This window comes from Synchiropus splendidus, chromosome 18 (assembly GCF_027744825.2).
Source record: "Synchiropus splendidus isolate RoL2022-P1 chromosome 18, RoL_Sspl_1.0, whole genome shotgun sequence".
Classification (NCBI taxonomy): Eukaryota; Metazoa; Chordata; class Actinopteri; order Syngnathiformes; family Callionymidae; genus Synchiropus; species Synchiropus splendidus.
Window position 1 is genome coordinate 15,046,135 of NC_071351.1, and position 114,042 is coordinate 15,160,176.

Consider the following 114,042-nt stretch of genomic DNA (forward strand, 5'->3'; position numbering starts at 1 on the left):
ATCACAACTGACAGAATCAGTACACCTGAAAGAGCCGAAACAAGAGAAAAGCAACACCATCCTAACATCAAACATCCAATTAGTGTCTCCTTTACTCCACTCAGCGATTTTGTTAATATGTTTTTGTCCCTATATATACACACATTCAGTGGCACTGAGCAGGATGTACCAAACCTCTGACAAAACCCTCATCCATTAACTCTATTACCATGTAATAGTTCGTGACTTTAAAAGCTTGACCTTTCACAGTTCACTCGCTGCAACAGACACTCTGTTAATGATGAAAAAAGTCTTGTGGCAGGAAGTGGTGTGATTTTTAATGACTGAGGAGGAAGGATGGACTTTTGGCTTTGGACGGAGTTGTCCCGTCCTCGGGGTGGATTTTAACGCACCTGCAGAGGCAATAACGAGGCAGGCTGTGTGAATCTGGAGCACCCTCTTGTGGCGTCTTTTTTTACATGACTTAAACGTGACGAAAATTGAATATTGACTTTGAAGCTAAATTTTAAGTCGAATATTGTTTTTTTTTCTGCTCTCTGTGTTGGGAACAGCACAGTTATTTCTTATTCTTATTTCTTTTTTTTATTTAGAGTTAGGTTCATCGAGATGACGCTCAATTGATTCATTACTCCAATTAATTTTAACAAATAAATCTTTCATTAGTGCGCTGTGTTGAGTGTTCATATTTGTTGCAGATGCAATTAAATCCGGATGAACTGTTTGCTTGCTCAAACACATGGAAAAAATGTCTCAAGTTGATGCATTGACGCGAGCACACAGGTGTGCTGGGGTCAGTTACCTGGAAAGGAGACTGGCTGAGTTTAATGTCTGTCCACACGGAGCCCGATTTAAATGTTTGTGATTAAAAACGGAAGGACGAGAGTTGAGGCTTTTTTTTTTTTTTTTTTTTTGCAATCTTGCACATCCTAATTTGGTACAGAGGGATTTCACACACCTGCCATGTTTCTGCTGACGACTGCGATTTCTCGACTGTTGGTGTTTGTGCCGTCAGTTTTCACGTAGGGCAAAACGGAGGAAAGAAGTCTGAATCAGCCAACACACACACACACACACACACACACTCGCACATAGATTTCCACGGCCGCCGATCGCGGACGGTCCCAACATGCGATAACTTTGACAGTGATGATTGATGCTAGTTATTTGTGGCTTTCACTCTTTAACACTTCACCACCCCCACTTTCTTCAGCCTCCTCCTCATCATCTTCATCTCTATGCTGTTGCTCCTTTCAGACAACGTGAACATGATTAATAAATTATAATATAGCGTAAGAAGCCAGGTGTCCATCATCCCTGACCACCGTGACGTTCATCAAGGTCTAAGGCCTGAAAACTAATCTTAAATCAGAAAATTGACATGGAGTGGTCCAAAATTGCAGCCATTTATTGCTATTTTAATATGAATATTGATCCAAGTGGGAAGGAACCAATACTCTTTGGCCATCATGGGAATTATTTAAAAGGTACTGACCACTGCAAGGAGGAAAACAGGTCATGATGTCATTGGTTTTCTTAAACAAATACAAAAACTTTAAAAGCTGATTCATAAATCCATATTTATCAGATGAACATTGTTTAAATCTTATTTAACCAAGGCTTCAACAAAGATGTGATGCATGAGACATTTGTCAGTGACCCTGTGGTTGTGCCAGCCACTCATCCGTCGCTGGATAACACTCAACATTGGAGTGTGTGCAATTGTGTGTGCATATGGAAGATGAGGAGGAGGGTGATAAGGACAGAGGAAGAGGCCAGGACATCAGAGGCCATGGTGTTACTTCCTCATCCATCATTTCTAAGACCAAACTTCAGAAGCAAGGGGAAGAGAGAGGGCAAAAAACATAAGAGATGTTTTCTCAGAAAGATTCCTCAGTTCCTTCCTACTCTCCTCGTGTAATCGATGAAGCCAACATTCTTTCAATGTCGCAGTTATGAAATCACAGTGCCATGACTTTTTCTCTTAAACCAACAACCATCCACTCATTTGACCGATGCTTCTGCATGCTATCTTTCCGCTTAGACAGGAGACTGACAAGAGGACAGGAAGAGAGAGGATGGGGTGAGACAGGACAGGGCCTTAAGTCTGGAGATCATTACCTTTACATTATTAATGTATGGCCAGACCACAAAGGACATTCACTGACAAAGACTTGGAGCTCAGCTCTTCCTGAGCAGACAAATATCCATAAAGATATTAATCTGTCTTATTGGCAATGTGGCTGAGCTCTTAACAAGTCAAAAAAATACTTGGCTATTTTTCCAATATATTCCAGAGAAACAACAGAAAAACCAATCCATTAAACTTAAGGGGCAGTAAGCAACTTTGTTTTTCAGCTAAGCAAATATCACGCATCCAAGTCTGAGTCGGACGAACTCTGATCTGGTTCCAAAGACAATTTGGTGAAGCGGAGAGCAGAATTAAGGTTGTGCGTTTCATTAAATGCTCAATATATCTTGTGTTTTCTGGATCATTTAAGCCCCATTACAGAACAGAGGCATAGCTTTAATTTCTAAAGTGCCTTTCAAGGCATCACCTCAGGCGCAAACTGTATTCATATCCTCACACACTGACACACACGTCTGCCTGCCTAGTTGTACAGTTTCATGCACACAAAGGCAGTTGTATTAAATGCCACAATGAGTCCCTAATGTGTATGATACACTTTGAAATGTTTTGCAGTCCACTTCTTTGGTTGTTTACAAGACAGATTTTAAAGTAAATCAAAGGTTTATATTGGTACAATACACTGAAAGCACCTCACACACGAATGACAGATTGATCCAATCTTAAATAACATTTTCAGTCCAGAGTTGAGCCTCATTTTTCAACGTTTCAGGAGCAAACATATAATATCACTTTGACTTTCCATGGACAGAAAAATCATGTTCACTCAGTCATTTGAGAATGCCCCACAGTTTCACAATTTTATTTATTTATTTTATGCTGACCCAGCTGAGTTGATAGGTGGAGGCTGTTCAGAGCAATTGATACAGAGCAAATAGAGTGGTCTTCCTGTCCGGGTGTTGTGGTCAAGGTGCTAAACGCTTTGGGAAACCAGATACACTCGCACATCCTCTTAAGAGATTCAAGGATAAGGGGAAAAGGTGGACACACATTAGGTGGGTGAAAGTGATTTTCCTCGCAAAGTCTCCCAGTATCTTTTATAAATCAGATAAAAATATTTGTCAATGTGTAGACCAGAAATAAAATAACAACCAAGAGCAGACAACAAAGAACAACAATGCCTAGAAGGTGGCACATCAGAAGGGAATGCTTCAAGGTATGAAGTATGACAACACTATTCAAATGCTTCCACAATTCCATTTCCACTTTAAGTTCACAGATAAATCCCTGTTGTGTCAAGTGAATAAATGTTCCAGTCAATGAAGGGAAAACCTTAAATATGGCGGCAGATTTACAATGCAGGTCCAAGCTCCCACTACCAGCAAGTAGCTGCAGCATCTTAAGCCATGAAACCAGAGCAGCATGAAGGCCTTTAAAAGACGGAAGCAAGCTCAATCCGAAGAGAATGCCTTTGTTGGCCATTCTAACTCTCATTCAGTCTAATGAGATAGAATGTGGCTAAATTAGCAGCTGAGAGGCAAAGCTTCATTTAAAAGACAATCAAATGATCCTTTGCAAAACACACTCAATATGCATTAGATGCTGGCTTTATGAATATAGGACGGCCTCCTTATGCACTCAAATGAGGAGGGGGGATAGGGATGTGGCGTGGTGGTGACAAATGCCAAACTGAATCATCCATCACAATGCAATAAAAAGGCCTGCAGGGCTCTAAACGGGTGAGAGGAGTGAGATGTTTGCATTGGCCCACTGGGTTTCACTCTGAATGCATAGATGAATGTCTAACCGTTAAAACGTGTTGTTATTATTAGACGAATAGCATCATTAAATCACATTATAAAAACTACAAATGCACCATTAATTTCCTCCCCAAACAGCCAAGTACATGTCTCCATTTCCCTGTGCCCATCTCTGTCTACCCCCATGGGGCAACAATTCCAATGCCATTCAGTTCCATTAAAGATCAATCAGGTTGGTACAAGCGTGAGAGAGTCAGAAGGCACAATGGTAACGGCAGGTCATACTGTGAGCACATGAAGAAGTGACCCCTGGACAGACCAACAAATAAGTTCTAGTTGATGGCAATGTAGTCCCAACCAATCCAGGGTGACCAATACAGTGAGTCAACAAGACACATTCGCCGATCGTCACTGCATAAAAACATCAGGAACAAAACAAAAAATTTTTGTAAGTTGGCTGCAAGGCATCTGTGTTTAAAGACTATGTTGCTAGTAGGTGATACTCTTTGCCTTTCTCCAGGTAGCATCAATAATAAATGAGCTGGGTAATGAGATAAGTCAGAGGTTATCAGTGAGGCAGATAGAAGTGGACAGAGGAGGGCATAGATCTTGGCAGGTCTGCCGTCAAAGATAAAGAGGAGAAAAGTGGACATCATCAGCACTCTATAGTGTGTTGAAATAGTGAGGCAAAGACTGAGACTGCTCAAAGAACTATGTCATCCAAAGGCATCCTTGCATGCATTGACCTCTTGTACCTCTGTGACAACACTGTGACAACAAGGCCTTCCATTCATTCATCAACACTCTGGGTCACAATATTGTGTTTTATTTGGTCTCCACTTGATGGTAAAGATGTGGTGAGTGGTGTGTACAGTGTGAGAAGATTTTGACCCTAAACAGAAAAGTCCTGTTGAGGCTGCGAGAGGCGCTGATTTATTTAGCTACAGCGGTGTCCACATTAATTATCCCCATGCAGGTGCAGGCCCAAATACCTCCCCCTTACAGCTGCATATTTATGATGGGATGCATACGCACATACAAACACACAAATAAATGCCAGCACACAGTCTGGCCCCATTGCATTGCCTGACTGTACTTATAGAGACTGGGTGGCACGATGGCAATGTCACAGCAATGAAGAATTGTACACCCTTATTTAGCATGCACGCAAATAACAAACGCAGATACACACTTGCATATAGGGTTTCTTATGGAGAAATATGACCTCACAGAGGTGACTTACTTTAATATGTCCAGAGTTTATTCTAGTTAATACTAACTAAACATACTGTCCTTACTTTTCCTGTGCATGCTTGCACCACAGTGCTACCAATGTCTTCAGGTTAGGGTTAGGGTCACCCTCTAGCGAGTTACAGAGTTAACAAGCAGTAAGCTTCCTTTCTGAAAGAGCACATGAAGTGTGTGTGGTGCCACAAACCTACTCTCATTACGGCCAGTATTAGCACCCAACCTCGCCTTGATTAGGCCCCTGCCGAGATTAATGTGTGTGTGTAATGTGTGCATGTGCGTAAAAGTGATTCCTGGGGTCGCTTGAACATTGTCTCTTCATCCCAGTGACAGCTTCCTCATTTCTCTAATACAAATAGCTGCTGGGTGTTGAAAAGCATGCATCAGGAGGTGGCGAGTGGGCTCCATCACGGCTCCTGTGTCGATCTCATTTATTACCCAGTTTGTTTGCACTCTTATCCACGGCCTTGCCCTGCCAGCCCATCAATCAAACAAACACAGGCACACTCAGGCCTACACACACACAGACACACAGGTCCCCAATGACTGTCTGCACCTCACAGGACATTGGGATACACATACATTTGCCTAGATCTTTAAATGCTTATCTCCACGCCCACATGCTCCTATAAACACATTTACATGTGTAGTTCAACGTTCAATTTCCCAATGAATGGTTTCCCTCTAGGACCACGCTGTCGACCATCAAATGCTTTTTCCATTTTCTTGTCCTGCAGATGTTCTGCTCACATATCCCCCGGAGAAACAAGAACACACTGTTGATTTTATTAGCGCCCATCAATACAAGCCAATATAATCGAACAAATAGATTGAGCAATTGTGTGACAAACTTGAGGAAATGACAGGAGACAGCCGCAAAAATAGCCATATATGGAGCACGAAAGACTGTACAAATACTAGAAAGAGGGTGAGGATTTTGGGCAGACATACTATTATTGGTCTTCTCAAACTTCAGCGAGGCAAACTAGTACACTCTATCGACTCAATAGAATTATAGTGAAATTGGTCTGAGAAATGCCGTGACTACTATACAACAAATTTTATATCATCATATTTTGCCTGGACAACACAGATCAACTGAGGATGTTTTTGTTGTTTAATTCCACTATAAAAATGTTCTTTGAGTGCAGAACTGTGAGCAGAACACCATGAGTTCACTCAATAGCCATTCATCAACCTTATTCAACCGACAGATAAAAGCAGACGATCACATGACCTATATGGCTGCAATAAAGACTTCCTTAGTGTAACATGATAGCCCTGGAAGTCATGTCTGGAGTTAACATCTTGCACCAGACTGCAGCAAGACTAGAGCATAGATTTTCCACACTTTGTCAAGGTAACTAAAAAGCATCATCTTCCAGTAAAAAGCAGACACTTATTCTGCCATTTCTAAAGTTCCTGGTACAGCCAAAGATAATCAATAGGGCTGACTGAATGATTCAATAATGGTAGTCGGAACGAGTGGGAAATGCATTGGTTACGGTAAATGGTCTGTGCATTTATTATCACCTCTAATCACACCGACACTATCCCTTCAGTACAACTAACAAAGCAATCTTCACTCATTCAACAGAGTGTCAAAGTAAAAGCAGATTCAGAGCTACTGAGCCTCTCTGGGGGCCAGCTGCCACCAAATGAAGGATCTCCCTTCCGATTCACTTGTTATTGTGCTGTCTGGGTGACAAGTATACCTATAGAGTGAGTATTTATTTCCTGAATGTTTTGTTCCGTTTTCCTGCAATGATGAATGTTTCTTTTATAAATCCATCGGCAAACCTTTTAAACCATAAACAATATTTCTCCAGCTCAGATTCCTTGTGCAGCAGTCTTGGGGAACCTTGAGATTTCCAGGCTCTGATTTAATGGCTCGTAATTCTTGAAAGGCAATCCTTCTTCACCCTCGAACGGTTGGATGCACCTTTTCTCTTTTCTGCAGCCCACCATGCTCGGCCTCTGCTCCAACAACGCTCCCCAGGCCGGTCCGGGTGCCAGCTGGACTACTCAGACGGAACCGACAGCATCTCACTGCGGTCACTGTGGACAGTGCCATTTTGCAGCAAGACAGCAGGATAACTTGTTTATATGTTTAAGACAAAAATGAAGCAGTGTTTGTTTTAACTGCAATCCATGATCAGCACTGGTAGTACTCTCTCCTAGGCAAAAGCCAGTTTCCCCTCTTTTATAGGATGTTTATATATTAATAGCTGATGCAAAACAGGCATTAAATAAACCGTGAAACAAATAAAAAATAAAACTTGTTTGACAACCAAATGACAATCATTTGTGTCATTTTTGAGAGGCATTTTTGCAGAAGACTTAAACTTTTACTTGAGTTCTTTCCCTTCAACATATGATACTTACATGTACCGACTTAAAGCAGTTCAATCCATTAAGTCATCAACGCAAAGGGACCAGTGGGGTCAATGGATTAATGATGGCCGACATGCGCACATCATACGATGGTTATGACGCAATAGCATAACACAAAAGAATGTTAAGTAGTGGGATGTATATTTCTGACAAAATAAACTGCCCAATTCTTGAAAAATATAAGTCAATAAAAGTATGATTATAAGTAGCGATTATTTCAACCGAAAGTTGAACTCCAAATGACTCTACACTACACTGTTAATCTAGCTGGTGCTCATTTTAAGGTCCAATAAACGTTTCCCTGTAAGTCAACTAAGTTTAAGACAGGAACACCAGCAAGTTAAAAAAGCAATCATTAGCCTGATATCTCTAATTGTGTTCCTTCCTCTCCTCGTGTCTAATCCCTGGCTCCTCGCTTTACCTTCATTAACAATGAATGAATTAATTAGAAGTCTTCATAGGATTTCTGCACGGTGAACCCAGGAGATAAAAGGCATCCTTTTTCCTCCAGACTTGTTTCTTTCCGACTGTTTTCTTTCGCCCCTGCTCTTAATTGTATTGTTCGCTTGTCGTGTCGATAGCAGGATTAATTTCGCTATAGATCAGGATTATTGACCTTCTCGTCAATGTTATTTCATTTCTGTTAGGTGCTAATTATAGGGAACAGGGGAAAGCAAATTGCGCTGTAACTTGCCTCACTTGCCTTTCAATAAAACAGAAAGAAAACAACATTAATTCCATGTCGGCTGCAGACTAGCGTCAGCTGGGTGAATTGAAACGCTGTCACTGCTTCTGGGCGATGTATCTGCTGCCTGGTGGACTTGATCAGTGAACTGCTTGTAACTGCTGTTGACTGTTATGACCTATTCTACATCGCTGAATACAATTCTTGAGATAGAAGGGCACACTTCATTGGCAATTAACTGGTTGGCTAACTGGTACATTCGAGCGCAAACAAAACTGTAGCGACCAAGGTTGTCAATTCATGTAATTGGATGAAGCAGGTGACTTTAAAGTAGGCTTGCGCACGTGGCAGACCCTGACCTGGCTTTATGACCATCTGAATGTGGACACCAACAGCTTCCGCTAAGATTGTTAAACTGGCATGTGCAAATAAAATCGTTTCGCACCTCCTTGTCTGTGTTTTGATTGCTTGTACTTTCAAAAGGTCGGTAAAAGTACAGTGAGCTCCAAGACCCCGTTATCCGCCCTTCTCTTCCTCTTTCCCACCCCTCCCATCACTAGCAGTCCTCTAATGAACTGAAAGGTCAGAGCACTAATAAAACTATTAGCAGAAATGAATCTCTCAGATGTGTTAATGCACTTTTAATTCCTGTTAGCAAATTTCATCCCCCAGCAGTTTGCTGGCCGCTAATGAGAAATAAAACGCTCCGCTCTGGGGAAGGGGGATGGGGGAACGGGTCGATGCTCTGGCTAGTCCGCAGCAGACTGTTCGCGCGCACACACACACACATCATCGGTATATACGGACGTTGTACCTTACGCACCGTGGATGCGCCGGATGTTATTCACGGACCGAGGCCTGTTTTCAGTCCTGTGATTCTGCAGGGTTAATTAAAGAGCACATCTCCATCTGTTCTCATTGAGCCTCAGCCCGTCATCTCACAGTCAAGTACACACAACGCCACGTGAATCACACTTACACTTAAACCGTGGCACTTTATCACAACCTAGGCGAAGCGAGAGCGACTAAAGTTGGATAGCATCATCGTTCTTTCACCTTTGTCTACTTTGTGATGTAGCCAGGTTGGTAACAGGTTGGTAGGAAGTCTTGACTCTGACAGCAAGAGGCTACAGAGAATATCAAGATGTTTAGCATGTAAAAGTGAAGTATCACAGGTGGTAATGAGGCCAGAAAAAAAGGTCAGCATTATTTGAAATACAAAGAAAATGAATGTATATTTCGTTTTCAAAACTATTTTATGAGCTGATCAATGGTTTCATCCTTCTCCCACCGCAATGGACCAACATTTAAATTATAGCCATGTTGCCTGTCCAAGTCAACAAAAGATAGCAGCAGTCAGCAGAAATGTGCACCGTCCTGACCCAGAGAACAGACTCCATAGACGCCAAATCACATCAAGGTGGGCATAATAAGCAGAAATTGCACCCTGTAAACTGGGGGAGTATTTCTTCACACAAACACTCAATTTTTCAACATGATGTTTCCTTCCTCAGATCCATACAAGAATGTGCATTACCACATACACACTGACCATAAACAATGCGCTATTAGTGTTTTTGTCAAACAAGCAGGCATCCGCTGGCCGTGGCTAAAGACTTTCAACAAGATTAGCCAGGTAACCTGACCCCATCCAGGCCCACTGAACTGATCACACACCAGGCTAGCAACTCCATAGGTGGTGCTCAGCGGGATCGGATTCAAGGAGCTAATGGGTCGCTCAGATTGTTAATTGAAAAAGTGCAGACATTTACATGGACAAGTTTCGTACATGTGAACATATCTAAACATGTAAAAGAAACCTTGAGTGTCAAACCTCACTATTTATAGCACATCAGAGTTTACACATGTATTCTGAGCACAGGGGGGCGAACAGCAGCTCCAGTAATAGTGATTCATGCTTTCCGTCAGGCACCCTGACAGGCTGGGTTCGATCCACCGCACAAGACGCTGGAGCGGCTGTAAGAGCAGCTGAAGCAGACAGAGGAGCTCGGACATCATCATAACTGCTGAGGGAGTGTTGGGCCGCTGACATATTGATCGAGGCTCAGTTAACAGATTTGATAGATTGACCTCGGTCTCGTGACTTTAAACAGGACAAGGAGGAGGGGAAAATCTGGAAATGAGGGGAAAACATTCATTGTATCAGAGACTGACAGATTTCATGCACTTTGATGAGTAATGACTGTGTTATGAGGTGGCGTTACTATGTATTGCAACAGATACTTCCACGATACTTCAGTAAATCTTGGGCAACAATTTTTGCACCATTGGTTTCTCTGATGCCAACAGGTCTAATTTGAATGCATTACGTTACATATTGTAGCTGAGCAATGACTAACAGCATTATTTACAACATTTATGATTTCAATTATGATCGTATGCTCACATAAAACCCAAGAAATTGATTCACGTCATCCCATCATGGCCATATTCTCAATCTACGCATGTAGGTTGTTTCAAAATATTTTGAGGACAACTGTCACATAAGTGAACCCACCAACCCCCAAACCAATATCTCACAACCACAGAATCAGGCCAGCCCTAACCCTGAGCCTCCGTTCAAATCCCAGGGGGCTCAGTGGCCAGGAAGGAGCAGAAAGGTACAAGCACACACTAACGATAGAGGAAACCGTGTCCACTCGGCTGGAGCCGGAGAAGGAGCAGAAGACCGAGCACTATTGTTCTGCCAACGCGATGACAGCTGGTGATTTAGGACCGGGGCTACCTAGGAGTGTTAGAGGAGGCACGGGAGCGAGAGGGGTCAGAGAGAGCCACCACAGGCACCCTTCAACAAGCCTACCAGGATCCTTCCATCCATGAGATGGCAGAATGAATCATGGCTGACCCAGCACAAGGCCTGGGCCTGGCCTCTATTCACCCACAAGCCATCCACCCCTCCTGTCCCTGCACAAAGATGACAAATCTGGTGTTTATTTACTTAAAAAGACATGGAGAGAGAGCAAGAGGGGGCAGATAAAAAGCATAAAATCAATACAGCCTTAGTGGTTTTGTCCCAACGCTGCTCCATCCCGTCGGTGCGGCTTAGAGAAAACTAAGCTAAGGTTTAGTGAGGAGTTGAAAAAGGGAGATAGGTGGCTACTGCATATAAGGCAAAAAGAAAAAAGATAGCTGCAAGCAGCAAAAAAACAAAACAGATAGTGGTCCACAAGTCTGTATGGATAATGAGCAGTAGGTAACTATGGAAGATTAGCATCATGTATTGTTAAAGCATTTCACGAATCACGACTGTATACACAAAATAGTCACTTAAGATTCCAGGATAGGATCGGAGGATGAATGCCTGTAATGCTCCCAGTTTTAATAAGAACTTTACATGCTTCTTCTGGATGTCTCATGTTACAACCATTACTTTGGGTGTTTCAGTTACGTTGCACTGGTGTTTGTTATAAATAGATGTATCACCAAGCACTAGTGACAATCTACAACAACAATAAATCTCTGCGACACTGACACATTCTGGGTGTAAAATTAAGACCGAACCTGAACAACAACAAGGGCCTTGGACGGAGATGATATATGTTCGGAGTGGGAAACTGGTGAGATGAAATTGGTCTCCAAGTTGGAGTCCATACAGACGAGCATGGCTCCCGCAGACGCATGACATGGAATAAACTGCTAAGGCATGCACTCTGAGAACAGGGAGGGTGGCCACCAAGCAAGCCCCAAAAAGGAAGCAGCAAACTGTCAAGGATCCTGGCACGTTCTCCATCACATCAGCCACCCATTCAATCTCATTGCTGGCAACCCATGCACGCTTTTGCGACCAAGGATAAAAGTGCAGGAAAATGGGAGTCATTGTAAACAATTTCTGCCCTCAAGCCCCCACCACCGCGCTTCTCCATCTCCACCGCTCTTGGTCCCGTCTCCTCTTCAAGACAAATGGGTCCAGGGCAATGACTGAGTGCCTGGACCACAAATCACCAACGGCTGGTCTGCTCGTCCACTGCTTCCTCCTCCACTGCCTCTTCCCCATTGCACCCAACCTAGCCCCTCCCCGTCCCAAGCCATTCCATTAGTCATGTGAACACGGGCACCAGCCAGCAGCCATAATTAGACAAGGACAAATCACCAACCGCGGACACGGACGAGTCCGGTCGCTAAATAAGGCCCAGTTTTCATACAGACCAGTGGGCAGCAAGTAGGACCAAGGAGAGGACCTAGTTTTAGGATAGATTAGTCGCAGGATTTCGGTTACTGTCCGGTCTGGCCTGGACTCTACACTAATTTATTACCTTGCAAACCCACTCCCTCAACTCACTTGCTACAATCTGAAACCTCATTGTGATAACACCCTTTTCTTCCAATTCAATCCACCTATCAGCTTCATTTACTGGAGACTTTGTTTATCTTTGAAAGATGCCTTTGCAAAGTGAAAACTGAATCTAAATTTGTGTAACATATCAAGCATTAGCATTACAAAGGATTCATATACACTGAAACAACCTCAACTAAGTTTGAACAACTGATGAAAAACAGGCACAAAAATTCTTTTACTGCTACTTACTGGGGGGCACTTCTCTCGAACACAGATAGCTTTGATTCTCATTGAAGGGAACTAGCCAATGGAAGAAAATCATATCTGAAAGAGCAAGATAGTAGCCAAAAGTGTATTGAATGATCACAGTGTGAGGTCATCTTCGACAATGAAAGCTCTCCATCATCACGCTGTGGCTGCAGCTGAACTACGTCACACGTTTTCACTGTGGTCACATGTATATATTAAGTCAGTAAAGCAACGGTGGAGCAATAAAGAGATTTCAGGGTACATTAAGTGTAACTTTAGAAGGATGGAATTAGCAAAAATGGAACCAATAGAATCAGATTACACACTAACCAAGAAAAGCGGCCGTCAACAAAAATATAAATTACAGTCATGTGAGGGCAGAGCCAATGAAATCCACAGAGGAGTATCAGTAACAATCACTTTGGCCAGGTCAGTGCTGCAACAGCCTCCAGAGGAAGGAGGGGATCGACAAGCAACTGACCGCCAAACACTCAGTCACACAAACACATACACAAACGGCACGCTCCACCAGAGCAAACCATATTGATCGGTCCAATAATTTCCAAATTAGCTTTTATTGGATTTCATAATCATCATCAGGACACATCAAAAGAAACCCAAAACCCCAGCAAGATTTTCTGCTTTTCTCAACATAATTTTTTAAGTGTTAAAACGAAGCCATGTATTCAATTCCAAGTCCCCAGCTGTGCCTGCGACCCCTTCACATCTTTTTTTTTTTTTTTTTTAAACTTCCACACCAGAACTCCTTGGACAGCAAACACTGCACAAAAAAACAGTTCTTCCATGTGCTCCAACTGATGTTTAGCATTGCACATTTTCTGCATGATCTGCTGCTATTTGTCACACTTCTGCTTCCTTCACAGATGCCTCTTACTTGTAGCACATGTAAAACACATTCGCTGGAAGAGGTGTAGAAGCAAGCGAATAATGAGAAGCAGTGACCAAAGAGGAAAGGTTACAACCTTTATTTTTTATTGCAAACATATGTGCTCAAATATTCAGCATCACAAGTGTACTTGAGACTATACTTGCCGCTTCGCAAAAATAAATAAATAAATAAATAAAATCTAAAAAGTGTACCTGCATGTTTAAGGTCAAATAAACAGCAGAATGTTCTACAAAAATTTGCCAGTTAATAGGGATGTATGGATTGCAAACACCAGGCAGGGTCAAGTTCAATGAAAGATTTTGGGTGAATTCGAGCAATGACCAGTGGCCATGTGACCACTTTAAAATATAAAAATATATTAATGTGCTTATAACTGCAGCACTACTTAGTTTACGAATATTTGCTTTTGCCACTGGTAAAAGAGAGATTGCAACAATTTGTTAATGCTCAATATAAAACTAATCATTGCATGACATATAAACAATTAATTTCGACAAAGGTTTGAAAGGTGTCACTATAAATGAAGAAAAACTAAATCCCAAAAAGTCTTAACAAGTTAAAGTATTTGTTACTCAAACTATTGTTTTCATTGTGTGCTGAAAATTGGCACCCTCCATCTTAACCAGATCATTCTGCCTGAAGGGCCTTTTAGTGACCTCACCACTTCCATCGCACCTGGCCTCGTACATGTCGTGTTTTAGCCGTCCAGCAGAGCAACTTAAATCCCAGTGAAGATGTTTTTGGCCTTGATCACGGTGCCAATCGATCCCTGGCTGATTCCCACTCAGATACGTCTTATTTTATTAGTGGCTTCAGCCTTCTGCTGCCCCATTCTCCTGTGATCAATACCGGCGGGGGGATCGGCCATATTTTTCTCACTTTTAGTGCTTAACGCTGTTTAACCGTGTCATCTGATAAATGACAGACCCTCCCAAAATACTGATTTCCTATTGATTTCTCCCTCATTCAGCTTTACTTCTCTTCGTCACCCTTCCATTGTTTTTATCTTCACCTTTCTCCGATTACCTCTCTGTGTGCTGACCACCCAAAGAACCAAAGAGTGGACACCCATTCTATAAAGAGTTGACACAGTTGAATGGACTGTAATTTGTAATTTAGTTTGTCGAACTTCACTGTTAAGTCGGATATGAACATGAACATGACCAACAATGCCAGATCATTTTCACGCACACAATACCAAGTAAGCATTTTCCAACCATGCTACTTGGCTGAAGGCAAAGTCCTTCTCAGTTCATTCGCAGCATAGGGGGGCCCTACGCTGGGATTATGACCCCCTAGGCTGGTATTCCTTCCTCGACACTGGGGTTTTCAGCTATTGTTGTCACCATGTAGTGAGGTCCGACTGCAATGTCAGCACCATCAAGCAGCACTTTTTAAGATAGACTGTTAAGGAGGACCCTAAAAGATCGACAGTAAGCTCTGTCTTTGACGGCTCCAAATTGACATTCACCAAATTTATATTTAAGTCAACACATAAACCACAGTTGCACCTTACCAGTTCTCTCAAGGAGTCGTCATTCTTTTTCTTTATGCTGGTCTTGGACAGTCAAAATCAGGAATCCATGTGGTTTTCCCAGGAGTCACCTAAAGAAAGGACGACAGAATGTACAGCGTGTTTATACAAGGAACTTAACTTTGTGTTTTTCATTCTCTATGTTCTTATGGTTTCATGTGACTAAAACATGATGCTAAACAACATGGTGAAAGACAGTCCCATCCATAATCTGCTGCATTCCTGATGATCCAACCGGTGTTTGGATGAGCAAAGGGAGCTCCAACATAGTCCAACTTGAAATCCACTTTAACAGGCTGTATTGGATCATAGCTCTGCATATGGAATTGACACGTTGAAGTTTGGTAAATAAAAAGACTAAGACCTACAGAATCAAATGAACTGCAAAATAGCATAGAAAAAACACATTCAGGACATCACATTATTTAAACAAAATTTAACCTTTTTAATTCACTTCCAGTTATTGACCCAGCATCTAAGTGTTAATCGGCTCTTGCCACGCTGTTATTAAGGACCAATTTTACCACCTGATACTTATGTTGGATCGCCTATGACCTGAAGAAGCCAAACAGCAGAGCACAATCATCGACTGTTCATCAGTATTTCGGCAAACTGTCATCAATTCTCTATGCAACAGAATTAAAGTTCACACTCCAAAACCGACTTGCAGCTTATATTTCATCACATCCCATGATCTAATCAACAACAAAGTTTTATATTTAGCTTTAAATCTTGCATTTACTTTTGACAGAGCCACTCTTTACATTCAGCAAAACGATGACACAAGACTGGCACTTTGAGATTCCGCTAACACGACCCGACATTTGTGATGAGACCTTTCACCCATTAAAGTGATAAAGTGACATTTACAACACACCCTGGCGAGCAAAACTGTGTCCAGTGCTCCAAACAGAGGGTGAAGCAATAACAAGCAAGGGGGCTTGAGCGGAGATTTCCCATTAACACACTGGACTGTAAGAGGACTGGAGCTCATCTGACCCCCTTTAAGAGACCCCTCATAACCTCCCCAGCCTGCCATAAAGCTAAAACCATGGAGGAGTTTGTGCACCAGCTAGTGGTAGTGGAGTTTCACTACTGAGACGCTCCACACCAAACACATTAATCATGACCAGGGGAGTGTAAAATTCAATCGGCTCCTTCCATCCATTTCATGCGAAGCAGACTGAAGGCCGGCCTTGTAGTGCCTGAGAGTCAGAGGATGAAAAAAGGCGGAAAAAAGAAAGAGGAGCTCCCTACACTTCATCAGAACCCCTACTTCATAACAAATGGAGTGTCTCTCAGGCGGAGGAGTGCCATCAGAAAAGTGCGTTCTCTCTATCCATTTAATTCCGGCGGTGGAGGAAGGGTCAGGGAGGGAGCAGTGGGTGCGTGTTCTGCTCTCAGCTCGACGCTTCCCCAGTCACACAGTAAACTACCTTTTAGGAATTGTTTCTCAATAAGAAATGATCAGTCCATTTATCTGCACCAGGCGGGCCTGTCTCCTCACCCAGACCTCCAATATTTTTCGTTTGACCTGATCAGGGCTATAAACTAGACTGAGACACTTTCAATTTGTCACCGGGGGAGGTCTCTGTGAGTCACAGGCTACAGATTGCATCCTACCTCTCAAATATGATGAAATCTTAGCTCATGCTTAAGAATTTCTTCATGCACCTATGGAATTTAGAACGTTGCCTTATATATTTGTTAACTGAGCTGCAGCATACGTGTGGAAAATAATGGGGGAAATTGTGATTAAAATAGAGAAACAAGAACATAAAATCACACTTACTGCATTATTATTTGAAAAACTAGAGTTTCAATCATTTATCATATACTTATGTCATGTAAAAAGAATGTGTGTTAGCACTGTGCCTCTGAGAAAGAAACCTAAGCAGAGCCAGACTCTGGATTAACAAGTCAAACCAAAAACAAATGAACATTGAACGAAACCCATTGGTTTAAATTTAATGCCACTGCCTTAGGTCTTCTTCATCTTCAACACTACTTTGAATTATATAAACTGTTTTACATTATTATTTTAATGTACTCCAGACGCTCAGATTTCCGCCCTCCTCTTGTCCCCTACAACTTAATGAATGGTGGTTGAAAATTAACGCACACCATGGTCATTGCATACAGTTAACAGTTTCTCGATTGTTTTTGTTGTTCTTACAGGGATACATTTGACAACTTGAGGTGGCTTTGGCACTTTGGGACACCCCCCCAGGTGAGGTACTCGAGGGGGGTCATTTATCAATGCAATGTCTGTTTCCCAGTCTGCCAGCAGTGGGAGATTTCAGATTGAACCTGTGTGTGATACATTAGAATTGTGCACGCATCAAAGTTTCAGGCGCAAAGGTTTTTGGTGTCGCTCGGGATAAGCGCGTTTGGCATGACCTCCTGAAGCGGCTGCCCCCGCGACCCGGCAACGGATAAGCGGGCGACGATGGATGGATGGATGGAAGAACCATTGCATCATTGCCATGTTTCTTTGAATTCAAATTAAACTGAATAAATGTTGACCAAAAACCTCAATGCCATGTAGTGCTGTGTTCCCCGGTGATGTCAGCAGACTGATATCCACAGCTGGAAGCTGTGTTGTGGCTCGTCCACCTCCAGTTACATCTGGTTTGTTTCTGAGGGCTGTGACGTGTTTTGAGACTGAATTTGAGGATTTTTTTTTCCTTGGACCCAACAGAATGGACAGGAGTGGTTGCGACAAAAAAAAGCTGAAGGCGGGTAAAGGAAAGTCTGGGCCTCTTTACCACAGCTGCAGCCCCCACGACCTAGCCTCAGATCAGTGGGAAAAAATCCTTCTTTCACACTTACCATTAAAGAAATATATATAAAGAAATATATCATGACAGCAATCCACTAAAAGAGTATCAGTGCACTTATGTTACACTTGAATATTGAATCAAAGAGATAATGTTCTGCACCAGATCATCATGACTTTAGCAGTCAGCGATCATTCAGGACATTGTAGGACATTAGGAGGACAAATATTAACTTCAGTGTTTTCTTTCAAAACATGTTCAAACTTTGAACAGGGGTAATTACAAGTCACACATGACTCACTTTTCCATCAAACCCTTTAAAACAGTTAAACATTCCTTCAAGTGGATGACCCACGTCAGTGATTTCAACAATACCAACAACAGAAACTCTGCCCTGTCCTAGACACGCGCATGCGATTAATCACTTGTACACAAAATGCTAATGAACAACAGAGCGTAGACACAAAACACACTTAAGAAAAGAACCTTTTGTTTTCTTACTCCCTTTTCACTTGCAGAGAATTCCTGATAAATTCCCCCATTGCACCTCGAAAGCTGCGCCAACTAGATACAGTTAATATCTATTCATTGGATTTAATTGGAAATAAATTAAAAAAGCATTTCCCATTAATCAACACTGCAAGCTAATTCTTGGCCCAATTTCTAATGGTAAAGAAAGACCCACTCAGGTGACAGAGCAGAACTAAAATCATGTCAATAATTAGAATGTTAAGTAGACACACCCCGTAATGAGTTTTTCTCAAGACAGAGATCCATAAATAAGGAGCTCCTTTTTCAAGCAGTGATCTACAGCAAGTGCTTTGACCAGAGGTTTCATAGTAGAAACCTGGATAAACTAGATATCATATATGGAACTTAATGAAGACACTACCCTGCAATGAAATACCATATTTATAACAAATGCAACATTTATGAAAAGTGCTGAGGCCTACCTCCCAAATTATCACTTCAATTTGACTCCTTTTAAACTAAAGAAATAGTGGCTGAAAATATGTGAATAAATAGTGTTACTAATTCCAGAATTTGAATACAGTCAAATGGTATTAGACTTGATGTAAAGCAACGTTACAGTTGATAATATAAGTCCAACCTGTAGAAATGGGCCCAGAATCCCATCCACACTTGTGGCTGCAGTCCCACCAACAGCCTGAAATGAAAGTAATATCTCAAAATATAATTCAAAATACTGAGTTTCAATTTTAGACAGTCAAGGAAGCTAAACGGTATTTCTTTATTGGTTCACTATAAACAACATAATTACATAACGTAAACAGCACAAACTCTGAAACTCAACAGCAATAATACTGTTACAATAACACAAATGTGCAGAAAGATGAAGAGAAAGTTTTGCTACTCGGCGATTATTCGACAAAATTATTGGTAGATTATTGGTTAATCATCAAGAAAGGTCCCGTAAAACATACTCGTATGACGACTGCAGTTTAAGAACTCAATCATTTCTCAACTGTTTGATTTTCACCCAAATATTCTATCAATATACAAATATAGGATAAACGTAAAATGTATTTTTACCAACTGCTGAAAAAAAACACAATCTTACATTTGATTTGCATTCATTCATTGAAATGTTATCACTCTGTTTTTGAAATGAAACAATGAGGTGGCAACCTGTATTGAATGTGCTATTTAATGATTTAATATTAATACAGAAATAGAACGCTTTTCGTGTACTGTATATTGTTATTAACCTTGCTCAGCTGTTCAGTTTCATTATTTTCTGATGCTAAGGCGGCACCTAGTGGTAAAATTCAATACAACAATTGCAAAAACACAAAGGAGCAATAAGACAAACGCATGATTGTAAGGTTTTATTGAAGGGCGGGGTAAACATGGACGATGACAGTAAGCACATCAGACAGTCTACATGATACCACTTTGGCTTAATATGTATCAGCGCAAGAGTAAAGAAACACATTTTACTGGCCCTAAATCTGTGAGGTAAATCTGAGATGGATTTTCCTTTGCGAGTGTACCATAAAGCATGCACTGCTACTTCAATTGTAGATCAGTCTATCCAACAAAAGGAGAAGTATGCTGTGTTCTAATCTGTGGCTCACTGAGTCTAAACTATAATTCTCTATCTGTTACACATGCAAGCACAAGTTTGGTTCCAAGTCCATTTTCTTCTCTAAATGCAACTCCCACAGTAAAACACTGAATTTTCTTTACAGAGAAACCTTCATAGCCAAAACAGAAGATGAAGAGTGATTCTTTGTAGATGAAAAAAGTTTTGTGTCGAAAAGCACAACATATATAGTGCACCCAAATAAAGCAGCTCTTCATTTTACTTTGGGCCAAAAGTTAAATGCACTTTTTCTCAAAAAGAAAAACGTCATTTTGTTAAAGCTTCACAGTCTCTAATGTGGGTTCAGGCCAACTCGTGGAAGCAAAGTGGCACAGTGGTGGTTAAAAGGCCGCTCTCCATGATCTATATTTGGGTGGCAACATAAAGTAAACTGGCTGTTTCACAGTTTTATCAGTAGATGCCGTCTTACAGTGGAAACCGAGGAAAAACAAACATCTCACAGCTTTAGGAATAAAGGGGACACAATTAAGAACACAAAGGCACCAAGGTCATGAGGAGAGTAAATGAGTAATACAAATATAAAGCCTCTCATATGGAATTAGCCTTGCAATCCCCCACGTTCTTTACAACCATTATAAAAAATACTTCAATCCAGCACATGATTACTATGTAGCTTTAGCTTCAGCTAACTATTTACAAATATAAACAAGCTACAGAAGAACAGCGTCAACTCATCCTAATGCACGTGTGACTGCAACAGTTTTAATACGGGCACACCGTGCACAGAACTGCTACAAAGCATGGTTGCTAGGAGTGACTGTGACAATGGTTAATAAATATTGAGAACATTTTTATATACAATGAACGGGGGGCACAGTGGTGATTCAAGAAGGGGGCTTTGTTTGTTCTGCTTAAATGCTTGTTTGCCAGATTTAAAGGATGCGAGACCTCTTGCTGGCCAGAGATCCATGCTGAAAAGTCAAAATAAATATGAGACAAACATAGAATACGTTTGATTTTGGAAGCTTGCATTCGCGTGCATTACTTTGCTACCAAACTCTCAACCTACTTTAGCCTGCTTGTAGAAGTGCGGGGCCAACTCCACCAGCCATGACGACTCGACTGCGGTCACGTCTCGCATGAAGTATTTTGAAGTCTGCACCACTTCATTGAAGACAACCCTGCAGACGAGAGAGAACATCGGGTATGACGTTTATCAAAGAAAACAACACGAACAGGTTGGAAAACCACTCACCATTTTGGAGGTTTCTCACCGTACAGTACAGAGTTAGGGTGGATGTGAAGTTCACGATCATCTCGTAAAGTGCTGCAAGTGAGTAAAACAGTCATGAACTCATTGATAAACATGTTGAATAATAAACTCCAACTCACCGGTAGGATCCAGAATGATGAATGCGAGCAGCATTGGAGAAAAACCCAGACACGATGCACCTTAATATCACATCAGGGTCACCTAATCAGAAACAATTTTTTATGGGACACGAAGATGGCGGCAGTGAAATCAAACAGGCACAAAAAGTGTCAGATAGAGTTGACTCCTAAGTTCAACATACCTTCACTCGACGTCCGCTGAACCTTAAACTTGTTCATGAGGCGCCGCAGCTGCTCTCGTACCGTCACGGCCCGTTGCAGACCCTTGTAATTAAGGAAATGTTCCTGACACCACTGGGAGCTCTTCTGGTGCTGAAGATATGAGAGAACAAAACACTGATAACACACTTGTTTACTTGCTTCCTCTGGCAACAATTATTAGTCCGACGGGTCCGATAAAATTTCACTGCACAAGAAGTGAAACACCAAATGTTGCTTAGCAACTGTGACATTAGCAGGTCTAAATGGAAGACGCAGTAAACTTGTACATGTGAAGTAACATTCCTACCTTAATAAATGCTTCGTAGACATTCAGCATTGTGAGGTGGTCTCCTTCAGCAACGGCAAATTTCCGGTGCTCACGAGCCTGAGAGCGGAAGTATTTTTACCAACCGAATTTAAGGGGAGCAAAATTAGAAACATTTTTCACTTACAGCCAACTTCTTCTGATTAGATGGCACCACAAATATATTCTGAATCTGCATCATTGCTGCAATGGTGACAATCTCAGAGGAGCAGCCAAAGTTTCCAGACTCGAGGAGCATCTTGGCAAACATGGGGCTGAGGGGAAACTCGGCCATTCGGATGCCCATGGGATCAGTCAAGCGACCGTAATGATCCAGACCTGCCAACAAAAGCAGCTGGTAAAGAATCCAGAGGGGTGTTGCGAGGACCTGAAGGCTGAATATTTTCCTTTTACTTCAGCATCTTGCTGACCCCAACGTTTCTTACCTCCCAAAGCGTAAAGCAGTTCCAAAGCCTGAACCATTGTTTGAGCTGGGGGAGGCTGTGAAACAAAATGCCGAATCATTCCTCATGCATCTCATCCATTGAACATCATGAAAGAAAAAGATAGCCTTTCAGGCATTTTTCCACCACAGCTAATAGCCATTGCTGCTGATTAAAATCTAAAGTGTAATTTATTTCCCAGTGTGCGAGAACATAATAGCTCCCGCATGGGTGTTAAGCGAGCCACTCACAGACAGGAAGCTGAAGCGCAGGACATTGTCAATGCCTAATGCTTTCAGTTGCAGGATAACGGGAGCCAAATTAGAGCGCTGCATCTCTGGCACAGTGGCGGCCGGCAGTTTTTCATAATCTTCTTCTAATGAACGGAGGTGAGAGAAAGTAGATGGTAAAGGGGACAGTGTTTCTTTGCACACAGACACACACACACAAAAGCATGTCCAGCTTACCTGTGTACAACCTAAAGCATTTCCCAGCTCGGTTACGTCCGGCTCTTCCAGCCCTCTGGCTGGCTGAAGCCTTTGAGATGGGAGTGATCACCAGCGATTCAATAGCAGTGCAAGGGTTGTAGGCTCGCAGCTTTACAAATGCACAATCGATGACAAATACAATTCCATTGATAGTGATTGAAGTTTCTGCGATGTTCGTGGCCACCACGACCTGTCAGGTAATTAATGTGTCAATTTAAAACTGAGTTTGGATACACACCGTTGAGAAATGAGGAAATACCTTGCGAACTGAAGCTGGCATCCGATCAAAGACTTTCATTTGCTCAGCGTACGGCAACCCAGAATACATCGGGAGAATGCGCAGATGTTTCTTCATACCCTGTCGAGACAGTGTTCTTGCTTGTTCCTGAAGAAGAGACACGACCTTCTCCACCTCTTCCTAACAGCAGAAAGAAACATTTTATTGCAATTTAAACTTGTAAGCCAGCAAACATGCCACTGACCTGTCCAGTGAGGAAAGCCAGAACATCTCCATCTTCCTCCATCTCATGAATCTTCATCACTGTCTCCACTGTGGCTTTCACATAGTCAGGCACAGGACTAACAAACAAGGAAGGACAGAGGAGAAAATGTTTATCTCAGGAAGCGAGTTTTCTCTCTAACCAACCGTAACAAAGCCAAATGTATTATTTCATTTTCTACAGCAGCATGTATGGAAGGCAGATCAGTCATGAAGAAAACAAGTTTTTACCTGATGGTGTAGAATATATCTACAGGAAAGGTTCGTCCCTCAACAGTTAAAATCCCACAGGTGTCCTTGTTAGGATCCCCTGACTCATTTAGGTTGAAGAACTCATGGAATTTCTACAAAAAGTAAATGCAGTTTTTATGTATTTAAAAGGTTGAAAAAGTGTCACATTCATTCTTAAAGGTTACATTCTAACACATTTGCTCTGCCGTGAAATAGATTTGTTGTACAGTATCCATCTATCAACTCTAATCTCTTCTGACATCCACCATCCCTTTATCTCTGTTTCTCATCACAATGACCATATCTGAGCATCTTAATGATGCAGTCACCTTGGCGTCCAGAGTCGCAGAGGCGACAATCAACCGCAGGTCTTGCCGTTTTTTCTGAATCTGGTGATGAAGCAAGGAGAGAATGTTATTGGTGCTGAAAATAACTGCAGCAAAAAGAGATTCACTTGGATATTGAGTTTCCCCCAATAGTGTGCCATATCCATCTACCTGAAACCAGTAATGGCTTACTCGAGCCACACCATTAACTTGCATCTGCACTTATTGAAATATAGTCCATGAGGCAGATTGTGAATGCTCCAAATCCTTACTTCTAGAATACGTAATTTAAACTATTCTTATTAAGTTGATGAAGCCCAAATAGCCTCATGTTTGCAAAAGACTGAAGCATTGTGATGCTCAAGATTTGTTGCAAATATAACTTAAAGCAGGTACCTTTTTCAGTAGACCAATAGCTATATCTGTGTACAACGTTCTCTCGTGTGCTTCATCAAGCATCAGCACGCTGAAAAACAGAAAGAAACAATAAAACACTGATGGGATTACGACATTGTGTGAGCACTGTGTTACCTATATTTTTTCAGAAGCGGATCTGCCATCATCTCTCGCACCAGCATGCCATCTGTAAGAAACTGCAGAGGAAGAGATGCGTTTATTTTTTTAATCAGTCTACTGATATACATGGTCTTGGAAGCTGTGATAACCTTGATCCTTGTGGCCTGGGGGTCGGAACGGTCATCAAATCGGATGGTGTAGCCCACTTCATGTCCAACCAAAGCGCCACGCTCCTCCGCAACACGGTTAGCCACCTATTAGGCATGACAAAAGGTACCACACAATGGGACATCCTGATGTGCAGACACATTTTCTATAAGTGTTGTTGTTGTTTTCTTACAGAGATAGCAGCCACACGCCGGGGTTGAGTCACTCCAATGACCTTCCCATCAGCTGCCCAGCCAGCCTCATGAAGATACTGACAGGGAGTAGATTTAAATAAGAACGATCCAAGAGCAGATACGGCAGAGGAACAGATAATGTTACAATAGACAGATGCTAAGTTCACCCAAATCTTTCCAACCAAAACAGCAAGGTCATAAGGACGTGCTATGGGAAAGACACCTCTGAGAAATCATCCAACCGCTATGATGTTTTATGGCTGCAGAGATTCTTTTGCAAAAAAAAAACTCTACTTTTGGAATGAATAGCAACTGAACATAGAAAACGCATGGCACTGACAAAAAAGTGACTCACTTGGGGTATCTGTGTTGTTTTTCCACATCCAGTTTCTCCAACTATGATGACTGTCTGGTAGGTCTCCACCAAGTACAGTATATTGTTTCTGTGCTGAATAGAAATGGCACTAATTTATGTCTTACGTTTGCCTGCAAGACTTTAATGAATAGATTTAGGAGGGTCTAAGAGTTGTACCTTAAAAACAGGGAGCTTCTGGCGCTGTTTCTCTATGGAGAGGGCAGTGTTCGGGTTGAAGATGACAGGGGAGCCAGTCGTGTCAGAGTGAAGGTCCCGCTCCTCGGAGATTCCCGGAGCATCCGTCCCTGCAGACGTACAGACGCCAGAGGTGATGAGGGAAATATCGATGGAGGATGTATAGGGCGAGCCGAGATGCAAAGACGAGAGAGCCCCGATCGCATATGCATCCAAATGCACAGCAGCAGCCAGCATCTAGTCATCCATGAGGGCTACAATTATAACATCGCACTTGTTTAGGTTCCGCAGAGGAGACGTGAAACTGCTGCAGTTACCGCGCAGCTCACGACCACTGAAAACTATAACTAACAATGACGCAACAACTCAAAAGACTGTTTATCCAGTATTATAAAATGTATTTTAAACCATAGTAAATCTATGAGACCGTTTTTAATTGTACATACCCGGTTTCCAAAATTTCATCGTGGAGCGGTGTGCCGCCATCTTGGCTTAGACGTCACATTTCCGTCTGAGCAGAACGATGACGTCATATTTGAAACCTGGCGCTTTTTGTGGTTTGTCAATTTGGTAAGTTTGAGTTAATTCGCGGTAAAAAAAAAAAAAAAAAAAAACCTCAATGCAGTCCTTTTTGTAATGATTACGATCAACTTATGAATTTACTCTCACTCACCTTAAAAAAGTAACTTTATCAAACACAAACCAGAGAACCAGAGGACAAATTCGACTACTGAATTATTTTTGTGGCCCAAAAGTGTTTAAAATAAGAATTTCTAAAACTATGACCAATTAATGTTGTGACCAAATACGATTTTAACTATCCATATTTTATGGCAAGTGAGTATTATACTAACTTTCAATCTGGTTGTTGCACATGAAAGATATAATATACACGACAATTTTAATGCAGATACATTCCAACCTCGTTTTTGTAAACTTAGGCATACAATCAATTTATAAGTAAGAAAAGGGTGTCAAAAAAATATCAACTCTACTTTTGCTCAAATATGTACTACATCAAACATTAGAAGATACTGAAATCTAAATCTAAATATTTATTATCGTTTTATTGTTGCAACTTGTGTCGCGTATTGCGCATGTGCGTAGAAGATGGGCGGGGTTTTCCAGTTGGTCAGGAAGAGGAGAAAGGCGGACACAGCAACATCAAGGGGTAATCTTTTTCTGTCAGCGACAACTTTAAAGAGCCTTTATGCTGTGGTAATTTTAAAGTGTGTTATTTTTATGAGCACATCGAATGTCGTCGTTGCTATCTTACCTCACATTGTTTTAACGATGGGCACAATAATCACACTCATCACTGTTAGCTTCCTGCTAACGGCTGTTAGCTGGTTTGACAGGCCTTGGCTTCACTGATCAACCAGAAATGGAAAGATCATTCGGCAATACTGTTTTTATGCCGTAAATTCGTTGGTCGCTGTCTCGCCATTGACTGGCCTCTTTTTGTTGACAGACCATATTTTGTTTTGTTATCGCGTGTAAAGATATTGTACCAGGTTAGACTGGCTAGTGAAATAACTCAGAAACTACTCATAAGTATTTTAGATTTTATAGTTATTGGATTGTTACAGAGTCCAGATAAGAAATGTCTTATCCTTAATTGACGTGTTAAAACAACATGTCGAACTAAAGGGAATTGAAACCCTTTCCCCGGACTGCTGCACTGCGGTTCCTTGTGACGTCTAAAAGTTAAGATGTGAATTATGTCACTGAGACGGAAGAGTGAAGGGGAATGTTTACATGTTTCTGTCACACCTATCTACACTGCAGTTGCTCTGTTCCTGGATACAGTTTCTAAAACATGTAATGACGGCTAGATCGCTCATTGAGTAACCCAAGACTTTAAGCAGCAACACATACATGCATTTTGCTTTGAATCACTGTTAGCTATTGCCTCTTGTCCAAAATTTGTCGTGTTTCAAGTGAGTAAGGAAAGTGGGTTCTGTTGCAAATAAATGGCAAAATAGCTATAATTGATATCCAAAGTTCAAACACCTGTTTTGTGTAGTGTGCCCTTCTTTAGGGAGATATCTTCCATAAATAGTGACTTGATGTTTAACCTTTCACCATAGACACATCAAACCTAAGCAGCTGCTGCATATTCCCATTAAACCCTGTTAAATAACTAAGGTTAATACCTGTCTTAAGTTGATTTGAGATCATTTGATGATTAAAGACAGTTTAATCCCAGTTAAAATATTCTAATGAGTTGTTTCCACTAGCAGGAAGCTACTGCCTTTCTTCCTAATCATTCTTCCCTTGTGAATCCATTTGTTGTTGTGGCTGTGCAAACTCCTGTTTGTGTATACCCCTTACTTGTCTAACTGTTGCTTTCTAAATACTTGCTTTATATTTAAAAAAAGGTCCAAAATTGTGTAATTACCAACAAAGTAGCACACTAACATTGGTTGGAATTCCAGTCCAGAAGGAGACGGGTCTGTTCTGGCATAATTGGCTTCAACATACTCCTGTAAAATGACAAACACAATCTTGACAGGTCAACCGAACAGCGGAAATCTTGAGGGAACTTGTCCATTTGAAATGCTTAAAGTAAAACTCTTTTCTCTAATGGTCATCAAATGTCTCGGTAACATTTATGGACGGTGTCCTGAATATGAATATAACAAATTACATGAATGCAACTAAATTACTGTAAGAAGTTCAATGTACAGTACATAGAGGTGGAGAGTGAACGTGTCAATATATGCCTTTGTTTAAATAAATATTTAACTGCTGTACAAAACGAGAACCTTGCAAAGGGTTATTGAATGGATAAATAACTGTTGGCATCATTAGTGCACCACATTTTGAAAGCCTTAGACAAACTTGTACTCTTAGTGAAGATTTTATCTGTGATGACTTCTTCAACTTAAAGAGTACTAAATATGGTAATGTTTCTTCGTATCTCACCCTTCTGTGTAGATGGCGGCTATCAGGAAAAAGTTGGTCATCGTAGGTGATGGTGCATGTGGGAAGACCTGCCTGCTCATTGTTTTCAGTAAGGATCAGTTTCCAGAGGTCTATGTCCCCACCGTGTTTGAGAACTACGTGGCTGACATCGAGGTGGACGGCAAGCAGGTGAGACAAATTCAAATACTTCCTGAGAAAAGCTGTCTCCTCAAATGTAAAATGTGTGGCTGTGATATCCAAATAGTGTTATTTCAAAAGGTGGCTCTGACTTCTTTTATAAAGACCTTCTCTATCTTCTTCATTTAATAATAAAAAGGCCTCTGAAATTAAGTATGTTCTTGAAGATTCAAAATGTTGTCATTCCTTTCTTTTTATTGTAAAATGTTTCATAATTTGAATCATTATGATAGGCTCTTCTCCAGCACATTCTAATACAATTTTATCCATTACTAGGTGGAGCTTGCCCTTTGGGATACAGCTGGTCAAGAGGACTACGATCGACTCAGGCCTCTTTCCTACCCCGATACAGATGTGATCCTTATGTGTTTCTCTGTAGACAGCCCTGACAGTTTAGGTATTCTTTTTTATTGACGTTACTTACCAATCACTTCCAAAGTGCCTGTGTGGCACTGACAAGATTTTCTTCTTGCAGAGAATATTCCTGAGAAGTGGACACCTGAAGTAAAACACTTCTGCCCAAATGTTCCCATCATCCTTGTGGGAAATAAGAAAGATCTCCGCAACGATGAGCACACCAGAAGGGAGCTTGGTAAAATGAAGCAGGTGTGTGATTTTATTTATATTATTTGCTGCGGACTGACACCACTCAATTGTTCCTAGATAAATGTGCCATTGTATTTATGCATTCAACATTTGTTGTATTTTTAGGAGCCGGTTAAATCTGAGGAAGGAAGGGACACGGCCGACCGCATCAGTGCTTACAGCTACCAAGAGTGTTCCGCCAAAACCAAAGATGGTGTGAGGGAAGTCTTTGAAATGGCCACCAGGGCGGCGTTACAGGCCAAGAGAAGGAACAAGAAGTCCGGTTGTAACCTTCTATAAGCTGAAAGAGAAGAGGAAGATGCTCTCAACTGCAACAAGGGCAACTTCTATTGAGAGCATACATTGGGGACAATATTTTGGCACGCCCAGAAAAGTCACTCAGTTTCTGATCATCCATTCCTCGAATTAGAGCTCAAAACTTTATGGCTTCTGTTGGTCATGTGTCTATGCTATACGGTCGTTTGTCATTTTTATTTCATCTATTTAACATTCAGGGCTTTAAATCAGCACAGTTTGTGCGTTGATTTAAGAAATTTAGCGCTCAAAATTGGGGTTTATGTGTGACAATGGACTAGTGGGATGTGATATTAAGGTAGAACTTTTGGGCAGATCGATGTGGATCATCATGGATGGAGTCGTTTTCATTGAGTCTGCCATTACAGCCAAAGTTCAGAACTAGAGATGAGCGTATTGAATACACTTGATGACACAAACAGGGGTATTATGTTGGGAGTTGAGAAAGAAAGTGTCCTAATTAGGTGAAGGCTAAATATAACATTCTTACTCAGTATCGCCTATAAGCAGTGCCTTGAGCGCAGAAGATGATGTAAGTGTTGGTTTTTATGACCTTAAATGCATCGAGAATTGTGAATGCTTTCTGTCAGTCACTGGTTTGTTCTGTCTCAGGCACTATGCAACAGGATGCCTGGCCTAGATTGTATTTAATGTTTGGACCCCTGATCAATTACTCCTACTTCAGACTTCAGTTTTACGGGGCTTTGTTTTCCAAGTGCGGACCAGCATGCAGTGAATGTGTGAACAAGATCTGTGTGAGTGTGTAATAACCAGTCTCTACATAGTGTATGCATGGATTGGTATTTTTGCATCACTGAGGTAACCCGTTCTCCTTCCTGCCAAAGTTACCCCTGGGTCGGATTTGACAACTCAACGGGTAATTCAATGAACAACTTCTCAGAGTGACATAGCAACCTTGACTTTAAAGGAAGAAGATGCACAACAGTTAGAGGCACAATCAGGTTAACATCTTATAAGTCTAAGGACCTTTTTTTGTTTATACTAGACCATCAATTGATTGTGTATATCAGTGTGTCAAATCATGAGTGGTGTAGTTTATTGTGTTGAATATTATTTTAGATAGACGATAGACTTATCTACTTAAGTTGCATTGTGTCTTACAAGGCCTTGTATGGACATGATAATGATTTTTATTTGGAGTTTGCCTTTTACTCACATCTTCTCAGCCTGCTTTTAAGATATTGTATGATTTTTTTTTTATGTTGACTCTGATTTTCTTCAATTTTAATCGTTTTACTTAGTCCTACTGTTATGATCGTTATCAACTGTAACCATAGCATTATGTTTTACTGAAAGGTCAACATTTGGGGTGCAAGGTGTATTCTTGAGTGGGAGGGCTGATAGATTACCTTGTTTTTGTACTGTGACCTCCTAAAACTTCTGGACTCTTGTTTTTCAAATAAAGCTGGTATTAGGGTCATTTGTAAAAGGTCTCCTTCAGTAACTGTCTCCGTTTTGTGTGCTTTTTCTGCTTGCATCTGTGCAAATGATATTCCCACCATTTAATAATCGAATCATTTATGTGAAGCAAGCAACATTGCGAATACACAACGTGGAAGAAATTGCACCACATGAGGCAGGCCGGTTAATTACGCGTGTCTTCATTTATGGCACTTTATTTACGTGTTAAAAGGAAGGCAAGCTGCAGTGGCGTGTGTCTGCTTTTTCATCCAATCCGCATTGATTTCCGCTTTGCGTTAGCCAATCATTAACCGGAGTGGTCATTCATCCCCGCCCACTTTGAGATGTTGCTTTTGACTGTGGCCATTTTACCGACGAGTCTTGAAAAGAAATATTTTATCGACATTTTGCGCTGAATTTTGTATTCACGGAACATTGGAATACAAATGGGAACGGTAGGTTTCATTCCCGTGTCACAATTGCTTGGGTTATCCACGAAAACCCTTCGTATCGTTCGTTGCTCCACTGGAGCTAGGTAGCTAATCGGCTAACACAGATGACCGCTGGACGTCAATGTTAAACGGTATCTGAACATTTGTTGTTGACTTATCTCGTCGGGTGTGTGCCAGTCTAGTATTGTTTTGAGTGTATGTGTCATGATTATGTTGGTGCATGCGAAAGATTACACTCTTATAGTTGTCTCCCCTTGTGCCTTGCTAGAGCAAATGCTAATGAATCGACGATAAAACTACAAGTTACTATATACTATTTTAATACTAAGTGCTCCATGCGTTGTGCTCAGGTTGTGTAATACGTATGTATACGTTTATGAGATGGATAACAACCTATCATTTCGTACTGCAAATTTGCATTCCAGGCTTTCTAAGATTGCAAGTGATAGGAACAATAACATCATTGGTCCTTCTGAGACATGGAGCCAAGGTGAGTTCAGGTTTCAAGGATCTCATTGCCCCATTCATGATGCATGATCATGTTCTTTATTGTTTTATTATTAGGGGTGGAAGAGGTGACCGAATGGGTCGTTATGGCCACTCCAGTGATCCCAACTTTGTGGATAAAGACTACCAGAACTATTGCCATGACGGTGAAGAATATAATGCTGGTGGAGATGAAGACCATGCTGGATTTCATAAAAGAGCAGAGAGTTATGAGGAAAAAGAATCTTTGTGGCCCCATTTCCCTCATCTGCCACAAGTCCATCCCATGCTGCCAATTGCAGAGGAGGCGTCCAGAAGAGATTTTGAACAATTGCGGAATGCGAGTAGAATTCGAGCTAGCAGTGGGAGAGGCTTTCCTGATAACACAGCCTCACTTTTGGGCAGTGGCGAGGCAACCTGGGGATGTTCACGACACGACAAGCTGGATGATGTCACGGGACGTTTGGAAGCTGGGAGGAGACGGGTAAGTCAGAACTGGTCTACCTGCTTCTGCTCATCATTTGTTCATCCTTCGTTTGTCTGTATTGCAGGAGTTTCCGGGAGAGGCAGAGGAGCAAGGTGGCAGTACTGCCGAGGCAGATATCTCTTTGGAGGAGTTTGACAAACGGGACCAGGATTATCGTGTGGATCTGGATCACAATCAGCGGCCAAGTAACATTGTGATGCTTCGCATGCTGCCATCTAATGCCACAGCTAACAAGGTACATTTATGTCCCAACCAAAACTAATTAATATCCTGATGTTCCTTCGTGCCTTTATTATAGGGGTCATAGTGCTACGAATCTCTTTCAGAGCCCTTCACCCGTCAATCCAACTCTAACCAAGCACCCTAATCAATGATCCCCTGCTTTACAGTGATGGACCAAAACTGCTTTTAAATGTAGCTCAGCGTCTTTGCTAAAGTATGCAAATGTATTTTTTAGATCCGGACACAACTTGAGGAGCAGGGAATCGAGCCCAGGGAGGTTCGTCTCATGAGGAACAAGTCATCAGGTGAGAGCTTTCTCTATGCCAAAAGGATCTTGATTTTCTTCTCAGTCATGTGAATTCTTAATGCGTCACCACAACCACCAACTTGTAATTGAATTGTTCTTTTCAGAACCGTTTTTTTTTTTGTACATTTGTCTATTTGTTCTTGTGGCTGGAAAACATCATCCTTCAAAGCATCGAAAAAGCTTCTGTAATTTATATTTATGAATTTGCAGTTGCTGCTTCACTTCCCCAGCATTTAGTCCGTGTGTGTATTGTTGGGGAAGTGTGCAGCCCCCCCCAGCAGGAACATCCCTGTATCGTGTTGAGGCTGAGGCGACCCTGGGTTTTGGCCTTAGCTGGAGTCTTTCTGTATGGAATTAGTATTTTTTCCCCTCGCTCTCGGAGATGCCTTTGGGGCTATCTTGATTCGATCCCAAAGGGGCTAAAAGTCCCCAACTGTGACTGGTTGGTTGTGTCTGTATGTCTTGCAATGGACTGGTAATATTGCAAATTGTTGTCTAAATCAAATGAGATATTAGTCTGTGTTATAGTCTGACAATGCTATAAGTAAGATATCTGAATAAAAGGGTGCTTGGGGTGTTCTGTTGTAGCCCCTACAAATAAAACGTGATACTCGCATGTGAACATCAATAGCCCAGCAATTTTGAACGCTATATCTTGTCATTTTGTGGTGATAGAAAATGGCTTCAAACAACACTAGAGCCATGTAAATGATGTAAACAAGATCTAGTTTAATCAAGTTAAAACAGTCTGTTATGGTAATGAAGTGGTTGCAGTGTTTGTGCAGAACAAGAAACTAAAAGAAGTACAAATCATCTGAAATCCTAAGCTTTACTGCTTTTGTCCGTTGTCCAGTCTCATACTCGGTTCATTCATTCTAGCTAGCGTATTCTTGTAGACTAACATTCAACTTGAAGCTTCTCATCTTGGCGGAGCACTGATGAACGTGGATCAGACAGTTTGTCTTTATCATTGTTTTGCCTGGAACTTTTAGGACCTTAGTTTGCCCTGTCTGATCTGATCTGCAATTAAACCAGTAGTTTGTTGCTTTTGGTGAAGTCAGATTATAGCGTGTCACTACGTGTATAGAATCCTCTCCCATACAGTATGTTAGATAGGGTGTACTTTTGCAATATCTTCAAACGTCATCACATTAATTTGGTGTTCACCCCCGACTTATGCCCATTTCAGATTGCATTTTTGCTGGTTTACCTCCTAACACTTGCGCTTGCACCCTCAAAACTATTAGTGGAATAGCTGCCTTTTATCTGCTGGTGTGAATTTTTTTTTTTCTTCATAAATCCTCATCTAATTTTAATTATTGACATCAAAAACCAACATCTAATAGGTTTTTGATGTCACGTGAAGTGTGTGGGTCCAGTGGTACGTGATGCCCGGATTATTGGCGGCGATTGAGAGCTTTCTTCATCCTGCCTCTCCAGTTTTTTCCTTGATCCTGTTCAGATCTTGAATAATATAACATCGCACTCTTGCATACACATCAACACTGACTCTTGATCGCTGGAAGTGAACTGTAAGGAATCATTGGTTTAATCATTTGGTGCTGATACAGGGTCTCTCTCTCCTCTGTACATGAAGCACTAACCCCTCACTGCGTTGTTGTCATTATGTTGTTGTTGTTCGGTTACCATGGCGCTGGGCGGTGTCCAGGTCAGAGCCGAGGATTCGCCTTCGTCGAGTTTAATCTCATACAGGAGGCCACCCGCTGGATGGAGACCAACCAGGTCACTCTCCCTTACACCGACACGCATACACGTACTGTATCTACACACACTTACGTTCACACTCATCAAGTGAAAATTGTGATGTGACAAGTCCACAAGCAGGCAAACTCATGTTACATAATGGTGATGTTTGGAGAGAAACTGTAACACTGCAGGACTCCATATTGAGTCGCATCAAAAAGTACTCTTCTTCAGGAACATGTTCTCATATTTCTGAGTTTTCACTGTCACCCCAGGAACAGCTCAGATGATTCAAATGAACTACTGATGATCTCACAACTCAATAGACAAAGGTACAATAGAAATGCTCTTTTTGGAAGTGAACGTCAGCTATACTGATTACTTGAAGCTGGTGACAGTGGAATTGATGTGTGAAAAACTGCATGAAAGTTTTCCCTTAATGGGGAGGGGTGTATCTAACACACTGCACGCACAGACATCATACAAAACACCTCAGTCCGTCCCAAATTTCTGAAGTTGAAGGTTGCTATTCTCTGTTGTCTTCTATTTTTCCGGCTCTATTCTACTCACTCTCCTCCTCCTTTTTGTTTTTTTTTTCTTTCTCATCTCTGAGATGAGGCCTCTCTCTCTTTTTTTTGACCGAATTTAAGAAGACAGTCATCTTTTGTTTTCCTCCCTCTATGTTTCGGTTTTAGGGAGTGCTGTCAATTCTGGGGCATAGAGTTTCAATGCACTACAGTGACCCAAAACCCCGCGCCAACGAGGACTGGCTCTGCAACAAGGTTGTGAGAAATTCTGAGTTTTAACCATGCGTCATAGTCTCTGTTTTTTAACGTCATTTCATGAAACTTTCTGACAGTGTGGTGTACAAAACTTTAAAAGAAGAGAGAAGTGCTTCAAATGCAATATTCCCAAGTCAGGTAAAGTGATTTTTTTTTGTTATTTATTTAGTTTTTATGAATTTCAATTGAAATAAGTATGATCTCCACAGAGGCTGAACTGAAGTTGCCACAATTGCAAAGAGATTTAACTCTTCATCCTCAGAAGGATGGAGTACAGGGCTTACTACCACTGCCACTGCCCTACCATTCTGGTCCTTCTTCCAACGCAGGCCAAGCTGCACTCCAGGCAGATGTCGCCAATGACAGTGAGTACCCACACCACTTTCTCTGTGCGATCTTTGCTCTGATTTACGTTCTGTATCAAAATAAAAGTGGCTTGTTTTTTTCCCCCCACACCAGCTCTGATCATCCGAAATCTCGGCCCTCATACATCAGTTGATGTCATTCTGTCCGCTCTGGCTCCGTTTGCGACTCTCTCCCCATCCAACATTCGTCTCATCAAGGACAAGCACACACATCTGAACCGGGGCTTTGCCTTTCTGCAGCTGACGACTATTGTGGTGAGGAACATGCAGAATAAGTATTTGTTTTTCAATGTTGAGATCTCACTTATTCTAGATCTAGCTTATTCTGATGCTTGATATTCGGCCACAGGAGGCTTCCCAGTTACTCCAGATCCTGCAGGCTTTGCAGCCACCGCTCTCCATAGATGGGAAGGTCATCGTGGTGGAGTATGCCAAGGGCTCTAAACGGTTGGTAGCTCTGGGCTTTATTGAGATCATTTATTTTTAAAAAATCGCTGTTTAATTTTGTCAAAAATCACTCTGTGTTTTCAGTGATGTTTTTATGAGCGACGGGGGGAGGGTCAGTGCCGCTACAGTGGCAAGCACAGCTATTGCTGCCGCTCAGTGGGCTGTAACACAGGTACACCTCTGAAATACATCTTTGTTGTGTTTTGTGTTCTGATTTTTTTTCTTTTCCATCAGACTAATCCGAACGGCGCCGTCCAAAATGCAGAGTCAGCAGTATTCCAGCAGGGGGCAGCAGTGTCCTACAGTCAGGCAGCGCATGAATTTTCTGGGCAAGATGGAAATTTCCAGGTGGGCATAAACACCAGGGTGGCTGCTTTGCCTGGTGCCAGCGCCACAGTGACAGGATCCCCAGGTTAGTATCAGCAAACTGTAGAGCCTGTTGTGCAAATGTTGACTCTAATTTGTGTATTGGTGTTCCACAGTTATCTCATCTGAGGCAGGTGTCAAAAGGGCTCTGCCTCAGGGCACCACTCCAGCCTCACAGGTATGATAATTATTTGCACTTTCATTCAGTAAATGTTTTAAACTAAAAGTTTTTTGTCCCAAATAGGTTGAAATAGTTGGAAAACCACAGCCGGCGAGTCAAAGCCAACCTGCGACACCAGGAACAGAACTTGAGCTGCCACAGTACCGTAAGACAATAACACAAGTTCACACATGGACAGAAGAACTTAAGTCTGATCATGTCATGTATGTCTCCCCTGTAGCTGTCCCAGATGTGTCCACGTATCAGTATGATGAGAGCTCCAGCTATTATTACGATCCACTCACTGGTCTTTACTATGATGCCAGCTCACAGGTGAAAGAACCTGCCACATCCCAGAACGTTAAAAATGTTCCTGCCATTAATTCCTGTGTGTGTATTCTATTTTCAGTACTATTACAACCCTCACACACAGCAGTACATGTACTGGGATGGAGAGAAGAAAAACTACATTCCGGCTGCGTCCAGTCTGTCCAACACAGATGGTACTCCCTCTGGTGATCCTGCTTCAGATGGTTCTGCAGCTGGGAAGGAGAAAAAAGACAAGCCAAAGAGCAAAACTGCTCAACAGGTAGAGTCTCTAATTAGTTAGTAGCAGAATGAAACTTGCTAGTTAATTACTGCTGTTGTATCACTGGTGATGTTTTCATAATTTCCATTCAAGTTTAAGACCTGCATTTGAAAGGAACCAGCTTTGAGTAAAATTCTCACATTGTGTTTAGATCGCCAAAGACATGGAGCGGTGGGCTAAAAGTCTCAACAGACATAAGGAGAACATGCGTGCTGGGAATTCCTCTGGTGGAGGAGGAGCCGGCGGACGCCTGGATGAGCGCCGGGAGTCTGCCAGTGCAGACGCTGGTTATGCTGTCCTCGAGAAAAAGGTTTGTTTTGTGTACCTCTCATCCCTGCTGGGTTATGTGCGGTGCATAGAGAGCCTGTGCTTTCATTCAAACGGCATGACCATGATTATGACTTTATATCAACTGTATCTTGTGCATGTGTTGCAGGGGGCGCTGTCTGAAAGGCCTCAAATCTTATTGGACCAGATGAGGCAAGCAGCGGATGTAAGAACCTGCGCAGTTTCTTTTTAACTTTCCCAGATATTGACCCTTTTTTTTTTTTTTTTTTGCCCGTGTCCAGTCCCCCACTTCTCAGCAGCACGGTCTGGTTCCCGCTTATAGTGGAGAAACGGACAGTGATGAAGAAGGTGGAGACAAGGAGGAGAAGGAAGGAAGGATGACTGACTGGGTCAAGCTTGCCTGTCTTTTGTGTAGAAGACAGTTCCCAAGCAAAGAGGCTCTTATCAGGCACCAGCAACTGTCTGACCTACATAAAGTAGGCGTGCTCACACACACACACATAACACTCTGTGTTGCTATCCCCGTGGGGACATTGGGAAGATTGTCATTGACATAATGCTTTCCCCAGCCTCTTAACCTAAACCTAACCATCCAAAACAAATGGCTCACCTTAACCATGACTCTGAACCAAACTTAAACCTAAATATAATGACCCAGTCATTTGGAAGTTTTCATCCTCAAATTGAGGTTTGGACCCGTGGGGACTGGCAAAAGGTGTCCCCACAAGGAATTGGTCCCACAAGGCAGTATAAACAAACACACACGTTTGTATTACAATCTTAGGGAGTACCGTCATTGACATACATTAACATTACCCTATCCCCAGCATCTCCCCCAAAACATAACCATTTAAAACAAATGGCTAAACTTAACCTTTACTGTTAACCAAACTAAAACCTAAGTATAATAACCCAGCTATTATGTAGTTTTAACCCTCAAACTGAGGGTTGACAAAGTGAGAACCGGCCAAAATGTCCTCACTTTGCAAAAATGTCCACTCCACTGTTGATTAAAAATTCATACATGTTCTCACAAAGATAGAAGTACAAGTACACACACGTTCATGAACTGATGCAGTCACAACAGACACAAAGGTGTATTATAAAGCCTGTTTAATAATGTTTTATTGTCCATTCTGCAGCAAAATCTGGAGCAGAGACGAGCCCAACTGGAAGCAGTTGGCAAAGAGGTAGGTCATAGAATCCTTTGATTTCAAATCAACACAATTGAATGTTCTGCACTAATTTTGGGTGTCATAAAATGCATTAAGAGGGTTAACATTTGTGTTTTCTTGCAGAGATTTTCGGGTGGGTTTGAGCCTCCAGATGCTAAGAAGAAAAAGATGAATTCCATGTAAGAGTAAAACACATTTCCGCTACATTACTTTCCATTACAGTTACGCTTATACAGCCCAATTTAAAAGCTACACTGAGGAAAACCCTATTTAACTTGTATTTAAGAGTGATTTTATTGTCCTTTCTCAATAGTGGGGGGATTTCGGGAACCAGCCTCGGCGCCAGGATGCTCCAACGAGGAGTTAAAAGAGGACTTCTACTGAGAAATATGCAAATGGAATGAGCCTTCCTCCAGGACATGGATGAAACATTTTTGCCGTTAGCTGAAGCAATGTGTAGATAAACCTCAAATTTGGTTGAAATTCACATTTACCTCATAATCTAAACACGATGTGTAGCGGTGGGTGTCAGAATGAAGCACATATCGCACCTTTTCTTTCTGAAGAGTTCTATCATTTGCTATATCGCTGTTTACACAAATTTGCCGTTAACTTTGATGGCAGCAACTTGCATCGTCTATGCACCATAGTTCTTATTGAATGCTGTACGTCATTCAGTGAATGACTTAAGGCTTAAACTGTGTATACTTTTGAGGACCTTTTGCCCTGTATCATTTCTTACTGTCCACTGTGGGAACTACAAGACTGTGGCTCCATCTACTGAACATGTGGGGAGAATTTGTTGTCGTTCAATTTGTAAAATTGCTCTTCCTTATTTTTTGTCAAGTATTTGCGAAGTGTATGTAAATTTGGGTTTTAAATGATGGATGACTGAGCTCTCGCAAGTCGTGTCAGTAAAGAAGCCATGATTTCAACATGCTTAGTGGAAATTTCCTGACCTTTTTTGTGAAATCAGCGGTTTGAAACCACCAATTTCAACACTTGAAGTAACTCTTCTTATTTGGTCTCTCATCATGTAACGCTTGTTTGTGAAGGCTTTACATTTGCCTGGTGGTTTTTGATGATAGGAAGAGAGACATTTATGACCCACAGGTCATGTTCTCCAATCCCGTGCAGTCTAATCCGCATGAAACGTGCTGGTTCACGCTTATTCTGTTGGGGAAAGAGCACATTGGTAGGGTTCAGAGTGCAAGATCGACTTAATATCACTATTATTTAAATGGGAATGGTACACGCTCGTGTAGTTAAACTATTCAATTCATAGCACTCCATATTTGAAAAGTCAAAGTCATTTGGCAGTTAAAAGCATGAAGTAAACACGTGAGTTACGTTAAAACCGGAAATACGCAACATAACGGAAGTGACGTCGATCTTTTGTGACGCTACTGCTGTTTCTATGGTAACAACCACACAGTTCTTACCTCAGTGATTAAACCCCTTTAAAAAATCAATTTCTCGCTCGAACAAGTGTCGAGAAGTTTTTTTTTTTTATCCGGACCATTTTACTTGAAATGGATGAAGATGTCGCCTTTTCTGATATCGATCCTGAAGAAGTTGAGGAGAAAGAGGTACGTACGACTCATCACTATGTGCCGTGTACGCGTTCAAATCAAACAACTTCAGACTGCATTTTTGTTTGAAATAAACAAAAGGTCGTAATTGTAAAGAATCTTAGCATCCAAAACGTGATCAGAATAATGTTAAATGAGGAATGAGTTGTGTAGGACTCATCTCTGAGTGTGTTCCTTTCTGCAGATTCGTGAGCTAACGCAAGAAACGATAAACCAAGGGCTCTCGCTCTTGTGTCGGACAGGAAATGGACTGCAACACGCCTTTGTCAAACTGGAACTTGTGGACAAGTATGAACACTGACTAACTGCTTGTGTCACTTTTATTGACTGATTACTGATGTCCTGACGTTACCAGAGGTCTGATCGACATTACTTCAGTCGGCCGCTATATTCACCTTCGCTTCCTTGACGTTTCTGGTAACCAGCTGAGTGACCTTTCACCTGTGGCATCACTGACCCAGCTACTTTGGCTAAAGGCAGGTGGTGCTTAACAAATTCATCAGGAAATGTTTTCTGATTCATGGTGAATCTGTTATGTCATGCAGGTGGACAATAATGCCATCAGCACATTTGTAGGTCAACCACTGGATAAGCTAACTTTCCTGCAGTGGCTGAGTGCGTCTTCAAACTGCCTGAAAGACCTGGATGGTCTGGCGGTACCATCGCTTGAGAGCCTCAATCTCTCAGGTGAGGATTCCTGCAAGATTTGAGAAGATGTTGCCTCTCTTTTTATATTGTTTTCAACTTTCTCTCTAGGAAATGGTTATTCTTCAATGCGCAGTTTTCAAGGTGACAACTTTGCTAACCTTGTAACCCTGGAGTTAAGGGGAAACCAACTGGAAACCACCGATGGCATAAACCTCCCGAATTTACGCCGATTGTATCTGGTAAATGATGATGCACTTGAATGGATAACAGAACCGAGTTTGCTTAAATCCTTGGTCTCTCACAGGCTCAGAATAGCATTAATCGCCTGGAGGGATTGGACAATTTGCCAAAGCTTGTGATTCTTCATCTTCGGGACAATCTTCTTGAGAATTTGGATGGTCTTTCTCCCCAACTGAAAAGTCTTCAATACCTTAATATCAGGTATTCATGATGACATAAACCCTTCTTGTTCTGAAGTGAGAGTTAACATTAGAAAGAAGCTTAACACAAAGGACAATAAGTCAACAATTACATTTTCCTTCTCTTCTTCCGTGTCAGAGGCAATGCAATAGCAGATGAAAACGCCCTGCAAGCTCTTAAATTCCTATCCAAAAGTCTGCAAGCTTTGGTTCTGTACGAAAATCCAATTTCCGACAAGACGGACTACAGGACCGATGTTCTGATGGTCATACCCTCGCTGGAGCGACTGGACAAAGATGCAGTCACTCTTGAGGAGAGGGAGGATGTCTTGGAAAGAATTAAGGTAAAAGAGCTGCTGTTGGTGTGTGATGTGAACTTGCTGATCATTGTCTCATCTGTGTTCAGGAACTGAAAGAAGAAGAGTCGGCAACAGAACTGTAGACACTCAGTTGTAACCCACAGGCATTGATATAGATCCATGAACTGTTTCTCCTAAATGCTCTTTCAGGGTGACAACGCAAAGTGTTGCAGTGTAAATGACACTGCTGTTTGTGTTGCCTGGCAACATTGTTCACTGAGTGAGGATAAGTGCACAACTTCCTTGTCCTCGCCTACCTGCTCGCCTACAGTTACAAATCCGTGCATGATTGCATTGGATAGATAAGACATGAGGAGAAGGCTTGTGGAGTTTCCTGAATTACTTGCTTCTCACCACTCACAATCACCCAGTGTTTCTCAACAAGGAAATAAATGTTTCTTCTGGAAAGGTGGAGTGTCTGGAATGTGATCTGTTTCCTAACACTGCCTTGTATGTGTACATTTATTTGTGCTCATTTTCCTCATAGGAGGATTTCATTTGGTTTTGAAAACCTGATACACCTGATGCAAGTGCTTGATGATCAACAAGTTAAATTGCTAAATGCTATAATGTTTTGTTTTTTTTAAAACACCTTCTTATTAAAAGATTTTTCCTGTGAGAGCCATCATAATGTATAGCTTGTGTTGTACTCAGGTATTTGTTATCTTGCTGAGAGAATGAAGAAACCTTGGAGATTTGAGTTACATAATATTCCTGGGTGAGTGCAACCAATGAATTGTTAAAATACGCCGCGCATACAATGACCTAGCAAAGTGGTCTGTTAATTATATAGTCATGATATCAAGGTTGCAAAGATTTATGTAGTTCCTTTACAAAGATCAATAAATATATTATTATTTAATGTAATTATCTAACTTGCTAATTGCCTCTTAATGTTTATGATATATATGTTTATAATATTATTGATCAGTTTTATGTGTATTCATTGTCAATGGCTGCAATTTGATGTTCGGTGTGCTAAAACGTTTTGTAAATTATCTGAAGCAGAATAAATCATGGACTTATACTGTTATCTGACTCTTGTGCTATGAGAGATTTATTGCAAATGAATATATTTATGTATCTTATAATCACTTATTTTAAACGAGCTACAGCATGTACTAACAGGTATTGTCCAGTAGATGTCAGTGTGCAGCCTTGAACTTTCTTTTGGTTACAAACTGAAGAAAAGAATAAGAATCACTGACGCGTTTGGTTGGCACTTTTTGATTTATGTAGTGTAAAGTGTAAGACCTGAATCAGTTCCTGCTTGCCCTGCTGAGGACCTTTCGCCGCCAGTCGTCCTCCAATCGCCTGCTGACGTGGGCGTGGTCGACTCCAGGGGCATAAATCTCTAGCTCCATAATTCTCTTCCTCCTTCTCTGTGGGACTGGCAGCCGGTTGCTAGCAGCTCCGCAAGCAGCAGCGTGGTGCGACGTCAAACCTGAGACCTCCAAACCAGCAACTATTCTGCATTATTCAAGTCGTCTGGACCGCTCAGTGAACGCACAGTAAACATGACTAGCTACCACAAACCCGACGAGAAAACTCTCCAGGGGCTCAAAGACGTCGCCAACAAGCTGAGGATTAACTCCATCAAGGCAACATGCGCTTCCAACTCTGGGTGAAGTATTTTAATCGTGATAGTTTGCCTAAAGTTGTCAAAATTTCCCCATGTTTAGGGGCAGTTTCCGGCGTGCATCAGTTGCAGGCCTGTGTGCACGTGCTAGATCACACGTTCTTATGCAACACATCTGCTAAAACAAGCCTTTTATTTGTGCACAAACCCCTTCTTAGCGCAGGTCAACACGTATGTGCGTATTTAAACGAATATAATAAGTGTTGCAAACGCATTCATTAACCCTGTATTTATGCCCCAATGACCCAGGTCATTAAAAGTTGCCTTAAAAAAATCTATTTTCTGCGGGACGTAGCAACGTTTGCTAACATCGTCGCAATGACTCAGCAAAGTGTCCAAGTCACGTGGCCTTGGTTTTGTTAACAAATTATTAACAAGTATAATAAATCCTGCAAGTGCAATTGATAAAATGCTATAGGGCCACATGATTCTGTTGTTTTTTTCTGGGGTGCAGACACTTTAAATGTCAACAGTGACCCGTGTAGTAGTTCAAACGGGATGAGGATGTGCTGGTGTCAGATGCTGGATGCTCGTTTTCTTTAACTCGCTGTACACAACACAAGTGCCAGCAACAGGCTGTGTTGACATGACTGTGGTCAGCCTGCCTTACTGTTTTTGCAAGAGTGAAATATAAATACAATGTTTGTATTCATCCTCCCACTTTTGCCTTACCCTTTTCTGCTAATAACCTTGTCCAACGTTTGGACATTAATATAACTTTCAATTTCAGAGCGTGTCTTATCTTTAACCACTTTGAAATGCTATTTACTGTTCTATACTTCAATACTGCGGGTGCCACAAAGGTTGCCTGGTAGGCAAATGTTAGCCTTTGATTATCATCTCCCTTTGTTTGTAGTGTTCAGTCTGATAAAGTGTGAGGCCCAGACGTCGCTGACCGAGCAAGTAAAAGCCATTGATTAAGTGAAAGAATGCAACTTGCATCCACACTGACATGTGATGTGCAGCTGACTTTTAATTAACGGTGGAAAATGTCTGACCACTTCTGAGTCACCTAAAGTCGACTGTCTGTAACTTAATTTTCAGCTTTAAAATGCACATTTATTTTGAGAATTCCCTGTTTTTGTTTTGCAGATGAATTTGAACCATTCATGTTAATGTACAGGTCCGTAGAGCGGTACTCATTCAATAATAGTCATTCAATGAACTAATAACTTGCAGGAGAACCCACTTTCACCCTGCAGACATATGAACTCAAACATGCCTGGTTGTAGGCACTGCCCCGGTCCCTAAAGACTCTTCCCAAAACCTCTCTGGTGAACATCACTGTCCCAGCCTGTTTAAAATCTGCCACCAAGCAGTCAAACATAATCTCCCTGCATATTGGAGCATTGTTCTGCTGCTCTTCTCTTGGATGGACTAGCATGTCCACAAGACGAATGGCAGCATGCTTGAAACACTGCTCCATGCTGAGAAATACTTGTAAACTACTCATTGTTCGTGATGAGACTCCCTTCTTCTTGTTACCGTGAAGACTTTCCTCATATCCCCTTACACTTGGGTACAAACACACATGAAGCAACAGAGGGATTGCTTCTTGTTAAACCTGGTTTACTTCCTTTTTCCTTTAAAGAGGAAACTGTAGAGTTCATCAGCGAATATTTAATTTCTCATATTTCTGATTATAGGATGTTGTGCTATATTTTACTTGATACTGGATATTTTATTTCCTCTTTATTAGGGTCCTCCCAAGGATGGCGGGTAAACTGAGCATGGCTTTGTTTTAAAGTGACCTCCATGTGTGAATAGATAACTGGATGTTGCAAGCATGGTGGACTATTGTGCCATTTAAAATGTAACAGAATGTACGCAACATGGGTGGGGGTGAAATGAGTTGAGTGAAAAGATGTATGCAGAACTAATTTCCTTGTCCAATAATGAGGGTGCATTTGAGTGGACTAATGGATATTTACTCAACTGAGATGTTCATCAGAAGATGTTGCCTAACCTTTTGTCAGTTGAAGGAAGAGGTTCAACACAAGCATGCAGTGCACGGTGTGGCATTTTAACATCGACCACATTGCCTGTCACTGATTGACCTCTTTATTTCTCTCCTCAGTCACCCCACATCATGTTGCAGTGCTGCAGAGCTCATGTCTGTGCTCTTCTTTCACACCATGCGCTACAAAGCGGATGATCCTCGCAACCAGTGCAACGACCGCTTTGTCCTGTCCAAGGTTTGAACCTTTTTTTGGTGTTTGCTCTGCACTTTACAGTTATTTGGTCAACCTAAGAGTGCATGTTTGACCTCAGGGCCATGCTGCTCCAGTCCTGTATGCTGCCTGGGCAGAGGCAGGTTTTGTGAAGGAAACCGACCTCCTGAATCTGCGTAAAATTGACTGTGACTTGGAGGGCCATCCAACACCAGTGGGTTTTAGCAGAGTATGATATCATGCCAGTATCATGTCGTAATTGACTGTTATCGACAGAAACTTGCATTTGTTGATGTTGCCACTGGATCCCTTGGTCAAGGGCTTGGTGCTGCTTGTGGAATGGCATACACCGGGAAGAACTTTGACAAAGCCAGGTGTTTTTTTTTCTTCTTTAAAGTAATATAAAAGGTTATTACTGCTGTTATGGTTAACTGTAACTAGTTTGCTTCTGTCCAACTACAGTTACAGAGTCTACTGCATGCTGGGTGATGGTGAGTGTTCAGAGGGCTCAGTCTGGGAAGCCATGGCCTTTGCTTCTCACTATCAGCTGGACAACCTGGTTGCCATCATGGATGTCAATCGTCTTGGTCAGAGTGAGCCTGCACCCCTGAAACATGACATGGAAACCTACCGCAAACGCTGCGAAGCCTTTGGGTCAGTGACCCTTCTCGGCCACCCCTCTTCTCGTGAAATTATGTGTTAGTGGTCATCATCTGACTGCTTTTATTGCAGGTGGAACACATACGTGGTAGACGGTCATGATGTCGAGGAGCTGTGCAAGGCATTTTGGCAAGCTCAGCAGGTTAAAGGAAAACCCACTTGCATTGTTGCAAAGACATTCAAAGGCAAAGGCCTGAAAAGTAGGTAAAACTCTGACAGATCAGTTTCCTTTCTGGGTACTGTTAATGACTTCTGTTCTATGTTCAGATATTGAGGATCTTGATAACTGGCATGGAAAACCCATCCCCAAGGACAGAGTTGATGAAATTCTGAAGGACTTGCAGTCGCTCATTCAGGTCCCCAACAAGACTCTCTGCCCAGAGATTCCCACTGATGACGCAGCAGCTGCAGACTTGAGTCCGATCAAACTGGTGGCTCCTCCTGCCTACAATAAAGGAGACAAGGTGTGGTGTCTTTTCAGCCTCTGTAGATGCACATCAGTCTGCCACAGCATTTGAACTTGAATCCTGGTGATCTCTTCCAGATGGCAACACGTCGTGCCTACGGTGTTGCTTTGGCTAAACTGGGTCAGGCCAGCCAGAGAGTGGTGGCACTTGATGGAGATACCAAGAACTCTACATTCTCTGAGACCTTCAAAAAGGCGTTTCCTGATCGCTACATAGAGTGCTTCATCGCTGAGCAGAACATGGTATGCAAAACTGTTTTTCCCTGAATACTTGAGACAGCCTCTGACTTATTTAACAATTTAATAACTTTTAAAAACCACTTTTAAATGAGTTTTTGAATTTTTTTTTTTTTTTAAGTTAGTTATACGAGTTCCCTGGGTTTGTTTCGTAGGTTGGAGTCGCGATTGGCTGTGCCACCCGTGACCGCACGGTTGCTTTTGCCAGTACCTTTGCTGCCTTCTTGTCCAGAGCTTATGACCAGATTCGTATGGGAGCCATCTCTCAGTCTAATGTCAATCTCGTTGGGTCTCACTGTGGAGTCTCCATTGGTAAGGCACTCACTTGCCTGACATCCCCGTTTGGATCTTAGAGTTTCATTACCTTTAACAATAGGTGAGGATGGTCCATCCCAAATGGCTCTTGAGGACCTGGCCATGTTCCGTGCTATCCCTACATGCACAGTGTTCTACCCCAGTGACGCTGTGTCAACAGAGAGGGCAGTAGAGTTGGCAGCAAACACCAAGGTTTGTTGCTTCAGCTAGTGGTTTTTTTTGCTTACTGAGACTGGATGTTTACGTTTCACTCTGTTTTTGTCAGGGAATCTGTTTCATCCGCACCAGCAGACCAGACACTGCTGTGATCTACGCCCAAGACGAGAAGTTTGAAATTGGTGTTGCCAAGGTAATGACTGGTATTGCATGTCTAAATGTAGCAGGTGATGTTGATCAGTACAATCAATGACCTCGATTCAACAGGTTGTGCGTCAGTCAGACAGCGATCATGTGACAGTGGTTGGAGCTGGTGTCACTCTACACGAGGCTCTCGCTGCTGCTGACATGCTGGCTAAGGAAGGTAAATATGGCCCTCTAGTGGAGGACATTTGCAACGGTTGCATCTTGTAGTTTCGCCACCATTTATCTGGGAATTTTTGTTTTTATTTAAGGTAAAAACATTCGTGTCATTGATCCTTTCACCATCAAGCCGCTGGACGCTGAAACCATTCTGGCGGCTGCCAGAGCCACTGGAGGGCGCATCATTACAGTGGAGGACCACTACAAAGAGGGTAGGCTTTCTTAAAGGGCATTTTTTTCTTTTCCAAGTTTCATAATGCTCCTTAGTTTAAACAATAGTGTGTTTTGTAATTGCTAGAACATGAAACTACAGTGTTTCGTCTGTGAGATAAGCTTTCATTTGTTAAAATCAGCTGTTATATTCATTTCAGTTTCCTTCTGAAACTTAACAAATGAGTGTCAGTCACCCACAAAGGATATATTGCATCACTTTAACTTCATACACACATGCTTGAAAACAAAATTTTGCCTTGTCACAAAAATTAAGCTGTAGTTTGTTTCTGAGCAATTTCACCATAAGCCTAGCTTCATTTTTTTTTTATTATTTTGATTGCAATTCCTGCTTTCCTCAGGTGGTCTTGGTGAGGCTGTGTTATCGGCAGTGGGCTTGGAGCCTGGTGTCATTGTGACCAGGCTGGCGGTGAGTGGAGTTCCTCGCAGCGGAAAGCCTCAAGAACTTCTGGACCTCTTTGGCATCAGTGCCAAACACATCGCTGCTGCCGTGCGCACCACTTTTGCTAACTAAAGACTTGAAGCCACCTCATGCACAAATGTGCTGCTCCTGGCCTATGAGTGTCGTGTTCCGCTTCACTATTCATTCACTTGAGCCTCAACTCCACGATTCAGTGTGTAGTGTGCAGCATTCCATTTTATTTGGATTCTGTATTTGCTCTAACTTGCATTCCTAACCCTGTGTTACTGAGCTTTAGTTCTCATTCCAAATATGCAACATGTTATCAGTGAAAGTACAAATCGTTGTTGAGAAAAAAATGTTGCTGCTTTGATGTTCATTGTGCATCATTAAAACGTATTCGACACATTTTTTTGTCTTTGATTTTGTCGGTTTTGGTGATCTTAAATATTGCATTGAGCTTCAACTTTAATTGGAGCTACTGAGGTTTTCTTGTCAATCACTGGTCCTGTTATAGTGTGCTGGTGTGAACCCCCTGTTTGCTCCAAGTTCAGGGAAAGGACGCTGTGAGTTACTGCATGTTGCTGTCAAAGAGCATCACTTTCTGCTGGCACCGCTGTGTCCGTTTACTTTTGTTCCATTTGGTCAAATTATTTAGCCAGCGCTGTCAATTACGAGCATCGAGAGGGACGGGCGGTCAGTGTATGACAGATATTGCGAGTGGTGAACCGGGCAAATAAAGTGGATGTGCCAGCAGATGTTGGAACCACAAGGTCACAAGACTCAGCACCACAGTTTGCACAGTAGAGGTGAACCTATTTCTCCGTCCGGGTGTCTGTTTTCAGACATGGGTGTCAGTGGAGTTCAGCCAAGCATGACTGACACTGTCGAGAACTTTGCTGTCCTGTTCTAACCTACGTGGTCAATGTGATGTAGAATTCTGGCTTATGTGTGTAGTTCGTTTAGCCCACATGGTATACCAAATTTGGCAACTCATCTTTCCTGCTGTTTACCCTCCTCAAAATACATCTTTTCCTGTGTTTGACTTTATATTTGGAGTGAAGAGAAGTGCGTCAAATTTCTCCAAGCCTGACCTTGACCCTGGTGTGGTCAGACGGGGCTGAGGAGGAGACGAGCAGACGCCGGGTGGGACTGTCTACTTCATGCTGGGATTCACTTTTCTTAACAATGTGAGATGTTTTTTGGCTCCTCTTCTCCTCCTGGATGCTGCTCAGACCTCCCTTCCCACTTTCATTTGCAGCAGCTCAAGAGGGACAGACGCTCCTCTCTTGGTTTCCACATATCTCTTAAAGTAAAGTCACTAGTGAAACGATGCTTAGCTGTTGGAGGCTGCTTCTGTTTTTCAGCATCATGATCTTGACTGGAGAAAGTTTTGGGGAATCACATCAGCACGCCCACAGAGGAATCAAACTGGCATCCGCTGATCTAAGTTGGGATCCACCAAGTACAGCCATGGATGGACAACCATTGCCAGGTAAATCCTGCTTCAAAATCCTTGTTTTGATGAAGCTTCCTTTATCCTAATCTATTTGCTGATTATTTTTGTTTATTTTGAAGAGGAGAGCTTTGATGATGTATCTCTTGAGGAGACCTCTGAGATCAGAAAGGATTTTCTGAATGCTGGAAGACAGAAGAGAAGTGTGTGGGGCAGGCGGCGGTACGCTGCTCCAGTGGAGAGCTCAGCATACAGAATTGTAAGTCTGCACATGTTCATATCATATTGCGGTTTTATGGGAGCACACTGGTTTATAATTGCACTCTGAATGAGACTATCAGTTTGAGTGAGACGAAGATTATAGTGACAAAGATGTGTGTGATCAGAAGGCCCATTGATGACTGTTGCTTTGCCCCAGGCTGGGTTAGGGCGCCCCCTGGAAGGCTGGGGACACAGGAGGAGAGGAGCTGAAGAATCTAATGGACTGATGGCTGTTCTTAAAGAGCTGCATGCGGAAAAAAGGAGGCTGATGTATCACTGGAAAAAAGGAGAAGAAGAGGATGATGATGATGATGATGAAGAAGAGGAGGTTAAAACTGCTTCATATGTCGATATGTCAAGACCCTCTTTTTATTATTGTATATTGCATTTCTTGACAGGAAGAGGAAGAAGAGGAAGAAGAAGAAGAAGAAGAGGAAGAAGAAGAAGAAGAGGAAGAAGAAGAGGAAGAAGAAGAAGAAGAAGAAGAGGGAGAGGAAGAAGAAGAGGAAGAAGAAGAAGAAGAAGAAGAAACAGAGTCTCCTACAAACCAAACAGACACACTCACCAATTCCACTCTTGGCCAGTGCACGACCATAAATGGAGAAATCAACTGCAGGAGAATCAACCTGACCTACCTGCCAATCATCCAAAACCTGGTGGCGGTGAAGCTGGACTTGGGAGGTGCGTGCATGTGTGTGTGTAGGCTCGTATATTCTACTCTGTGGGGACCAATTTGTGACTATCCTTGTGAGGACCGTATGCCGTTGTGGGTTCACTTGGTTTCACCGGACGACGTTAAGCCTCAATTGGAGGATGAAGACTTCAAAATAAGTGGGTTGTTATGTTTAGGTTTAAGTTTGTTTCAGAGTCCTGGTTAGTCCAGACATTTTGCTTTGTATGGATATTTTGGCTGGTCCATGTAGAGTTTTGAGAGTGAAAAGGTCAAAATAACTGTGTTCAGTTTTGTTTCAGAGTCCTGGTTAAGGTGAGCCATTTGTTTTGGATGGTTAGGTTAAGGGTGAGAGGCTGGGGATAAGGATAGACATAAGTGCTTTTCTTTCCAGGTCACAACTTTCCAGGTCACAAGCTGATACGTTTTCCTATATTTTCAGACAACGGTATCAGAAAGATTCCCTCTGGTTCCTTCGCTGACCTGCCGAACCTGCGCTCACTGGATCTCAGTGAAAATGACCTGGAGGACGAATCTTTCAACCAAAACCCTCTAAGAGTGAGTAGCTCAGACTAAATATTAAGACTTAAAGGGACGTATTTATAGTTTTCTGCCACAATTGCAGTACTGTACATGACCTTCAGATGGAGACACTGGCTTACTAATTAAATAACGTTTTTTTTAAGCGTCAGTATATCACGATTAAGGGTGTTAAGAGCAAATTTATTTATTTGTGCCGTCGTCTGTGTTCTATTTTGAATGGCCATGCTTTATTAGTCCTCGTTTGATGTCTTCTTTTGACATAAAAAAAAATAAAGCTCCAACGTGTCGATTTGAATCATGGAAACTGTGAATGTTCCGTGCTGCAGAATGTTTCATTGTTTCATGGTTTGAGTAATCCGTGCAGTTTTATAGCAGGATTAGCTTTATGTCGGAGTCAGGCTTATAAAAAGCAACATTTGAGTAAATTGCAGGGTGGACTAATTACGCCACCTAAATTATCCTTCAGTTTTCAGTTCAAACTGGAAGTGACTTCACCTAGACTTTCTTAGCTGCTGCAACATTTAATGGCATTTTCAACTTGACTGTTTGGGAACTAATGTGTTGCTCCCCTGGGAAAGTCAAATCCTCCTAAATGTCAATTGGGTTTATTCACAGAATTTGGGTCACTTACATCCAGTTAAAATAAAACATAGTCTGTATCCTGTATCATTACAGTAATATGAGAGAAGACAGCATTACATTAAGAATTCTATTCTAAGAATAAACCATGGTCCAACCTTGAATTGACCAAGATCCTGACCGCACTGAGGCAGCCGACCAATGAGAACCCTCCAGCTCCAGCATGCTGTCACAGCATTGACCAGTGGATTCCAGCTGTGATGTGGAGAAGAAAAGGAACTTATTCATGGATGTTTCACATCCAGTTTGTGATGAAAGAAGAGTGCTAACTGCCTCACTTGTGTCTTATAGAATTTGACCTTTCTGAAGAAGCTGAATTTGGAAGGAAACCATCTCACCAAGATCCCGGTGCTCCCGTCGTCCCTCGAGGAGCTCAAACTTAACCGCAACAACCTCAGTTCACTCAGTCCTGATTGTTTTAAAGGTACAAATATAAATCTTGATTGCGATTTCAGTGATAATCACACCATGGTTTTGGTGTCAAGGTTTGGTGAATATTTGGAGTCTGCAGCTGGCTGACAATCATCTGGCTGAGGGCGATCTGACACCTTTACAGAAACTCCTGGAGCTCGATCTGAGGAACAACCGCTTTCTTGCGCCCCCTAGAGGACTGCCATCCACTCTACTGGTGCACCTCAGACACTCTTCATGGGGAGCGTCTCTCATACCCTTCAATTACCCTGTATGTTCCTCTGCAGAAGCTGAGTATGAAGGGGAATCTCATGCGGGAGCTGAGGTTTGACCACCTGAGAGGCTCCAGTCAACTGAAAGATCTCGACCTGAGTCACAATCAGCTGCACGAGACCAGCATCGATCAGCAGGCCTGGATCCACCTCAAGTACATAGAGCACACACCACTTTAACTCACTTAAAAATTTCGCTGAAGCCACACTGAAATGTCAAGCTCATCCAGGACACTGAACTCACACAGATACCGTCGACCCACTGTTGTTTTAGACATCCTGACATTCGACCTTGAGTTGGATAAGTGGGCGTGTGAGTTGAGGCTTTGTGTCTCAGTGTTTGTGTTGTTTAAATATAGTGAATTCCAGTGGCTTTGAGTCCTCGCTCCCTGGGATCCTTGTGAACCGCAATGGGACTTGTGAGCAAAGAAACGCACAATGCAAAAGCTGAAACTGTGCGACAGTTTTAAATTCCTTATTTACACTCTAACATTTTTAAAGCGAATCCAATTGGCAGTCTCTTTTTTGTGAGCCTCATATCCACTTGCTCCTCAAAACCATGGACTAACGCTGTGTTGCAACAGTTAAAACCAAAACTGACCAGAGCAGGCTTGAACCTGGAGTCTACATGGTGGAGAGGAGTCTACATGGTGAACATCTGCAGAGGCGCGAGCAGAAACACAAGGGGTTTAAAAGGGAGACGTACCAAAAGCTCATAATAAAATAAAGTACTGAGTGCTGATGTTTGTTAGTCAAGTGCTGCAGTGGCGTGTCTTGGAGCCACGCTGTCCCCTACTGAGGGTGTGGGTTTAAGTCCAAACCTGGAGGTTATAAGATCTGACAAATCAGCGTAATTGTCTGAATCTATAGGTGTCTTTGGCCCAAGGCTTGTTCAACTTGTAGATGATAGAAACAAACTGGCACACAAGTTCACCCAGACACACATAATGATCTGGGCGTGAGGAAGCACTTGCATGGGAAAAACCCAGATGGAATCTGATACGAGGCCCTATCGAGGGGTAGTGCAATGAGGCGTGACAACCTCGAAATGACCTGCAATTGTGACCTCACCGCATACTGGGCCCTGCCCTAACGCAGGGTATAGCACTAATACTACTAGCAACTATAACGGCTCACAAGTTTAGGAATAATGGGTAAAGCTCAAGAGTGCATTTTGTCACAGATGAAACAGTTGAAACAGTTCAAAAGGATGTTGACTCCCGGATCCTAACTCTCTCCATGTGACCACATTTATATCGTATAGCGGGAAAAAATCCTATTAAAAACTAATCCAAGAATACATGATTGAAAATAACACCAAAACATCACATTAAGTTTTAATTCTTCTACACTCACTTTAAGACCCATCATGCCAGCAGAATCTGGAGCACATTTTATTATTCGTCCCGATTTATCATCACCGCAGGCCCATCTGACTGCACGCTTACGCAAGCACAGGCATCGTCGAAGAAAATACCTCAGTGTGTCATAATATATCATGACATGTCTATTGAGTTTCCTAAAATAAAGACATTTTGTTGGATGCATTTGCTTAACGCTAATGTGTCTCGCTGACGTCAACCGGATGACAATTTTTGTGCGCTCATTTTGTTGTCAGACCACTTGGGTCTATATTAAGAATCATGCATGCCAGCAACCGAATATCTGAACAACTAAAGGCCTCCATCACGATGAGGAACAATTGTTGTGCATCATAATTCAAAGCATAACAAAGTTGTTGGCTTGTGTTGTGGTGAAGCTTTGAGTTTGTAGTGAACACGACAAATTTAGGTTCCCAAATAATAACAGGCTCTTCATACTTCTTTGCAAGGTGAGAAGTCATGAGGAGACAGAGGATCCAAAATGTTGTTGTAGTTTTAGGGTAAAGACTGGTGGGAGTGAGACTGACAAACTGTTATTGGAGATGGCAACAGAAAGTCTGACACGGAAGGTTTTTGACACAACGTATAGGGTAGTGACCAAATGACCAAGATATGAGCAGCCAATTGGTTTCTCCACAGGGTGTCCTGACTCTCCCTGTTAGACAGGACTTGGCACACCAAGTTGAACTGCTGCTACTTCATCAGGGTTGGCTTGGGTGTCTAGTCAGGAAACCGAAACAGCATTTGTTGGATCAGTAGTGTCCATAGATAGTCAAAAGAAGAAGCTGTTGGCTGCTCCTGTGACCTAACTCTGGGCTAATACTTCCTGGATCTTTTAGTGGTCCAAGTAGCAGAAGTCTTGTCTTGCCCTCAGTTTAAGATGTTAGATCTGGAAACATAACCTTGGAGAGGGAAAACTAATAGACAACAATTACACAAGCTGAAACAAATGTTCTGTTGCGTGAATCAGATATTGTTTTCTTGATGATTTTGTAAGTACAAAACTCTATTTCCACATTTTGCTCTTGATTTTATTTTCAAATGAAATGAAAGTCTTGACGTCTCATCATGCATTCCAGTTGCGCTCAGAACTGGAAAGTTGTTGAGCTCTGATAATCTCAGACTTAATTCAGAGTTTAATTGGAATGCAGCACAACTAAGCAAACGCCATATACAAGAGCTACTGAAGCCATGTGTCAGAAATGGTTGAAGTTGATCGATGAGAAAATGACTGACATTGAATCTGCTTCATAAATAGTCCTCACAATTCTATTAAAACAGCCAAGCGTCGTGCTTAGATTTTAACTCACGAAACAGAGATTTATTATTCTTGTTAATTCCTTGTCCGAGAAACATCGAGTTGATTTTAATGATGGGGATTTTCTCCACCCCAGTGTGACGCTCAAATGAGCTGACAAAAGCTGATATAACAGTCCTAAAAGCATCAGTGTAAATTAGAAACGGGCAGAAGATAAGTGTTCGCAGGTTTATCCCTCCCATAGCAAGGGTGTGTTTGCATATTGATGTTGATGTCTGTGGGTTGGAGCGCTGAAGGCTTGAGGATGATGTTGGGAGAGAACACTGTCTCCTTGAGCGCCTCAGTACCATGTGGAGTTCTAAGGTTGCCCACTGCTCACAACTGGTCTAAACTGGTGGGGAGAAAAGGTGCAGGAAGATTAAACCATATTTCTAAAATGCAGACATTGTTCCCAGGTTACATGTGTGAGTGTGGATCGTTGTTTTCGGTGTTTTATTTATATTACGCCTGATATTTACCTCTTGATGAGCTTGTTGTGCTAGTGTCTCTTGCTTTGTCGGGGAATGGCAGAAAATCAGGAAATTAGCTTTCCCTCCCACGGAGCACTGTGCGACAAACTCACAACAGCTGCGTGCTATCTTTGAACAAAAACATGTTGCGTCCGAGCCCCTGCTAATAATTTAGCCAGCCAATAAAAAAACCCTGTCCTATAAAGTGCCTCTGCGGGACCCATTATTTTCTCCCCTGCTGCTCTCAGCCACCTTACCCCCACCCCACAACTGAACCCCCCTGACCAGCCCCTTCCGCACAGCGCCATGCAGGAGTCTGGCAATGAAACTTGAGGTCAGGTTGAAGCTAAATGTGCCCATCTGTAATGAAACAATCACGTATGGAAGGTTTTATTTTACGAGAAGTCTACTGTTTGGACAGAAACTAAATTCTCCTGCCCAGTGAACAGTTTTAATAAGCTGAAAGAAGTTATGTATCTGTAGCGCAGGTTAGATGCATATGAGAAGCAAAGATGCTTCTGCATTCACTTCACTTTTTTCACTTCCTGTCATGGAAGCAAACCCTTTCACATTACTCAATCTGTTTTGTGTGTGTGTGTTTCGATTCAGGCACCTTGAGGTCCTGGACCTGTCCAGTAACCAGCTGACCTCCGTCCCGCTGAAACTGCCTCCTTCTCTTCTCAATCTGACTCTCGAGCACAACAGCATCCGTCACATTCCGGCCTCCACCTTCCGACACCTGCGTCCAGGGCTCCACTCCCTCAGCCTTTCACACAACGCTTTGACCGACGATGGCATTGAGCGGCACTCTCTTGTTGGAATTTACCGATCTCTGGCCGAGCTCCTGCTGGATCACAATCATCTCGAGACGGTTCCTCGCTGCGTCCGCTGGATTAAGAACCTGCGCGTGCTGAGACTGGACAACAACCTCATAAGGTCGGTTCTAATAAGGGATTACGCCTCATGATTATCAATCACATTTACTTTTTGCTCCAGACTGCTGGAGAAGTGGGCCGTCTGTCATCCGAGCAATTCCGGGTCGTCCCTGGCTTCAGTCCGTCTGGAAGGCAACCGTTTGTTGCTGGAGGAGATTCACCCAAACACATTCTCGTGTCTCACTCATCCTGGAGGTCTGACGCTCCGTCCACAGCAGGAGAAATGACAAATAAATGATCGCATTTCACTTCTCTGTTTTATATTTGCTTTCACTGATTGTTTTCTGCTGCTTTTATTTAATGTCACTGGATTCCATTAGCTTTTCCTTTCACGATCATCCTGCTGGAGTCTTGCTCAATGTCCTGGCTTTACTAAAGCATGAATAAAATCTAATTAGAACTCTCATTGTTTTTCATTTCTTTCTGTTGCAGGTTATTTCTTCAGACATCTTAAAGAGGATTGGTGCAAATGACTTTCAGCTTAGTGACTGCTTTCGTGTTATAAGATCATGACATATTCACCTCTTACTCCAAAGCGTTCAGGACAAACATTTTTTGTTCAAGTGTTTTTGAAAGACCAGCTTCCCAAACGTATTGTGAGGGTCTGCTGGGAACGCCTGGCGGAACCCGCTGTCAGTGGCGTCGTTAACTCCCACCTCCGGGAGAGTTTCTCCCAGATCCCGAGGGAGGTAGGTGACATGGAGTCTGAGTGGACCATGTTCTCCTCCTCCATTGTCAATGCGGCTGCACGTAGTTGCGGTCGTAAGGTCTCCGGTGCCTGTCGTGGCGGCAATCCCCGAACCCGCTGGTCGACACCGAAAGTAAGGGATGCCGACAGGCTGAAGAAAGAGTCCTATCGGGTCTTGATGGCCTGTGGGACTCCTGTGGCAGCAGACCTGTACCGGCAGGCCAAGCGTGCCGCTTCCCGTGCAGTCTTGGAGGCAAAAACTCGGGTCTGGGAGGAGTTCGGAGAGGCCATGGAGGAGGACTATTGGTCAGCCTCGAAGAAATTCTGGCAAACCGTCCGTCGCCTCAGAAGGGGGAAGCAGTGCCTCACCAGTACTGTTTACAGTGCGGGGGGAAAACTGCTGACCTCGACTGGTGATGTTGTCGGGCGGTGGAAAGAATACTTCGAGGGTCTCCTCAATCCCGCCGTCACGTCTTCCATCCAGGAAGTGGGGACTGAGGACTCAGACGACTCTCTCATCACCCGGGCCGAAGTCACCGAGGTTGTTCGTAAGCTCCTCGGTGGTAGGGCCCCGGGGGTGGACGAGATCCATCCTGAGTATCTGAAATCCCTGGATGTTGTAGGGCTGGCGTGGCTGACACGTCTCTGCAACATCGCGTGGCAGTCGAGGACAGTGCCTCTGGATTGGCAGACCGGGGTGGTGGTCTCCCTGTTTAAGAAGGGGGACCGGAGGGTGTGTTCCAACTACAGAGGGATCACACTCCTCAGCCTCCGTGGAAAGGTCTATTCCAGGGTACTAGAGAGGAGACTTCGGCCAATAGTCGAACCTCAGATCCAGGAGGAACTGTGTGGTTTTCGTCCTGGTCGTGGAACACTGGACCAGCTCTATACCCTCCATCGGGTGCTTGAGGGTTCATGGGAGTTTGCCCAACCAGTCCACATGTGCTTTGTGGATTTGGAGAAGGCGTTCGACCGTGTCCCTCGCGATGTCCTGTGGGGGGTGCTCCGGGAATATGGGGTACGGGGCCCTCTGCTAGGGGCTGTCCGGTCCCTGTATGACCGGAGCAGGAGCATGGTTCTCATTGCCGGCAGTAAATCAGACCTGTTCCCGGTGCATGTTGGTTGAGTGAGTCACATATAATATATATATATATATATATATATATATATATATATATATATATATATATATAGTGAGTCACACAAACTGAGTCTGAAGCAATTGTCAATTGTAAATGATGATTTATATTCATTTACAGTTAGGTTATTATTCTGATAAAACAATGTCAAAACAGGGACAGAAACATGGACTACAAAAATGGCTGATCAAAAATATCAGTCACAGACTTGTCCTGTCATCTTGGTGCATTTCACGCCGTGATCTTGAAACCATGTGCCGAAACCCTTGACTTTGAAAGGCTACTGCTTGAAAAACAAACTTTGTTGTGGATTCTTAAAGGCTGTAACCCTGAAGGTAACAAAGTTTTCCCAAGATCCGGATGGTAATTTTGCTTGCGGACAAAAACAAAAGTAAATGTATGACATGCTTTTATTATTGTAATGTTAGTAAGTTATCTTTATCCCCAATGAAAAGATGTTTCATGAACACGAGGAGACCATGAGGCCCAGCATTACAAATATAGCAGTTTAAACTAATTCATTTGGATAGTACTGTGCAAAGCCTGTGGAGGCCGGCTGAGGTGACGTCAGGGCACGGCTCATATAGGTAAAGTTTAACAAGAAACATTGTAAAAAAGGTGAGCGAGAGCACACCTAAGTGGGGAACAATAGTCTTCTTGAAGAGCCACACTGGCACCATTGTTCTTAAAAGCCCACCAAGCTGATTAGTGAAAGATGAGATGTGTGGCAGAGTCTGTGGAGTCCAGAGAGACGTGGCAAGCACTTTGGCACAGGCACCCAGCATGTTCAGAGCTTTTCTTCCTGTCTGGGAAGTAAAGCTGCTCCAGCTCTGGTGTCCTGGTCGCCTGCCAGCCCCGCTGACAAAGTGACTTCCCACATCCGAATGTTCTCACTGTGGAACCATCTCGGCAGGTCCCCTGCCTCACCCCGAAAACAATCTCAAAACCGCTTGACACTTAAGCAAGGTTAAAAATATTACTGGTGTTGAAATAAAATGTGCTCTTTATTAAATAATTATTGAATTAAATTTAAACAAATGATATTTTTGCGGCTCACAATTAACACCTGTGTTCTCACTTTTCTAGTCAACAGACACCTGTTGAGGCCTCTGAAATGTGTCGGATCATGTGTGAGTGCATTTGTGTTGGTGCAAATAGCAACTCCGGAAATAAAAGGAAATAGCACCCCCACAGTTAAAAGGCAGGAGAAGGAGAGAGGGGAAATACATGCGAATGAGATTTCTATTTTGAATTCTATCTGGAGGCTTTTGCTCCATCTGTGTTGTGTTCTTGCACAGGGTGCCACGACAAGACAGCCTACTCCACGTAGGCCTCGCTGAGACCTGGGCCAAGTGGTTAGGGCGAGGGGCCACATGTGACCTTTAGTGTGAATCTGTGGAAATTGCCTTTCTTCAATCCTGCTGTTGATGCCTTACTTGTCATGTTTAGATTGTAGTTTCATTACTATTTCTCATAGCAAAGCACTTTGTGAACGGCGTTCAAATAAGTGCTTCATAAATAATGCTTTATTTTATTATTATTATTTATAGTAATAATAGTAATAATAAAAAACTAATAATACACTTTTTAAAAATGGCAATAATTATTATATTTTCCACTTTTTTTATTTTCCTCCCTTTATAAAAAAAATAATCCATACTTCCTCCATAATGCGCATTTAAAAAATATTTTCTTTTTCTAACCAGTAAAATTTCCCACCCTTATATTACACAAAAACATCTCTTTATCCATTTATTAAGTGCTGTGCCGGGATTAGACTTTTTCTCTTCATAGCTTTAGATGGTTTTTAAAAATAATTTGATCAACAGAATTGACTTTTAGAAATGCAATAGCCCACCTCTGGCCCAGATTTTCGCCTGTCTGCAACCTCACTCTTTCCCCTGCTGTCTCCGTCTACCTTTCTAACCAACAGTTTGCCAGTTCCATCGTACCATATCTGTGCAGCTGTACTGTAACCACCCACCAGTTATTTTGCTTGGCTAGCTCCAGATGATGAGCCGCAGATACACCTAGCTTGTTGGGACAGAGCTGACAACAAGATCTTGAAGGCTGTATGTTGGTTACTGACCCAAATTGACACTCTCTCTGCCTGGGCGAGTAATCACATGTCAGTGTGGTGCACTCGGGGTAATTGTACACTGACAAACGGCACATCACCGTGCTCTCTATAGTGCTGCATTTCACTGCTGTTATGCATTTTTTATATTTTCGACACGCAAGAAATGCGTTTCTCGCATGCTGGTTTTGGGGCGTCACTGCAGCTTCCTGTGTTTATTGACAGAGGAGCTGATAAGAAGAACACAAGTCACACTGCGAGCAAGAAGAAACTGAGGGATCACATGGGTTAATAGAAAGGCTTCCACAGGCTCTTCTACTGATGGGAAGCGGCATGTGTTTTCTCTATGACAATCTTTTATTTAGAAAATAGTATTTAATTGACAGTAAAAAAAACAACATTTTTTGAAGGTTCTTGACAACAAGACAGAATAGGCAGATCAAAGCGTGTTATCTGATCCGCTGTCAGAGCTCTTCATTAATATCATCAACACCAGGTCTGGGTTACTGTTCCCCTTCAAGAGCGGGAACGGTGCCCTGCAGGGGTGTTGGCAGTGGTCACTCTTGATAGATGCCTTCGCAGATAACATTCCTCCTCTTTCATTTTGTAGATTTGGTCTCTGTGCGACTGGCTCTCTGTCGTCTGTCCCACTCTCTCGTTGTGGTTCGCGTGATTATGGTGTTGGTCGGCAGCTCCAGGGCTTGGCATCCAAATAAACTCTTTTTGTCCTACGTGTGTTCGGCTTGCGTGTACATAGTGATTAGTGCTGCCACTTGTAGTGTCAGCATGGCTGTTTGTATACAGTGTGTGTGTGTGTCGTGGGGAAGAGAATCCAGTCCAGTGATGGTGCCTCATGACTGTGGCAGACTTTGCAGGAGAGGTCAAGATTGTTCTGCATCACTTGTTGACTCAGCTCCTTTCACTTGGCGAAATCGTGAGGATGATGCAGAGTCAATGAGGTGTCTTGGAATCACCTCAGCATCTACTGCTGATCTTAGTGTAGGTTTGTTCAAATTCATTATTATTTATCAAGTTCATTATAGTGCGTATGATGTGAAGGTCTTAAGTCCAATTCCCAACAGTGCCTACGGAGACTGTTTTGTGTTGCAAAATTTTATTTCACACCTTAGATACGTTCACTGGCCATATTTTAAACTGTGAAATTTGGTGCTGTGGCTTAGTCCCTGTCTAGTTTTTGTGTGTGTTAAATAAAAAGCCCAAATCAAAACACTGCAGACAACTTTGTGAGTCTTTTTCCAAAGCAACTAGGTGCTGCGGTTTATCTGTTCCAAGTGCCTGTCTATTAAGTAGGAGATTCTCGATCGTTCGAATCCCAGCAGTGCCTTGGTTATACCATGTTCTTTTTGAAGTAGATTGTGAATTAAAAAAAATCACATTATGACCTGCTGCACCTTATTACAATGGTGTGCTTCCCATGTGAAGAGGAGCTTCTGCCAGCCAGACTTAGCTTAGCTGATCAACAAGTATGTTAAGGGTTTTTTTGGCTCAAATCCCAAAGGTGACTAAATTTTGGTTACATTTGCAGAGAAGCAGAATTTAAAGGCAACTGCTTTGCACAGGACATTTCACTTTTTGAGCATTGCGCAAATGAAATTTGCTGCTTGGCTTGATTTGCCATCTTTTCACACTGTGTGAATCGGTGCTGTGGCTTAGCTGCTCGAACTGCCTGTTCTGTTTGTGAATACGTGATCCTGGGTTTAAATCCCACCAGTGTCTGGGAAGGGTTCAGTATTTTTTTCACAAAGCCTAAGTCAAACCACTGTAGACAACTTTGACAATGACTCAGATGCAAAAAGATGACCAATAAAGTCAAGTGACAAACAATAAAGTCAAGTGACAAACTGTCGCTCTCTCTCTCTCTCTGTATATATATATATCACTTGACAAACTCTCTCTCTCCCTCTCTATGTATATATATATATATGAGAGAGAGAGAAAGAGAGAGAGAGTTTGTCACTTGACTTTATTGTTTGTCACTTGATAAAGTCAAGTCATCTTTTTGCATCTGAGAAATATTTGCAACAGGCTTTTGGCCATGAGCAAGAAAAAGCAGACATGCCTGGCGCTTTGCTATTTGGAATTGGAATTGACCCGAGGCTAAGTCTTAATAGTACTCCCTTTAATCCGCGTTTTATGCCTGACTTTCTTAAGTGGTCTTTGTGTCACGGCGCTAATTTTGTTAACTTTTGTTTAAATTGCCACTTTAAAACCACAGCAGTCTACCGGGACCCATAATAGCATAGTTTCTTCAGCTTTCTCCCTTCTCCTCCTACTTCTCCTCACCCCATCCCAACAAAGAGGCTGGCTTGTCAACTTTTTGGGCTTGACCCCCCCCTCACTCCCGTCTCTCACTCCTCGGTGTGAACTGAGACCAGCGCTTGTGCCTTGACAGAAAGTTGCAGAGAGGAGTGGCTGGATGTCAGAGGAGCGCCGGGGAATACTGTAACCATCCCTGAATGTGAGAAGCTCCACAGAGAAGAATCTCTTGGAAATCTCTTAAACTTGGAAATTATTTTGTTGAAAAAGGTAGGGGACATGCTTTTGTTGGTTTTGTCATTTCATCAATCTCATGACTGTGAACTTTGCAGCCTATCAGCTTTGAATCTCAACAGAGGGCACATGGTCATGTTGCAGGATGAGTGAAGGAAATGAGGCTCTTGGAAGTCGGACCTTTGTGCGGTACCTTATATCCTGCTGTTGCATGGAGCAATAATAGTTTTACAATGTGGAATTTATATTTTCAATTACGCATGCATCTCGTGCTGTGGCTTGGCTGATCAAAGCACCTGCCCTGTAAAGAGAAGATCCTGGGTTCATTTCCCAGCAGGACCTACAAGTTGTAGCAGGTGATCTAAATAGTATCCAACTTATTAATCAAAACTACTTTGCTTTCTGATTTACTTTTTTTCATAGCAAAATATGGTGTGTTGCTGAGCTGGTCAAAGCGCCTCTCTAGTAAGCAGTAAATCCTTGGTTAAAATCCCAGCAGTTCCTTAAAACTCAACCATTTTCCAGGCTTTTTGATTCAAACCATCCAAGGATGCTGACTCTGCATTTTTTTGGAGGCAGTTGGCTAAAGCACTGTGGCTTAGTTGGTCAAAGTGCCTGTGCTGCATACAAAAGATCCGGGGTTCGACTCCCAGCAGTACCTAAAGCAGACAGCATTTTCTCACTCTTCTTCTGAAGCCATCCTTAGCAATGTTCACCTTGCAATATATTTTGTAAAAGTCCGAAGTAAGTGGCATCAATGGGAGACAATTTGGCTGTATTTTTTTCTGCATGATTGATGCCCATATAATGCTCTTGCCATTGTCTCAAGCTGATTCTCTTTGTGGGGATTATTGTCAATGAAGGTGTGGTCCTGAAACAAGGCCTCAACGGAGAGGAAACATATATACCCACTGTCAACCAATTTTGAAAGAAAATGATCCAGACTGCTGAGATGAGAGACTACATGATATTCTCCTTGTAGTGAGGAATCAGTTGAGGTGGTCCTCAGGATGGTTACCAATCGATTAAGGTGACATTATCAACAAAAACGTTTTGACTATGGCCAGGTGATGTGGATCCCCATATGTCATCCTGTCAGTGGGCAGGAAGGAGATGAGGTTTTGTCCCGGGAGCAGAGTGTTTAGAGTGGAAATGGTGGCCACGTGTAAAGGTTTCAGGGCCAGATCGCTCCACAAGTGACTCAATGAGAAGGGAAATGTGGTGAATCAGTGGCAGGGTCATGTGGTGCCAAACCCACAAGTGTCTCTGTGGCTGAGAAGGCCTGGTGTGGTCAACTAAAAATAAGGTCCTAAAATAAAGGGGTCAGAACACAAGGTGCATTGTCGTGGCGGGAACCGATGACATCATCAACAACATATGATTGACAATGGATTATCAAGACACTTTGCCTTGAAACAGTGTTATAAATGTGTTCGACACGCTTGCTAGATGAAGAGGCGCAGGTACGATTCCTATAGATATTATTAGGCGTCTTCAGATGTATATATGTTAAAATCACTTTAACTTCCAATATGTATGACGTCATCTTGTCTGGCAAAACTGGTGTGACCCATTATTAGCACGTCACCCTGCTGTGTCACCAGCGGAAATGCAAAGAACTGTTAATCCGTCCACCCACCTGCCCATCATGAATTCAGGGAGGTTTGCTAAAAGGCAGCTCTCATTTGTGCCCTATGATACCTAGCTCAGTTGGCTCTAAATCCACTTATCTTCATGCTCTTGACTGATATATTTTGGTGTTTTCCTGTCTGTCCCGCTCGGGTTAATCCTGTTCAATGCAACATTGAGCTGACTGCTACCACATCCAAGCAAGACGGCAACAGGGAAGCTGCCAAATAGTTGCTTTTTTAGAGACGGTGTAGTCACCAAATTACAGCTGCCGGGCAGTTAACTCCACCCGAGCGCTTCCACAGGACCCGCCTAGGCAGTGGAAGACTGGATATTAAGCTGAACTTAGTCTGTCTGATTCATTTATGAGAAAGGGGGACATGCAGTTGATAAATTGTGAAAGTAGCATCACTTAGTTGGTGTTTTTGGTACAGTAAATACCTATATTTGCAGCACAATACCCTGAGAATGAGAACGATATCTTAGTTTAGTTGTAATAACCTAATAACCTCAGAAATCTTACAGAAAACAAACTTCTAGAATTGACTCATGCATGCATCTTTTTCATTTGTACTTGGAGTTCATAGTTTATGTTGCAAAAAGTACTTTGTCAGACACACAGGCAAAGTTTTCACATCACAGAAGAAATATATGTTCATGGATTACTTTTTTTAGTCATTGCACAAAAATAATTTCTAATTTATTCTAGATTATTTCACTTTTTCTCACTACAATAAAAATATTTTCCGTCTATTCACCATTTGTTTGAGTGTGTCTGACCTAATTTAAAGGAAAAACAGCAAAAGAGCATGGAGAAATGACACCAGCCAGGATTTATTTTCTGCAACACAATACTTTTTAAAATGTTTTTTTTACTTTTGCGCAGTCAGCAGTATGATTGCATTTAGAGCTCTGAGCATGTTGACGTGGCTACTGCCAGCGCCAGCGCCGGCGTTCTGGTGCCAGCTGGCACATATGGAAGCTCCACCTAAAATGCTCTATTCAGACTTCCACTGAAACCAGTCAGAGGGAACTGACTCGCAGCTTTATGACATGACTGATCATGAGACATTTGCGATTGGAGGGTGGCAAAAAGCAGTAGCGCAATAAAACAGGTTGTGTTTTGTTACGAAGGGGAATAGTTTATGCGTGTGGACGTAATGATGACTGCTTTTCTTGCAGAGCCGGTGGTCACGGGCGACCTGTATACCTTTGATTTATTTGCTTAGCTGGATGGGGGCAAAGGCGGCTCTTATGAGAAACATGAACTCAGTCAAGGAGTGTGGGAAACTCAAACATGCTAAGATGATGAAGCGCGGATGAGCGTATGATGTGACACCATCTCAACCCACCCAATGGAACCACCTGGAAGACGACATAAGTAAATGTTTCTATTCATGAAGTTTCATTACGTGTTTCCAAGAAACCTTTCTCTCACGGAAAATTACAGATAATCCGAGAGATATTTGACATAGGATTAAGAACACTCCCCCAGTTTGACTAATGAGGTGAAGTGGGACTTATCCAAATAAAGTAAAAGCCCAATTAAAGAAATTCTCTTCATCCCTCATTCCTCTGGACACACGGCCGGCTCACTTCTGTTTCCTTTCCAACCTTTCTTTATGGCACTTTCCCAGTCGCCTCCCTGCCACACTTCCATCCATTAAAACAACTGTTGGGCTCTAGATCGAGCGAACCAACGGTCAGGATTGAAGCTCTGTTTTTGTCTCTGACCGGATGTTTGAACTGAAGGGCGACCTGTGGAATTTAAACACACACAAACACATCGGCCTGGATGAAAGTAGTTATTACAGCTGCAGGAGCACTTGATGGTGGGATTAAGTTTGGATTTATCAGCATGCTGTGTATATACTTGAAGGTGGTGTTGGTCTATTCTGGTTCCTCTCAGTGGACTATTACATCCTAAAAGGTTTGGCACAGTGCTCCTCTTGTTGAGTTGAAATGCCATTTTGGCTCTTCTCTCTGTTGTGTGTCATTGAGGCTACGAGCCCTCACTGCGTCCTTTCAACAGCATTCTTCTGACTCTGACCCTGCACTGTTGTTTTTTTCTCCTCTCTGAATAAAGATATAATTTGGTGTATATTTACAGTCAAGAGAACAGACTGCAGGAGATATTTACCCTTGTGGGGCTGGCAAACATAACACACTGCTTTTTGACTATGTAGAACAGCCTAAAAGTAAAGCATAAAAACCTAATTTTATTTTCTGGTTGTCATGACACAAGAAGAGAAGTCAGTCGCAACCGAAGATCTCAGGTAGGCAATATTAAAATGAAACAAACCATCTTTGATGATTTATTTACAGATACAAACATAATAGGATTACAGCAGCAGCAAATGCAGTAAAAGTATTCACACCAAAGATTGAAATCATTCTTTAGATTATGATCTTACATGAATCACAACTGTGAGTGAAAACTCATAATGAAGGAATATTGATAATGACCCAATTGTGTGAGTCATTGCTCTTTAACTCGTGTAGGAGAAACCACGAGGATGCTCCTTCTTTGTCTCTGTATGCTGTGGTCATGACATTCATCAAGACTCTTATTAGATAATCAACAAATCCTGAGACAGATCCAATACATAAGATTTTAATTCTAAATTTAATCTTTGAGTGGTAAAAAGACAGAGGAAAGAGGCAGCTCTTGGAGACGGGAGTCATTGCAATCTGTTCCTGAGACAGCGATTTTCTTGATCCAACTCGACTTCTTGCTAAATATATCTAAGATCTTTTGCTTAAAAGCCCATTTTCATGCAACATGTTCTATCCTCTTGTCGGATTACACAGCGCTGGATAAAGAAAAGGAATTACAACAAGAAGGTTAGAGATTAGAAGGTTTTTGTTCACCCTGCCGTCTGGATTTGATAGAGTTTAACTTCCATGGGATTAGCCTCTTTGTTTAGGGTCAAGGATCAGTTGCTCGGAACGGGAATATGTCAAGTGTCATTGAGCTCTGCTAGGTCAGCTTCAACACCATAACCTCAACAGCTCAGTGTCTATGTGTGTGCAATGACACCATTAAGTCCATGTTTTATGACATTGGTTCACACTCAGCCTTTTCCCTGCAAATGAATGAATGGTGGATTTGTTCGTGGCACGACATGATTGCCAAGGGGAGGTTTTCCACAAGCAAGGCGACGTCTTGTAACCATCTCTCAAGGTCAGGACTGAAAGGGAAATGAAGGGAGCAGACAGTGATGTGAAGAGGTATTAGTCACTTTCACTTCTGGAGTTTGACCAGGTGGATTAAGTGCCCTGGGGTAACGTATGTCATGTAACATAAGTCAAAGCCCAGAGAAAAGAGAATGGCATTCAATGAAAAAGTGAGTGAAACTCGAGGGGGGAGAGGACACTTCATTAGGGATTGTCTCTCCCTCTCATGTTTTATAACTCAATAATTGTTGTCTGCTGCAAAGATCCAGACGAAGTAAACTTTTATTTGTCTAACCAGAGTGAACAAAACCGTATGAAGTCACAGAAAGCACAAAAAAAAAAAATCTAATTGAACCGCTGATGTCTTTTCCTCTGCAGGTGAAATGATGCTGCCACACTACTTCCTCCTGCTGATGCTGTGCACGGTCCAGCTGCTCCCCCCTTCCTCCACTCTGCCTTTTGAGCAGAAAGGCTTCTGGGATTTTGCCATGGACAGTTTGGACAGTGACCACATGATGATGAAGGATGAAGAAGGTTCAGGCGATGACAGCTTTCAGATGCCCAATGTACCTATGTGCCCTTTCGGCTGCCACTGTCGACTCAGAGTTGTCCAGTGCTCTGACCTTGGTGAGTAACAACACATTCATGTGTGTCAGCAAACCAGAACAATAGATGATCACAAAGGGAGTGTATAACACCTCAGCCTTTCCCGAGAAAAAAAGGATTACAGTGTATTTCTCCTGGAGATTTTGAGAGTATTTTGACAAGAGATGGAATGTCTTTGAAGACTCGGTGTTCCAGATTTTGTGTGTTGATACTTGCTGGAGAAGGAGGAGAATTGGCTGAGCAAAGACAAACTGGAGAGATAAGGGAAGAGAGCAAATACCTTGAAGAAGAATTGGTGTTATTGTTTATTGGACAGACTGCAAGATAAAAGGAAGGGTCTGAATCTCCAACCAAAGGGTCAGCTGTTGCGCTTTCCGTGGTGTCAGGAGTGGGATGATAGCTTGGGGGTAATGGATGCCCACATACTTGTAAAAGAAGGAGAGGTCCGTCCACTCAAAAGCTGCTGAAACGGGGTCCTCGAGTGGATAGATTTTAAGTCAGCAGTTTTGTGCCACTCAACCAAACTGCCTCCGATGTCTGTGCCCAAGTACTTGGACTAAGACGATTCCAAGTCCACGTATTCATTGTAATGTTCATTGATCGCAATGTTTGCTCCATTGTGTTAGCTCTTGGAGGCGTGGCGCACTTTGTTATGGCATGACACAGAACGGTGCCACTTCAATGACGACGAAGTTTTTGTGTGAAGATCAAGGGACATGTGCCATGACATAAGGTAGTCAATTATATAATAATTACTATTATTATATAACAATCTAATAATAGCACGGTACTCAACAATTCTCCATTGGCTTGACAGATGATGCAAAAGCCGAGCCATCTGGGCTTCATAGAATGTCCTCCATGACAGCTTGAGGTGTGGACCACATTTCCACAGAAGTCAGATAAGATTTAACTTGACATATTGACATGTCTATCCTTGGTGGCTGGCCCACCACAGAGCACTGTGGTGGTGTACCATGACCAGCTCCTGGTTGGCATTCTTTCTGAATCCCCCAAATCCCCACAGTGGGTGCCAATGTCATCTTAAACAGAAATAGTTTATTTTTCCTTCCATTGGGTGTGAGTTTTAAATCCAAAAAAAGTGCCTTCCAACTCTTTATTATTCCGATTCATTTACACTCAGAATATAATGTTGAATTGTTGTCTTTTTTTAAGCCTCTTTCTCTGGTCTCTCTGCAGATGATAAATCTGGAAGCGTATAATTACTGAGATGTCAAGTGCTTATTTAGAGCAGAAGTACTTTGGTGGTGGCGTCTGTCTCCTCTCAGCGTGCATCCCTGCGTGATGTTAAGCGTTGAAGTCGGGGGAGTCAGCGAGCTTCGGCAATTAAGAGTTAAAGTCCTGTGGTCTGTGGGAGAAGGACTCAGTTGATCAACTGTAGGTGCTCGGGGAGGTTTTTACAGGTCTGTTGAAAAAGCATTCTGGGGTCTACTGGCTGCATGAATGTTTGAGGGCTTCCTGCGGTCTGGAGGCCTATAGAAAACCGCAGGTGTCGGCTGGCCTGCATAAATATTTCAAGCAATTTGAATCCACTTAATGTTACAGTGGAGCTTTTTTGCACGTTAATGGCAACTGGTACCAGAGAAGTCATAATCCAAGGTCGCTCCCTGTCATCTGCAGAACAAGGCACTATCATAAACGGAAATGAGTTGAAGTTAACGTGAGATGAAGCTGTTTAAAGTTTGATCCTGAAGGGTGTGGCACCATTCAGCCAGAGCTGTAGCTCCAAACCTAACCGTAGATGGACAACTGCGAGCAGAGTCCTGCGGGTCAGATGTGGTTGGCGGCTCACAAGGATCCCAGTGGGACGTCTGGCTTTTGCTCCACAGCTGACCGGGTTGCATCATGGGTACTGCCCTTCACTGAAACCCGCTGGCCACATCTCGAACACACAATTCCACGTGGCTCAGTGATGTGGTCCTGCTAATGACCACTGGGCTTTCTGTTTGTGCGTGTGCCCGGTCATTTCCCAAATATCACTCAGTGGAAGAAAGCAGGTGGAATCTTCCACTTCGACCCAATTTAGGGAAACTGTTGGAGGGTAATTATAAAGCAGAGAGGCTTTTGAAAGATCTCGAGCCCAAAAGTCAATGATCAAATGATTGATTAAAATAAAAGCTTTAAAATTCACAGAACTCATCTCCCAAAGGTATAAAATCAGTTCCCTCTCTTCTAGGTCAGTTACCGCGAACAGATTTGTCATCCAAAATAACTTATGACTCCACTTTTCTCTACTTCTCTGGTGCTTCTCTGATGTCTGTGTGTGACCTCCACGGTTGTGTCTAGGTCCATCTCTCATTATAGTAATAGCAGAGGAACCAAGTTAAACATTGTGTTTGGTTCGGGGATGGTTTTAATCTCGGGTGAGGTTGAGGTTTAAAACACACACGTGTCGGCTATTTATTTCCCAAAGTTTATGTCTGCAAAGCATGCCTTTAGAGTGAGTTTCCTGGTTTTAGGGTGTTGGTTGACAGTCACCCATGGAGGTGTTAAACGGCGCGTAGCTTCCTTGTGTGTTTTTGATGGGTTTGTCTCCAGGTCTGACGGAGGTGCCAAGAAACATTCCACCTGACACGAGGTTCCTGGACCTGCAAAACAACCGCATCTTTGAGCTAAAAGAAAATGATTTCAAAGGCCTGGCGAACCTTTATGTGAGTGCCTCGTTTTTGTGACTCCTTTTTGTCAGGAGTGTCTTTATTACACTCCACTCATCTCAGGATTCAGACCTTGATTTCCTTTCTCATCGCCCATCTAACAGTGTTTGGTCTGAGGGCTTCTATTGTGTGAAAGTTTGAGCCCGAAGCCAGTTGGCCTCCTTTCGCTAAAAGACGTATCGTGCTGGCATTCAAAGCAACTGACTAAGAGCAATATTGAGGCTGCCAGCGTTGGAAAAACCAGACATGACATTACACAATAACACGTTCATGTAGACTTGTTTACCTCGGCCCACACACTTTTCCAAGCGTCACTCAGAACTGGCAGATTGACGAGATCCTAATTAATGTGAATTTGGTTTGTCAAAAAGGTGCTTTTCTTCATGCTGTGCTGGTGATATTACAGTTCTGGCAAAGATATGGGACCACCCCGAATACCTAACTTGATGACCTCATTGGGTGCCATCATATTTCAGTTTATTTATTTATTTTCCTTCCTTTTCTTCTCAGGTTTAGGATTAACTCAGTAATGTTTCATTTTATATTATTTTACATCACTCATGTGAAGCTTACTCTTCTGTATTATTTATTTAAAAAAAACATATATGTAAAAGGAATGAAATTATCACAGCCAGGATATATTTCAGATTATATACAAAGAGAAAAATGGGTCATGTGACACGAGCATTGTGATGTAAGAAATGGTGCCATCACGAGAGTCTAACCTTTAGGTGAGAAGATGTGGAGCATGAGAGGGAAGTCTCAGCTTAGCAGAAGAAAATGGATGGAGGGAAGTGCTCAATGGACATCTGATTTCTAAAATATCATTTGATTTTCAGGGCCTGTCTCTGAGGAACAACCACATCTCCAAAGTCCACCCAAGGGCGTTCATCCCATTGAAAAACATGCAGAAGCTGTATTTCTCCAAAAATCTGCTGACCACCATCCCCAGGAACTTGCCTGCCTCCCTGATCGAGATGAGGATCCACGAAAACCGCATCAAAAGGGTGGAATCTGGCGCCTTCTCCGGACTGGTCAACATGAACTGCATAGGTCAGGGAAACTGAAAGCTAAACCAGGCCGGCGATGCTCACCAAAACAGTTGGAGATTTAGCCGATTAAAAGGGATGTTTGTTTTTGACATACCGTGGATGTTTTGTCTGTCTTTCAGAGATGGGAGCAAATCCAATCCATAACAGTGGTTTTGAGCCCGGAGCCTTCAAAGGACTCAAACTGAATTACCTGCGCATATCTGAAGCCAAACTCACCGGCGTTCCCAAAGGTAACAGCTGTCTCTGCTCAGAGCGGAAATCTTTGAAATCTGTAAAACCTTGGCATCAAAACGCTGCTGGCCACTTTTTAAAGGCGGCACAGGAAATTAAGTTTGGAAATTTATTGCTGGAATATGAGAGAGAGTGTCCCACTTCCAAGTCCCGCTTCCCACAAACTGAGTTGGGAATATCCATCTGGGAGGACGTTCCAGGCCAGGCCCAGGACCCTATATTCCTATGTTCTTTGTTTCATCTGCTTCCACTTCATCCAAACTGTCAATGGATGTCTTTGTTGAGAAGATAGAATCAGGTAAAAAAAAATGTGTGACATATCTGTCTTCTAGATCTGCCCGAGAGTCTCCACGAGCTCCATCTGGATCACAACCAGATCCAGGCGGTTGAACTGGAAGACCTGAAGCGCTACAAAAACCTCTACAGGTATGCTGGCAGTGACACTGAAAACAAATGAAGAGTCAAAGAAGGGGCTCATTTAAACGCACGTATGGTGGTGGAAAAAAAAAGTTTACAATTAGACACAATCTCAAATATTATCCTGAAAAAGTCATTAATTTATTTTGAATTCTTAGTCATTTTAATGGGTCAGTGCTCAACATTGTGATCAGCACAAGCTCAATCATGTCACCCCCCCACCTCCACCTTCTCTTCCCTATTCCCCAGATTGGGCCTTGGCTTCAACCACATCCGCCACATAGAGAATGGCAGCTTGTCTTTTCTACCAAGACTGAGGGAGCTGCATTTGGACAACAACCGTCTCAGCCGTGTCCCGAAAGGCCTTCCGGAGATGAAATATCTGCAGGTGAATGACATTACCCCTTATAATGAATTCAAATTCCATCGAATCACCTCTAAACTGATGTTGTTTTGTCATCTCTCTCCTGAAGGTGGTGTACCTTCACTCCAACTACATCAGCCAAGTGGGCATTGACGACTTCTGTCCTCGTGGTTTTGGAATAAAGAGAGCTTTCTACAACGGCATCAGCCTGTTCGCAAACCCTGTTAACTACTGGGAGGTGCAGCCCGCCACGTTCCGCTGCGTCAGCGACCGACTGTCTATTCAATTTGGAAACTACAAGAAGTAGAAACACGAGTGAATGAGTGAATCAAAGACATGAAAGCAAGGGAGAGTTAAATTAAGGGAAAAGAATAATGTGTCAGAATGCTATTTTATGTGATTATTTTTATTCATCGGAGTTGAATATAAAGGGACACCAAAATAAATTTTGCAGTCATGCGTCTCCCTTTGCTGTAAAAATGTGATGTTTTTCTGTCTTGGGCAAAAGTTTTGGATCAACCCGAAACACCGCAGTTTGGCTGCATTCAGTATCATTTAGATTTGACCTGAATCAGGAGGAGCACAGAAAGACAACAAAGCAGGAGTGGGTGTGGACAATTGAACACATTAAGGAGACTGTGGCTTTGGAACATGTCAGTGTCTGCCTAGGAGAGTTAAACAAGGCGTCTAGGTAGAGATATTGAGACTCAGCCGTAGATAAGTTGGACACTTGGCTTCTACACGGAAAGGAAGAGGAATATAGGTCAAGAACTCCATCTCTCCATCCCTTACACTCTCACTGAGAAGACTGAAGGAAAGACATCATATAAAGGGAGGGGGATCAGCTCCTCTTTGTCCTCTCTCAGAGGACATTCTTAAGGATTGAAAATAGTCGATAATTGTGTTCGAAAATACTTTTCACTACTGAATAATGGCACCGAAAAATGTCTTGAATGAAGAAGACTGCACCCGTTGAGACCCATATGACACCATTTTAAGCACCAAAATGCATCAACTCCCTTGTCTGTAACATTGAAAGCACAATTAATGAGCTGTAACTGCCACCTGAGAATTCCATTGTTGGCGGTGTGATCCTTAACCTTTGGCCAAGACAGAGCTTTAAAGATTTGTTTGGCCTTCATCTATGTCTACCTGAGCAAAATAACGTAGAGAATCACTAACAATACAGACGTAGAAGGAAAAATGTTGAGGCAGAGTGCGTATGGACTCTTTATTTTGACTTGAATTAACAATGTACAACGAGCCCATTTTGTTGTTCTTCTGAATGTCCTGCTACTTATATTAAATATTGGGATGACTGACGGCTGGCAAAGACATACAAGATGAATATTTTAAGGTGCTGTTTGTCACTTACTGGTGAGAGATCTTGTTTATATCTTTGGTAGGACACATGCAATATCACAGAGACAATTTCCCGACATTCTCTTTATTTAATTTAACTACCAAACCGGACTAAATATAAAACCGTCACTAATATAAGTACAATAAATTGTTACAGTGTGGCTTCACCAAAAACTTGCTGCAGGTATTTCCTCTACTTCTTTGATGGACACTAAACTCGCAGGTGCTTGTCTCTAGTGTAACACTTGAGACAATAAAAGTAGTGTGTTCACATAATGCTATGAACTGAGATAGTGTTGATGCATAGTTTTGCACATATTTGGTCGCGCTTCTTACGCTTGGGTACTGTTGAGCTACTTTGTTTTTGAACACAAGTGGAGCTTAAGAAGTATTCTGTCCTTTCTCTGCCCTGTATTCGAACGAGCTGCATGTGAATAAAGACATTTTCATTCTGCTACGCCAAGTCAGAAAATGACTGAAACCTCTGCGTCTGACAGTGCGAAAGAAATAAAGGAAGTGGTTTTGAAAAACATGGTGTCTTCATGTGATGCATTTGAGCCGCCTTAACAGTCGTCTGATTTATTTTTGAAATCATTAATGTGATATATATAAAACGCAGCTGATTCATTATTTGCCTTGTTTATTTTAAAGCAGCTGTAGGCAGGATTGAAAATATTTGCTTTTGGCGGCGCCACAGGTAAATGAGTGTAATTGCAGGCTGTTGTAAAGCTGGGTCCATGGTCCCGCCCCCATCCCACGTTTGTTTATGAGCAGAGACCGTGACGAAACAGCGAAAAATATAATCACAGAAAGTAATATACACAACACTGTCCAGCTTATACTTGCAAAGGCAACTTCTAGAAGCATCTATCATTCAACATCAGAGACGTAGCTCCGTCATGTGAGTGAGGAGAGGCAGGATCCAGCAAGAGGCGGAAGCAGCTGCAAAACCGACGGACCCAGATGATAAAACTTTATTGTGACTCATGTTTCAGAATGAAGCAAAGGGGGCAGTTTGAACATTTTGCTGACCGTGTATCTTTTAGTTATGAGGGTTGTAGGAGTGATTGTAGAGTGTCTGCTGGAGGTGTGCTGTTCGTGTATGCATGTTTGTGTGCGGCCGCTGCATGTGGGAGGGGTTGTCGGGGGAGTGACACATCTCTCTCGGAAGAAGAAGTGAAGAGGTGCCCGGTGCGTGTCCAGCTCTGAATGTGCGGTTCTGTGCAGTTTGGCTGTGACAAAGTCATAAACCAAGTAACGCTCTGTCCCAGACTCGCCTCATCCCTGTCCGAGCTCCAGCCGACAACAGCAGCACACAAACAGCGATCAGCGTGAGCATCAAAACATCCATTCACACGTTTATTTCGAGTTGACTGTGGACACAGACATCAGAGTTAGAAACGACTCTTCTTCAATCAGTTCCTGAACAACCGTCAGGGATGAGGAAATGTGGCGCTGGTCGCATCTCTCAGCAGCTCCCAGCAGGTCTGTAGATCAGAGGACTCAACGGCAGCAGCTACAGATAGAACATGAGATATAACATCTTACACTTGTCCAAACCAGATGGACCATAAACACTGCAAATGACAGTGAATCAACAACGTTTTGCTGGATATATCTACACTATACCGTGATAAACGCAATAAAATGACTGACGGACACTGACATCTTGTTATCATCTCAAAAATAAGTTCCCCACATTTGATAACACAGCCAAGACCCGCGGGAAGCACAAAGAATGCCTTCCAGGCCGTTATTAGCATCGTGGCTAATCGGTTCGGCCAGCTATATGTTCACTGTACGCTTCGACAGTGCAATATGACAAACATCCATAGCTGTGTTAGAACGTGAAGAAGTCATTTTCGCTGGCAATCATTTTATTGATAAACTATTTTCACCATACACAAAGTATATCTATCCCATTTTAGCACCGCAGTTCACTTGTTTCACTGCAAACATATATACACTGCACTTACATACAAACAACAAGCATATGGACATTTGTTTCATGATTTGCCAACACAACAGAGACAGCAATGAACACAAAATTAACTTACAAGTCAAGTGGAAACATTGCCACTTCAGAATCAGAAGAAAATCCGTTGGTAGCTCTCAGTTCTCTCCATCTCCATGCATCTATATTGACTCTTGTCAGAGATCTTGCTCAGTGGGTTTCACGCTCTCTCTTCTTGGACTCCTCACTATGAACTCTTGCTTCTGCCACAGTGTAAATTGAACTCAGCTTGCTGCCAAGGTAGCCCTGCCCTTTTGCTGTAAAGTGTTGCGGTGGGGGTGGAGTTGGGGCTGTGACGCCACTCTCAGAACAGGCCTCAGACGGCCCGCCATGGGAAAGCTACATACTCCAAGGGAGCGTTTAACAGAGAGCTGGAGAGTCTGACTCCGGGACTTTGGACTGTTCAAAATGAAACCTGTCATCTCAGGAAATCTGAAAATAATCTATTTATGTCCAAATCCTACATGTTGCCGCTTTAATTTAATGAAAAAAATTGCAGTATTTTAAAATAGTATTCAAGGTATTTTGGTTCTTCCACATAAAGTCAATATGCAGGATAAACGCAGAAAAAAAAAATCAAAACAATGGAAGCAGCAACGTCAAGTGCCCTTATCAAATATGGCCGTCATGACGTCACCGCAGCGCGCCGTCATCCCGACAGCGGAGGACGCAGCGGCAGCAGCAGCTCACTTGTCTGTGTTGACACTTGGTCGCTGATGCTGTCATGACCCTGCGTGCGATTGCGCTTGTCACTGTTCACACGACAAGGAAGCAGCCGAAACATTGCGTTTTTGATGGCAGATTTGGAGAGGAGACGTAAGATAGAGAGGCTAGTCGCTTTGTTTCGGTCCACCGCTTGTGCTTGACGGCAGCGGCCCGTCGGTTGTCCATGAAGGCTGGGGGCTGGATTTACATCGTCGCAGGGATGTGCTGGTGAGTCTATAGCTGCCACATCTCATGTGTGCACGCCAGAAATAGCCTTTAATACAAACCCAGATCCTCGCTTTTGCCAATGCATGTTGTCGTCCTGGAGCGTCTTCCACCATAAGGAACTGTTTTGTGGTCAACTTTCATCCGCATGCATCAGTCTCTCGTTCATATGTGATCAGATTTGACATGCTGGGAAGAGAGACTCCTGCTTCAAGATCCTCCCTCAATTGATCTGAAAGCCGAATAGAAAGTCGATCCTGGACGAGGTCCAGTTTAATAATCTCATTTGTCTTGCAGAACACAAGAAGATGAAAGGAGAAAGAGGAGGAGAGAGATGGAGTGATCCGTTCCTCAGCTGGGGCTTATTTTAATGCCATCATTTTGAAGACGGTATGTAATGCAACTTAGAGTCCAAAACACGCAGAGGTCAGTCTAAACAGAATGAAGACCTGTCCAAGCTGCTCTCGCCCCAAGTAGCTGGGTTACACCCCACCCCCTTTATTTACATATTTACACTTTATTGAAATTGTCCAATAGAACCAGAAACAGAATAAAGTGAAATATAAGTGTAAAATTTGTTTTGTTTATATTTCCGCATCTATTTCCTAACTATGGAACTCTAAACATTCATAAACCTCAGACAGCGTTGAAATAAATATTTTGTTCCTCCCCAGCTGGTCTATGGTCAGAAGGTGATGGCAGTGCCCACTGAGCTTCACCACTACTTCCAGCCGTTCTTACTGATGGACCGCCTCCTGCACGCCTGAGCTCTCTCAACGCTGCCTCCCTCCCCCTCCTTCCTCCTGCCTCTCCGCCATCATTCCCCTCGTCATCCTGCCTCCACTCACTTTCCCCTGCTCCCATTCACTTTCCTTGTGCGAGGCCTCACACTTGTGTATTATGGCGTGTTGTGGACGTTCCCTGGACTCACCGTGCACATTGGCCATGCTGATGGGCTTCCAGTTTGCCTTTGTGCTCTACTTCTCCCTGGGGGGCTTCAAAGGCTTGGTGTCTGTCCTGGTTCACACCACAGAGCCAGAATTTGATTACTCACGACCACATGACGTGTACACCAACCTCAGTCATCTGGGTGCACCCCCTCCCCCACCGCATAACTCTGGCACCGGGCCCCCCGCCACTGGACAACCACTGAGAGACTGCCAGATCCCCTCACCGCTGCTGGGTGAGTGGAGTGCAGGGGGGTGTTGGGAACTCCGGCACACTATTAAAGGGTTTCCTTCCTTTTCTTGCAGTGGGACCGGTGTCCGTTCAACTGTACTCACCTCTGTCTCTGGAGGAAATCAGACAGAGAAACCCTTTAGTGACACCAGGCGGACGCTACAGACCTCCAGACTGTGAACCCCGTCATCACACTGCCATCGTGGTTCCGTACCGGAACCGTCAGACACACCTCCGCGCCCTCCTTTATCACCTCCACCCTTTCCTTCAGCGACAGCAGATTCATTACAGCATCTATATCGTGCAGCAGGTACTCACCTACAATTTGGTCAAACTGGTTCATTGCCATGAATCCGTCTATCGTCATACTTTAGTTAACCCCGTTATGACTCCAATTATAGATAGACTGTGGTTTAAAGGGTGTGGAATTGTTAAAAACAAGTCATTTTGATTTGATTTCAATAACAGGCCGTCAACTTTTTGAGTTTTTGACAATGGTTTGACAGTTGGATGGCTTTTAGCTAGCAGAGCGTCTGGGCGTCTGCAAAGCATGAAAAAATGGACGCCGGATTCTCAACCGTAGTTTGGCCGCCAAGATACAGTCAAGAATTGGATGTCCATTTTTTCATGTTTTGCAGACGCCCTCCTAGCTAAAAGCCCATTTGTCCCGCAGTGTGGAAATTCACGTGGAACTATGTGGCAAACAAAGAAGTTTGTAATGACTCAAAACATGTTGCATATCCTAGATTCTTCTAGATTCGCTGCGAAAAACGTTTTCCAACTGGTGACTACATATAGCATGGCAAGAACGCTAAATTCCCTGCAATGATATCTACTGGAACATATTTTCCCCTCTAGCCTTTTATCATTTTTCACATTGATAAGGGCAGGAGATGTAACCGGAAGGACGGAGCAGCCCAGTGGTCTCACTCGCTGACTGCTGCAGCCCGGTAATGAGTGAGATTCCTGTTAAAACTGCTGCTTAACAACACGTCTAACTATAATGAAAACAGTTTCTTATCAAATAAATTAGATTAGAAATGGAGTGAGTTAAAAAAGAAATAAAACATTACTACTTTGATAGTTGTATGAGTACAAAGTGCCCATTCTCTGCTGTCACTTGGTTTTGGAATTTTCTCGGATAAACCTTTCAAATGTGACCGCAGTGGCAGGATGATTATCAAAAGCATATGTCACACCGAGGACTGAATCACCTCATCTGTCCAAAGCCCGGAATGAGACCGCTTACGTTTCTCAAAGCGGATTTCCTGTGACTAACTTTCACTCTGCAAAAGGATCGCACAGTTCACAGGAACAAAACTGAAGACAAAGTCTGTCTGTGTCAAAAGAACTGTTGAGTCATCACAGCCTGCACTGGATGAGTGAATTGTCTTTTGCACTCCAGTGGGGCAACGGCACTTTTAACCGAGCCAAGCTGCTGAACGTCGGCGTGCGTGAAGCTCTCAGAGATGAAGACTGGAGCTGCATCTTCCTCCACGACGTCGACCTCTTACCTGAGAATGACCACAACACCTACAGCTGTAACAAGCAGTTTCCCACCCACCTGTCTGTGGCCATGGACAAGTTCAGATACAGGTCAGTGTGAATGCACGTCAATGAATAATATATTCTAATATTTATAATATTATATATTATAATATTCTCACATTCTCATATCCATCTTCTTCCTCACAGGCTCCCATATCCGCAGTACTTTGGCGGCGTTTCCGCGGTCACACCGGATCAGTATATGAAGATGAACGGCTTCCCGAACCAGTACTGGGGATGGGGTGGAGAAGACGATGACATTGCTGCCAGGTAAACAGCTGTACTGTCATCTTCACTGTCCTTTTGTCACGCTTTCTAATCTCATCTCAGTTCTACATTTTTCATCTACCATTTGCTTTAACCCACTCATCTTCTGTTTTCATATCCCATTCCACTGCTCTGGACTCGTGAGTAACTTCATCCGTCCATCTCTCATGTGCACTCATACTTTATTTTTTAAGTTAGTATAACCCTTTCACTATAATGTTCCCACGTCCTCGGAGAAAAGGGTTTGAAAGTGTTTCTCTGTGCTGCAAAAATAGAGTGCGTCTCTCTGGCATGAAGATAGTGCGCCCTCCAGTGGCCATCGGCCATTATAAAATGATCAAGCACCGTGGAGACAGAGGCAACGAGCAAAATCCACGCAGGTGTGTATTGAACTTCTCATGCTGGGATCCCTTTAAAGGGCCGTTACTACAACTACATTTTGTAATACACATGAGTCTGGTTTTGAAGTCAGATGCTGAAACGTCAAATGAAGAAAAGTATTATTTACTTTGTCTAAGAAATTAGTAAATATAAATACAAGAGTATCAGTTTCACATTGATTTTAATGATTTATATATATGTGAACATTATTTGCAGTAACATAGTGAACATTTTCTAAAAATAAATAAATGGGAATGAATATACAAAAATCTAAGGGGAATTCACTGTCTTAATTTGCTAAGAATAATTCCAGTCTTTTAATATTGCTTTGTTGTTGTGAATAAATTCATTAATTCTATTTATAATTTTTTCTCAAGAGGGCAGAAGAAAGGGGTCGCATGTGGCCTGGGGCCGTACTTTGGCTAGGTCTGTGCGAGTCTCTCAGTCAGTGTTTTACTTTTTTTTTTTATTCTCCCGGGGCAAAACCTGGACTGGATATATGGGCATGCCAGTTAATTCCATCCTCCATCTACCCACCTCTTTTCTCTCCTTCTTAGATTTGACCTTTTGAAAAGGACCCGGCTCAACTGGCGGTCAGACGGCCTCAACTCCCTGACGTATGAGCTGCTTTCCAAAGAGCTGGAGCCGCTCTACGTCAACCTGACCGTCAACATTGGAGAAGACCCTCGCCTGCCTAGAGGGAAAACTGGCCTGAGAATGGCGCCCCCTGTCCACCAAAACTCTGCCCACAAGACTGAAGCGAAGCAGGACTCTACAAGAAGCGTGAGTGTGAAGTCAGAAGTGAAAAATAGTACTTTGTCAAAACCTCGAGAGGTGAGATTGGACAAGACCGACGACCCGAACCAAACGACGCTGGAGAAAACCGCTGTGACACAGTAGAGTGGGCGGAGCCGAGCGTTTCTCCTGATGCTGCACCAGCTTTGGGGCTCGAACAGGACATAGAAATGTAAAGAAGCTTCAAAACCTCTAGCGTCTCATCTGCTGACCTGCAGCTTCTGCTCCACTACTGTGGGTCCGTTGTGGGCTTGTATTTCTGTGCCTTTTTTATTACTGTGTATTCAACAAACTAGTATAGTCGCTTGTGGGTTGAACTTTCTTTCCTCCAAATGTTTCAGGAGTGCGGGTCGTATGGAACAAACATGCTTGTTAGTCAGTTCTAGAGTTTATATATCTGTTGACATTTAAAAATTTGATTTTCTTCATTTGGTTTCTGTGTGGTGCCCGTCTGGGTTTGTAGACAATCAAATCAAAGCAAATATTAATTCTTTTAACAGTAAACAGTGGTGTAAGGGGATCAAATCCATCCGTTTAGATGACAGTAAATACATGACTTTTATTACCAGCATTACTTCACTTAGTAGTTTCCTTTGTCATATCATGTTTCTGTGCCAAACTATGATGTGTTTTCTATCCCACGAGAAGAACTGTTATCCATGTGAATACACAAGTAGCATTTAGCAGGGGCTGTGTTTTGTGTCTGCATTTATATTTCCTTATCGTCATTATGGACTGAGCTGCTGCAACAGACACATATAAGACTAAATATTTAACGTTTCAAAACGCGGCAGCAATGGAACCCTTCAAATCAAGTATCTTGGCCTCATATTTTGGAGCGACAACTCAGAATTATAAATCCTGCTAGTCTGTTTCACGTTTATTGTGGTCATCATCAACAGATATTAACAAAAACTCACTGCTCATTGCAAAGCATTTCATTTGTGTATTTTTAACAAATTAATCACTACTTTGTCATGAATAATGACACATTTTAAAAGCACATAATCGCTAGTTAAAATATAGTTAAACTGAGACATCATTACACTGGTAGAAGTCACTCCCATAATGCACTGCAAGTCACGTTTTTATTTCAAAAATGTTCATTCTGTTTAAATCAAGACGTTTTTCTTACTTGTTTCTGCTTGCGGTATGTTGTGGAGTCTGTCATATGTGTCAAACCTCCTCACCATTCTTGTTTACATCACGTGGACAGCTAATGTATGATCGCTGAATGTATTTCTGAAGTCATGGTGTTCTCCCTTTACGTCTGCGCTGCATTTGTGTGACGTCAACACTGTGCCTCATGACAGAACCCTATTCAGGATTGATACTACTGACGCCATCCAGTGGTCGAGTCGGGTATCACTTCAGTTCGGAGGCTCCACAGTCTGAATGAAACTGCAGTGCTGTGACTTGAATGTTAATTATTATTGTCTGCCATTCACAGCTTTCAGCCAATCAAACTGTTGCAGTATTTTTTTTGTTCTTCTGCGTCAACTCTATGGATCCTTAAAGATACAGACACCATCTAGTGGTTTGCTAAACCAAATGTATGGATTTAGTTTTATAATAACGATTATTTATTGAGATTATAATCGCTCTTTTAACGCGTGCTGTATTGATTGTGTTAGCATAAACATTGCCTAGCTCTATTTCACAGTGAGTTAGGAATCACCATTGATAATGCCTGTATACATGACACGAGATGCTGACAAACTGAAAGCTTTTAAGGATGTAATGTAATCTCAGCAGATTAATCAGCAAATTGTGATCTTACCTGGAGATTGTTCTATATTTAATAAATAGGATAGTTTTATATGAGATGATTCATATACTGTGTATGTCGGAATTATACATGTAATGGAATGCAATTTCTTATCAGATGAGGTTTGTTTGGAAATGCTTGCTAACTTGAAGTAGCCTGGATTATTTTAACAGCTTTATTGTGGCGACAATAACAGGATCATGTCTATTTACTGATCGTAACAATAACTAGGGTTGAACAAAGGTGTGCTGCTCATGTGTGCAGGAGGCGGTTGGGTTGCTTTGATGGACAGTCTTATAATCGACCGCAAATATGTGATTCAATAAACAACATCAAAGCGTCCCTTTTCTCTTGTGATGCTGTCAAATTCTCTTGCCCTGATTCTCCCGGATTTGCATTTCGCACCTTAAACTCCTCAGATGTTGTCGGGCTACACAGCAATACCGTGTCGTCTGATTCAACAACACAAACTGTGCAAACCTGTTACATCACTCTGGATTCTGTGTGTATATAAAGAGCAGGATTAAAAACTTGGATATGAGATCATACCTATAAATAGATAGTGACCCCCTAGCTCTTCATGTTCGATCTGTTTCATAATGCTCCAAAGCCGTATGAGTCACCACAAGAGGGCCACGCAAACATTTCCTGCACCAATAGTGAACAGGGAAACATTTCAAGATCACGGTCGAAGTGTATCCACCTTTATTTTGAGTTCTGATTATCTGATAGTTGTTGGCTTCTCTTCTCCTCAGCTCCCTAACTTTCAGCACAATGAAGCCTCCTCCTTTCAGCCTCTCGTCACTATTCATCATTGTAGCTCATGCTTCTTTGACCTCATGAGGTGTGGAATCAGCACCTAAACACCAAAAACATCATCTCCTGTTGTCAGCATTATCATCACCATCCACTCTACTTCTTTCCACCTTCCATCATAAACCCTCCTCCCTCCCCTTTCTATCGTCATCACTTCACTGAGTTGAGGTTCTCGTCCGAGTCAGCAGAAAGTGCCAATCACGCTCCAGCTCCGCAGTGTCACACCTGAACGTCCCGGCTACAGGGTGCTCTGAGAAGATGTCACTCTCTGCTGAGGGCACTGACAGTCTAGTTTGCACTTCCCCTCCGCTGGACTGACACACTGGCCTGCTGGAGTGACGGTGGCAGGAGCAGTGGAGGAGCTGAGGCAGCTTTAGTCACCTCATGTTACTATATGCTTGAGGAGAAGTGGCTGACCTCTCATGGTCTCAAAGTGCTTAGCACCCGGACACTTGCAAGCCCACTGACCTTTATTCATCTACACTTACAAGAGGAAGCACGTGACGCTTGCTCTCACTTCACAGTGACACACGACAGTTTCGACAAATCAATCTGAGTGCGTCTGAATTCCGCACAGATCTTCTATCACGCTTCAGCACAGACCAAGATGTTAGTGCTGTTAAAGTCTTGTTTGATGATGATCATTTCGCTGTCACTTACTAGGAGTTAAATTTACCTCATTGTTTGTTTGTCATTCTTGTTTACAGGATTACAGTATTATTTTTACATCCACTTTAGAAAGGTAGACTGTTTGAAAATACTCCCTAGAATGGTCTCGGTTTGTATAAGGAAAGGTGAAAGGTCAGTTACTGTTTGAGATTTAAAGTCGTCATTATGGTAATTGGATGAGCTGGAGTGTTAAGTACTTAAAAGTCATGAGGTATTTACAACAAAACCTGACCTCAACTTGACTGATTTGTATTTTAAAAAACAATCAATAGCATGAAACAAATATTGGTATAAATATGAACTCTTTTTATTCATAATTTCCCCCAAAACTTTATGATTTCCAAATTAACTCATGCAATGTGGAATTGGGGAATTTTTTTTCTTAAAATGTTATGGAGTTAATCAGCCCAAAGTAGTTTTTGATACGCTAAACTCATCAATGTTGGCATAAAATAGAGCCATTAACACTGGAGAGACCTCTCTTTGGTGTGAGCAAATATATTCTGACTGTTAGTATGTGAGTTGCTGCAGTGTTTTTATGCGTTGGACCCCATGTGTTTATGGACTAGTGTGACACATCCGACGACTGGACTCCCATCACCACTAAACAGAGCCTTACACGCCACTCTCAAGAAGAGATGGTGTCAGAAGTGGGATGGTGGTCAAACAGACGTGTCCTTTATTCATCCCTTGTGCAACTGACCAGATATCACAATACATTATTTTGGGCAGCCAGTGACGGACGGATATATAATCACAATCACGTTATTGTGACTTATTAATTATGTATGTTCTTCTTATGTCACAATCCTACTTTTGGTATTGATCCATATTGTCTTACAATGGAGAATTGCTTGACCCTTCACCCGAGTAACACTGACAGTCGTTTCAACAGATTGATTCTAAAGCAGAATCATGATTCAAACCTGGAAGAAATCGGCAGAATGCGACTCTCAAAGCGCTCAGCCGTCTGGCAAAGCTCTTTATTTTCTGATCCATTTAAGTTCCCACCCTCACCTTTGACCACATAATCTCAGCCATTTCTTTAGAAAGTACGACCTCAGAGAACTCGCTCGGCTTTTTTTTTTTTTTTTTTTTATGGAAGAAGACACTCACAATTGTAAACCCATGACTCAGGTGGGCGGCTGAAAATATATCAGTGGAAGCATCTTTGTGTCTTGTTTTGGCGGGATAAATATGGTGTAGTTTTTTTTCCCCACAGCATAGGTGCCAACTACCTCCACCACACTCTCTTCAGTGTGACTCATTGCAACGCATCCATGTGAAAATCTATAATGATAGTAGGTCACAACATTTGCTTATATAACCACTCTACTATTCGGAATAATCGTCACATAATTGGAAACGGAACCGCATGATGTGTCAAGATCCCGGAGGCGTGTGAGATGAACAATGAATGGGAGAAGAGATCGGCTGTCAGGGTTGTCCGAGTTGGACCCTCGTTTCCGTCTCATCCCACTGCTGCTCAGCTGCTGTTGTCATTTGTATTTGCAGCCTCAGTGGACAATTTCCTGGGCCGCCGGGTCTTCGCGGTGCTCACAACAACACATAGATCAAGTGAATTAATTCTGCTATTGTGGCAGCACTCTGAAGATCTAGGTCACACAGTCATGGCTTTGCTCTGCGTCCACCTCAAGTCCTGCTCCTGTGTCTGACCTTGACCTTCGCAGGTGATTTTTCATGAGAAGGGTTGAAGGTCCCTGCATGGATGAGGTTTGATGTGCGAATAGAAGGAAGGCATCTATATGTGGGCTTGCCTGCAGCTATGTGTCTATGGAAGCGAAGAGTGAATAAGGGAGGGTGAGCAGAGTGAAAGAGGATAACAGAGAGGAGACGGGGAGGAGGGAGGGAGACGGTGACGCACGCCGATCGTCTCTGCTTTGTCTGGATTGGCCACGGCAACTGCCAGTCAGGGGAGCCAGGCATTGTGAGGAGAGCAGATTATGAAGCGGAGCTCAACCAGCGGCAGTCTCCTCTTATTGTCTCAATGGCTGCACACGCATTCCTTCTGTGCTCCCTCGCCTTGCTGTCTTTGCTTAGCCAGCCTGGACGCTCCTTCCAGGAGGAGGAGTGGATGCCAGGACTCACCTATGATGAAGTGCCTGAAATCCTGGACAGAAGGTAAATGTGCAGTGGTGGTGGCGGTGGTGATGCAGGGGAATCTTAGGGTCTCTCATCTCCATTGCCTTCTTTCCTGTTGGTCTCACCTTGAATGGCTGTGGTGTCGGTGTAGCAGAGGAAGCTTTGTTTGTCTCAGTGTTGGGGACTGCATCAGACGGTGCTCATCGATCATGGAAGGGGCTGTTGTCTCAGCACAAGAGGATGCTAAATAAGGTTGGGTCAGTGGGCCTGCGGGTGGTGGGGGGCGGAGAGACAGGAGAGCAAGGTAAACAAGAGAGGTGCATCAGGGATGGTCTGCTGGGGTTCGTTTACTGATGCAGTCATTGAGGAGGAGAAGGAGGAGGCGAGTCGGCGGGGGGGGCCAGACGGTGAAGATTGGACAGCCGCTCGTGTCTACGTAATGCCCATGCAGTCCTGCAGGTCAAATCTGGATTCGCGGCTCAAACCGAGGGACAGGCACTGAGCCGTCAGCCTGGGCCTTTGCCTGCTCGCACAGAAGGGCAGCCAAAGCCATGTAAGGCTCTTGAACCGGTGCCATGCGCCGGGCCTCGCTCACTTGCGCAGACGCGAACGGTGCTGCACGTCGCTCACAAGTTAGGTGTGAAGACTGTCAATAATTCTGTCTCAGCCTGCTTCGGTTTGTTTGGAGGCCCAAACTTTTGTTACAAGTTTAACATAGACAGCTGTTCTTGTTCAAACATTTAGCGTTGGTGCGTGTGATTCACAGTGAGTGTAGAAGAGTTTTGTCTGAAGGCAAACTTCATTTTCACTAATTTTGGGGTTAAAAAGTGGGTCATTTTATAATAATATCATCACAAAAACAAGTTGGTTTGATGGGATTTAATGGCTGGCGTCTGGTCACAAACCATTGAGGGAACCATCTTTTATCAACATCACCTGATTATATTGTATTACATAAGTTTCCAATACATTTCCAAAATGCAGGACCGTAAAATATTGGAAAAATATTCTTCAGGCATCTCAAGAGATTTTAGTTTCTGCCTGGACTGTTATATGTGTTCGCGTTGAGGCCATCGATTTACATATAATTACATAACAGTCATAATCCCTGGGGTGGCAGCAATTAATTCTGACATTAAACATCTCAGATGAAAAATAAATGTGACTTGAATTTGAGCACATGTGGGGTCAGACGAGTAAGTTTTAATTTGGGAAGTGACCTTTTTTATCTGCTCATCTGGAACGAATTTCACAGCCTGGACTGTTTACAAGATGGAATGTTTTTGTTTCACACTTTTTTATCTTTATTTTTACAGACAATAACTATTATTTACTGCTTTGTTTTTAATGAATATTATGGGTTGTATTATTATACAGGTGAAACAAAATCATACTTTAAAAAAGGTTTTGTTTTTTTTTATTAATTTTTTTTTTGTTGTAACAGTTAACAAAGTAGTTTACAAATATATGAATGCTAATTTAACTAATCTGTGTCCAGTCGACATGAGCCCAAACGTGTCGTAAACTTGTTAAACACAGTCCCACCCCAGCTAAACATAGAGGCAGATTAGTGGTAAAAAAAGTGGATTTAAGATTTATCAGGGAACCATTTTTTTAAACAAAAGAGATTAAAGGATTTAAAGTGCTTGTCTTTTATTATATTTACTACTCAGGCACAATTTGATTACTACAGCAAAAGTTCAGCCAGGAGACTTCTGAGCCGGTGATGTCAGCGTGGCTTGATATTTTGCTCTGCAGGGTCACAGGCAGATTTGAAGATCTGCTTCTGATATCAGGTGAGATTACAGACTGCAATCAAAGTGACACTGTAATGGCTATCGTGACACTTCAGTAATCACCTAATGCTTAATCTGAAGTCATCAAACTATAAATAGTTTAACACCTGCAGAGAGGAGGATTAGGATTGGCGTTCAGACACTCAGTTCTCAAATGTTTGCCAAACTACATGAGAAGCAATGTCAGAGGTGAAATGTTGTTGGACATCTGAGGTGGTTCATTGTGGTAAACAGAGAGTGATTTCATACATTATCTGTGTGAAAAATAGCTGCTTTTGTTCCACCTTTTTTTTTTTTTGATTCATTGTGGCAAGATATAGGACCACAGCAGTAGATATCTAGGCCAGTACCAGCAGCATTATACCTTCTAGTCACCTCTTTTGATGCTTTTTGCTATAGATAGGTAATACTCAGGTGAGGGGTGCCACAGGGGACCGTTCCTGGACACTGTATTATCTGAACTCAGTTGCACTCTAATACCTAATAGACACCTGCAATGTAATGATATACTGTCTTATACTTTAGGTACATGATTCTTGAGTTTGAGCTCTATCAAATCAGTGTAAAAATAATAATTTATGCTTGTGGCTTAACAGTCAATTTCATCATTATTTAAAATGATTCAACATAATTCATATTGTGAAAAAAGCTATCCAGTAAGAGCATATAATGGACTTTTAAAAGAACAGATATAGACATCATAAAGTTTAAAGTTGATAATAAAACTATCTTCTTCCCAATAAATCTATAATTCTGCTGCAATTTATTTTTAGATTTATGCTTTTTATGCTGGCCTCAATAGTAGAAAAACTAAATTAAATTTAGAACAAATCAAGTAAAATATTGGGTGAAAATTCAAATTCAAATGACAATGAAATCAAATGAATTGAACATCATCCATGGCTTTTGGCTTAAGTGCAGTGAGTCAGCATTTGTTTATGCCAAACAGGTTCTCCTCTTTTCCCCCAGTTGTACTGAACTTATCTCATCATTAACAGCTGTGTGAAAACGTCTTGTTATAATCGGAATATTTGCATTTGTCCACAGATCTTTACCGCCCTCAGGTAGCTCAGGCGTGCACGACTTGTTTACAAGTTGGGAGAGCTGGCCCAGCATTTCTTCAGAGCCTGGCAGCTCATTTAGGCCAGCACCAGAACCATAAACTCGTCTGAAGACAGATGCTGTGCAGCTATGAGAGCAACAGGAGGCGATTGTTTTAAATGTATAATGGAGGTGGGGGGGGGCTGAGGAGTGGCTCTTGTGCGGTGTTGATTATATAAAAAGGGCCTGTTCAGCACCATGCGACAGCCTGAGCCAATGATGGGGCCGCAGCAGTTCTGGGCTGCTGACCTCGCGAAACTGGCACAAGAACAAACGGTTGGACTTTGGTTCGCACTCACACATCGACTTCGGCAGCTGAGGCCTCTAGGTCCAGGGAAGGCTGTTCTCGGGAGGAGGAGGAGGAGGAGGAGGGCAGGGGGAGTGTACGCAGCTAGTAGTTTGTCAACTTGAATAAGATCAGTTTTAGTTGTTTGCACACAAAATGCTTGGAACATGGTGGTGCAGGTGAGCCGAGAATCAATGGGTTTCTCTGAACCAGCCAGTGAGAAATGTACTTGCAAACATGCAAATCCAAAAACAGACAAAAGAATCTCAACAAATTCCAAAAACATGCTGCAGGAAGGTAATGACAATTACACTTCCACTGCGATCATTTTTATGGACACCATCACGTGTTGGACTGGGCCAGAGCTTAATTAAATTTGCTGAAGCAAACCATCAGATTAGACTGCGGCAGGCAATTCAGAAAAAGCAGAGCAATGACGTTGAACACTTGAGGAGTCTCTGGGAGATCACACGCAGAACATTAGCTCCTCTAATGTGCTTTTTAGGGGTCTCTTTCAAGGAAGCATGAGGAGCTCAACCAAAAGACGATCTCGCCGAGTTCAGACTTACCGACGGCGTGATATGTTCTAACATTTTAAAGGCTGCACTTGGCATTTAAAACAGTATAGCTTAAGAGATCTTCCACTTGTTTTGTTCTGAGACAAAAGATACATTTACAAAAACAACCCCCAGCTTGCCCTTTCCTGTGATGACAATCCCAGAAATATTCCTCTCAAAGTCGCCTTCAGCGTGAGACGGACTGAAGCAGCCGCTAATTCATCGCGCTGTTAGTGAAATGTTCCCATCATTCACTTATTATTAGGGACTGATATCAAGTGACAAAAATAAATCACCAAACTGTTCGACTGCATTGGAAACGAAACACTTTAAGTGAACAAAAATACTGTTGCTATTATAAAACGAGTGTAGTTGTATTCAGAAGTTCACAACACTGGTTTTAATGAACACAAAATTAAAAAACTGGGTGTTGTACTCCTCGGCTAACCATCCTCATCATCTTCTTGTCTTTATCTATAAGTGGCAAACTCATGGCCCGGTGACCAAATGTGGCCCGTCAAGACATGTCATGTGTCCCTCAAGAGCTTTGCAGGGTTCAAAATGAATTCAGTGCTCTACTAAAAAACTGGATAATCTGCGTTGTATATTGACATTGTGTACCAACAAGAGTGTAGCAGTTTAATCTTAACTTGCAAAGACAAGTCTGAATTGGATGGAAATGAGACTTTTTAATGTTGGTTTGTAAACCAAGGACAGAAACCTGAGCATGAGCAAAAACACATACGAATATGTAGTATATTTAGGGTAGTAAATGTTTCTAAAGTTTCAAATTTGTCTCCTTCAGATTGTCCGAACTCATTGACTGCTTCCATGAACATTCTCCACAAGTCCTCCCTAGAAAGAGCTGATATGACGTTGCATAACCTGAAAAATATGCTGGAAATATGGCCTAAGCTTAGAGAGTATTTCCAGTAATAGAGATAAACAAGTGGGAATAGAATGTTCCGCTTCCTCGTAGTGACATAACTATCCAAAACGATGGCCTCAATTGTCTGAAATGCAGCAGAAGCAAAAAGGAAAAAAAAAAAAAACAAGGCTTGATCTCTTTATCTCGTTCATGGCCTGCATCGCTCCATTGTTGTGCTCTGGTGGACCCAGCCTATGTTTATCACTAATCCTAATCCATCTGGCACTAAACTACGCAATATTGCCTTGGTGGAAATTGCAGCAGATGGTTAAATACCTGATCCAGACTGTCGGCACTTTAATTTCTGCCAACAAACTAAAACCCCCAGCGCTGTGGGAAAAAAGAGACATGCTGTTTTATTTGTAATATTCTGCCAAAGGCTGAGTCTGAATTGCTCACGCCGGACCAGACATTAAGATGCATGAAAATAAACGAACGGAGCGCAGCGTTCATTTTTTTAATCTGTTAAAAGTCAGTCAGCTGTGTACGAGATATGACACATGGATGAATAATCCTGGGATCAAGCCTTTGGGCCAATGAATGGAAGCATCACACTGACGAGAAAACGGCTCTCGTTTCCTTGAATCTCATCAAAATCTGCACCGACTGTCTGAAATGTGAGGCGAAACTCAGACATGGAGAATGAAAACAGCCTGCTGCGTTTAAACGTGGAGCATCAGAGTGAATCAAACTGTTGGTCCAAACTTAATTCCAGGCCATATGTTTTCCAGGGACTGCTTCTTTTTAACTTATTATAAAATATATTTTCATAGATTTTATGGATAAAATGTCACAAATTTTCAGAAATCTCTGTGTCAAGTGTTTCAAGTATATCTTCACTTTTCTCATGTCTTTCTAGATGCTTAAATATGAGTATTTGCAGGTTTGAGCCACTCAGACAACATCTAATAGAGTGAAATCCACATTGATGTTGCTGATGTAGTCAGGCATCTCCATAAGACATACAAACAATCGTACTTTTTGTTTCTCATTTTCTCACAACATCCTATCTCTTGCTGCCGTCGCCAAGCCAACGTCCTCCTCGGGGCCATGTGTGCATTCATGTCCTTGTTGCGTTAAAGATTAAGAGTTAAGATTAAGTGGTGTCTGGGTCAGCGTCATTACACGTGTTGACAACGGAAAATAAACTCTTGTATTTGCAGTTGAAATATTTCAATATATATTACTGTTTTTTCCCTTCTATTTTTTTCTTCCTTTTAATCTGTGATGTCTGCTTGTACAGCTCATGCTGTACAACGCTGGGTTTGCAACATGCCAGTTTATACCAAGGCTCAGAATTCGAACCTGCTTTTCTAAGAAACATATTTCCTGACTATTCTTCTGAGCTAATGTGGCAGAATGAAAGTAAAATGTATTGAATTGTGAACATTTTTAGAGTCAAAATTGAGAAACGAAATGGTCTTCCAAAACAATAACCTTGAGTCATAAATTTGAACATTTTGCAGAAATCAATACTAAATAATCCAGGACAAGGTAGATAGATATATCTTCACTCTGACATGGGGTTCGTTTGAGAATGGAGCAGCTGCTAGATGGTTGAAAAAAAAAAACACTAGAAAAACACACAGAGAGTGCGGACCAAGCAGGAGTCACATTCTGCTGTGACAAGAAAGACCACTCATGTGCTTTCTCTAGTCCCTCCCACAGAATCATTGACTTCCTGGATCCTGGGATCAGAGGAAATTGCTGATCCCAGGATCCAGGAATTATCAAAAAGTATTAGTATTTTTAACCTCCAACTCGCGACATCATTTTATAGAGAGCTCAGTTATGAGTTCCGTTTAGTTTTTGCTCATAGTATTTTGCTCAATTTGTTGATATTTGAACACAAGCGATTGTTTGCAATGTGCAGTATTTCGCGCTGCAGCTCCCACAGGTTTTAGGTTCACCCATTGCAAACCAATTATAACAGGCTATTGTGCTGAGATTATCTGGATAACCCAGATGGTTTGTTAAAGACCACTGGATAGTCAAAGCAGATGCCGCGAGAGCAACAGAAGGGCGCAGAAGAAGAAACGGTTCTGTTAGCGGCGATCAGTAAGCCCATTGCTGCCGTGTGACGTCTTTGATTACAAGTTAAAAGGATGAGGATTAAGTTGAAGAAATCCAAGGCCCTAACTAGGTTTAGTGGGACTGAATCTGGGGCATCTTGCCTGCAGACCACGTGAAGCATAAGAAAACAGCTCAGCCACTTCCTTCCATGCTATGTAGGTCAGCCACCGGAGCTGTTATTGTTGACGCGAAGGCTACAACGCCGACATCAAGACCTAATTACTTTGAATGTATTCCAGGTGTACTATCATGATTCATGTTCTATTTGTGCTAACATTAATATTTTAGTCTCAAATCAAAATATATGTGTAGCAAGTCTATTGTTATTGTTCTACTCATCCTGATATTTGAAGATTGTTTCAGGCTGGTTCAAATGAAAATGAAATGAGCACGACGACAGCAACAGAACGAGATAGAGTTTTGAATCTCATCGTGTCTTCTCTCTCCTCTTCCGCAGCAAAGAGAATCCCAAACAAGCCACAAGAGTCACATCAAGTAAGTGACAAATGTGCTATGATAGAAGGCCTGATTCCATCAAAAGTGACATGCTCATTTTGACTTGTCAGATGGACACCAATGAATTCCTACCAATGTGTGGACAGCGCGTGGGCGCTGCTGACTAAAGGACGGCCAATATTGGAGGCATTCCTTTGAATTATATAATTCAGGGAGCATATTTTAAATCAACACCAAGAGCATTTCTAAACAGACAAGCTACTGAATGAAGTGCTGATGAGTCACTGCAGTGACGCAAAATAGCTGGGAATAGAGAGCAGTGTCTGTGCATGTATGATGCCTTTGTGAACTTTTATGATGATGTTACAATCTGCACTGCAGCATGGGAATCAGCTTAATATGTATACTGATATAATCTTTCATGGCGCGCTGACATGTGTTTCCAGGTCAAGATGGTGGCTACGGTTTACAGAGTGAAGAGGTTATTTTGGCGGCTGAAGATGAAAACCCACTCAGGAGAATACTGCAGGTACACATTTCTTGCTATTTTCATCTGCTTTTCTGGGCGCACACACAAGCGAGTGGAATGATACAGCACACTCTGTCGCTGGGCTCGACCTTGAATGTGGCGATGAAGCTGGTGTCACATTCACCAGAGGTAAAACATCTTTGCCGCCCACACACTAGCTGTCTCACTGAAGGAGGCAAATAAAAATAAAAGAGGAATATTAATTCTTAATCCCTCTTTTATCTTGAGTTGCAGTTATTGTGACGAAAAATTTCCCCCTGGACAAATAAAGTAATTCTGATTCTGATTCTGAAATGCTGACGCACCAAAGACGATGGAAGATTCTTTCCTATCCAATTGCAGTGTGTTTGGGCTAGTGATTTAAATATGCTTCACTACAGAAGGTAACTGGCCAGTCATGTCTTGTGAAGTACTGGTGGATTAGCCCAAATGCTCTCCAGTCAGATAGAGCCTCGGGAATGAAGAGATTAAAAGGCAGCTATCATCCCGGGACAGTCGGTGCTGGTTAATAGCTAGAAAGTGTCCATATGTACAGGATTAAATATATGTTTGTGCTACATCTCTGGGATGCCACGTCATGCTGGAGATCAAGGAACATAGAGGCTGTTGGTGGAGATGAGTGAAATTCAAGTGGTTTTTAATATGGTGACATCATTCTTTGTTACTTGTTGTTGAAAGTTGAGCTCTAACTGACATGCAACACTGTTTACAAAAATACCACAGACCACAAGTATTTAAAAAAAGAAATAATTACTGATATGTAATTAATAAATCATCAATTCATTTCAATTTCATTACAGATTTTATACCACAATTATTATAATATTATTACAATAATAATTATTGTAACTTACAAATCATTATTGTCTAATACTTAATAATTGCAATAATAATTACAATAATTCTGGGGTAACTAAATATCAAATGCTCCTGAAATCGCTCCCCTTGAAAAAAAAAAAAAAATAATGATAATAATTTTTTTTTTTTCTTTGATTAATTGATCAATACTAACACCTTAAAGTCCTAGCCCTAAAAAAAGAAAATCCCGACCACCAATTGTGTCACTGTGTTTTAAAGACATAAATACTGTATCATTCGATTTATATGTCTGTGACTAAGGAAGTTGTTAGCAGCCTCTTTGGAACGTTTAAATTAAGCTCTGCGTTTGGAATAAAACTAGCCTCAACGCAAAATGGAAAAGTGAACTCCATTAATTTAATTTTGTTTTATTTTTATTATTATTACTAACTCATTATGCATACAAAAAGCTGCTTTAAAAACGTTTTATTGATCCCAAGTTTCGCTCGAAGCTTTGCCTTCACATAGGTGACCCACCAAGTCTGCACCTCATGTGGGCACTCTGGGAGCTGTTCCAGGGGTGATCAAATGCCCACCTAGACCCTCCACTTTGAAACAGCTCGCCTGAGGAAATAACTTACGGATTCGTCTTTTGTTCATTTTGACCCAGAACTTTCCATAGCAGCTGCTAGTGAGAGATGCATTTGGCAGCGACGATTCCACCACGAAACACTTTCGAGGACTGCTGACGACGTAGGCGTCATGTGAAGAAACAATTCAAGTGTGCTCGACTAGAAAGATCCAGTCCGTCTCTTGGATTATCAGTTCTCACTGGATGAGCAGGATTCGATCATGGAAATTAGCAATACATAAGATAATTGCACACCTTTCATTTTAACTGAAATACGAAATAAAGAAATCAAACTTATAAATAATCCAAATGCAAGTACCGTAAATGCATTGAATTATTTTCATAGTCAACTATGTTCCGTCTCCATTGTAATATGTTATGGGAAACGCTCTTTATGTGTAGTCGCTTTTTACTTTTTTCTTTTTTCTACACTATTTTCGAGTAGTGCGTCTCCGTTTGGTGTGTAGCTGCTCATCCTGCAAAACCAGTTCGTGGACTGGAAACTATTGAAACTAAGGACTATTGCAGAATTACACCCAACCTCCAGTCTGAATTTGTTTCTGATGCCGTTTTCTCTCTGTGTGCAGCCTTTCAACTGGCATCAACCAGGGATGTCCACCAGCAAGAGGAAGCTGCTCCAGTCCCTGATGGGCCCCTACGGCCCTCTAAGTGTCTCTTACAACGGGAAGACTTGCATCCTCTTCAAGGCAAAGCGTTTGGCAATCCGCTACAGGAACCACACTTTCATTGACCTGACTGAGAGAGTTTTCAACCCCAACTCACCGGTGGACACAAAGGGCTCCATCTGCACCAAGGAGAAAGCTACGTAAGTGTCCACGGGAAGTTGAGCTTGGATTTACTGAGTTTAGTGCTACAGTCATGTCACATGCATTCGACTGTGTGCTTTTATACGTGTTTTTATTTTCTGCAATAACTGAATCAATAGACCCAAAATCAAGTTTGTCCTGTATGTGATCAATTTATTTCTCCACAGGCTTTCCTTAAAGTTTGGAGATGTGGAGGACTTGCGAGGCTTAGTAATAAGGTAGGTCAGTGTCAACAAACTGAAAGTATTCCTCAACTGATTCGACTCTTCCGACAGGCTTCAGATGTCCAACACGTTTTACGAAGCAGCGGGTCAGAACTGGTTTACCCTGGATAGCGTCCACATCCATTACAACTGGACCCAGGAGGCCACGTTTAACGCCAGTGAGGTCTACGCTCCCGCGACCTCTTCCTACCACTGTCAGCATGTCAGCAGCCTGCACAAGTATGACACGCTGCTGGTGCCGAGCTCACACACAGACACGTCAGCTAACTGGCACATCACCTTCACCGACTTCCAGGTTTGCACCCTCTTCTTTGCTGCCTTATATTTGCCTCCGCTTCCTGGGACTCAGTCAGTCTCACCGTCTGTCACTATTTCTACTTCCCCGTATGCTCAGCCTGTGTCTCAGTTGATACTAAGCCCTAGTTGTCCCTATTTTTTCAGCATAATCTCACCTTCTCTGTGCTTTTCCAGATCCAAGCCTTCAACGTCCAGTCAGACAAGTTTGCTTCGGCGAGCGACTGCGCCACTTTCCTGACACCAGCAATTCTGATGGGTCTCGTCACGTCGTTGATTTTGCTTTTAGTTTTAGCCTACGCCCTGCACATGGTGGTACATCTCAAGCATATCGACCGCTACGAAGAGCACAAAGCCACCGTCTACTTTCCTCGAAGTCCAGAGGCCGAGTTGCCAGACAAGAACAGCCTGTGAAGGAGAGGAGAATATCTGGAGGAGGACAGCAGGAGCTAAAAAAGTGTCAGGAAGTGTATCCTCCACAAAATGTAATGACAACAATTTGCCTGTTTCTGAGAAAAGTCCAACTACTTCAAAACGCGGACTGTGGTCGGATTTCATCTTCCTCATTGACTTGCATCCTGGCGTCCATATTCTCTCCCAGAGAGACAATGTCAAAGGCCAAAGACAATCCTTGAAGGGCAGCAGTGAAACGCCGGCCTTTGCCCTGACCAGCCATTACGTCCACAACAGGCTTGCAACTGTAGCTCACAGCTTCAATCAGATGCTCCTGATTAAATGTATGTACGACATTGTTCATATTACAAGCTTCATTGTCTTTCCAGCTTTTATTACAGTGAACTTTGTCTAGTACTGTTGCAAGAAAAATACTTCAAAACGCCAGTTTAATTGCTGAAATAGTCGTATTAGATGCATGCCCTGAAAAGGCTGGTCTCTCTGGGCTAGTACAGTGTTTAATCTGGATTACACATAAAAAGTCTTGCATGAGCTAAAGTAATCAAACATGTCACAAAGTGAAAGAAGCTTGAAAAGCTTCTGCCAAAAATCTGTGGATTGGCTTCTGGCTGGAGAGAACGAACCAGCAATAGCGGCCCTTGTACGTCTCTTCTCACCCAGCCCCTGAACAGGACTGCTGCTCGGACTCTGTGAGCTGGGTTTTTACAGACCAGCCAGACGATGGTGGATTAACGGACGAGCACAACATTAGTCCGCTGTGAAAAAGCACTAATGACTGACTTTTAAAGACTAAACTATGCTGCACACGATTGCCCCTCACAGGGCAAGGCTGAACTTTGGAATTCAAAACGACTGGACTCTCTGAGGGTCAGGCGTCTGGACAAAGGAGGCCACAGGGTCTCACAATATTGACTGCCAAAGTGAAGCTACGGAGGAGATGCCATAAATTGTGGTGCCGGAGAGAGTGAGAAAATGAAAGCTACAGCTATGTACAAAGCAAAAACATACATGTACAGACATGTCACTCCGCAGGTCTTCTGTTTTTTTTTTTTTTATACGATGTAACCATCAATAATATTAGCTACAGACGACTATGCTAATCCTCATAACCAAAACGATATACAATAGGTACATTTAGATCTCTATACGATCATAGGTGTTTACTATCTTTCAATATCGCACAACTAATAAACCTAGGTACAAGCTAGACAACGTGCTATGAGGATTGGTATACGTAATAATGAATTTTATTTATTTATTTTTATTTATTTTTTACTTCAGCGTCTGAACATACAACACTGTCTATTTGTTGGCCAAACAGTTCCATAAAATCTGACAAATTCTAACCACACAAAAGACGATATGGAATGCTGTCTAGTCACCCCGATTACTAGATGCCATCATTATGCCATACTAGTGATGGAAATCATTACTACTGATTTAAAAAAGACTCAGCATGACAGTAAGTAGATATCTAAACATTCGGTATGGCAGTTCTGTCAATCTGTAGCAGTGTGAAATGTGTTCTTTGGTCATAAATATATCCTGCAAACTATGAAACAAGTGGATGCGGTTTGTCCAAGGACCAACTGATGTAGATAAAAAATAAATGAAATTTGGAGGAAAAAAACGTTTTGATTTTTGCTTTTTCTCTTGATCATGGGGTAAGCCACGTACAAAAGCATGTATTTCCCACGATGTACTGTAGCACTGTGCTCAAGTACTTCAAGTACTCAATTTTAATCATGTTTGATAATATTAATTGTCTAGTATCCATGGCTTTTCTCTCTGTACACTAACTGCTGCACCTCCAGCCACCAGTCTGTGAAGCCGATCAAGTTTGCGGATGACGCCACCATTATCCGGCTCATCTCACATGGAGATGAGTCGGCTTACTGGAGGGAGGTGGAGCGGCTGGGGTCCTGGTGCAGCCACAACAACCTGGAGCTCAACGCCCAGAAGACAGTGGAGATGATCATAGACTTCAGGAGAGTCACAGTTTCTCCATCCCCTCTCATGTTGGCTGGTTTAACAATTCATATTGTGGACTCCTTCTGCTTGTTAGGAACCACCATCACGAGGACCTCAAATGGGAGCCAACCATCAGGTCCCTCATCAGGAACCAGAGAATGTTCAGGTTCCTGATGAGGGAGCAGAGAATGTTCTTCTTGAGGCAGCTATGAAAACTATGACTGCCGACGAAGTTGCTGGTGGAGTACTACACGGCCATCATCCAGTCCATCCTCACCTCCTCTATCACTGTGTGGTACAACAGCGCCACCTCCAGGGACAAGAGCAGACTGCAGCGCATTGTGCGTTGGGCTGAGAAGGTGATCAGTAGCAGCCTGCCACCTCTTCATGACCTGTATGTCTCCAGGACCCAGAGACGTGCAGGTCGGATCAGAGCCGACCCTTCTCATCCTTGTTTGTTCCTCTTCCCTCTGGCAGGAGGCTACGGTCGATCCAGACCAGAACCTCCCATCACAGGAACAGCTTCTTCCCCTCGGCCATCAGACTGTTGAATTTGTGATAATTTGTGGTTTGTGGGCTATTTATTTATTTATTAGTTGTTTCTGTCTATTTTATTTTATTTATTCTGTTTTATTTTGTTTTATTTTATTTTATTTTATTGTCTTTCGTCAGAACTTTTTTCCAAAGCACTCTCACGACAAACATATTTTCCAACAATAACAAAAATGTAATGCATTGTTTTAATTATTATTCAGAAATGTTTTTATAAGCAAAAGTGTCAAAAAGTATGATGTCATGCAACCGCGTAAAAGGTAGAGGTAAATAGTAGTTATGTGAATATAACCTCAGTTCTATGAATATGTGCGTACCCCTCTATAACGAGCTTCGCTATTGGTTAATCCACTCTGAGACTCAGCATTGTACCTGAGAACTGATTTGCTTCACTCTCTGCCCAAGTACATGTCCCAATAGAACCCCCTACTCCGCACTGGTCGTCTCCTTTTGGAAACTCAGAAAAAGAACAGGGCCTGCTGGGTGCTACGCATGTATTCATAGTTACATTCGGGTAACTGCTATTTCCAAGCCACACGTGCTCCGCCCTTTAATGGACTTTGCTATTGGTTAATACCACGGCAAAGACTGTCAAGATGAGTTCACTCCCAGCATGGCCCTTACCAAAACAACCAGCTGGATCCATCTCAGGGTGGTCCCAAAACTGTCTGTGGGACCGCATGAGCCACAGATCTCGACGCCATATCTCTGAGACAAGCTCGAGCGAAGGTAGAAGCTGAAGACCAGGATGCGGCTTCACAGATGTCCCCATGAACACACCTCTAAACAAGGCTGCCGACGAGGAGATCGCCCTGGTTGAATGAGCTGTCAACCCGTCAGTGGGCTCAACTCCCCTCCAAGCTGACATACCACCGCAACAGTCTCTCCGATTTCCACACTGCTCTAGTACAGTAAAAGACGCTAGGGCCCTGACTGGGCAGAGCTGATGTAAACTAGTCGCTTCCTCACCCTAATGTGGCAGCAGAAATGAAGCTCTCACAGAGATTATCCATGACCTGAACGATGATGTAATCACGGTTCCGGGCGAAGTATGGCGGAGTCCCTATCCTCACCAAACAACAAAGGTTTGTAGAAATCGCAGACAAATCCCTAATCTCTTTGCAGTCACCAGGGCGAGAAGGAGTGCTATCTTGAAGGAGACCAAGTCAAGCTGAGCTGACTCCAGCGGCTCCAATGCTGATATGCACTGCCCCTCCAACTCTGTCTGCAAACTCCACCGGGGAATAATAGTGCTAGCAACTGGTCTAACTCTATGAGCACCAAGGCTTGACGACTGGGTGGCTCCTGGCTGAGAACCTGCCAAAGCCCTCATGTCTCACAGCGATAGCTGCAGTGAACACCCCAAGCGTCGAAGCAGCGCAATCTTTGTCCAGCAATTCCTGCAAGAAGTTGAACTTCTTCCAAACTTTAAGACATACCATTGGTCCTTCGTCCTTAATGCTCTCTCTGTGTAGTTTGATAGCAGCGCTACTACTTTCTGGAAAAAGATTAAGGTTTATTAAGCTTTAACAATCTTAAAAACAAGAATAATCTACCTCGTTCATCTTTTTTTATATATCTACAGCTGGGATCAGCAATGCAATGAAATCAATGATATCCTGGAACTCAATAATGTATATGTTAGGATCAGAGAGAGAGTGGAAAACGGCTGTGTATAAAATGGACTGTTTTTTGTTCTTTTTTAATTTTAATATATGTTCTGAAAACAGAGACTGTAAGGGGTACCTCTTCCGAAACTTGATTCCGAAAAATGTTTTAACTTCTTTTATCGCATTAGCTAGTATATAGTTAGGTGTGAAAGTATGAAGTAAGTTAGTTCTCGAGGTACGCTTGTTTTATTTACAATACTTCTACTCCTATTACAACTCCTACCACTACTACTTCTACTAATAATAATATAAAAAATTACAAATTATGATAATGAGGATAATAATACTCCTTGAAAGTGGTGAGATGTCTGTTGTGATTGTATTAAATTATGTATACAGTTGTTGCTTTGTGTATGTGTCATGAAGATCACAAAATATTGATTGTGTTGGCCCATAAGTCTTGAGAATTTAGGACATGTAGAATGTAGTTACCATGTATTTTGTTCAGTTATTTACTCAACAAATTGATCACATTTGCTCTCTTTATTTAAATCAGGGGTCTCAAACTCAGAGAAAAGCTCTGACAAAAACATTCCACTGCTCTCAAATATCTTTATATATAATATATAAATATAATATATAAGATGAAACAATAAATATATTCAGAATTAATTCGAAAATAAGTCAATCAGTAATAAATACATAAAATAATAATAATACAGCATATATTGAAGACTAAAGAAACCACATATAGTTGGTGAGTAGAGAAATCTAATCATTATTATTCAGATTCAAATGTGTGTGTTAACAGTTCTTTAACCTTTAACTGTCTGAACATGAATGGAACTTGGCTTCTCTTGCCTGCCTTGTCTGCAACATTTGGCTTGAGGGAGAAGCAGTTGAGACCGTCAGTTGACCTCAAAGATGCTCATCGGTAAGTCTGGTCCTGTACTTGGACTTACTGAATTTCAGGGTGGAGATGAGCTTTTCACACAAGTATGTGCTCCCAAAAAGGCACATGGTCCGCTTGAACATTCGGTAAGCTCAGGGAAGCTGGGAGTCAATTCTCTCAAATCGAAATTCTGCAAATCTGTGGTCAAATTCCTCCTATAGATTCAAAATGGCATCAGCATGCTTCTCACCACTGAATGGTGTACCTGCATCCATAGGTGCCTTGCATGCTGGGAAATGACAAAGGTTAGTCTGAGAGAGCTGAGCTTTCCTGTAGCACACCTTTTGTGGAGAATGCTCTCACAATGTCATAGGCAGCAGTGACAAGTTGCCCCTGGCCTTGTAACTTCTTGTTCAGTACATTAAGCTTATGTGTGACATCAACAAGAAAAGCTAAGTCCATGAGCCATTTAGGATCTCTTAGCACAGGAACAGCCACCCCATCCTTCTCCATGAAGGCTTTCACGTCTGCTCTCAACTCAAAAAATCTCTTCAACATGTTTCCCCTGCTGAGCCAATGTACCTCGGTGAAGTAGAGCACATCCCTATATTGTGACTCCATTTCCTCTAAAAAAGCATGGAACCTTCTGTGTTTTAAAACCCTGGATCTGATGCGGTTGATGCATTTCACAACAACAGACATCACGTTGTCAAACTTCAGGCATTTGCAGCAAAGGGCCTGCTGATGGATAATGCAGTGGAGAGCAATAGGTTCCTCCTCACCCTCCTCTTCCAGTCAATTTTTCCTCCTTGTCATTGATGACACTCCATCGGTTGTTATCCCAACAAACCTCTTCCATGGCAAACCGGCCTTCTCAAAGGCATCATCATCAACACCACTGACATATATTGTGAACTGGGAATTTTGCTCTCTCACACAGTTGATCATAAATGTCACTTGACAGGTCAGAAATGGACCTTTCTTTTCTGGACAGACAATACTTGTAGCCTGTAATAGGCACTTTTTGACAAATTTACCTTCTGTAAATGGCTTTCCTGCTTCAACAATCATCTCACTAATCGCATAGCTAGCTTCGACTGCTGTGTTATTCTCTTTGGTTGCTTTCTTAAAGAAATTTTGTTACTTTCGGTCAACATGTTTTAAGATTGGCAACTTGGTTGGCACTCTCATCTCCGAGGTATTTTGAATAGTCCTCAGCATATTTGTGTAATGTTTCAAATGCTATTCTGCTACTGCACCGCAACTTTCTCTGTGCAAGTAAGACACATTGGGGTGCTCCTGTGTTCCACAAAGAAATATTGACACTTAATATAACACTTATCCTGAAATTGTCTGTGCTCATCACAAACTTTTCTGGTCACTGCAGGCTTTCAATTTCAATGTTTAGTCGACGCACAGAGAACATGAATTCCGCTGGTACCTGATCATATATCAAACCCGCCGCACTAACATTAAACTTTCATATTAAGGCGGGGGCCCTAAAATATAGGCTGCGAGCTTGAGACCTACGACTAAAATTGTTGAAACTACACAGAAAATATTGTAGGTACTAAATGTATTCCAGCCATTTTTACTATTTGAATTGATGTACAGGGGAGTAAAGGCAAGCAAGTACACAGGTAAATCAGATGATGAATGTGATGACCATGAATATGACCAAATACTGATGTATTACTAAGTGAACAAATTACCCAGCACTCTTCTGTATAAGTAGAAAGTACTTGCTCTGTCAATGAGCAGGTGCTTATAATGCTGAAGAAGATAAGCTATAAACACTTAAATTGACACAATTTCTACTTCCATCTTACTATACTTCAGCTATTTTGCTTATGAATTAAAGAAATGGCATTTGGAATATAAATATTTCTATATATGCCATGTGAATTTTGTATTGCTGTTTCTCTTTATCGATGTGGATAGAATATATTTCGCTTCAATTTAGGTGAAAACTGTCATCACAATACATCAAAAAAAACACTGAAAACCAACATCGTCTGTAGAGCAGAAGTGGCTGGTTTGGACTTCCAGGATCGCCCCACTGCAGCACCCAGCAGTCAGATAAAAACGAGGGATGCAATTTGACTGTGATATTTCACATATAAAAACTACATTTTTAGGGATAGAGGCTTTGAACATTTAAAAAATCTTGGGCGTTTTCGATTCAATGTACAACAAGTACTGTCAAGGTGCTCAAGTCCTTTAATTTGGATTGATGGACTTGACTGGCAAAGGATGGGCATCATTGTTGATCTCTCAGTGACAACAGGAATGTCGATGAAGGAGGCTCTTTTGAATCCTCACTATGAAATTTGTCAACGCTGTTATTACCACTTCATGTCTTCTGCACTCTGAAGGAATTAAATGCTTTGTGAGATACTTAACACATTTGGTAAAACAGTTCATTTAAAAATAATGTTTTACTCCTCTTCCCTCAGTAATCGAAGATAAAACATATACAACAATAGAAAGAAATACTGCAGCCCTCTCTCTGCTTTTTCCTGAAACCAATGGTTGAGTTGAGCATTTGAAAAAGAGAGAATGCCTGAGCCACGACTATCACTACCTGCATCTTTGTCTGGAGAAAGAACAGGCTGTGGAGGGGAAAAATGGGAACATGATGAGAACAGTATGTGGATCTGGTACTGAAATGATGATCATCTTATCTGTTACGATATGTAATTACAGTTCATGGCAGTGTCCATAAAATGGAGTTTTCTATTTTGAATCACACATTTCAAATACATGCAGGTGTCAGTGCACAACTGACCCCTATGTTAGCTGTTCATCTTTCAACGGGAAAGTATAAAAGTAATGGAGCAGCACTGCAAAAATATAGAATTGACCTATTGTCTCATAGGCTCGAGACAGGAAACAAAACTTCAAAATTTCAAATGTGACTTACATTCACATTTTTCTCCTTACAATTTCATTCAGTGCTCAATTGACTCATGCCTATGTACAAAATAAACTTTTGAATTGTGTAAATTTCTGATGCTTATATACCTTTCATGGTTGTTTTCAATTTGCATTTTGTTTGCTAATCATGAAATAATGACCTTATTTTTGTCATACATAACATTAGAGCAATGATGACATGCCTCGGTTATATGTAGTGTCACATTATAGCCACTAGATGACAGTGTTCACATATCGGATCGGTGAAGTCTCCATCAAGAATAACATTGTTTAAATTGTTTTTGGTGAGGAAGAAGATCATCTCAACACATTGAAAGTTGCAGGTTTCAATCCAGTTTTTGTTTGGAGTTTGATTAGTCTCTTCATGCTCGTGTTGGTTTCATACAGAGGCATTCATGACTCTTGATAACTCTCTTTGTATGAGTCAGGTAATGCACTACAAGCCCCCCCTTCGCTCTATGTAGCTGGGATAGACTGCAGCCCCATGTGACCCTGTAAGTGGAACATCATGATGAATGAATAGCACGCAAACTCAAAATTTGTTTTCGTTGCTTTTAGTAGCAGGAACAAAGAATCTCCGTTGTGACTATAAACCTTTGTGTGCCATAATTCCCTTTCATTTTCGCAGCATAAATGGTGGAGTTATGTTTAGTGTTTGCTGTTAATTGCTTTCTGTGCAGAACTCCAAAGCAGAAATCCTTGGAGTGTGTAAAGCTGGGGATTTTGGACTTTGCGGCCGCAGCCTGCGCACAGGCAGATATGGATGTTTTCACATGTAGAAGTACCGGCCAGAGAGCACAGGCCTGCAGAGAACACCGCTCAGCTCTATTGTTGCAGCCAATCTGTGGCAGAGTTCCACCGTTTAAGCTGCTTTGCATTCTGGGTGCAGGAGTGACTAGAGGGAAACTGATGTGCGGAGGTGGTGAAGTTTAACCTCTTCAGTAATCCACGTTTACATGCTCTAAATGTCAACTGGTCACCTTTCACATATTCTTGTGTGTACTTGAAGCTTCTGTCCAATGAGTGAGAGAGCAAGTGAAATGCCAATTGGACATTCTGTGGTGAACCTGAATATTGCTTTACATCACAGTATGTTCCATGCAAGACTGACCTACACATTCCATACAAATATTATCTATTGTAATATTGTATAATTCTTTTTTTGTTTGTCATCAATTAAGTATGTAAACATTGATAAAACAGAATTTAATTTGATCAATTACAATTTTCAAATTACAATGTGGAATGTAGAATTTCCCAGATTGCTTCTCAAGGAATTAAAAACAAAGAGAATCAGTTTTTCATGTCATACATCTGAGGGAGGCAGTGCTGCAGAATGTCGCAAATGCAACAGATCCCTGCATGCACATTGCTAATGTATTATAAGCAAAATGTTAAGTGATGTTGAGATTATTCCCCCATGCACAGTTTAAATCTGAAATGTCAAATGCTCATGTTCAAAGAAAGATATAAACATTCCGACTTGCATAAAACCTCTCGTTGCATTGTCTGACGGTTGTGAAGCACAGAACAAGATGAGATGTTTTCATGCTTAGTCTGAGAGGAACACGTATCAAGAATGGGTTTGATTTGTAGTTATACTGTTCTTTCACTGGTTTTGTCTATTCACATTGTCATGGTGCTTAAATATACACTCATTCTGTAAGTATGAGTTGATAAACACCAAAATGTCTGTAGTAATATTCTTGTGCATTTGTTGCACACAAATCTGAGGGTTGATAAATGAGGTCTGTACAGTAGAAGCCATCATTGCAATGGAAGCACATCGTAATGAATGTCCAGCAGGTCACACAATATCAAGGGAAAGACTTGCACTGCCCACCAGACTGGATTTCAGGGCTGATCTCTTTTTAGCTTCTGCAACTACCTCTGTAATGCGGATGCAGGTGACTAGAGTGGGAGACATTGTCATCTGAGACATCTCACTTTTAGCCGGACTCCCCACACCTGGTAGGAGTGGGAGAAAATGGTTCTCTCCTTGGTGCATGAAGGCCGGAAACTATCACACTGAAAGGCTTTGCTGACTGGGGTGGACTCCCTACACCTGGTAGAGGAGTGTGAGAAAACAATGTCTCTTTGGTGCGTGAGGGCAGGACAAACTATTACTGAAAAAAGGTGACTCACAGTGTGGCGGACTCCCTACACCTGGTAGAGGAGTGTGAGAAAACAATGTGACCTTGGTCCATGAAGGCTGCAAACGGTAGCAACTAAAGATGAGACTCACTGGGGCAGACTCCCTGCGCCTTTTAGAGAGGTGTGAGAAAACAATGTCGCCTTGGTGCGTGAAGACGGAAAACAGTAGCACCGAAAGATGAGTCTCAGTGGGGCGGACTCACTACACATGGTGGAGGGGTCTAAGAAAACAGTGTCTCTTGGTTGCGTGAAGACTGAAAACGGTAACACTGAAAGATGGCGACTCTCACTGGGGTGTACTCCATACCCCTAGTAGAGGAGTGTGAGAAAATGGTGATCCATGGTGTGTGATTGCTGGAAACTATCACAATGAAAGGTGATTCTCAACGCACTACACCTGGTAGAGGAGTGTGAGAAAACTGTGTCTCCTCAGTGCGTGTTCGCCTAAAACAGTAGCACTGAAAGGTAACTCTATCTGGGGCAGACTCCCTGCACCTGGTAAAGGAGTTCTAGAAAATGGTTTTCTCCTTGCTGCGTGATGGCTGGGACTCCCTACATCTGGCAGAGGGGTGTTAGAATACAATGCCTCCTTGGTTGCGTGAAGGCTGAAAATGGTAATAGTGAAAGACGGTGACTCTCACTGGGGGTGACACCGTACACCTTGTAGAGGAGTGTGAGAAAAATGTGTCTCTTGGTTACGTACTACCGACACCTGGTAGGAGTGTGTGAGAACAATGTCTTCTTGGTGCGTGAAGGCAAGTAAAAGAGAGGTAGAGGAGTGTGGGAAACTGACGAATAGGGAAAGCCACGGCCAGTAATAATGAAAGTGAAAATTGATCTCTTGCACAGTTGTTGTCTATTGTGGTAAACAGCCTCTATACTAAACCAAAAGGGTTGGTTTAAGTCAGTCACACGAGATGTTGTGAGTGCTGTGACTATGAATTAGACTGCACAGCCAATTGTAGCCACTGATTGTATCTCCTATTCTATCAGTGCAGCGGCAATGAATGGCCTAATTCCTTCATTTGGTTATCTTCGTGCATAATTTGGTTATCAACAAGTCCACGTGGCTTCAGGAAAAGAGCGGTCCACGGAGCAGATTGGTGTTGTTTGTCCGGATCCTGTTTTTTTTATGCATACTGGTTGCTATGGACTATTGTGTGTGGTTTCAACCTGGGCATCCTTTTGGGATATTTGTCACAGAAGGTGATGAACCAGTAAATGTTGAACTTTCCCTACTCAAAACTGGATGGCCACAGATGTCGTCTATGCAGCGATAAAACTTCAGTCGAGGTCTTCAAATCCATCGGCGCACTGAGAACATTCCCACATCATGCTGAAATAGTCCAGGTTTGAGATTTGAGAAACTCCACTGTTGCCCTTGTTACAAGACAATTTAAAGATCGGTGCAAAACTGAACTGTCTATATTCAACTCTTTGACCGTTTTTTTGTCCAAATATCTTTTGAAATCAGCTTCATTCTGTTTATCCAGAACTGTATTTTATATTTCACTGCGAAATTATTTCATTTTTTAATGATAACGTGACTAATAATTAATGACTACAATTTAAGTGGCAGTGAGTTTTGTGCAAATGTCAGTTTCTGGAACTCGGATGTTTATCCCTTAGCCTCAATACTGGCAACTACAGTTATTTAAAATATCTTTCTGCTCATAGCTATATTTGTGTATGAATGCAAGTCGTGTGATGCTGTGAAGTGCAAGGCTTCAATCTGATCATTCTGGCTGTAATTTCCTGTTTCATTGAGTGTGAGGCTTCATCTGTTTGGGTTGCTGTTTATAGCAGGCGACTAACTCAGGAACATATTTTGATGAGGTCCAGTTGTATGAGGCACCAGAGAAGAATAAAGAAAATTAGATTGCATATGAGGAAAAAGGTGATAAGCTGAGAAAGCCGGAAAAGTAACATGTTAATGAGTTTAACAGCAGTTTAATAGCAAAGGTGTTTTTCGACTAGATTGGAGAGGCTTTGGGATGTAAAACGAAATGGAACGCTTTGGGCAAACTCAATTAAGAATATGTCGTGAGTGTTGAGCACTTTGTGCCATTTTAATCTGCTGCTCAATATAATGCAAATATCACACACTGAGACTATTATTTGCACTCATAATGTGTGTTCTTGCATTTGGGTTTTTTTTTTTTTTTCAGGCAGCTGCTTCATTCATTTCACACTTGATTGAAAATGGAAAATTGACAAGTTTAACACCTCCAGCAAATTTGACAACCTGCATTAATTGGGCTTTTCTGCATCACTTTGATGTCATGGACTTCCCTCGAAACTGAAGTTGCCAGTTTCCAGCTCTTATAACAGTCTCTTTGCACTGTGACTGAGTGGCATTAGTCATCTAGATACACAGTTTGAGACCTTGTGTTCCATGTATAGCATCACATGGCAACTTGCACTGAGGTGTACTGATGGCCGATGGCAGATTTCTGAAAATCCTTGTCCTGCTGATTCAGAGAGAAGACTTTCAGTCTACAAACATGCCATAAACTTCAATTTTGACTATTAACCTGGCACACGAACAAGACTACTATGAATAAAGTGAGTTTTTGGTTCCCTCATAGGGGCTTTGTTGCTGTTTAAACAAGATACAATAAGTAGGTGCAGCTTGTGTTATTTTCAAAAGCCACTTAATAAAACTAACCTGGGGACGTATTGCAGTCATTTGTACAATAATGGCAAGATTTTTTATTTTTTTTTAACAAAAGCATTTCTGCCTTTTTGGCCATCAGGTGTCGTATGTCATACGTCCAATCCAGGCTAAGCAGGTGCTCTCCTTCACTGCTTATAAGAGCAGACTGCACTTTGCTCTGTCTAGCATTATATTTAACCTTTGCATGAGTGCTAGCTTTAAATGCTTCTCCCACTTTGGAAATCTAGAGTCAAACTCAATGCTGTTAACGTATTAGTTTTTCTTAGTCTGTCTTAGTTATGACAGACCTCTTCTCCAGCAATTAAGTCAATACTGTTTTTTCCCTATTGGCTCTTGCTTAACCTCTCAGACCTTTTCCTTCCATCTGTGGGTTGTCCTGCGCCTCATGCTTCTTTTCTGGTTCCTTTCATCTCTTCCCTGACCGTCTCATTTTTTTCCCCTCCCAGTCAATTCCTGGTTTTGATGCTTGACCTAATTACTTTGTGAATTGATGCTCTCTTAAGCTTCCACGCAGTTTATTGGTGGGCTACTCTGCTTTGAAACAGAGTTCAACAGGATAGTTGGCTTTCAACACTTTCTATTTTACACACTGACAAAAAAAGAACTCAGTTTAGCAAAGCACATATATTCCCTTGGTCTTGTCTCTTTGTTTCGTCCATACTGCAATTCTCCAGTCACATCTCTTGTACAAATGGCTCTGTCTTCTGAATCGTATCTGGTAATGACGGAAATGGCTGGGTAATAATTACTTTTAAACAGAATTATGTCAGCTAATTTGCATTCCATTCCGTAGATTATAGAAATCAAATTAATCTTTGTGTCCTTTAGAAAAAGAGTGCTATTAGAAGTCATTGTTCTCCTTCGGCGTACTCACTGTGGAATGAATGAACGCGTTTGACCAGTACCTGTTGAGCTTTGTGTGTTGTGAGACATTTCCCCTCTGGTTCTTCAGCCTGCTCTGCTCATAGAGATGGTTCAGCAGCCTGCATCTGCACCCAATTCGAGACCAGAAGCCCCCTGAAGCCATCCTGTTCTGGAAACAACTGGTCGGCACCCTCAGGTCTCCGAGAGTCAGCAAAGCGTTGTGTAGCAGAGACCGGCCGTCACATCAACTGGCTAGAGCTGAGGGCGATCTACAAGGTCCTCCTCCACTTCGCACCCTCTCTTCATCCAGCTCACATTCTGGTCAGGCCAGACAGCACCACACCTGTGTTAACCACCAGGGGGGCGTCAGATCCATGCACCCTCAGAAGATTGCAGTGGACATGGGCAGACCAACATCTGGTAACGGTACAGTATGAGCCCACCACATCTCTAGGAGTCGGCAATATCTCATTGGATTGGCTGTCCAACGGTGCCCAACAGGACGAATTATCAGCTCTCCACTGGTCCAGATTGGGATGAGGATTGGCACCCTTGCAACTATTATGTTTGCCATCAGTTGTCAGCTGTCATTAGATTAGATTAGATTCCAAGTGAAATTCCCTACTGAACTGGTTTCATGTTTTTCCCCTCCACAGTCACCGTGGGCACCCGTGAGATGTAGAGAGTTGGCCACATCTTCCTCCAGCTGACGTCACTCATGTGCTCATGTTGATCCGAGTGTTCATGCTGTGGACGTCTCCATCTGAGCTTCCTGTAAACATCCAGCTCCTGCAGCTGCGACGCTGTGATGCGCTGGTGAAACCGCAGCTTGTTCTGATGTTTCACTCAGCTTTGTTCAGTTGGCTGTTATTATGTGTTGATAGTCCTCAAAAATGTGTCACATTGATGCAGTGTCATTTTGGCCAAAAAAAACGGATTCTCAAAAGAGAAGAAATCAGAGTAAATATTAAGGCTTGTTGAATTTCTTAGTTATGGAAGTTTAATAAAGCCAATTCCAAACTGCTGGATGTCAGAATCTTCAGGTTCACAATGTCCATCAGTCCATGACGTGTGTGGAGGAGCAAATGAAAACAAGCTAAAATGTCTGATTCTTATTTCCATTTCATAGAAATGTGGACTTAAAGCTTTAAGATATTTGAATGAATGTATATTTAATGATGCATTTGGTTCATACATTTATTTCTTGATTTGAATTTGTTGCATTAGTCCTTCCCAGTTTAACTGTTAGATACTGAAATATAAATATGATATTCCCTAAATGTTGCCACTGGTCTTCGCATGGGTTACATTTCTTGTTTGTCTGTGATGTATCTTTGAAAATATATATTTTGTTTTGAAGATGTTAAAGCAGCCTCTTGATGTATGTGTGACAGTGATGAAAGAATCTTTCCTGTGGAGCTTTGTGTTTCCTGCTTCCAGAGCTGACGCTGCCTCAGTTTTACAATTTCCTGCATGAAATGGAACGTACTAAGGCCAGCGTGGAGTGCTTCTCTTTAGAGGAGTGTGTGCGCTGCTACAGGCCAGCCAGCCTAACCTTGGCTGGTGTGTGTGTGTGTGTGGGTGTGCTCACACGAAGACGGAAACTCAAGTCCATTTAATACACAATCACCTTCCTGTTGACACAGTGGAGTAGGTTTATGTAAGCTTCAATATAGGATCACACTCTGACATCCATCATGGCCAGGCCTTTGTTGTAATGCAGGGAAAACCCTCGAAGCCATTGACACCAGCCCAGCACAGATGTATGTCTCTGCTTGTCCTCTTTGTTTTAATTTAACAGCAGCAGTCCCACACTTGCACACACCTGTCTCCTGAGTCAGGTCGAGAACTGGAGGCTTCTGAGGCTGTTGTCCTCACTGGAAGCTCGTCCCCAGGAGCCGATGGCTGAGCCTGCAACCAGAGAGGAGATTGGTGAGTCGCAAAACTGCTCCCCCTGCTGGCAAATAAATTTGCAAAAAAGCTACTTTAGTAGAGCTGCTCTTGAGTACGGAAGCTCTGAACTGCCACTGTAAGTTACTTTTATTTATGTATTATCACATTCGTACGAGGTAATTATTACATTCGTATCAAGAAAGAACACGTTCGTACGAGAAAATTCTCATGTTCGTACAAAAAAATTATTACATTCTTACGAGAAAAAAAACGTTCAGACAAGATGACTATCACGTTCGTATGAGAAAAAAACGTGTTCGTATTAAGTATTATTTAACTGTTGGTTTATTTATATAGTCAGATTACCATACGAATCTGCCGGTCAAAATCCTCCATAGAGTATTTGTGCACACGACACGAGAGGCGTGGCTTTCTCCACAGCGCTACAGAGAGGTGTGCCTGTCGAGCGGCATTTTGGTCTTATTTGTTGACCTTCGCCAGGGCTTATCTGTTCAATGTTACGTCTAGCTCTGACTCAGTCAGTTCTCGAAGGCCCTGCTGCTCATTACTTGGTCGACTAGTTTGTGGGGGGTCTACTCCATCTTTCCTGCCGACGCTCCAAATTTGCG

The 114,042-nt window shown here is 42.3% G+C and overlaps 9 protein-coding genes across 10 annotated transcripts; 8 read left to right on the forward strand and 1 right to left on the reverse strand.

The window, feature by feature from the left end:
- Positions 1-19,778: 19,778 nt before the first annotated feature.
- Positions 19,779-25,805, reverse strand: dhx35 (DEAH-box helicase 35). The gene is made up of 21 exons (XM_053849060.1): positions 25,749-25,805; positions 25,285-25,412; positions 25,108-25,200; positions 24,752-24,829; positions 24,561-24,665; positions 24,427-24,488; positions 24,292-24,361; positions 23,899-23,958; positions 23,570-23,682; positions 23,322-23,418; positions 23,099-23,257; positions 22,819-23,029; positions 22,603-22,727; positions 22,355-22,409; positions 22,057-22,247; positions 21,912-21,989; positions 21,586-21,715; positions 21,404-21,485; positions 21,267-21,338; positions 21,081-21,192; positions 19,779-20,982 (listed from the first exon to the last, which is right to left on the reverse strand). Exons 1-21 carry the CDS (start codon positions 25,786-25,788, stop codon positions 20,944-20,946), a joined length of 2,100 nt encoding a protein of 699 aa, XP_053705035.1. The 5' UTR covers positions 25,789-25,805; the 3' UTR covers positions 19,779-20,943.
- A 615-nt stretch (positions 25,806-26,420) lies between these two features.
- On the forward strand, positions 26,421-29,489 carry LOC128749569 (transforming protein RhoA-like). Of its 2 annotated transcripts, none has more exons than XM_053849294.1 (5): positions 26,421-26,473; positions 28,243-28,398; positions 28,684-28,804; positions 28,883-29,013; positions 29,119-29,489. In XM_053849294.1, exons 2-5 carry the CDS (start codon positions 28,243-28,245, stop codon positions 29,290-29,292), a joined length of 582 nt encoding a protein of 193 aa, XP_053705269.1. In that variant the 5' UTR covers positions 26,421-26,473; the 3' UTR covers positions 29,293-29,489. The 2 variants fall into 2 exon arrangements, with proteins under 2 accessions (XP_053705269.1, XP_053705271.1); XM_053849296.1 differs by having other exon boundaries at positions 26,424-26,520.
- Positions 29,490-31,047: 1,558 nt separating this feature from the next.
- Positions 31,048-39,466, forward strand: rbm10 (RNA binding motif protein 10). The gene is made up of 23 exons (XM_053849962.1): positions 31,048-31,184; positions 31,607-31,671; positions 31,746-32,151; positions 32,219-32,389; positions 32,612-32,681; positions 34,353-34,426; positions 35,083-35,169; positions 35,247-35,307; positions 35,379-35,534; positions 35,629-35,789; positions 35,884-35,981; positions 36,066-36,153; positions 36,216-36,393; positions 36,464-36,525; positions 36,592-36,673; positions 36,749-36,840; positions 36,917-37,096; positions 37,248-37,406; positions 37,533-37,589; positions 37,666-37,860; positions 38,527-38,574; positions 38,683-38,738; positions 38,873-39,466. Exons 2-23 carry the CDS (start codon positions 31,661-31,663, stop codon positions 38,961-38,963), a joined length of 2,583 nt encoding a protein of 860 aa, XP_053705937.1. The 5' UTR covers positions 31,048-31,184; positions 31,607-31,660; the 3' UTR covers positions 38,964-39,466.
- A 190-nt stretch (positions 39,467-39,656) lies between these two features.
- On the forward strand, positions 39,657-42,587 carry lrrc23 (leucine rich repeat containing 23). The gene is made up of 8 exons (XM_053849963.1): positions 39,657-40,148; positions 40,336-40,439; positions 40,507-40,627; positions 40,697-40,838; positions 40,908-41,038; positions 41,104-41,240; positions 41,358-41,562; positions 41,625-42,587. Exons 1-8 carry the CDS (start codon positions 40,092-40,094, stop codon positions 41,658-41,660), a joined length of 933 nt encoding a protein of 310 aa, XP_053705938.1. The 5' UTR covers positions 39,657-40,091; the 3' UTR covers positions 41,661-42,587.
- A 179-nt stretch (positions 42,588-42,766) lies between these two features.
- On the forward strand, positions 42,767-48,623 carry tktb (transketolase b). Its single transcript, XM_053849076.1, has 14 exons — positions 42,767-43,201; positions 45,294-45,411; positions 45,488-45,601; positions 45,664-45,761; positions 45,850-46,041; positions 46,120-46,247; positions 46,315-46,511; positions 46,592-46,756; positions 46,906-47,062; positions 47,127-47,257; positions 47,331-47,414; positions 47,489-47,585; positions 47,677-47,796; positions 48,157-48,623. Exons 1-14 carry the CDS (start codon positions 43,095-43,097, stop codon positions 48,327-48,329), a joined length of 1,881 nt encoding a protein of 626 aa, XP_053705051.1. The 5' UTR covers positions 42,767-43,094; the 3' UTR covers positions 48,330-48,623.
- A 974-nt stretch (positions 48,624-49,597) lies between these two features.
- si:dkey-32e6.6 (extracellular matrix protein 2) lies at positions 49,598-56,778 on the forward strand. Its single transcript, XM_053849737.1, has 10 exons — positions 49,598-49,710; positions 49,794-49,930; positions 50,090-50,260; positions 50,331-50,613; positions 51,045-51,160; positions 52,076-52,208; positions 52,270-52,412; positions 52,483-52,622; positions 56,226-56,552; positions 56,613-56,778. Exons 1-10 carry the CDS (start codon positions 49,689-49,691, stop codon positions 56,776-56,778), a joined length of 1,638 nt encoding a protein of 545 aa, XP_053705712.1. The 5' UTR covers positions 49,598-49,688.
- Positions 56,779-62,389: 5,611 nt separating this feature from the next.
- bgnb (biglycan b) lies at positions 62,390-74,993 on the forward strand. Its single transcript, XM_053848638.1, has 8 exons — positions 62,390-63,002; positions 68,151-68,399; positions 70,938-71,050; positions 71,893-72,106; positions 72,225-72,335; positions 72,669-72,762; positions 73,003-73,141; positions 73,227-74,993. Exons 2-8 carry the CDS (start codon positions 68,156-68,158, stop codon positions 73,422-73,424), a joined length of 1,113 nt encoding a protein of 370 aa, XP_053704613.1. The 5' UTR covers positions 62,390-63,002; positions 68,151-68,155; the 3' UTR covers positions 73,425-74,993.
- Positions 74,994-77,185: 2,192 nt separating this feature from the next.
- On the forward strand, positions 77,186-83,697 carry b4galt3 (UDP-Gal:betaGlcNAc beta 1,4- galactosyltransferase, polypeptide 3). The gene is made up of 8 exons (XM_053848637.1): positions 77,186-77,426; positions 77,721-77,813; positions 78,098-78,606; positions 78,677-78,912; positions 80,008-80,198; positions 80,298-80,420; positions 80,693-80,797; positions 81,356-83,697. The coding sequence occupies exons 3-8, from the start codon at positions 78,324-78,326 to the stop codon at positions 81,696-81,698; spliced, it is 1,281 nt and encodes a 426-aa protein (XP_053704612.1). The 5' UTR covers positions 77,186-77,426; positions 77,721-77,813; positions 78,098-78,323; the 3' UTR covers positions 81,699-83,697.
- A 3,064-nt stretch (positions 83,698-86,761) lies between these two features.
- On the forward strand, positions 86,762-99,504 carry atp6ap1lb (ATPase H+ transporting accessory protein 1 like b). Its single transcript, XM_053848640.1, has 7 exons — positions 86,762-86,988; positions 94,148-94,185; positions 94,593-94,675; positions 96,692-96,930; positions 97,099-97,149; positions 97,207-97,450; positions 97,627-99,504. The coding sequence occupies exons 1-7, from the start codon at positions 86,855-86,857 to the stop codon at positions 97,861-97,863; spliced, it is 1,026 nt and encodes a 341-aa protein (XP_053704615.1). The 5' UTR covers positions 86,762-86,854; the 3' UTR covers positions 97,864-99,504.
- Positions 99,505-114,042: the final 14,538 nt, after the last annotated feature.

Coding starts and splice junctions, on each gene's coding strand:
- bgnb (XM_053848638.1), top strand. CDS start 68,156: ATGATGCTGCCACACTACTTCCTCCTGCTGATGCTGTGCACGGTCCAG. Junction 68,400..70,937: donor TGTCCAGTGCTCTGACCTTG/GTGAGTAACAAC, acceptor GTTTGTCTCCAG/GTCTGACGGAGGTGCCAAGA. Junction 71,051..71,892: donor AAGGCCTGGCGAACCTTTAT/GTGAGTGCCTCG, acceptor TTTGATTTTCAG/GGCCTGTCTCTGAGGAACAA.
- si:dkey-32e6.6 (XM_053849737.1), top strand. CDS start 49,689: ATGGATGGACAACCATTGCCAG. Junction 50,614..51,044: donor GGTGAAGCTGGACTTGGGAG/GTGCGTGCATGT, acceptor CTATATTTTCAG/ACAACGGTATCAGAAAGATT. Junction 51,161..52,075: donor TCAACCAAAACCCTCTAAGA/GTGAGTAGCTCA, acceptor TGTGTCTTATAG/AATTTGACCTTTCTGAAGAA.
- b4galt3 (XM_053848637.1), top strand. CDS start 78,324: ATGGCGTGTTGTGGACGTTCCCTGGACTCACCGTGCACATTGGCCATG. Junction 78,913..80,007: donor GCATCTATATCGTGCAGCAG/GTACTCACCTAC, acceptor TTTGCACTCCAG/TGGGGCAACGGCACTTTTAA. Junction 80,798..81,355: donor AACGAGCAAAATCCACGCAG/GTGTGTATTGAA, acceptor TCTCCTTCTTAG/ATTTGACCTTTTGAAAAGGA.
- LOC128749569 (XM_053849294.1), top strand. CDS start 28,243: ATGGCGGCTATCAGGAAAAAGTTGGTCATCGTAGGTGATGGTGCATGT. Junction 28,399..28,683: donor TCGAGGTGGACGGCAAGCAG/GTGAGACAAATT, acceptor ATCCATTACTAG/GTGGAGCTTGCCCTTTGGGA. Junction 29,014..29,118: donor AGCTTGGTAAAATGAAGCAG/GTGTGTGATTTT, acceptor TTGTATTTTTAG/GAGCCGGTTAAATCTGAGGA.
- dhx35 (XM_053849060.1), bottom strand. CDS start 25,788: ATGGCGGCACACCGCTCCACGATGAAATTTTGGAAACCGG. Junction 23,258..23,321: donor TGGCTTTCCTCACTGGACAG/GTCAGTGGCATG, acceptor TTCTGCTGTTAG/GAAGAGGTGGAGAAGGTCGT. Junction 22,248..22,354: donor ACTGCTTTACGCTTTGGGAG/GTAAGAAACGTT, acceptor TTTTGTTGGCAG/GTCTGGATCATTACGGTCGC.
- atp6ap1lb (XM_053848640.1), top strand. CDS start 86,855: ATGGCTGCACACGCATTCCTTCTGTGCTCCCTCGCCTTGCTGTCTTTG. Junction 86,989..94,147: donor CCTGAAATCCTGGACAGAAG/GTAAATGTGCAG, acceptor CCTCTTCCGCAG/CAAAGAGAATCCCAAACAAG. Junction 94,186..94,592: donor AGCCACAAGAGTCACATCAA/GTAAGTGACAAA, acceptor ATGTGTTTCCAG/GTCAAGATGGTGGCTACGGT.
- tktb (XM_053849076.1), top strand. CDS start 43,095: ATGACTAGCTACCACAAACCCGACGAGAAAACTCTCCAGGGGCTCAAA. Junction 43,202..45,293: donor ACATGCGCTTCCAACTCTGG/GTGAAGTATTTT, acceptor TTCTCTCCTCAG/TCACCCCACATCATGTTGCA. Junction 45,602..45,663: donor TGGAGGGCCATCCAACACCA/GTGGGTTTTAGC, acceptor TGTTATCGACAG/AAACTTGCATTTGTTGATGT.
- lrrc23 (XM_053849963.1), top strand. CDS start 40,092: ATGGATGAAGATGTCGCCTTTTCTGATATCGATCCTGAAGAAGTTGAG. Junction 40,440..40,506: donor AAACTGGAACTTGTGGACAA/GTATGAACACTG, acceptor TGACGTTACCAG/AGGTCTGATCGACATTACTT. Junction 40,628..40,696: donor CCCAGCTACTTTGGCTAAAG/GCAGGTGGTGCT, acceptor TATGTCATGCAG/GTGGACAATAATGCCATCAG.
- rbm10 (XM_053849962.1), top strand. Junction 36,394..36,463: donor CACAGTGACAGGATCCCCAG/GTTAGTATCAGC, acceptor GGTGTTCCACAG/TTATCTCATCTGAGGCAGGT. Junction 36,841..36,916: donor ACTATGATGCCAGCTCACAG/GTGAAAGAACCT, acceptor TTCTATTTTCAG/TACTATTACAACCCTCACAC.